This window comes from Adiantum capillus-veneris, chromosome 22 (assembly GCF_014529385.1).
Source record: "Adiantum capillus-veneris isolate H3 chromosome 22, ASM1452938v2, whole genome shotgun sequence".
NCBI classification, from domain to species: Eukaryota; Viridiplantae; Streptophyta; class Polypodiopsida; order Polypodiales; family Pteridaceae; genus Adiantum; species Adiantum capillus-veneris.
In genome coordinates, this window is record NC_140952.1 from 16,638,657 (window position 1) to 16,782,835 (window position 144,179).

The window sequence follows — 144,179 nt, forward strand, 5'->3', positions numbered from 1 at the left end:
CAATTCCATTACATCTCATTGCGCTGTGGTGTGATTTCCACCGGTACTAGTCCCACTACAATGCAATGGCTAGTGATATTGTTGAACATCTCACACTTCATCACATTTTGGCATGATTGCCTATCACGGCACAACACGAGGATCCCTGTGTACCTTTTTTGGTCAAACTCTCCTCGCTCTATACCACAACCTTGCAACAGACACATATTAAAATACATTTCTATGTGTGTACATATAGACCCACAATGTACTACCACACGTCATCCATGCATTTGGACGGGCACTTTACAATGCACCATGACCTACATTTATGAGCGTCCTCATGATAGTGTCCATCCTCTCAATGTCATAGCAAATCCGCTCACTCTTGTCAACAAATTTTTCTATTTTGTATCAGTTCTCTCTCTTAGCACCCACACTCTTGTTTGACCTACCTTGGTACTCATTTGAGTTGTTTTCTTTTCACTCTCTCTGATTCCCATGCTGTTAACCATTCCTTGATGGCTTATATGAAACACAATTCCAGGAAGGTTTACCAAGGTGAAGGAACAACTTGCAGGGGGACGTCTGATGCTCGCCAAGCATCAATGTCATGTGTGCCATGAAAACTATGCCTTGTCTATGCTCCACAATGAGAAGCAAAAATCTCCAAAAACATATTTCCCTGGCTATATCAAAGCTAGATTTTTGTATAGTTTTTTGTGAGATCTGCGACCAAAACAACCTTAATTTCAAATGGTCTCACAGTGCATTAGGTTGCCTCCATGAAGCGATAGAGGATTGTTTTGTCGAGTTCTTTGAAGACAATTATGTTATGACTGCTCATGCCCACAAATCAACACTTATGCCATGGGATTTGAACTCCCTTTGGCTCATAAGGTTTAGGTATGACAAAACATTGGTTTGTGACAAAAAGATGAACAACCTTTTGAGAATCCCACCGGTAAGAAAAATCAAGGTGGTTGACATTTCTACAGATTCTATTAGTATAGCAGACGTCTAAATACAAAACGAGAGTTTCAAAGACAAGTGGAAGCCTAGGAATTGGATGTTCAAGTAGAGGAGGAAGCACATAACGTTGAGAATCGTGAGAAATGATTGGCAACAGTGGAGTAAGAGCTAATATGGACTCCCTACAGTGTCTTTATCCACATTTTGACATTGCTATTTTGGTATGGGGAGGCGTCCTCTATTTCAATTTTGGGCCCCATGAGATTGACATTTTGGGGGACCTTAGCAGGGAGCTGACAAAATTAATTATTAACGGTTTTTTGTGGTTAGTGAATTTTCTCCCATCTTGTGTTGGTTGCAAGTCTACTATGCATTTTGCATGATTGAATACATATTTACTTGCACTTTGTGGTTTCAAATCTTGCATGGAATGTCCAGAGTGAGGTTGTTGTTTTAAGCTTCCAGCATTATGTAGTTCTCTCATCTGAGAATACATCACTGGTGGATGTAGTTGATTGGTTTCAAACCGTCAACATGGAAAAATGAAGGTTTTTTTCTAGCTTACAGTCAATATTTAGTGTTGTCACATTAATAATAATCTATCTTCTATGTGTATTTTAGAGACATGCATCTCAATTGACCTACTTGTTAAAAAAACTCCCACTGGAGCTTGGTTGCTTTGGCCGTGGACCAAAAGCGTTGCTACCTTGCAAACTCCATGCATGGTTTCCACGAAAATGCTCAAAGGTCAGCGGATTACTTTCTTGAAAGTCACAAGCTATTTGTAAGATTTTTATGACACTTAATTCCAAATTTTTAAGGTATTTTTAAAATTTGGTAATTGCTCTAGAGGCGTTGACCTGGGAGGAGATATGGGAAGAGATGACCATTTTGAGCTACAGAGTCCCCAAACAACAAGACGGGCATTCTTGTGGCTCGAGCGTGTTAAAATGAAGGCAGAGCACATGTATGAGGAGGATCATATAATCCTAAGCACCTACTTTTCTTTCATCACTATCCATGACTTACGACCTCTTAAACTAACTTATGGGGTTGAATGATTTTGCGAGAGAGAAAAATAGCAGATTATATAAAGGTGCATGTTGATTTTTTCTTGACCATATTGGTTGAGACCATGATCACCCTTGTAACAACATGTCCAAAAGAAGATCACGATGCATTTGTGGTACGAGCACCAAGACCCACTCCATGGCCTCAACCTAGGAGATACCCCCTGGATCATCTAGCAACATATCAGCATGCCCCCATTGCCATTTCTCTAGATACCTCTCCTAGGACCTTGTCCCCTCATCACCCTCCATCCATGTTTGATGCCCCTACCTCTTCTACACACCAGCAAACACCACCCCCACAATAGCCATCCCCCATGCCTCACCCTCTGTCCCTCATGCCCTGCCTCACCTCCCATCAAGAGAGACTTGGTACAATACAATCTTTGTGTTCCTTGTGACCTAAGTGATGCAATGAAGATGGAAAGCTTCATGCATCACAAGAATAACGTAATCTTGTAAAATCATTAACCATACCCGGTCTCAGTCCCAAGGCCTCAAACACCTTCAAAGGTGGAGAGAGCTAGCGGGGAATGAGGGTAGGGAAGAGGAAGAAGCAGTAACATACGAAAAAGATAGAGTTTCTCACTTATCATAACTTTTATTGCATTTCATAGCATAATATCATAATGATGATGAAGAAGAAGATGTCAATCTTAAGCATTGCGTCATGGCTCTTGGTTGGATTTGTATTCGATAACCAAGAGTGTTGGTGTAGGCTCTCAACAAGCTTGGAGAAGGAGATGGAGCTCTTGCACTTTGCACAAGTGATAGTGAGCTTGTGAGTGTGTGTGAGAGAGAGTATACCCCCCAAGCACACCCCTAGCTTCTCTTTCTCGACCCCTTCTTTCAACTCAAGATAAAATTTTGATTGGACCCCTACAATCCTAGCCAATCACATGCATATTGCATATCAAGCAACCATGGTAGCATTTAGACAAGTGTCCTCCTTTTCCCTTTGAGAGAGAGGGCTTGGAAATGCTTTAGAAAACTAATTAAATAACTAAATCCTCATTGGACCCCTCTTTAGCCTAGCCAATAGGATTCAAGCACCCCATGTGGCTAAGCATAGGGAGAACTTGACATGGGTTTTTGTGCCCCTTGATGAAGGGGTGTCCTTTGGGTGAGTGAGGGGTTGGTCAAATCATTCCCCTAGCTTTGGGGCTCTCCCCCTCCTTTGTAGGGAATTTTTTTTACTCAAGCTCATCAAGAAGCTTACTCCCCCAAGCATGGGAAGCTTCTCAAGCACCTTAGTCAGCAACTGCAAGCTTAGCAAGAATATGGGCTCTCTCTCACTCATGCCCTATAAGATCCCCAATTTTGGGTCTCTTGTAAAAATAAGAAAATTAGCTTTCAATATCTATTTTGCCAAATTTTGACTTAAGATGCTTGATTGACAGTATTGTAAGGTTCTAAAGTGACAAGCAAGGCCCTTTCCATGTTCTAGTAGGTTGGACAGACGTTTGGTTCAGATTTGAAAAAAATCGCTATTTTTAGCTTCTTTGTGCTTTTTATGCTTTTAGGTGCTTTTTTGCAAAAAGCAAGGTCGGTTCCTTAATCTACGTGTTCTGAGGAAGCTATGGTTCAATTGGATAAAAATCTGCTTTTTCAGTGCTTTTCACACTATTTTTAGCTTTTCGTGATTTTTAGTGCTTTCTGGTGAAAAGAAAATCTGCTTTCTTATTCCAGTGGACGAGGGGAGCTCGTGGTTCAATTTTAGAAAATTTTCCTTTCTTTTCCTTTTTTTTCCTTTTTACGTTATTTTTAGCTTTTTGTGCTTTTCGGCATGCTATTTGAGAAATGATATTGTATTAATGATGCATCTATAAGTGACATTGGTTGGTGGTACTTGTTTGACTTGTCTTCTTGAGGAAAAACACAAACTTATTGGATTGCTTGGCTACCTCCCCTGCCTTGTGGTAGTGCGTTATGTATGAAATAATGTTTACCTGACTAGAGTGACAATGCATTGACTGAATCTCATTTTGCTCCTTGAAGGTGTCATTCTTGGAAAAATCAACAACTCAGACAATGAAATCATCCAAAAACCAAACTAGACAATCCTTGAATTGTTGTCCTTGCCAATGAGCTATATAGTTATGAGTGATTAAGTGTTTCAATTTGGTCTCCAAGAGTTACAAAAACTCCTAGCACTGCATTTCTTTATGCAACAGATCTTTTCTTTTTTTTATTGTTCCCATACTTGTCATTTGCTTCTACATATGCAAATACTTTCATAGTAATACTGTTACCTAACTTTCTTGTTTCCAAGCAACATAATTCTAGCATCTTGACTCCACATATCTTATTGTCTTCCATATGACATTCTCTTCTATGGAAAACTTCATCTGCTAGCTTTGGATAGAGAACAGACTCCCATATTTGTGCAACACCTTTGAATGTGTAATGTGAAGCCAAGAAACCCAAGTGCTAATGTTCTCACTTATCGCACAAATAATGCATGGAAAGTCACAATCCACATCATGGAGCCCAAGGGCATGAGAGTGCATGTGGTTCAATGTGTCCTTTAAAAAGGACATGTGTACATGGTATTTGTAATAGCATGTGTATCTATCCACCTGCAAAATAATGGCTTCAACATCTCAAACATTTTCATGCCAATCTTGCAATCTCGATGTTTTTCTTTGAATGTGTGAAAGAGATCAACTTGCAATATCTAGATTTGATGAGTACGTTTACTAGGATAAATGAATCTAAATAGGAATATACAAAGTGTTACATATGACATCCAAAATGTTCATGAAAACAAATCGGAGTATTTAATAGCATATTCAACATCCTAACATGCATGTAAAAGGGTGTGTTGACTACCATATATGGTGTTTTCATTAGCATAATAGGTATGCTAACTAGCATACTCGGTGTACCAACAAGCATATGCAAATAGCATAGCATGTGTGATAACTAGCATACATGGTGTGCTAACTAGCATATAAGATATGCTAACTAGCTCCTTAGGTATGCTAACTAGCATCTGACAATGTTTTGATCACCATAGCTAGGATGTTGACTAGCATACTAGCTGTGCTAACAAGCATAATCAATGTGTAGTTTAGCATGTCAGGCATGATAAACTACATAGAATGTGTGCTAATAAGAATAGAAGGTATGCTAGCTAGCATGGAATATTTCCTGATAAGCATACCCTGAATACTAACAAGAATAATATGTGTGGTGATTAGAATATTGGTTATGCAACTGATCATATCTAGTATGGTAATTAGCATACAAGGTATTCTAACAAGCATAGAATGTGCTAACTAGCATACCCATTATGCTAGCTAGCATACTAGGAAAGAAAGCTAGCATACTCATTACATGAAACGACATACTCAACATGCTAGTTTTCATACTAGGAATGCTAACTAAAATAAACATTGTGTTAAATAGCATATGCAACATGCTACTTAGCATACAAGGTATGTTAACTAGCATAAATGGTGCTAATAAACATACATATTGTGTTAACTAGAATACTTTGTATGCTAGGTATATTATTACTAATCATGATAGTGAGCATACTAGGCATGCCAACAAGCATAAAGGGTGTTAATGAGCATACATATTGTGTTAAGTAGCCTATTATTTATGCTATTTAGGTTATTAAGCAAGCTAACTAGCATAATCATTATGCTAAACAATATACCCAACATCCTAGCAATGCAAACTAACATAAACCTTGTGTTAAACAACATAATTAGCATGCTAGTGAGCATACTATGTATGCTAACTAGCATAAAGAGTGTTAACTAGCATACATATTGTGTTAACCAACATACTTTGTAAGATTACTAGGCATGCTGACTAGCATACTCATTATGCTAACTAGCACACCTAGCGTACTAAGAATGCTAACTAGCATGAACCTTGTGTTAAATAGCGTACTTAGAATGCTAGTGAGTATACGAGTGTTACCGTTCTCCGAGCGAGGTTTTCCGAGCGATCCTAGTTTCCGAGTAGGTATTGGCGGAAGGGTACTCCTATTAGACAAGGTGGTATGAGTCACTTCAATACATGCTCCTATTCCGTTCTCGAATACATATTGACAAGAATGGATTTTGTTACTTGAAAAGGACATAGAGAACTTTACCTACAAGAGGATACATACTGCATTGATCAATACGAGCAGAATGCCTAAATCAATTGTTTATTTATATACACCCTAATGTCATGTCTAGAGAGAGAGTGTGTGAGAGATAGAGAATGCAAGATTGCAACAATAACAATACACATTTAAATGGAAGACTCTTGGATACTAAATTTTTGTTATAAAAAAGACATAACAGATTATAGTTGAAAATAAGGATTTCATGTACGATCAATGAAACAAAATGTCACAGTAATTTACAATGATTCACATTTACAAAATGTCACAGTAATTTACAATGATTCACATTCATCATCAATGTAAAGGTTTCGAATGGAGCGGCGCTCTTACCGTTCCATGTCGAATCGTTTGTCTCTACACATGCTCTTTGCCATTGCTTCGGCATACACGCGCAATTGACTTTGCATGGAAGGAACAAACGAGATCTTAATACATATCAAGAAATCCATACAAAGGAAAATAATTAACATATTCAAATATAACATCTAATACATAACATTTCCAATGTAAAATGTGTTTCCTAAATTGTGAGTATTCCATATATTGTCACCAACCATGATAAAACAAATGCATATCCAAATATGGCAATAGAAGCCAAACATCACATAAGCATATATTGAAATACTACTATTTACCTAGAGCTGGCAATAAATTTCTATAAAAAAAAATCCATACAAAGGGAGAAGATTAACATATGAACAACATAACATCCAAGAACATAACATAACCGAAGCAATATGTTCCAAAACCAATGAGTTTTACATAAATGTCACTCTGCGACAAAACAAGAGCATAATTAAACATGGCAATACAAACCAAACATCACATAAAAACAAACCACACTTTGAAGAAGTCCATAATAGTAATAGTCTCAAGAGACAAGGGCCTCACTAGTCATATGGATTGAAACCTGCAAGTGGATCCACCTCATCATCTGCCTGCGGCCTACTAACATCGTCATGGTTGCTCTGTTGCATGTAAGCCAAAAGGAGAGGCTCGACATACGTGGTCATCAAGAATGTATCCACATCGATAGATGCACATACTCTACCAGTGTGCATGCATGTCTTAAGAATAGGTGCAGTACCACATCCCATCTCAATGCACACACCACCTCGACGACAGTACAGGTATACAAAGCATGCTAAAAATGTATGACTCCTCTCTAGTCCCCCACGCCACTACTGCGCGACGGGGTCCAAAGCACGCAAATCATCCGGAAGATAATGATAGGCGAGGGTATCTAAAGGATGCATGCCGAAGGACTCAAAGAGGGGTGTACTCTCTACAATGAAAATAAGAGGATCTGTAGCTCGGCGTCGAACCATAAAAAGCATTGACGTAGAACACTAGCAACAAAAGATAATAATATCCAATTAAACCTTAATTTAAAAAACACATGTAGTTTTGAACATTTGAACGTAATATAATCATCACTATATTCACATCTGTGCGAATACCACCAATCTCCTTGTATCCATATGTAGAATGGTGAATGACAACCACTCGTCTCACTATCTCCAAATCATAAACGCGAACATAGCGCTCAATCCACCCAATTGTGGAATCGCCTATAATATAATTGCACCATCGTATAAAAGTTTCAATAAGTAGAAGCCAAAATAAACATAAATGTTAACAACTATTAACTTTAACAAATACCTGCCATAGAGGCCATCACCAATAACCATCCCAAGTCTGCCAAAGTAGATGCTGCTAAAGCAATCCCATAGTGCACATGGTCCTCAGAAACAAAATCCCAGGTGGGACAAGGACCGTCACCACCTTGAGTGCCTCCAAATGGCAAGTCAAGGAAAATGAAGTCAGCTGCCCAATCCACAACTTTTCCCCTCTTTGTATAATTAACCCCTGAATGCTTATTTTGCTTGATGAACTCGTGCACACTATAGAAGATATCATTTTTTCTTCCTCCCGCAAAATCCTTCCCAATGATGATGTAATCACCAACCACTACAGTGCTTTTGGGATTCTCAACATGAGGTGTGTATCCCAAAGAATGCGTTGCAAGATAAATAAACTGTGTAGTCCTTTTGGAAAGCCTCTTTTGACCTTTAAGAGAATTCCCTTCAGGATCACAAGAGCATGATATCAATAAGGTTTTTCCCTCAAAACACAAACGGATAAGAGAATAGAGAGAGAGAGAGAGAGAGAGAGAGAGAGAGAGAGAGAGAGAGAGAGAGAGAGAGAGAGAGTATTTGTGTATGTGTGCACACTCGCACACATAAATGCAAAGACATCACGTGGATACTTGAGAGACATACACATATAGACTAATATATAAGTACTTACATGCATACAGAGACATTTATATATGTATGTATACGTACACAAGTAAGTAGGTATGTATGTGTGTGAGTGCATGTGTATATAAACACTATTAAAATATTTACTAAAGAATCAAAATAGATGTGGATCTTGGAATTCAAACCTTGAGTGCAATCCTCTATTTCCAAGTCCTCCATATGATGAGAAATATCAAAGGACTTTTGGCTTTCAACATCAATCCTTTGTTTCTCAACATGCTTCTCTTTTTGTTTATCTACACAACATTAGAATAAAGAACAAAACATTATTGAATACCAACAAATCATATTTACATTTAAAAAAACAAGGCAAATTACAAGACATAATACATGATTCAAAACATCACTTATACAAAATTTCAAATTATCATACTCTTTCTTTGGTCCACTTCTTTTGGAACCATGGTTGATATTTGTGAATAGAGCTCCTTCTCTCTATTCAATACATGAACTCCTTCAAGATCTATCCACCATGGACAATTGTCAAGCTCCCATTGTGTACATTGATGCATAGCATGTGGGTACATACAAGTCTCTTCATTTAGGGTCAAAAGCCATTGCTTTGCCCTAACTGGAATACTTGGCACATGACCTTTTTCTTGCAAGCAAACAAAGTACCTACCATGGACAATAAAACAATTATCAAAAACATGATTTTATCTTCGTTATGAAATTAAAGTAACTATCAAGTAGATTCATTCACACATCTTCACCTAAAAAGTAGCCTCATAGAGGCTTTCAATATCATATCCTCTTTCTTGACAGGTTTATCATTGCTCTTTTTCTCCTTTGGCTCTCCTCAAACCTCAAGAGGAAACAAATGTATCCTCATCTCTATCTTCACCTCTTCATAGTAGTCAAATAGAGAGAGATCAAGAGGGACAATCACCCCTCTTGGCACATCCATAAAATCGACCAGCACCTCCTTAGCTTTATGGTATATCTTCTCAAGCACAGCTTCTCTTCTAAGCCAACTTTAAGAAGAAAAAATAATTTCATGTATTATTTTTGTCAGCCTATAAACCATGCAATGTATACGATCATAAAAAATTGTTAGGAACTCATTGTCTATAAAGATGACCCCCTCGTGCAAGACCATACATAGATCTTGTGGCTTTGTTTTCCTCCAACAAAGTCAGCCAAAAGATTTTTGACTCCATTTGAACATCACGTAAAGCCAATAAATTCAATTTCTCAAGCGTTGCAAAGCTTTCGGGCCCCCATTTGAGAGACCATACCTTTGACCGCCAAGTATCTCCATGCTTGGGATCGACAATATTAAGGATCTAAAATTAACTTAGTGAATTCAATAATTTATCTAAGAAAAGTAAATACACACACAGTTGTTCATTGAGAAAGACTCACCTTTCCAATCCTATCACCATATCTTGAAGCCAACTCCTCATTCTCCTTCTCTTCAAACAATCGAAGCTCTTCATCTGACATTTTCAGTCTTGCATCTTCAACCTTCTTGTTTAATGCTTTACTTATTTGCACCTAGAAAAATAAGGGAAGGAGTAAAATCCATTGTGACAAGCTTACATTAAGGAATACTAAATTCATGTTAGAAATATATACTACATAAAACTTACATTAAAAACTAGCTTTCCGAGATATCTATGTGTGAGAGGATACCAGGGCTTAGCACCTTTGGTACTCTTCTTTCTGATACGTGCAATCAACATTCTATCTCTCTCAGGTAGGTCTTTGAGGTACTCCCCATGATCAGCAGAACAAATATTTGCACAATTTACTAGTTCATCCCTCAAGGTTGTGGTCACCGAGGCATGTGTATTCAAACTACATGTTCATAAGCAAGATAAATTCACATAAACATAAATAAACTTGAGAACTATAATAACTAAAAAGAGGAAGAAGGGGACTCACTAGTTCATCCTCTGTAAACTTGTAAGAAGGGAAATCTCACTAACCCTGGTAGGATCAATAATAGTACAAAGCACACGACAATGCTTCACTTTTGTTTCTTTGAAGCATTCTTTAATAGCAGATGTCCATGCCACTATACGGTGGTTGCCTTCCCAAACATAGAACATGTGACCCATTAGTTCCTGAAGTTCTAGTTTAAGAATGAGGTCATCTTCAAACTCTTTGTTAACTTCATGCCAAATAGGATCCCAATCTCTCTGTATTGCTTCATCCACAATTGAAACTTTTTGTCCCTTGTCCAAATTGACACAATAAATGCTCCTTTCTCTACCACATAACCCTCTCTAGCAAATGCTATTTTTAAGCCCGAAAGATCATCACAAAGACCCCTAACCCTTGCATAAGGAATGAGTCTACAAAGAGGAATGGGTGGACAATGGTGACAGTTGAACATCCTTGTTTTCTGAAGAATGTCCTCTCCCATGTCCATGTAAATCTTGTTCTCTTCATTGGATTGCTCTACAGATTGTACCTCTGGCCTAACAACATAAGGGACAATCATCATACTTGCCTCTTGTTGAGCAATCCTTTCATCAAGTGGAACAACCCCTGAAGCATCCAAATTTTGGCTCTGAATCTCTTCCTCAACATCATTTTGCAATGAAGTGTCATCTTGACTCTCCTATTGCATTGAGTCTACATTAAGTTGAGATGAACCTCTGGTTTTCCTCAATTGCTTATGACCCCCAGCAACAGCCGAAGGACTGCAAAGAGACACAAGTAAAAAAGTCTTTGTTAAAAAAAGCATCTCAAATTGAAAAAAACACCCTAAAAGTAGGCAGTGCCGACGCGCCCTGCTTTCGGGGTGTTTTTTTACAATTTGCAGGCCATTTATACTGGCATTTATACATGCAGTTTCTACTAATATGTTAACAAGATATTGCATTTCAAATAAAAAGAAATTATATGACATGATCACCAATATAATCTAATATATTATATCTTTTATTATACTTTTATTATTACAGAAATGAACAGCTCTGCAGGCAACACTTGGCTTTCAATTGAATGCCACTGAGATGCTAAAACTTTAGGATGCTAGTCAACATGCCATACACCAGTAGAGTTGGAAATCATTTCATTGTCCATTAGATTCTACAGAATTAGGCCCCGTGCATAATTAAGCAAAGGTAGATGAAAGTAACTCTGCTATGTGAAATGATTCAAGATATCATGAAATGATTCTGCTATGTGAAGCCAGCTTAAATCTTGAGGCCAGTCAACTAAAATCTGACACAGAATATCCTACTCTGAGCCATCAATAAAAACATGGACGAGAAGCCACTAAAATCTTGCAGTCAGCTAAAATCTTGAGGCTAGTCAGCTAAAATCTGATACAGATGATACGAAAACCTCTAACTAGCAGCAATACCCTATTTTGAACACTGCAATGTACATGACCTTGATGAAGATTGCAAGTCAAATAACGAGGTCGAACAGGGGAGCGATTCTGAGTGAATAACCACCTTTACATTGGAGGATGATTCTGTAAAGGATCCCTCCAATGCTAGGAGAGTATTTTGAAGCTGAGCAAGTCATGGGAACTGTAGGTGCCGCATCTTTTGCAACCCATCGTTAGACAGGGCGATTGGCTCTTCTATCAGACAACCGCCTTTATGAAGAGAGCGATTGGCTCCTTGATAAGACATCCTCGATCTTTGGAAGTGGGGCTTGCAGGTTCTCCACTTGCAGAACACAGGCATCACGAGGCTGGATATATGGCCTCAACTTCAAGATTTGACGGTTATTGAACCCCACCTGGAAGCGTTCAATTTGGGTTGCCTTCCAAAACTCGAACAATTCCTTTTCAGGGATGTTGCCAAAACAAGAAAGCATCGTTATCTCATAGGGGTGTATACAGGTCAAAAATATTTTTAGCCAGACACATCATGTGAAATATGGAGACGCAAGGAAAGGAATGGGAGGTATTTATTGGAAGGGAAAGACTTCATGGTTGGATGCCCACAGTTGAAACAAATGAAAGTGCAGTCCTCCTTTTTCAAGCAAGGACAATTGGGCTTTTTGTCTGCCAGCGTTGTAAGTTTGCAGCTACATTACTTGCACACTGCCTTTTCTAGAGTGAGAGATGGAGAACTAGAGAGAGAGAGAGAGAGAGAGAGAGAGAGAGAGATATCTAGTCCATAGCCTTCTTTTGTTTAGCATTATTTTTATGATGGCAAGATTTAGTGCATCAAATTTTTAAAATTATGTGATCATTCATAAAATAGAGGTGCATTCATGACGGTTTCACTAGAATTCCCCTTTAGTTGGTTCAACGCACTGTTTTTACTGTCGTCCCGTTTTGACATATCACCAACCTGTTTCTGCAATCACCTACCTGTTTCTGCAATCACCTATCACCTACCGGTTTTGGCCTGTTTCTGCAATCATCCTATTTCTACTTGTTTCTGCCCATATCAACCATGAGTACATTCATCACCATCTATGGTCCTTCTCCAAGACAGAAATTAAGTGTTGATTTTCAGAGCAGGTTTGTGGAAATCAAGCTAAATCTTTTTGAGGAGTATTTTGACTTAGAAGGGGTGCCTTTGTCACTCAGCCATGAACAATTAAAGTTTGAGACTGTTCTACTCTCCACTGGTGAAGAAGGGTTTCTTCTTGATGCAGAAATACATCAATTCTATAAGATTTTTATTGATATTGCTCTACACGAGACTCATACTTCCGTTGAGCTCATTCCTACTGAAACACCAAAAACTCACAATGTCATTGATATGAATAAACAACTACCCTTAAATAGTAGCTTGCATGTGGCTATGCAAAGTGCTACAAAGATTGTTAAAGTTGAAGAACTGCCCAAAGTTTACGATGGGTACATTGCATTTGAGCTCCCGCCTTGTCAAGAGAAGTCAACAATGCATGGAATGGAGCAGAAGTACGATGGTCACTCTTGGATGGAGTACGTCACATGCAGCTCAGATTTTTTTGATGGTGTTGTGCGCTTGAGTCGTTGTCTTGGACACCTTCGGTGCGTCAATATTGATTGTCCTCACTACTTGAGACTACATTATCAAAATGAAACACACTGGAAAGGAAGAATGAAAAAAAGTTGTCCTGTTGGTCTTGTAGGGCTTCAACATGGTAATATAGTTTGCAAGCACTGCTCACAAATGCCTGAGTGTGTGGATTTGTGTCATGCAATAATTTACTATTGAGTTCCTAGAGATCATTTCAACACTACAAGATGTGTGATTCATCTGGGTAATCATAAGCACCCTTATGAAGAGGGTGTGAGCAGAGCCATTGAAAAACAAATAGAGGAGAAGGTTGCAGCACGTGCAAAGCTAAATCCTTTCACTACTCCAAAACAACTGGAGGGTGCCGTTCTCAAGATCTTATTTTGGACATGCTAATGAAAGACAATCAAGAGGAGAACTCAGAGATTGGAGAGGATGAACTTGCAGACATTCTTGAGTATGCCACTCCTCTGTCAAATAAAAGGAGGATAGGAAGATGTTTAGAGTATGCCAAAAGAGAGAAGAATATCATTGCAACGGGACTTGAAGTTGTGTTAAACTTGAAGAATCGTTGCCGCTACCCTTTCATACACAGTGTGTTGTTCCCAGGGCAGTTAAGTGAAAAACATCAACCACATGTTTTTAAAATGTCAATTAGGGGACCTAGTAGTGGACTTGATTTGATTAATAGAATGGGTGGAAACTTGCAAGAAATGTGGGTTCATTTTGATCACATACATAGAGTTTCTGGCTGGCCCACAATGTCTGCACATGTATATGACCCTTCTGTGCGTTCTCTTTTGACTATTGCCACATGTGAGTTCAAGGTCGAGGATCGCTTTGCTTAGACTGAGTTTTGGAAAATGTTGAATTCTGTGGTTCATGAAAATGGTTTTGAAAAACCATAGTTTCATGGATTCATGGTAGATGAGGCAAATGCAATTGGCTTGTAGTGCGTGCAGTTTACTTTGGTGGGGCAAAAAAAAAGGTACCTGAAAAAGACAGGAGTTGTACTTTCCATTGGGAGCAGAGCATGGTTCACCACACACGTAAGTGTATCCGTCCTTCATTTCAGGAGGAGCATAAATCCTTGTGTCGAAAGTGGCGAAATGCACCATCTGATGTGGCTGCAGACAACTGCAAGAATGAAATTAGAAAATTTTGGCATGTAGGTCATGCAATCAAGGATGAGATACCATAATTGGAAACTTGGCTTGCTTGGTGGGATGTGAGAGCATTCCACTGGGGATCTTGGTTTGTGAGTCAAGATGAGTCAGGTGTTTTTGTGCCCACTACTAATCTAGCAGAGGCTAAACATGCAAGTATGCGTGCTGGAGTTGGTTTTAAAAGCCAGATATCCCTTTATGAGGCCACATGATTTGACATGTCGATGGCTATTTTGCAAAGTGTGAAGTGTAATGCATACTTGAAAGGTATTCATGTTGTAACAGGCCCTGGAATACAAGATATGGCAGAGAGATTCAGTAGTCAAAATGCAAGCCGGACATTGAATAGAAAACTAGCAGACCTTCCTCATTCATCTATGGTTGAAATGGGGATTCAGTCTCCAGAGATGCAACATTATGCAATGGGTAAACGGAGTGTGCGTGCAAAGCGACCACTGCAGGTTGATCCAAGAGAGATCCTTGAAGAGGATAGTCATAGGCTAGAATTTGTAACTATTACTGAGGGTCATAGTTACAAAAATAAACCAGAAGGTGAGAGAAAAGGAGAATATGTGGAGAGGAGGATTCCAAAGACAGTGTGGGCTATCAGAAGAACCGAACCAGGAAAAAAAATGACTTGTTTTGGACGATTACCAGGGCAAAGTGGAAGATGCGGAGCATACATTAATGCAGGGATTGATAATAGCAAAGATGGAGTACCTGCACCTTGATTTTGGGGTCGAAGGAAGTATCCTGGAGGTCTTGTGGGTGGGTTTATTTGGTTTTGTAACTCATCCCCAACACACTCTTGGGAGGTTGATGAGGACCATGTTGTTGGCTTGATTGGACCTGCTCCAGCAGGAGTGTGGCCAGTGGATGAGGGAACTTTGTTGCAACCACAAGAGATACAAATCCTTGAGGAAAATGGATTTTCACTTGAATCAGGTAAAAGCGCAATCAGATCAACTACAGCAAATGCAACATCGAGCTCTTTGCAAGCGCTTAGTTCTTTTCGGCCAAAATTTAGAGACGGTAAGCTTGTTAAGTGGAGAACAAATTTGACTAAAGAGTTCCAGGTTAGCATTCAGAAAGGAGGAACCTTGTCTGCACAATTGGTTCGTGAGGCCATTGTTTTATGCAATGAGTCTCATATTTTCTACATAAGTACTGAAGGCTCGCGAGCATTAGGTGTCAACTACTCAGTGACTCTAAGCGAGTTTCCTCGTTGCACGTGTGAGGGATTTCTAAAAAGAGAAAGCAAACGCTTGACATACATGCCATGTAAACACTTGTACTACGTGTATTTGAAAATATTGGGATTGGATTCATCATCTCACGAGTTCATTCACCACGCAGCTCTCACAAAAGTCGAATTATTTCAGGCTCTTAGTGGCAGACGCAGCAATGTCACAATTTGACAATCACGTGTGTGAGCATTAAAGTCAGCTAAGTATTTTTACTACACTTAGGTCTTGTTGGGATGCAAATCACGACCAAGCAACAATTAGAAACTTTTTGGTGTATATTGTACATCTTGTACGGAGATGCCTCTTTTGCTACTATCTAATGGATCGAAACTATAGCAATATGAAATCAAACAGCATACATTTAACTATGAAGTTTGGAGTATATTGCCAACAATGTTTTTACTTTTTGTTTTGACACTGTGAAGGAAACAAATTTATTGTAATATTGTTCTAGCAGCTCATAAAGTAGAATTACTATGATAGATTTATATATAGTAGTTATTGGAGTTTGTATATATGTATGTATGCCTATACGTATGTATGTATTGTATGTAGTTTTTTAACCCATTGTCTATTATGTTCATGGATCTTGGCAGATCAATTACTAGGCATGGTAAACTTGACAATGAGATGAATGTGGCCCTGGGCTAGGCGCAACTGACAAATCGAGGGATTCCTAGTACTTGACTCATTTTAGGAGAAGACATGCTGAATATACCGAATAAATGAATCAAACTCATGGATCCCAAAAACGCTAGAAACACAAGGAAGAAAGCAAGGGCAATGTAAGTCATAGTTTAGGACATAAGCTAGTGAAAAAGAAAGCAAAGGTGAAAGGGCATGGGGACTGAACATGCTAATCTCCACCCAGCCATGCCCTATATAGACCCTTGGCCTGCTAAATATAGGGACCCCTTTGACTGCATGTCCATCCTGGCCCTTGGCAGTGACTCGTCCTACCCTTGTCTTGACATTACTCCCCCCTTGGAGAAGCGTTTTTGTCGGCGAAAACACAAGTGATGGTATCTTCATAAGAACAATAATGTTTTCTACTGTAACATCCCTCATGGATCCAACGGTTCATTTGAGCGGAACCCAGTTCAGGAGGAGGTTCAATGAAACCAAGAGTAACATCTTGGTTTTCTACATTGTTGTCCATTTGTAACATCTAATGATACCGGTTCCTATCCAAACATAGTGTGTAGACTCCATTTACAATACTCATGAGCGTGGTAAATGAGTTTATCACAACAAAGATGTACCAAAAATTAAGAGTACCTCTTGTCACTTTCCATGAAAGTAACTTGCTGACATAACTCATCAACCAAGTTTAAGTCCTTGACTTGTTTCCAAATTTCATCATCAGTAAACAACCCCACCCTAACGAGTGTTCCAGGTTGAGAACCTGAGTTGTACATGAAGAGACTATACCTAGTCGCAAACATGCTTTAACTTATAGTAAGAAACCTCTAAGTAGAGCAATAAATGCTTACTGATTGGATCGCTTGGTGCTAATGTACACACTTTGCATATCCTTCACCACCAGATTACACTTTGTAATCTGTGTATCCCCTTGGATAACTAACAATATTGAGGTGTGTTCCCTCACCCCAAAAGTAATCTCATAGAGATACTGCACATAGAGTGCAAGAATGCTTCATAAGCAACAACTGGATGAATACGCATTCCGTTCCAAATCAGCCTTTGCTAAACACTAGGGCCCATAACACCTAGTGTGCATGCATTTAGCAAAAAACAGATCCGAACCTGTATATCCATGGTGATCCTTGCCAATACTTATGGAAAATATGATGCACCTAGCACACATTAAAAAAGGCATGTAAATAGGTATGAAAAGAAACTAAATACTTTCAGTTGAAATCTTGTGTCAGCCTTGCTAAAACGTCTGAAGCATAATAGAAGGTGAAACATGGATCACTTCCAGGTACAAACAATGAAAATTTTTCATTAACAACTTAGAGTCTTGCTATATGTATAAACAACCATCTGTAATGTTGTTTAGTAGTACTTGTACGTGAACAAGTCATTCTAAGTATCCGACAGTTTCTTGGCCACTAAAATTGCTCCTGATACATTGTGTTGAAAATGGTCTAGAAAATAGATTTGACCATCACCTAGTTGGACTTTGTCGTGACACATAATTGAAATAATGGCGCCAATGTCAGTCGAGAGACTCATATTCTCCACATGTGGAATATGTCTCATGTGAGGATGTATAAAAACAAACATCCGTCAAGTACAAGATGTACTTGTGTGTGGAGGTAACTCTAAACACTCTGCGACAAGAGTGAGAGGGACCCTCATTCATTGCTCCACACTGGCTAAACCGAACTCGTTGAGTTCCTAGACCATGTTGTATCCCATGTGACAACATGTGCCAAATTGAACCCTACAAGTAGGTTCGTAACAGCATAAGGCAGAAAGATAGATTGGACACTTGGCCCAAAATACTTTGTGCCTACATGCCCTTGGCATGGCTCTATAACATTCAAGCGTACTTATATGTCTTGACAAACCAAGAAAATCATACTAAAAATGGAATAACACCAAATCAATAGATGCGTACCTGGAGATTTGAACGTAATGTTCACTTACCCGTATTCAAATGGAGAGGAACGTAATGTTCACTTACCCGTATTCAAATGGAGAGGAGCATGTCCCCTACCTAAAAAAACAATCAACATTGCACTGGGAACCCTGGGTGTTGCTTTTGCAATCCAAGCCCTTGGATTACAATCTACGTAGTCAAACCCCTTGGTAAGACTCTTTGTAGAAACTGCTCAACTAGCAGATAACGGTAACCAACATAGTCAACCGTGTCCAAAATTATTGGAATCAACCTGAAAAGTGTGTTCGTCTGCTACCGCGTGGTAGATTGCGGAATTATTTCCTTGAAAGTATAACTGGGAGAGATCAACTATGATCCTCAATGTAGATCAAACTCTGATCCTTAATGCCTATGGGGTGATGTAGCAATCACCCGCCGGCTCTTACCCCAAAATAGTATGTCCATAGACACTCCGTAGTGCTATAGAGAGAGCAGGAGACCCACAAAAGTGAACTGCCAATCTCTTATGGACAGCCATGCTGTCGCAACTGATTGCTACATCTATACTTTCTTGTAGAGATCAGCTCTGCTGTGAGTTGAAGATTATCAAAAGCTCAACTTGAGTGTCACACTGAAAACATGTAGTGCAAAAATGACACCCTAAACATCCGTAATGACAAGACTCTTACTTGTCCATTAACGTCGATGTGTACTACCTTGGGTAGATCTTGAAAACAATCACCCAAAGAATGCCAATAGTTGGGTCTTACCCTTGGCCTGACAACGGCTCTTAGCCTGTTTGGCTCATAGCCCTTGTGCAAAATAGTGTTCAATCACAACAAACTGATGAAGACTAATTTGAGTAGAATCTTAGCCACCTGCTAGCTGTGAGTTAGAGCACCTTGGCTCAAGCTGACTCACGAGCAAAACATGTATCAAAAGTTTCTTAGAAGATTTTTATTCTTTCCTTAGAGAGAGAGATAGAGAACGAAAAGAAGAGCATGTTGGGCTGAGGAACTTTCCTTAAGATTTTAGAGTGTGTGCCCAAGATATGTGCTCTTACGCATCTTATGCCTAACTTGTAGCTTATCGTATAAGCATTTTCCAGTTTTCCGATATGACTCTCTCGTCGAGAGAGATAATAGAAAAACACAAAACTCATTCCGATCCACCTACCTTGCAGAGGTCGTGATTTTATGAGGACGACTTAGCATTGGCACTTTGCCCATGAAATAAGTCCTAAATTTAGGTTTCCTTTTAGTGTTGTTGTGTGTTAATAACAACCAACAATCATGTTAAACAATCCATCACTGATTCTATCCTTGATAGATTTGCGAGTGTGATAGCGGAAGCGTAATCCATGAAGTGGTGGAGGTCATTCCACCTTGCTAGCATGCCTTGCATGCAGAGTGATGGCCTCAAACGTGAGAACCAAAACCCGTCGTCTTGAAATCGGCCATGCCGATCAGCAATTGAGCTTTGCAGAACAGCGTTCCATCCATGAGCCAAACGAGCAACATGCTTGATTAACATGTTGGTCGACCACCATGGATTTCCCGGCGTGACTTGGCCAATGCCTTTGTTAATCGGTGATCCTTTGGTGATACTTGTGAGCACCGTAGTAGAGAACTATGTCCGCTACCATACCTGGGATAACAACACGGAACCATGTCTGCTACTCGCTCGGATGTTTCATACTAGATGTGATGTGCCCGCACTTGATGAGACGCCACCAACAAGTGTAGCATGCTGACGTGGATGCATTCTCAGCTTTTTGCAGAAAATCTGAGAGCCCAAGACGGTGGCCCTTGGCCTGCATGATGTCATGCAACAAGCACGGTTGTTTGGTTGCTCATCCATGGGGTGCGGCCTTGCATGCATAGCATGGGATGCAGCCCTTAGCAAGAGTGGGTGCCCAAAAAATAGGGCACCCAACCCTGGATTCCAAAAACTAAAAATAAATTTTAACGTGCAAGTTTTACCTAGACATGTCGTTGCATAGAGCTGTCGCGACGAGGAGAGAGAAGACGGTGATGTCAGCCTCCATGGGTCTCCGTTGCGGGTGAGCCCTTGATGAGATGTTCTGGCGCTGCCATGGCGACTCCCTCAAGACTAGCTAGGGCTGTTTTCCCACTGGGCAATTTTGCCCACTGTGTGTGTGCAAGCGGTGCTTCCCGCAGCCCTGCATGCTCGTCGTTCCTGCCCTCGACTGCTAAGGGCTCCTACCCATGGCCTGGATCGGCCTCTTGAGCCCGCCATGGAAACTCTCATGAAAGAGAGAGAGAGAGAGAGAGAGAGAGAGAGAGAGAGAGAGAGAGAGAGAGAGAGAGAGAGAGAGAGAGAGAGAGAGAGAGAGAGAGAGAGAGAGAGCGAGAGAGAGAGAGAGAGAGAGAGAGAGAGAGAGAGAGAGAGAGAGAACATGCGAGAGAGGGAGAACCCTGCCTCATGCTACGATCAAGAGAGAGGGAGAGAGGCAAAAGAGAGAGAGTCCTTCCCCTTCCTCCATAGCTCTCACCTCCTTCCCTAAGGTCTGATACCATTGAAAGGGCATGGGGACTGAACATGCTAATCTCCACCCAACCATGCCCTATATAGACCCTTGGCCTGCTAAATATAGGGACCCCATTGATTGCATGTCCATCCTGGCCCTTGGTTGTGACTGGTCCTACCCTTGTCCTGACAAAAGGATACAATCTCTCAAACCAAGACACACAATGACTAGGATACTTATACTGTTCATTATAGCAAAAGAAGATACAAAGAGAAGAAGTTGGTTCACAGAGTCAAAACTAGTTACCCTACTTAAAAATCGAGTAATCTAAAAATTTCCTTCCCATTGCTCTGGTGGAAAGAAGGATGATCTTAATGTTCATATACAAGCTTTAGAGAAATATGTAGAAATTAAGGATATAGATGAAGATGAATGGGGGGAGTACTTTCCATAGACTTTAAAAGAGGTAGCTCGGAAATGGTATTACCATTTTCAAGCTTGCCGACTTAGATTGTATAACAAGCTCATAAAAGCTTTCACATTATAGTATTTAGACAATATAGGAGATGAAGACATTGTGTGTGATCTTGACAAGATCAATGAGGGTAAGCTATCATTCAAAAGATATGTTGAAAAGATTAAAGAACTAGCCAGACAGCTACAAGAACCCCCTTCTAAAAAGAGGATGAGAGATTGGTTTTTGAACGGCTTCAAAAGTAAGAATCTAAGGAAATAAGAGGTTCAAGTGCCAATGAAGAAGCTCAACAAATTGGTACAAAGAGCTCTTAAACTAAAACAACAAGCTAAGAAATAAAAGGGTCACAAAAAGACACAATCTAGTGATAGTGAGTCTTCTACTAAGGAAAACTCCAGTTCCAATTCCAATTCCAATTCTATCTCTAGTTCATCTAAAAGTGATCCAGATAATAAGGGCAAGGGGAAGAAGAAAGGATCATGGACCAGGAAATAGGAGGAAATATCAAAACAAATCACTAACATCGCAAAGACAAGACCTTCAATCAAGAAAATGAAAATATGGTGCTCCAAGTGTAGATCCAAGGATCATATGACTGATGAGTGTTCATAGTGTACTTAGTGTAAGGCCTATGGTCATGTGTGGAGTAACTGTGGAATCAAAATACATCATTTCAAAAAAGGTAAGGATCTATCAATGATTTCTCGGACTAACCCTAAAGAAACCAAGGCAGAGGGGGATAGTGGGTCCAAGGAAATTGAAACCATACAAGTATTGGTACTGGTAGGGGAAGGTACCAGTGTCATTGGCAAGGGTAAAGATAGAGGAGATTTTGCAAAGCAAAGCCTGAATTTCTACACATGCCAGTAGTATGGGGTAGAAGCATGTTAGCGTGACACTAAAATGGTTATCCTGCACAATGCTAGTTAGTTGTGCTTGCTAGGATTTTCTGAAGACAAAAGGGCAAGTGAAATTGAAATTTGGAATGTCTTGAAAAAACACTACATTATTAGCTCCTTCCATGACCTTTTCCATTTTTTGGTTACCCAAGAGGGAGTGGGGTAGTCGATGGAATCTCTCTCTCTCTCTCTCTCTCTCTCTCTCTCTCTCTCTCTCTCTCTCTCTACTACATGAGGTCCATCTCTCTCTCACTCTGAGACTCGCGCGCTACTCAACATTGTTCCTATTCCCTGTTGGTCTGCTCCACTAGCAGCTAGCCTCAAAGTTCAATTGTGGAAGATGAGATGTTATCCTCGCTCTGGCACAGACCCATACATATGGAGAACCCAACAACTTTCAATACTAGAAATGGACCTACAATATTACAACCCAATGCTGGAACTTCCAATAGTATCACAACCTCCAATGTAGGAAATGGAGGCGTGTGCTATAATGGTGGTAAGAAAACTCCAAATGAATTCATTGGTGTAGTTAATCAAATGTTAGCATGTTTCAGTTATTGCATCATGTGCTCACAACTACTAATTTCATTGATTTCAACTATCTAATACATGCTCATTTAAAAACCTCACGAGAATGTAGAAGGGAGCCATTACAGCCAATGAATTACAACTTAAAGGATTCATCTACTTTGGTTATCAAGAAATACGAGAGAGAACGAAAGAGCAAACAACGGAAAAACCAATGGATGAAAGTTGAGCGAGGAGATCATTCCGTCATTCATGAGGAAAATTACTTTCCAGATTGCGAGTGCTTTCAAGACTAGGATACAAGGTTTTAGTACAGAAACAAAGTTGGAAATTGGGAGTCTTGTTGCTAGCCATTTACATATTCGAGAAATCCATGGTCAATCTTCATAGGATGCTATTGTGCAGATGGCAATTGTATCCAATGTCCGCAACACACTTGCTACCATCAAGGAGCCAAGATCTAATGAGGAGTTGTTTTTGAAGAATGGAGCATTGCAGGTGCTATTAAATTCAAAGGAAAACATGCCTATTGCAAAAGTCTCCAAGGTCCTAAAAGTCAGCCGTCCCACCTTGTTCAAGGAAAAATCACGGCGAGAGAATCTTGGTGTCGTTGCTCGATTATTTTCCTTGTCTGCATGTCACAAGCAACACCGTCATAACCCTGTCACATATGAAATTAAAGAATTGGTCTACACCTTTTGGAGAGAGGAGACTCGTGTTTCACCCAACAAGAAGGATGTTTGACGAAAGCAAGCGGGGAGGAAAAGCTACATAAAAACACCTTGTGCACCTCCTAGACGAGCCGCAGGTGATCAATCAAATACTTGTGCCATAACTTATTGCATTGCATGTATAATGATTGTTGATGGTATGCTAGTTAGCATGCCTAGGGATCTTACAGAGTATGCTGGTTAGCACAATATTCAGGGTTTAGATTTATGAGTATGCTAGTTAGCATACCTAGTGATCTTACAGAGTATACTGGTTAGCACAATATTGAGGGCTTAGAACTAATGGTATGCTAGTTAGCATGCCTAGTGATCTTACAGAGTATGCTGGTTAGCACAATATTCGGGGTTTAGCATTACAGGAGTATGCTAGTTAGCATGCCTAGTGATCTTACAGAATATGTCGGTTAACGCAATGTTCAGGATTTAGCATTATGAGTATGCCAGCTAGCATGCCTAGAGATCCTATAGAGTATGCTTGCTAGTACAATATTCAGGGTTTAGCATTATGCGTATGCTAGTTAGCATGCCTAGTGATCCTATGGAGCATGCTGGTTAGTACAATATTCAAGGGTTTAGCATTATGAGTATTCTAGTTAGCATGCCTAGTGGTCCTGTAGAGTATGTTGGCTAGCACAATATTCAGGGTTTAGCATTATGAGTATGCTAGTTAGCATACCTAGTGATCCTATAGAGTATGCTAGTCAACACAATATTCAAGGTTTAGTATTGTGAGTATGCTAGCTAGCATACCTAGTGATCTTACCTAGGGATCTTACAGAGTATGCTTGTTAACACATTATTCTAAGTTGAGCATTAATGGTATGCTAGCTAGCATGCCTAGGGATCTTACAAAGTATGATGGTTAGCACAATATTCAAGGTTTAGATTTATGAGTATGCTAGTTAGCATGCCTAGTGATCTTACAAAGTATGCTGATTAGCACAATATTCAGGGTTTAGCATTAATGGTATGCTAGTTAGGATGCCTAGTGATCTTACAGAGTATGCTGGTTAGCACAATATTCAGGGTTTAGCATTACATGAGTATGCTAGTTAGCATGCCTAGTGATCTTAGAGAGTATTACTAGGGAATTTGGGAGGTCATTTGGAAGTCCTTATTGAGGAGAGAGAAAAGGAGGTGCATCCAATGAACAACAATTCAACATAACGTAGAAATAGGAATAAATAAATCAAAAAATGTAAAAGAAAGAGAAGAACATGAGGTAGAACCTCGTTTTTATGGCGTTCAAGGTATCTATATGTGAGCCCAGGGTCTGAATGTAGTTATGGTACTGAAAGACAGCTACAATACTATATCATTCTCTTGCCACCAAAAGCTCTAGCTCCATTAACCAAGCATTCAAAACTGAATTTTCCGCCATTGGAAGCAAATAATACCTTTAGTGAACCTTGCCCAAATCTTCAAACCCATTGCATATTTTCAAACACAGTGGGTTATCACACGCATACATGAGATTGTCATAGAAAAAAATATTGAATGATTGAGACGTTCTTTAACACTAGTTTGGTCACCTAATAGAACATAAACGTGTCCTTTGAAGGTCGTGGGAAAAAATTATGTTCTTGCTTAGCATGTCATTTTGTTCTCATGCTTAGTTGAGATTCAAACTGAAAGACAACTCTGTATGGGAGAAATAAGCAATGGGTGGCAAGCCTCCAAAGTGGATGTAATGCCGCATTTCAATAACAATAGCCTACAATGCCAAGATGTATCCAATCTTAATGACTTTAGAAAAAAATTCATATCATTAAAGAGTTTTTCCTATTAGCTTCAATGGGTTGTTGATCATACTGTATGGTTTTAAAGGCACCCCAATTTTAATTTGAAAATACAATTAGTTAAAAAAATATCACATTTTCTTCAATCGACTGACCTATTATTGATGTTTCTATACCTATGCTCGAAATTACCTCTAAGAAGATGTTTTCATGATTTTATTTTTTCCTTGACTTGCATATATTTCTGTAGAAACTCTCAAAAGAGTTTTATTTTTTCCTTGACTTGCATATATTTCTGTAGAAACTCTCAAAAGAGTTGAAAGTTGCCAAACTAGGAAAATTTTTGAGACACTCATAAAGTAGTAAAACTACACGCATGAGAAAGCTGGTTTCCATAATATGTCATTTACATATCCTATCCTTTACATTCATTGGAAGAAAACGAAAATAGAAAAATTATATACGCATTAGGGGGTCTTTAAATAAGTTGCAAAATTATTACTCTTTCCCTATCAAATCACTTATCTATAGGAGAACACACTCCGTCTAAAAATGACTATGATTTTGGAAATCCCATCGTTGCATTTTTAGTGAAATGGGACATTCGGTGCCATACAACTCAAGGAAGAATGGTAATGTGATATGTATCCATAATTTGGACACTTAAATTTGCAACCAAGTCACATCCAACTTGATAAAATTCTCGAATATTCAAATTTTATTAATAAAAATAGGCATAGTCAAGTTCTTCTAAATACTACATAACTTGAAATATGGACATCAACTTTTCCTTTTGAGAATTCATGCATGTTGAAAATGAGAATAACTAACTACTAATACTCTAAAACTCACAAAGGTTACTCTAAAGACAATCATATTTAGAAATTATGGGAAAACTCAAAAAATAACAAATGCTTTTTCACACAATTCATGCTGAAAGATCAGATGCAACCACAAGGTAAATGGTGGAATCCATATGCTGAAACAAAATCTTAGGTCATAACACAACTTTGTGGATATAGAACATCTCAAAAAGCACTTCGCATCTCTTCTAATAGTAATAAAAAGTTGCTTGGTTAACAAGACATTAAAGTGGCATGTAACCAAATTAGTGTTATATTGATTAGAAAACTCTGGTTCAGATTGGGTCATGTTGTTTATTTCCTTCCTTTTTGGGTCAATGTATACTTTTTCTATTGTTGAGGCATGTAGAGGAAGAAAACCTCCCGATTGTGCCATGCTACTTCAAGACGAAAGTTTAAGACTAACCATCATATTACGTAGGCCTTGTGAAATTTCACTTGTTTCTTTTATTACTAATGCATGGGATCTTTTGACATTTATCACGAGTGAGCTAAGGCCAATTGTCTTACTATATACTAAAGGATGTTGAACACCCTAAAACTAGGGAGCTTTATATGTTTGACACATGGCAGGAGCTTTTCACTTCTAGAGCCTCACTAAACACAGTGCGCGCAACCAACTAGAGAGAGAGAGAGAGAGAGAGAGAGAGAGAGAGAGAGAGAGAGAGTGTTTCTGTGTTGTCAAAAAGATGTCTTCTGAGGCCCTTTGACGTCCATAGAACGGGTGTTGCACTCGTCTTTTTAAAGATCCCCTCTCTCTCTCTCTCTCTCTCTCTCTCTCTCGTATGGATTTAAGACAGGTTCGATTTATTGAAAGCTTGTTCAACTTCAGGGATTAGTTTTTACAGAATACGGTCATGGATTTCAAGCTCTCACTCACTCAAGAAAACACACTCACTCACTCTCAGTTTTGATTCCATCTAATCAACGATGTTTTTAAAATCGTGGGCACATACTTAGTCATTCAAGAAATCCACTTCGTTTTGAGATCGGGCAAAGGCACGTGGCGTGGAGGGATCAGCAACAAAACAAGAAACAATGGAAAAGAATGAGGAATAGCAAGAAGGCCCTTCTCACACTGCCGCCAAGACTTGGCACAGAGAGAGACAGAGAGAGAGAGAGAGAGAGAGAGAGAGAGAGAGAGAGGATGAGCATGACAAGAGGTCCTGGGAGTCAGAGGTGCATTTCTGTGCTGAATCTGATGACGGTGGTGCTCTCCATTCCCGTGCTAGGCACAGGCTTCTGGCTCGCGTCGAAGCACAACACCGAGTGCACACGCTTCTTGCAGACGCCCATACTCTGCATAGGATTCCTCATGCTTCTCCTTTCAATGGCAGGCTTTGTGGGTTCTTGTTTGGCCATCAGGTACATATCATATGTATAAATGCTATTCAAGCTCTCATTCTAATCGTCTCTGCCATCATGCCGTGCTGTATTGGACATATCTTCAGGTGGCTGCTATGGATATATCTGTTTGTCATGTTCCTGCTCATCTTGACCCTTCTTGGGTTCACAACCTTTGCGTTGGCGGTGACGAGTAACGAGTCGCACGGCACTCCAACGCCAAGCGGTGATGGCGTTGCCGGTGATGGTGCAGCGATGAGTATCCACGAGTACCAGCTGGGCTACTACTCGGGCTGGTTGACGCAGCGAGTGCAGAAAGAGGCGAACTGGGCCAAGATCAAGAGCTGCCTAGCAGACGCGGGCGTTTGTGCATCTTCTGCTGACCTCCAATTCTTACCCAACTTCTTGTACCGCCACCTCAACCCCCTCCAGGTATCCTCTCTCTCTCTCTCTTTGCGCAAACTCTTTTGTTTATATTACATTACTCTAGCGTATTTATCAAAAACTGCTGTATTTCTAGCTTTTCATATAAATGAAAGCATCCAAACTATTTGGAAACTAAAAGATGAAACATCGAAAGATGGTAATTTTCTTTCATAACAACAATAAATGTTTCATATCACAAGAAAGAAACTTTTCAAAAAATCTAGGTTGGGAGTTATGCGAGTGAGTGCTATTGCGGACAACAAGATGTTTTTACAGAATATTTTGGTGCATCCATTTGACAATCAATGGGGGCTCCTCTAAATTTTAATGACAATAACTTCTACATTAAACTTTAATGGCATGGCTTAGCCAATTGTCATGATTGAACAATGGCGGGTCTTAATGAAAACCTCATTGTCTAATGATTGTCGATTGAGTATATGAGGTCTGATTTAGTATATTAAAAAACCTATTGCCGTTAAGGCCTAGGGTCAGAGGGTTGAGAATCCTGGCGCTCTATCTGCAGGCAATTACTAGCCGTACTTTGAGCATGGGCTGTTAGATGTACAACAGGTCAACAATCAGAAAATCTAGACGTGCTCTATTGAGTCACATTGAATAGTTGTGTGCCAAGTCAGTAAAGAGAATGATGCAGCACCAGCCCGAAACGTGGGAGTGTAAAGTGTGGGTTTTGTCCTAAAGTCTGAGTGAAGGAGGGAAGAGGAGGATTTATCCCACATGTAATGGAGTCAAGTTGTAGAGCTACTTAAAGCTCACCTTCAATGAATAAACAACACAGTTCAAGTTTGCACTACATGCTTGTCTATGGTGAGTGTGTGCTAAGCTAAGTCAATACTCAAGATTGTGTTTATAAATCCAAGCTAATTTATCTTGGAACCTAATTCACTTGAGTGATAATTTTGCTTACACACACTCACACACTTGCACTATGTTTCTCTTTCATCCACCCTAGCTAACACGATCCCATTCCCATCAGAGATCTCTCCACATCTAACTGCTCATCCAATGCCAAAGAGCCACCTCAGCACAAGTAATATGTCTGGGATGAAATCTTACACAGTGCACAAGCGGATTGCAAGCTCCTACGCGTAGGCCCTGTACTCCATCGTTGCTAAACTTGCACTGCTTGCCACTGCTATCCCTCGGGGACAGTTAAGGAGTGAGCTCAGCGAAGCGAGCTTTGGAGCGAGTTTTTTTTTTTCATCCCACCACCACTACCTCCCATTGCCGCCCCTTAGCAACCATCACCACCCACCACCCTAGCCTACCACTGGCGGTTAGTGGTGCTAACTTACTACCACCATGTGCCGCCCCTACTCCTACCACCACCGCCAATTGCCGTCCCTCTCTCCAGTGGAATAGCCAAGGACCTCCTCTCTCTCTCTCTCTCTCTCTCTCTCTCTCTCTCTCTCCTTTGTGCATGTGTCTCTCTCTTACCCGCCACCCCTCTCTTGTTCTCGAAACTTACAGAAATATATACATTATTTTTTCAAGTTTGAGAAAAACTTACAGATTTTAAAAGAAAAGGGTACATTATATTCTTAACAAAATTCACAGATAAGGGGTTTTACAAACATGTCTTGAACGCACGTGATATGGTAGTTTTACAAACAGTGAACCCCCCGAGCTCTCTCTCTCTCTCTCTCTCTCTCTCTCTCTCTCTCTCTTTCTCTCTCTCTCTCCCCCCCCCCTTCCCCTCTCTCCCCCTTGCCTTCCCTCCCTTCCTGGAGTGAGCTCCATCCCTCTCTCCCCCATCTGTCTCTCTCTCTCTCTCTCTCTCTCTCTATGTGTGTGTGTGTGTATATATATATGTGTACTTTTCTATAACGTTAAAATTCTCCTCTCTTTCTCTCTGTCTCTCTAAATAAACCTAAAACATTAGCGATTTTGCTAGTGCCTTTGTTTTTTTTTTTAAATCAGATCCTCTCACTGCTCCCCTTCTCTCCCTCTCATGATCCCTCCAACCCATTCCTCTCTCTCTCTCTCTCTCTCTCTCTCTCTCTCTCTCTCTCTCTCTCTCTCTCTCTCACTCACACACACACACACACACACACAGCCATTTTTTTACTTAGTAGACAACAGTTCACTCTTTTGACCATAACTTGCTCATCCGAACTCCGATTTAGGTGATCTATAGCCTCAATCGAAGAGCACGAAGCCCTCTACGCATTGATATAAAGACATAATTTTTCTGTGTAATGGAAGGCTTTGCTGTAACAGCATATCAGAACTGAAAAACTGTCAAAACTTTTCATTTTTGTTGCCGACTTGAAAGCAATGTCAGACAAAACTCGCAAGGGTGGAAAATCCACACTTGCCATGGAGAACGATGCAAAATCTCCAAGGAATTTGGATGCTAATCCAACCACATCGTCTACAACAACGGAAGAAATGATCATGGCTTACTTGATCTCGTTACAAGAAACCGTCAACAAGTAAGGTGAAGAGTTGCGCGCACTTGCAATGGAGAATGACACTTTAAGAGTTCTTGTTGTGGAGAATGAGCACCTCAAGAAGGTTCTTGAAATGCAAACAACACACTTGATGAATCTTGAGAATGAAGTTCAAGAATGTAAACGCTCTCTTGTTGACATGAATGTATTGAAAAAGCGCTTGAGCAAAGTTGAGAGTGATCATGTATTGAAAGAGGAAACGATAGATACAATACGACATGATGTATGTGAGATGAGAAATGCATCCAAATCATGGGCTGATATATGTAAGGATAATGTGGTTTCTACATCTCCTATCATGCAAGCCGTTGTCCAAGCAAAGAATGTAGAGAATGTGGACACTCAAGAATTGCAAGAACGACAAAAACGCTCAAAGAACATCATCATTCATGGAATCAAAGAGGAAAGCATGGAAACACCGGCCCAATCTCTTGCAGTTGCTATTGAAGAGTTTTTTGCTACACACTTTGGCATGTCAGGAATCATGGCTTATGGTGCACATCGAGTTGGAAAACAAGGAGTCCCTCGCTCGGGAGAAAGACCTATTGTATGCACCATGGCTGATGAGGTAAAGAGAAAGATCATTCTTGACAATGGTTGGATCTACCTCAAAGGAACGGGTTGTAATGTATATGAGGATCACACTCTTATGCAACAAAATGTACGTCGCAAAGCATATGAGGAAAGAAGAAAGAAGGTTAAGGTATCATCTCAAGAAGAAAAGCCACTTGAGGAGTATGCAAGTCCACCCAACAAATAGGGACACATGATCTATGAGACCAACTCACGCTTGCGAATAAGCTTTTGCATTCTTTGATGTGGGCCAAAAATGCAAAGCAACGAAGAGGCCAAGGAGGCATAGTATGTATGACCAAAAAGGGTTTGAACTATGTTTCCATTGTCAAAGAAGATAAGTATAAACGCTACTTATGGCTGAAAATCAACCCACCAAATGGTCAAGTCATGTTTGTGGCTGGTTGCTACATTCCTCACTATGAATCCAACTTTTATGCTCGCTTGAATATGGATAGAGATCAGCCCTTTGTTGAACTAGAGGAAGACATTGCTCATTACAAGGATCAAGGTGAAGTCATTGTTTTTGGAGACATGAATGCTCGCACAAATATGTTACAACACGACACACAACAAGTCGACATGCCGTATGTCTCAAGAAGAATGGATGACTCATACATGTATAATCGAAGTTCTAATGATGCAAAAGAAGTGGATCACTATGGAAAGTCACTTCTACATATGTGCAATAGTACCGGAATTCTCATTGCCAATGGTGTATCTCTATGGCAAGGCACCAATGACTTTACATGTAGAAAGCACAATGGTGATAACGTGATTGACTATATGTTGTTCTCGGAAGCCACTCTAGAATGCATACAAAGCTTTACACTTGGTGAATGGAATTCAGAATCGGATCATAGGATGTTATGTATTGACCTCAAGTGTGGTAAATGGCCCGAGCATGTAGCCTCCAATCATGATGTGAATCATTTGTACCTACGTCTAGTCTTCAAACGAGCACTTATATATGCTGATATGGTGGACCAAATGTTAAGCATGATAGAGCATCGAGAGAGCCCAACATTAGAATGCAAGTGGAAAGTTTTCAAAAAAGTAATTTTCTCTTTTGCGAAGGAATGCTTTTCGGTGAAACACATGTCTTGCAAAAGGTCTAAGAAGGGAAGCACCAAGAAGAAATGGTTTGACATGGAATGTAGTCAAGCCCGAAAACACTTGCTAAGATTGGATGCAATCAAAGACAAGGAAGTTTACTTGAAATGTTCACACACATACAAAGCACTTGTTCAAAAGAAGAGGAGAAGGTGGGAAATCAAGAAACAACTTCTTTTAGTGCAAGAGAAAGCACATGCATATGGAAAGTTTTGGCAAAATCTAAAAGGCAAGCACGTTGAGAGCTTTGATGACTTGACTCTTGAGGATATGTATATTCATTGCAAGAACCTCTATGAGAAACCCAATGTTGATAAGATGGAGTGTTGTAGCTCCCTTCCATTTATGTCTCCCTTCTTTACCATTGAAGATGTATGCCGCGTGATTGAGAAACTTGCTACTCGCAAGGTAGGTGACCTTCAAGGTGTCAAGGCTGAAATAATTAAATGGACAAGCAAGAAAACACGATATTGGATATGCGATATGTTTAACCTTGCACTTCAGTATGGCATGCCTCATGATTGGAGTGCAAATTGGATCAAACCTTTGCACAAAGGAGGAGATGTAAACAATGTGAACAACTATCGCACTATAATGGTTGGTTCTTTGATGGCAAAGTTATTTGGATGTATCATGGAGATGAAGATAAGTGAATGGGCTGAAAAGAATGACAAATGTGCGCTTGGCCAAGTAGGTTTTCGAAAGCATCATAGCACTATTGATCACCTTGTCACTCTTCGAGTTCTTATGGAAGCGTCTCGATTGAAAGGAAAAAAGTTGTATTGTTGCTTTGTGGATTTCAAGAAAGCTTTTGACATGGTACCGCGAGGAAATATTTGGAGATGTATGCAAAGCCTTCAAGTTCCGAGAGAATTTATGCATGCAGTCTTTCACATCTACCAAAAAGTGATATGTCGATTACGTATGGGAGATGAAATTTCAGAATTTTTTGCAAGCACCATTGGTGTCAAACAAGGATGCCCACTTTCCCCAACCCTCTTTGGGCTACTCATTGATGAATTGGAATGCATGGTTCTTGATTTTATGCAGCAAGAAGGCATGGGAGAGGTTAAGATCGGAAATGCGGTGATCATGCTTTTGCTTTATGCCGATGATGTAGTGCTCTTGGAACATACCTTAGAAGATGCACAAAACCTTATGAGTGTCTTGGAGCGCTTTTGTCTACATAGCGGGCAGATCGTGAATGGATCCAAAACCAAGGTTATGCTTGTAAAGACCATCAATGATGAAAATCCATGCATTGTATACAACAATGAGCAACTTGAAGTGGTAGATCACTTCAAGTACCTTGGCCTTGAGGTTCCATCCAATCATAAATGGAAGGATTGTGCAATGCGTCGCTTGCAAGCCGGAAAGAGGACTTATTATGCTTTTGAGAACATGTGCAATGTTGGAGAGATCAAGTGTTGGGGACACCTCTTTGACACATTGGTGACACCGGTGCTTCTTTATGGAGTAGAGGTGTGGGGTGGAAGCATCGGGAATACTACTTGGAAAGAGTTTGAGAATGTCCAAAAGCGTTTTCTCACCAACTTTCTCCAAGTCAAGACACAAACACCCTACATGCTCTTACTTCTTGAGTCCGGATCGCTTCCCATTGAGGTTTTGGACATGCAAAGGGTTGTGGAGTACATGCGTAAGACACAACGTAGCCCTTTGCATTGACTTCCTAGAATCGCATATGAAGCAAGTCAAAAGGTTCAAAAGACATGCAAGAGCAAAATACTAAGTTCGGGGTGGATGCTTGACATCAAGAAATGGTTTGGAAGATGGGATGTATGTCACTTGGTCAAGGATGCGTGGATCGACTCCCAAGTTAATGAGGCCTTCTTACAACGCCAATGTATCACCGCTTGGGAGAAATCCGGAGGTTCTTGCTTCAGCCATTACACCACACACGTTGCCCCAAACTACAAATCTCTCTTCTTCTCCGAACGAGGTAACCGAACCCATCCCTACATCCTTGAGCCCATCCCGTTGAGTGCAATCCGCACCATTGCCTCCATTCGTCTTAGCTCCCATTATCTACGCTGCGAGATAGGAAGTTGGGGCACTGGCGAGGAGTGTCATCGACTTTGCACCTTATGCCCTTGTTAAGTGCGAGAGAGTGAGTACCACACACTACTTGAGTGCTCAGCTTTGACCACATTAGGTCCTCTTTTCCTTGTATATTCAGCCATGAGCTCTCCCTACATACCTTCCTTTCCCAACCACGATGTGGACTCTTTATTGCGACACTCATTTCAGCCATTTTTGAGCATCGAGAGTCACTTATGACCTCCACTCACACCACGTGACATGTTCATTTGGTCCCATAGGTCATATTTGACCTCCGAGGACGATAATAGAACTATCTATCTATCTCTCTCTCTCTCTCTCTCTCTCTCTCTCTCTCTCTCTCTCTCTCTCTCTCTCTCTCTCTCTCTCTCTCTCTCTCCCTCCAGTCCACCTCTTTCCTCTCTCTGGCCCCCACCTCTTGCTCTACGTCCGCCCTCTTCCCTAGCTCCGATCCTCCCCACCGCCTCCCCTTCTCTCTCTCTCTCTCTCTCTCTCTCTCTCTCTCTCTCTCTCTCTCTCTCTCTCTCTCTCTCTCTCTATATATATATATATATATATATATATATATATATATATATATATATATATCCTCCTATCTTGCTCTCCCTATCCCTCTCTCTCTCTTCCCCTTGCCACCTCTCTTCCCACCCCCTATTTCTTTTCTCTCTCTTTACTCCCACCACACCACCCCCCCTTGAGTCCGTCCAACCCTAGAGAGAAATGAAACGAAAGAATGAAATGTTGTATTAAGGATTTTCATAAGGTAAAATTGACATATGAGACCAAACTGATACAGTCTTGGTGGATATAATACAATGCATGGGTACAAAGGAAAATGAGAGAGAAAGAGGTGTGAGGGGGGAGAGAGAGAGAGAGAGAGAGAGAGAGAGAGAGGGGGGGGGGGGGGGGGGGGGGGGGGGGGGAGGGAGGGGCCAGCGGGGGAGGGAGAGGTAGATAGATAGATTTTTTAATCGTATGACATATGGGACCAAAGTTACATGGGACATATGGAATATGACATATGGGACCAAAGTTACATGTGATGTAGTATTTGTGTCGGTGATGAGTGATTCTTGATGGTCCAAAATTGTGGTGATGAGAGTCGCAATGGAGACCCCACACTATGGCTGGGAGAGGAAAGTGTGTAGGTTTAGGTCATGACTGAAAATGTGAAGGAAGTAAGTTTACATGTGACCAAAAGCTGAGCACTCTAGAAGTGTGTGGTACTCAGACTCTCGAACTTGCAGTGAAAGGGAGAGAGAGAGAGAGAGAGCGGGGGGGGAGGGGGGGGGGGAGAGACTGTGAGAGGGGGGGAGTGGAGTGTAGTTTTTTTCTTTTTTTTAAAGGGAAAGAAAGGGAGAGAGAGGACATGGGGGAGAGAGGGATAGAGAGGAGAGAGAGAGAGAGAGAGAGAGAGAGAGAGAGAGAGAGAGAGAGAGAGAGAGAGAGAGAGAGGGGGGGGGGGTAAGGGGGTGGGAGGGGGAGACAATGAGAGAGAGAGAGAGAGAGAGAGAGAGAGAGGGGGGGGGGGGGGGGGTAAGGGGGTGGGAGGGGGAGACAACGAGAGAGAGGGGTGGCGGGCAAGAGAGAGAGACACACGCATAGAGAGAAGACAACACGAGAGAGAGAGAGAGAGAGAGAGAGAGAGAGAGAGAGAGAGAGAGAGAGAGAGAGAGGGATAAGGAGAGGGGTTATAGAGCAAGTAAGAAAAGAGAGAGGAAGAAGGGAGTAGGAGATAGGAGGACTTTAGGGAAGGGATGGTGGTTTCTACTGGAGGAGGTGGAGGAAGGGAAGGTGGTTAGAGGAGTAGATGGAGAGAGGAGGTGGAGGAGAGGAAAGATTTTGGAGGAGGAGGCTGAGGAGGAGGAGGAAGGGAAGAGGAGGAATCACATGGGTGGCAAGAGGAGGAAGGGGAGGTAGAGAGGGCGGCACTCCAAAAAAAAAAAACAAACAAACTCGCTCCAAAGCTCGCTCCGTTGAGGTCGCTCGAAGACCTAACTCCTATCTCTCCTCTCAACCCGACAAACGAGTGTTGGCCCTCCTCCCACAGACCCTTGATGGTGGAGAATGGTCCTTGAGTGATCATTCCCTGCAATACTACTCCCAACCATGGATCCCAACCTCCGCCAGTCACCATGCGGCCATTTCAATACTAATGGAATGGTTCTTGTGTCACTCAAGAACCATTCCATATACATTAAAGTATGGAATGAATGTAAAGTCAGTCACAAAATAGTAAACATTGTGATTAACAATTGGTGTCATTGATGTAACCACTACGATTGATAATTATTTCAAGGGACTCGATCGTTAGAGGTTTGTCAATCTTAATGTGAGCTCATGAGGAGCCAACAGGCTCTCAACTACCCTAAGGCGACTAAAAAGACTAAAATAGCAACCTAGAGACCAAAATCTTTAATGCAAAGGAGATGATTAAAAACATCTAAAATAAACAACAATCATCAAAATCTAAACGTTCAAGAAAACACCAAGGTAAAACACCTTGCACGAAAGTGAAGTGCACGAGACCAATCTCCTCAGGCCTTAGGACAAGAAGAAGAGTATTAAAAGCGAGGAGGCCAAGAACAACACATTACTCAAAACTATCAAGGCTAGGAAACGATGCTGTCAAGAAGTGCGTAGTGTGGCTAGGAATTAATTGTCAAATTCAAAAAGAAAAAAACTCCAGCCATGAGATCTCCACTTTTAAAAAGAACCAAGATTAACTCAAAACTCTTATTTGTGTGAAGATTAGGTATAGTCTTGCTCCCAATTGCACAGATACAGTGCTCCTTCGACCTGTTAAAAACCCGAATTGATGCTTTGATTCTTCTTCGTGACCATTTCATTGAAGCTTCAAAAATTCATTGGAGAAGCCCAAGTAATTTGAGGAGGGGAAACCCTACTTGGATGCCTCACAGCCTGAACACGTAGTGGAAGCAACACAAGACTGCACTAGCACTGTGGATTGGAATGGTTGTATCTCCTTGCTCATTCTTGGCTCTAAAACTTCCCTCTTAGCTTGTAAAATGATGGCACCATTGTTCATGCAACATTTTTGAGCTATTTTTGACCATTTTATGGTCATATTTAGCCCTTTTCAGCCAAAGAATTGCCCCTTTTTGTCCGTAAAATGTCATAACAAGTTGGGAAAAAACACTAAATTTGTGGAAAAATCCAATTGCTCTCAAATTTCATTTTGAACCTCATTATTCCACTTGGCAAGAATTTTGGAAACATCATTTACAACTACGCACAAAACATGCTATTTTAGCCAAGATCACCCGCATTGAACTTTCTAGGCAAAACGAGTGTTCCACTTCAAAACACTTGATATTTGTACATTCCTAAAGAAAACTATGCATGCTTTAATGTGGTAAAACATGAAACGGTGCCACGTCCCTGGTCTCGCCTTTCTGAGAAGATATGCACACACCTGCAACTATGTCATCCTTTTTTAAATATATATCACACTATGTACATTGTAGCATTTGGTCCCACGCATCAAAAACATGAAGAGTGAGGTAGATAATTTTTAGTTTCACATTTTACATGTGCCACATCATGACATGCAACCCCTCTAAACCTGCACATTCTCCAGTATGTGCCACACATATCTTTTTGCAGCAGGTTCAGTCTTCATTTACGTCAACATACATGTTGATTTCATCATCACCTCCAACAAAATCTAATGCATTGTCCTCTCTTTTTTCATCCTCATCCAGAGAATTTTCTTAAGAGCCTTTATTTTGAATTTCTTGTGAATCCAAGGGATCTATATCACCTCTTCTTTTCAACAACTTGATTATTTTCCCTACGATGGAAATCTTTATTTTTGTCCCATCCAACTCATGCAAGGTATAAGTTGTAGTCTCATGTACATGCTGAACCACATAGAGAACAAACCATCTCTTTGAAAGCTTTCTTATTGTTGAATGTTGGTTGTCAAGACTATTGTCCTACACTAACACCCAATCACCTTCCTCAATACCTCAAGGTCTGAACCTATGCCTCTTATCAAATCGGTCCTTATTCTTTAACCTAGTCTCTTTCAATCATACTACTGGAATCTCAATATCTTGAGGCCTTCTTTCTAATTGTTGTATGTGCAAAGCAAGAAGTTATTCCCTACTCATTCCACCATGCCAAGGCAATACATTCCATGTGGTAATTACATCCTCAATTGGCATTATAGGTTTTTGACCGTACATGAACTTAAAAGGGATATAATTGGCAGTTGATCTATGAGTTGTACGATCATCCCATAAAGCATAAGGCAATAACCTAGATCACTCTCCCATTTTACCTTTTCACGCCTTAGCCAAAGCTTTAATGATAGGAGGATGTATACGCTATGATTTACCATTTCCCTCATGTTTATATATAGTAGTGAGAGCAAGTTTAATGCCCAACCTAGAGAAAAAATCCTTGGATTTGTCTGCATCCAACTCACCCATGCCTACTGTGATTTTCACAACACATCGGTAATGGGTAATTACATCATCCAAGAGGAACTTACATATCCCTTCTTTGCTATTTTTTCTTGGAGCACGATCTTCAACTTCATTAGTTAAATTTTCCCATGCAAGCACTATGTAGCTCATTTTCCATAAGTCCAATGGCATTGTAACCAGAATTACTAACCACTTATAATGCATGTCCAATGGGTAAGCATGGTGCAACCCATCACAATGACGTACATTTGAATACATTTGACAGGTTTTAGAAGACTTGTAACATTTAATGGCCTAAATACTTGTGTGTAGTGGAAATTAGCATGAACATAGTGGGAATTTCATTAGAATAGATTCCTAATGAGAATTACAAGAGTGCTTGGGTGGAGAGAGCAACAAAAAGAATAACACCTAGTTAGATAGCATGAACAATACTTTCAAAAGAGAGAAAAATTAAGCTATTGACAACAGTTGAGGACATGATTTGCATGGAGCCGGTCCCCCCTCCAAAAGGCTTTGTATTATGGTTTCTCCCATCAAGAGAGACATTGTACAATACAATTCTTTGTGTTCCTTCAAGACTAGCTAGTGCAATGAAGATGAAATCTTCATGCACTAAGCAAAACACTTAGCAAACACAACATCAATTATCCCCGGTCTCAGACCCAAGACCTCACACACCTTTGAAGATGGTGAGAGCTAGAAGGGTATGAGAGTAGATTGAGAGGAAGAAGGAGTATCTTACAAGAAAGATGTACATCTCCTCACATAATCACTCATATTAGCATAGCTTAGCTTAGTAATTAGCTTGGTAGAGGAGATGAGCATGCATTGAGTCTTGGATCTTGGTTGGATTTGCATCCACATGCCAAGAGTGCGTCGATGTAGGCTTCTATCTCACAAGCTTGGAGTAGGTGATGAGCTCTCCATTAAAGCTTGGGAAGAGATAGTCTTTTCTTTCTTCACACATGAGATTGTGTGAGTGTGTGTGTGATAATGCCTTGCAAAATTCAGCCCCCTCTCTCTCTTGGGTGAGCCCTCTTGCTATTTGCTCTTGCTCTACCCTCATTGGACCTCCCCAAGTCAAGCCAATGACAATTAAGCAGCATAAGTGATAGCCTTCTGACATGTATCCCCCTTTCCCCTTTTGTGAGAGCTTTAGGTAATTTAATAATTCAACTAAACTCTCATTGGACCCCTTTGCCTCCTGGCCAATAGGAATCAGGCAAGCCATTGGGCTGTTGAATGCTCATTGGACCCCTTGGGAGACTGTCCAATAGTCATCTAGGAGACTTAATTCTCATTGGTTCTTTTATTAAGTGTTTTTAAATTAATTAAACTAGATTTACTCTAGCCTAATTCTCATTGGTCCACCTCCAAGGCCATCCAATAGGAATTGGGTACACCTTGTGGGCATCTGGCCTAGGGAGTTGACATGTGTCCCTCATTCCCTTTGTGTAAAGGGAACTTGTGTGTATGTGTGTGTCTTTCTCTCTCATCCCCTACAAGAAAGGCTTGCCCCCTCCTATGTAGGGATGTGCAAAGACTTTTTTGGACACACACAAAGCATCCAATTCCCCTATGGTTGACCTTCGGACACAACCTTTGAATTTTGGAACCTTAGCATTTTGGAAGTCTTAATGGGCTGAACCTTAGGGTCTTTTGATCCCATTGTTGCACATGGCTCTTTTGCAGATGGCCCCCCTTTTGGATCCCTATTTTCCCTCCTTTGGATCCCTATAGTGGTTGGTCTGCTAGCTTAACCAATATTCTAGCTTTTTCTCCCCTGGCACTTCCCCACATTAATGATCAGTTTAATATGAGAAAATCATTTAGGAGAATTAGATATTGATTATTATGACAAGACTCCACAAAGTGAGATACATCTTTAGACATACCTTTTCACCAATATCTCTATTTCATTTTAGTAAGGTGGTGCATGCATCTCTATGTCCAACATAAAGACTCTCATGAAACTTTTTTATAAGCTCATTTTGTGCTTTGTTATCATTCACGACTCTCAACGGCATTCCATTCCTTTGTTTCATATGCTTCTATAAGTATCCATCTTTAAAAAAGTATCCATGGCCCTTTCTCTATATTCTTTTGAACTCTTGATCAGTCCACCCATCTTGCCTTGTCCAAGTGCTCAAATAGCATCCAATGAGCAACCAGTCACCTTGATATAGGTCCTCTGTAAATGACGCAAGTGCATTTGACATGAAAACATGATCACCCTTGGCATGAGAGATACTATAGAACCTTGTGCCTATAATATCATCGGCCCTCGACAACCATGTCTTCTTCATTTTCATACCTTGCTCCTGAAAGATATCTGCAACTCGATTATCTTTGTAACATTTAATGGCCTAGTAACTTGTGTGTAGTGGAAAATATCATGAACATAGTGAGCATTTAATTAGAATAGACTCCTAATGAGATTCACATGAGTGCTTGGGTGGAGAGAGAAACAAAAATCATAACACCTAGTTAGATAGCATGAACAATACTTCAAAAGAGAGAAAAATGAAGCAATTGACAACAGTTGAGAACCCGATTTGCATGGAGCCGGTCCCCCCTCCAAAAGGCTTTGTATTATGGTTTCTCCCATCAAGAGAGACATTTTACAATACAATCCTTTGTGTTCCTTCAATACTAGCTAGTGCAATGAAGATGGAAACTTCATGCACTAATAAAAACACTTATCAAACACAACATCAATTTCCTCATGGTCTCAGACACAAGACCTCACACACCTTCGAAGATGGTGAGAGCTAGAGGGGTATGAGAGTAGATCAAGAGGAAGAAGGAGTATTCTTACGAGAAAGATGTACATCTCCTCACATAATCACTCATATTAGCATAGCTTAGCTTAGTAATTAGCATGGTAGAGAAGATGAGCATGCATTGAAGCTTGGGTCTTGGTTGGATTTGCATCACAAAGCCAAGAGTTGTTGGTGTAGGCCTCCCTTCTCACAAGCTTGGAGTAGGTGGTAAGCTTTCCATTAAAGCTTGAGAAGGAGAGAGAGTCTTCTTTGATTCACACCTGAGATTGTGTGAGTTTGTGTGTGTCTGATAATGCTTGCAAAAACCAGACCCCTCTCGCTCTTGGTCGACCCCCCTTGCTAATTACTCATGCTACAGCCCTATTGGACCTCCCCAGCCTCAGCAAATGGAAATTAAGCAGCATAAGTGATAGCCTCCTGACATGTGTCCCCCTTTCCCCTTTTGTGAGAGCTTTAGGTAATTATTTAATTCAACTAAACTCTCATTGGACCCCTTTGCCTCTTGGCCAATAGGAATCAGGCAAGCCATTGGGCTACTAGTTGCTCATTGGTCCCCTTGGGAGATTGTCCAATAGTCTTCTAGAGAGCTTAATTCCTATTGGTTATTTTATTAAGTGTTTTTAAATTAATTAAACTATATTTACTCTAGCCTTATTCTCATTGATCCACCTCCAAGGCCATCCAATAGGATTTGAGTACACCTTGTGGGCATCTGGGCTAGGGAGCTGACATGTGTCCCTCTTTCCCCTTCTGTACAAATGAAGCTTGTGAGTGTGTGTGTGAGTTTATCTCTCATCCCCTACTTGCAAGGCTCGCCCCCTTTTATGTAGGGATTATGAAGACTTTTTGTGACACACACAAAGCATCCAATTCCCCTAATGTTTGACCTTTGGACACAACCTTTGAATTTTGAAACCTTTGAATTTTTGAAGTCTTAATGGGCTCAACCTTAAGGTCTTTTAAGCCCATTGTTTCACATTTTTGTTTTGCAGATGGCCCCCCCTTTGGATCCCTATTTTCCCTCCTTTGGATCCCTACTGTGGCCGGTCTGCTAGCTTAACAATATTCTAGCTTTTTCTTCCTTGTCACTTCCACATATTAAATTAATAGTTTAACATGAGAAAATCATTTAGGAGAATAAGATATTGATTATTATGACACTACCTCTCTCTTGAAATTATAGTCGTCCTCGACTATGGGGTAGAGAAGATAAAGCATATTCATTAGTCCTTTTTTCTAGCGGGTAGAGGATCCCTATTTTACCCTACGACATTGTTCCAGAATGGATGACTAGTCCATTTGGTGCTTGAGAGCCTAAGCTTTCGCAAGCATGTCTGCACATTAGTCCTATCAATCTTCCATAGTAGAGTGACAAGGTCTACTTGGTGTTCGGGAGACATCGTCTCCACAAACTTGATCTAAGCATGCATACTACCTCATTTTTGTGCACAATAAAGAAAAAGAGAGTCTTATAAGACAAAAAAATTATTCATTTTTAATGTTTGTACATTTGCTTACTGTAGGGAAGCATTGTAAGCATTGACAAGGTTTAGGTGATCCTTTAAATGTATGCCTTGCATCCATCTAGCATCTTCAAAAGGATAATTTTTAAACTTATAAGATATCGTCGGATAGTCTTACCGCCTCTTAGTACCTTGTCTGCATGTCGGAGAATGGACTCGGGCTGCAGCATTTCTTCTTGGTCCTCGATCTCTAGTACGTGGGTCTTCAATAGTTGGTTCTTGAGGTGGCTCTCCTTTGTAAGGCTTTGATAGGCTCACATGGGGAAGAATTGTGTATGAGCTAATGACTGGGAAACTTGAGTTGATAGGCCATCTCATTGACTGGCCTAAGAATCTAGAAGGGACCATAGTACCTTTTTGCTAACTTAGCATAGTACTTTTGGTGTCCCATAGGATTCTTGCCTGTCGTGTGCCTTAATTGAGCCTTGGGAAATTTGAGTAAGACCCAATCATTTTCTTTAAAGGCTTGGGCTATTCAAGGCTCTAGTGTCCCACGCCTGCGGAAGAGCTTAACCAAGACACATTCAACAAAAGATCCGATCCATGGAAGAGGTTTAGTAAAAAGAGCTTCAATCTCTTTAGGAGAGAGTTTCAAAGAGCTTCAATATCTTTAGGAGAGAGTTTTTTTTAACCTCTGTACACTCCCTTCTCCTTGGATTGACTGTTATTGTTGTTGTTGGAATTGCCTTGGGAAGAATTTTGGGCATTGATTTTCCCCTTTGCATCAGTTCTGTCATTGATTTCCATGGGCTTGACATTTTGTTTAGCCCCCCTTGTTGCAAATTGATGAGCAAAGAAACCATAGTGTGGTTGATTACTTTGGTGATAGAACCATGCTGTTGGGAATTCACATACTCGGCCATCTCTTCAGATAATCCCGCACAGAATTGTTTCTTTTGCTTGGAAAATTCTATCTTTTGAAAGATAGCAGCCTTGAGATGTAAATCCCAATTGCATCGCTTGTAAGATATTTCTTCATGATGGAAAATCGTAGAGTTTTCTGTATGTCTTTGGGGCTTTGTCGTTGCCACAGATTCCAGCCCACCATTGACGAGCAGAATTTTGGAAGTGCATAGATACATGGCATAGCTTGAGGACTCCATGAAGCCCTCGTCTCCAAAGACCGCATCAAATTGTTGGATGAAGGCCAACACTTTGTTGGTAGCATCAAAGGTACCATCATAGGTAAGAAAAGAGATAATATTTCCTCCCTCTTTGAACTTCTTTAGCTTTTGGGACCTTCGCCATGCATGGTAAGATTTGCGATGTACTCCCCTCTTGTTTTCTCTAGGAGAATAGCCATAGCTTTTGTCTGAAGAGGAGTAAGGTGAAGCGGAAGGAGAAGAGGGTGACCTCTTTCTTGCCCTTTTATTCCTTTGTTTCATCTCTTTCCTTTTGGAGTGACGAGGAGAAGGACTGTTGGGTTGACCGTTTCCTCTTGGGAGAAGTTGGCGACCGTCTATACGGTCGTCTTCGGGGAGCCACATCTTCTGAGGAGCTTAGGGATTCCTTAATTTCTCGTTCTTTGGATTCCTCCTCTCATATGGGAGAAGGTATTCTTTTGGGGTTTCCTCAAGAGGCCTCCTAAGCTCTCTACTCTTGAAGGGGAAGGGAAATCCCATAAGAACAAAGTTGTTGGGTAACTTCGGCTTGCAAAGCAAGGTTGCCCATAGCTTGCTGCAACCTAGTAACAAGGTAATTAACAAACATGGGGGCATCATCATTATCTCCTTCATGTGAAAAATCAAAGTTATCAATCCTCATTCTAGTCTCTTGGTTATTATCATCCATGCTAATTAAACTTATGTGTAGATTACTTTGTGCTTTGGTACCCTCAAGAACCTTAGTTGCTACTCTTCTTTACCTTTGAAAATTAGTTCTCAAGCAATGACACTCATGGTTTAAACACTCTTGATTGCAGAGACTAGTTTAGAGGGTCTAACATTTCTTTGTTGATTATGGTTCCTATTGAGTTTTCTAGCTCAATAATGGTAAAGCCAGAGGATCCATTATTAAGACAATAGGTCCCAACGGTGTACCTGGAACTAAGTCCTTCTCAACCAAAATAATAGATCCCTGTCCCACTTACCCTATTGCAATTAACAGGCCCAACCTTTCATGGAAAACTTAAGGACCTCTATTCTTATGTAAGAAAAGAGAAACCAATAGCTCTGATACCAATGTAATGGAAATGGCCTATGAGCTTTGAAAATAGCGGAATTAAGAGAATTAAAGACATCATTTTTGTGAGACTAGTTTAAGAACACAGAGGGTGAATTGAATTGATGTTAGAAACATAATCATAGCACTTAATTAACTTGGCATGAACGATACATTTACAAGAGAGAGAGCTTAGAAAACTTGACAACAGCTAAGGATCGGATTTATGCGGAGCCGGTCCCCCCTCCAATAGGCTTTTGTATTATAGATTCTCCCATCAAGATAAACTTGGTACAATGCAATCTTTGTGTTCCATGTGACCTAGATGATGCAATGAAGATGAAAAGCTTCATGCATCACGAGCATAACATAGACTTTGCAAAAAGCATTAACTATCTCAAGCCTGAGTCCCAAGGCCTCAAACACCTTTGAAGGTGGAGAGAGCTAGCGGGGAATGAGGATAGGGAAGAGGAAGAAGAAACATTCCATATGAGAAAGAAATAGTTTCTCACTTATCATCACTCTTCTTGATAGCATACATAATAGCATAGTAATGAAGATGGAGAAGATGGGAAGCTTAAGCATTGAATCATGGCTCTTGCTTGGATTTTCATTCCAACAAGCAATGTATGAATTTCAAGATAGCAAGTTCAAATTCATTCTCATCTCCATCAACTTTGACTATGAGAAATAGTTGATGCATATCTTCTATAGATACCTTTGTGGTTCCAATCTATGAAGGAGCATTGAGAGTCCGATAAGAGAGGCAATTGCGGATGATCTTGCACTCAAGAATGCATTGCTCGTCAAGAGTGAGGCAAAGCAAGTCTAGTCCTACATGTTCACTAATAAATCTGATCATCATTATTCGGATTCTCTCTCTCTCTCTCTCTCTCTCTCTCTCTCTCTCTCTCTCTCTCTCTCTCTCTCTCTCTCTCTCTCTCTCTCTCTCTCTAATATATTGCCCAAAACTAGTTTAGCTAAAGTGACCCTATTAAATAATCACCTTGACTACTTCTCTTAGCCAGTACAGCTTGGTTACCGATCGGTGATTGCTAAGTCTAGATAAAGGAAAGTTAAAAACAATATATAAACCCCTTAAGCTAACAAGTTTAATATGACTATGAATAATGTGGTATTAACTTGTCACTAACACATCTATTACAACAAGCATAAAAACTAAAAGAAGAAGAAAAAAATGAACATTATAGTTAGAAGTAAACCACCTGTTTAATCTGCTTGAAAATGCTCCACTGTAGATCTACATCCCCAGATACAGCTTTGACAATCAGCTCCAATTTGTAACAGGTATCTTCTTCATATAAAATTGCTCGGTTCTGCACAAAAGATTAGACTACACTCCCCCTAAAGGAATGTAATTATCCTACTCCTAATTTTTATGGGTCTTTGTTTTTTTGTTTTGTTTGTGGTTTTGTTTTTTTAGTGTTCTGTTTTGAATAAAATAAAAAATCAGACATAAAAGAAAACATTTCTTTTTGGATTTATGTGATTTTTTTATTTGTTTGTATTTTTTTGGCTTTGTTTTGTTGTTTTTGTTTTTTTTTAAATCCTCTCGCTACATATGACAGAATAGTGCAGGTGCATTGGCTAAGCCAAAAGGTGCTGCACGTTGAAGACCCCCTCTATAGGGTTGTGCTTGGCCATATTGGAGCGTTGCTTGTTGTCTAGGCAACAATATATGATATAATCCCCTAGGTAAACCCAAGGGTAACCCCTCATCCTCATCATCAAGAGTAATTCACTCCAAATACTCTATGGGGTCAACCATGATATCCTCATCTAAGACAAGAAACATATCCATAAATGCGATAGGGTCATTCTCACAAAAATACCCAAAAAGTGTAGTCAAAAAACGTAAATAATCCCAGTCATGCACCTCTAAGTCAAAACCCATGGCCTACCATCGTAATAGCCATTCTACCTCATGTATATCATCAATCATGCAGACAACAGTCTCTATGTCTAACCCACGAATGAAAGGTCTAAACACAGTAAACAAATAATCTATAGAGGTATCCATGACTCACCAAATGTGGATGGAATGGAAAAAAATGTGATGATGAACGGGGAAATAATCCCTGCCATAGAGTAACCATTGTTAACACTCATTCTAAAGCAAGAAAGAAATAAAAAAACTGCTACTACAACTATAAAAAAAATTGTTTTTGTTTTTGAAAATTTTTATGGTTTTACCCTTATGTCGTTTTTTTTTAAATAGAGAACTAAGTGAAATAATGTTTCACTCTCAAACCATTGACTTTAAAAGGATCTAAAGCTTCGTCAATGTCCAGAACTAACAAAGACCCATTAGTAAAGGTGTGAAGTACTTTAAAAGGACCTAACCATCGTATCTGCAGTTTCCCAGGAAATTTATAGTAACGACTATCATAAATTAAAACCTGATCGCCTCTTTGAAATTTCCGAACTTTGATATGGCGATCATGCCAAGCTTTACGTCGCTTTTGCATAGCCTCAAGACTTTGTAAGGCTAGCAATCGCATCTCGTCGAGTTTGGTCAAGGTAAACAACCTATCTTTTAAAGATTCCTCTTCACCAAGTCTAGTAGATAAGTCAACCCTTAAGGTTGGAATCTTGTTTTCGATTGGAAATATGGCCACAACACCATAAACTAAAGTGAAGGGTGTATTTTGGGTTGCTACCTTAAAAGTGGTGCGATAAGCCCATAATGCTTCAAGTAATCGTTCATCCCAATCATGGCGATTATCAGCTACTATTTTTGTTAAAATACTACCGAATTTTTTTTCGGTAACTTCCACTTGCCCATTTGCACATGGATAATAAGGTGTAGACTTTTGATGTTTAATCTTATATAGCTCGATCAATTCCCTAATAGTGTCATTAAGGAAATGAGATCCAGGAAATGAGATCCTGGATCGCTAACCAACTCTAGTGGACAACCAAATCTTGTAATGATATCCTCGTAGAGGAACTTAGCCACACCTAAGGCTCTATCAGTTTTCAGAGGTTTAGCTTCAACCCACTTGGTAACATAGTCTGTACAGACCAAGTGGGTTGAAGCTAAACCTCTGAAAATTGATAGAGCCTTAGATGTGGGTGAGTTCCTCTATGAGGATATCATTACAAGATTTGGTTTTCCATTAGAGTTGGTTAGAGATTGAGGATCTCATTTCCTTAATGACACTATTAGGGAATTGACTGAGCTATATAAGATTAAACATCAAAAGTCTACACCTTATTATCCACGTGCAAATGGGAAAGTGGAGGTTACCAACAAAATTTGTGGTAGTATTTTAACAAAAATGATAGCTGATAATCGCCATGATTGGGATGAACGATTACTTGAAGCATTATGGGCTTATCGCACCCTTTTAACGTAATAACCTAAAATACACCATTCACTTTAGTTTATGGTGCTGAGGCCATATTTTCAATTGAAAAGGAGATTCCAACCTTAAGGGTTGCCTTATCTACTAGACTCGATGAAGAGGAATCTTTAAAAGATAGGTTGTTTACCTTGACCCAACTCGACGAGATGCGCTGGCTAGCCTTACAAAGTCTTGAGGCTATGCAAAAGCAATGTAAAGCTTGGCATGCTCGCGATATCTAAGTTCAAAAATTTCAAAGAGGCGATAAGGTTTTAATTTATAATAGTTGTTATTATAAATTTCTTGGGAAATCGCAGATACGATGGTTAGGTCCTTTTAAACTACTTCGGACCTTTACTAATGGGTCCTTGTTAGTTCAGGACATTGGCGAAGCTTTAGATCCTTTTAAAGTCAATGGTTTGGGAGTGAAACATTATTTCACTTAGTTCTCTATAAAGAAAAAAATGATATAAGGGTAAAACCATAAAAATATTTAAAAACAAAAACAAAAAAAATTACTTGTAGTAGTAGTTTGTTTATTTCTTTCTTGCTTTAGAGTGAGTGTTAACAATGGTTACTCTATGGCAGGGATAATTGCCATGTCATCATCACATTTTTTCTATTTCATCCACATTTGGTGAGTCATGGATACCTCTATCGATTATTTGTTTACTGTGTTCAGACCTTTCATTCGTGGGTTAGGCATAGAGACTGTTGTCGGCATGATTGATGATATACATGAGGTAGAATGGCTATTACGATGGTGGGCCATGGGTTTTGACTTAGAGGTGCATGACTGGGATTAGTTACGTTTTTTTATTACTCTTTTTGGGTATTTTTGTGAGAATGACCCTATCGCATTTATGGAGATGTCTCTTGTCTTAGATGAGGATATCATGGTTGACCCCATAGAAGATTTGGAGTTTATTACTCTTGATGATGAGGATGAGTGAGGGGGTACCCTTGGGTTTACCTAGGGGGTTATATCATATATTGTTGCCTAGACAGCAAGAAACACTCCAATATGGCCAACCACAATGCTATGGAGGGAGTCTTCAGCATGCAGCACCTTTTGGCTCAGCCAATGCACCTACACTATTCCGTCATATGTAGCGAGAGGCTTTTAGAAAAAAACAAAAACAACAAAACAAAACCACAAAAATACAAACAAATAAAAAAATCACAAAAATCCAAAAAGAAATGTTTCCTTTTATGTTTGATTTTCTATTTTATTCAAAACAAAACTCTAAAAAAACAAAACCACAAAGAAAACAAAAAAACAAAAACCCATAAAAATTAAGAGTAGGATAATTACATTCCTTTAGGGGGAGTGTAGTCTAATCTTTTTTGCAGAACCTAACAATTTTGTATGAAGAAGATACATGTTACAAATTGGAGCTGATTGTCAAAGTTGTATCTGGGGATGTAGTTCTACAGTGGAGCATTTTCAAGCAGATTAAATAGGTGGTTTATTTCTATCTATAATGTTCAATTTTTTCTTCTTCTTTTTTAGTTTTTATGCTTGTTGTAATAGATGTGTCACTGACATGTTAATACCACACTATTCATAGTCATATTAAACTTGTTAGCTTAAGGGGTTTATATATTCGTTTTAACTTTCCTTTATCTAGACTTAACAATCACCGATCGGTGACCAAGCTATAGTTGCTGAGAGAAGTAGGTAAAGTGATTATTTAATACGGTCACTTTAGCTAAACTAGTTTTAACTTTCCTTTATCTAGACTTAGCAATCACCGATCGGTGACCAAGCTATAGTTGCAGAGAGAAGTAGGTAAGGTGATTATTTAATAGGGTCACTTTAGCTAAACTAGTTTTTGACTCTCTCTCTCTCTCTCTCTCTCTCTCTCTCTCTCTCTCTCTCTCTCTCTCCCTCCTCCTCTCTCTCTCTCAAATCAATGGCCATGGGATTAACTTAACTAGACAAAGAAAACAAAACCTTGAGTCAAAGCTGAAATAGAACAATCAAGCTCACTGTGGACAGTGTTAGAAAGCATCGGAGTGAAATTGGTGTTTGTTGGCAAGTCTTTAAAAAGCTTCGTAGTCCTTGAAACTTATTCCTGCACTGTCACACACCTCTATCATCTCCTAAGGTGAAACAATGCTCTTTAGCTCACTAAAATACTTCTAGTGCAAAACTTTAGCAATGCTAGCATTGGATGGATCATTCAATAGCTCCACCAACTCCTTTGGTTTGATGATATCCTGCAACATAGTATGTCTGATTGTTTCAGCAATGAAATCGATTCCCATCATCGACTAAGCCAAGTTCCTACATATTGAAATAATATTACAGCAACCTACAAAAAATGTATGAAATTAAAAGCTTGCATTTGTATTCGTACCGAGTTTGATGGATACGTTTCTTTTGAGCTGTACCGCTTGAAGATATCATAGACATCGCATGTCTCTTGCGCTTGCGAATGTGATAGCCCAATGGAATGTGTGTGAGATGATCGATTCGCCGGTGCATATTACGTGCAATGTGTTGTAGCTGAACATAATTGTCTAAAGGACGCTCTTGCTCCATTTTTTATGCTCTGCCTTTTACTATAAGCTTTGACATCTCGTCATTTAGATGCTTCATCTTCTCATTGGCTTTCTCTCTGACTTGCTGAATGTCTTTCACGTACTTCTCTTGGAATGATGAATAGGTAGCTTAGAGATGTTTTCTTGCTTCCCTTTCATTAAAAAAAGGTGAATGTAATCTCCAGCAGTAGCCAAACAGTCCGTCTCTCCCATCTCTAATAAAACGCAATAGTTCAGTGACATTACGGAAAGTTGGTGATGCATTGGTCCTTGGATCGCGAGGGTAAACATGGCCGTCAATCCATAAGTTGATTGCCTTGCATCCATGGTTCCATTTGAGGGGGTTCACTAAGTGTCAAACTACCATATCACGTGCGTTCAAGATATGTTTGTAAAACCTCTTATCTGTGAATTTTGTTAAGAATATAATGTATCCTCTTCTTTTAAAATCTATAAGTTTTTTTCAAATTTGAAAAAATAATGCCCTTTTGTATATATATTTTTGTAATTTTCAAGAACTTTAAATACCCTTCTATTGAACTCACGTGATAGGTTACATTTTTATTAGGTGATCTCCCTGAGGGTTCCGTAGCTGGTCTCCAACATTGAGATTAGATGTGCCAAGTTGCACAGTAGCATAATCCTGCTCTAAATGAGTATTTAATCGATATTGTTTTGACTTGTTAGTAATGTCTTGCAGTGGTAGGGGATTGAATGACATTTGTGTTAGTTAATCAAGAAAATTAGTGTTGGTCACTATTACAAGCAAGTGACGGTGGCTATGGAGGAAAGAAGTAGAGAGTAATTAGAGTTAGAAAAAAAGGATTATGTTGTGGAGGGAAGAAAGAGAGGGAGTGCAACTCAATCTCCTTTGAATTTGAATTGTTGATCATGACTGTAGAGAGAGAAATGTTGTTGTACACATAGGTAATGGAGTTTTCCATTGCACTGAGTTGGAGCTGGAGTGAGAGAAGCATGAGGGGGAGAGAGAGAGAGAGAGAGAGAGAGAGAGAGGGAGGGAGTGGGGGATAGAAAGACAATAACGGAAGAGAGAGTGGGAGAGACGATAGATTTACAACCTTGGAGGATCTGCACTTTTTCAGAAAGAGGCAGCCAAGAATGTTCCTGAAGGAGTACGAGCGGAAGTGCGAACTCGCTCTGTTGTAATGTGTAGAGCATAGTGAGTTCTTATTAGGTTTTTAATAAAGAATATGTGTACATACCTGGCGGCCCGCCCACTTACCTGGGCGACCACATTGGGCTTTATACCCCAACAACCTCCCACTTAAATTCCAATGTGGTACTTTAAGTATGAGAGAAGCTACTATACAAGCTAATATACAAGAGATGTAGAGAAGTGATGTACTACCCTACACCTAATTGCTTGCAAAAAAGCGCAAAGCTCTCTGAGGTAAGTCCTTTTGTAAGTAGATCAACAGGATTTTCTATTGTGTGAACTTTGACAAGCTGAATTTGCTTATCCTCGAGCATTTCCCTGATGAAATGATACTTCACATCCACATGCTTTGTATTTGAGTGATAAACTGGATTGCGAGCCAATTGTATAGCACTCTGACTATCACAATATAACACATGCATCTCTTATTTGATTCCCAAATATGTTACTAGTTGATTAAGTCAAATTGATCTTTGCATGCCTCTGATGCTGCAACATATTCAGCCTCTGTAGTAGACTGAGTAACACAATCTTGTAATCTAGAACGCCATGATACTGCTCCACCAGCCAATGTAAAGAAATACCCTAACGTAGACCTTTGGTTGTCTAAGTCACCTGTATAATCTGAGTCTGTAAAACCCTTTACACTTAGCTTTCTGGTATTTCAATATTCCTTTCACTGTCTCCAAATGTTTCTTGCCTGGGTTTGACATGTATCGAATTACTACTCCCACTGCAAATGCAATGTCTGGGCGAGTAGCAATCATTGCATACATCAAACTACCCACTGCAGACGCATATGAAATCTTATCCATTTCAGCCTATTCTTCCTCAGACAGAGGACAATCTTGTTTGCTAAGTTTCACATATGGTGGCAATGGAACACTCAATGCCTTTCCCTTCTCCATATTGAAATGTTGCAAAACCTTGTCAATATACTCTGTATGAGATAACCAAATCAACTTCTTTGATCTGTCTCTCTCAATGCACATACCAAGTATATGACTTGCCTCACCCATGTCTTTCATGTCAAACGATTCTGCCATCTTTGACTTCAAAGCTGAAATTTCTTCCAAGTGCTTTCCAGCAATCAACATGTCATCCACATACAAAATAAGGAACAACCAACTGCCATCCTTAGCCTTCTTTGTATATAGACAGTGATCGAACTCACTACGTTTGTAGCCTTGAGAAAGCATAAACTTGTGGAACTTATGGTACCATGCCCTCGGCAATTGTTTTAAGCCATAAAGACTCCTTAAAAACTGGCATACCAAATCTTCCTTGCCTTTCTCAACAAACCCTTATGGCTGCTGCATGTAAATTTCCACATCTAAATCACCATGCAAGAACGCTGTTTTGACATCCATTTGGTGCAACCTCAAATCTAATATGGCAACCAATGCAAGAAATCATCTCAATGTAGTCATCTTGACCACCGGAGAGAAGACTTCATCAAAGTCAATGCCTTGTTCTTGCTTAAAGCCCTTGGCAACAAGCCTTGCTTTGTACTTTGGTTGACTATCACGAGCGGTGATCTTATACCTGTAAACCCATTTACAAGGTAGAGCCTTTTTTCCCTGTGGTAATTTAACTAGCTTCCATGTCTGGTTCTTATGCAGAGTTTTCATCTCTGACTGCATGGCCAATTGCCAATTCTCGGAGTCCTTCATTTGCACTGCTTCCTTGTAACATGAAGGCTCATTGCAATCAGTCAACATGACATAGTTCATAGATGGAACAATCCGATCAGGAGGTCGCGTGATACGTCCAGATTTATGCAAAATAGGTGGCTCAGGCTCAGCCACAACCTGTGGTTCCACTCTATCATGTCCTTGCTCCTCTTGAGCCCTGACATTTTGTCTTGCACGTGCAGGTCCATCTTCTTGGAAGACAACTCTTCTAATCTCCTCAACCCTCTCTAGTTTAGAATGATATTTGGCTTCATTAAAGTGAACATCATTGCTGCTGATAACCTTTTTGGATTCGGGATCCCAAAGTCTGTACCCCATCTCACCAGAATTACCATAGCCTAGAAAGATGCACTTTCTACTCTTTGGATCAAGTTTGTTCCTAAATTCCTTTGGAACGTGAGTATATGCCTCACAGCCAAAGACTTTGAGATGCTTGTATGAGGGCACCTTGCCTCACCATACCATCTCTGCCACACTGAATCCTTCTGCAAAACCTTGCTAGGAGATCTATTTATAAGATGAACAGCTATTGATACAGCTTCAGTCCAAAACCCATTTGGCAGTTGTGCATTAGACAACATAATTCTGACCTTCTCTTGTATGGTCCTATTCATCCTCTCAGCAACACCATTTTGAGGAGGATTGTAAGGAGCAGTAAGTTCACGTTTTATCCTTTTGACTCACAAAATTCTTGAAAGGCCTTTGAAACATACTCTCCACCATTGTCAGTGCGTAAGCATTTAAGCTTCTTGCCACTTTGATTCTCCACAAGTGTCACAAACGTTTTGAAAACACTAAACGCTTCATCCTTGTGCTTGAGAAAGTAAACCCATACTTTCCTCGAGTAATCATCTATAAATGTCATAAAGTAAGAAGCTCCCCCTAGCGATAGGTTAGGCATAGGTCCACACAAATCACTATGAACAAGTGCCAACTGTGTATCTCTTCTACTGCTTCTATGCTTATGTGACTATTGTGTTTGCTTACCATACAGACAATGTTCACAGAATTCAAAATCATTAAATGAAAAGCTAGGCAAATAACCAGAACGAGACAAGAAAGTTTCCATTCCCTTCTTGGACATATGTCCTAACCGGCTATGCCACAAAGAAACGCTCAGCTGCTCGGTTACATTGATTACATTTTTACATTAGGAAAAATATGGACTCTCCTTGGGCCTTTTTGATTAGTGAAGGCTTAAGGGAGAACCAATGAGAAGGCTCTTGGGATATCACCTAGAGGGGGAGGAATGGTAGGGGTGCAGCCTAATTGTCTCCCTCTTCAATGCTTGGTTCTTAGAGAGAGGTGGGAGGTAGGCTAGGGGGGGGGGGGGTGGGGGGGTAAATAGGAGGAGAGAGGTGTCATAAAAGAGGGAGGGACCCCCCAAAAAAAACGCGCATGCTTAAAAACCCAAAAAATTGATTTTTTTTTTAAAGTTTCAAAGTTGACCCATTTGCCTCCAAAACTGCCCCAAAACATAAACTAACTTTAAAAAGTCAATTTTTCCCCCCAAAATCCACTTTTCTCTCTCTCCCTCATTACTTTTCTCTCCCACACTCTCCCTCTTCTCCTTCCTCCCATTCTCTCTCTACAGTCAAGGCAGCCATAGCCAAAAGCTTTCCACCACTCTCTTCCTCTCTCTCCATAGCTCCCCCTTCTCTCACACCCCCAGCAACCCTCTACAGTCCCACACTCCATAGCCCACAGCTCCACTATCCTCTCTACCTCTCACTCCTCTCTTTCTCTATCTCCACTGTCAAAGCCACCATAGCCACCATAGGCAGCTCACCTCACCCTCCCCTCAGCTTCTCATTCTCTCTCCACAGTACTCAACTCTTTCAAATCCCTTCCTAAGCCCAACTTCCCAAGCATGTCCACGCATAGACGGCCCAAACCAGAGATAGAGGAGATTGTGTTGCACAACACAAAAGACTCAGAGGGGGTATGGATCCCACAAGTGTTCAAGAAGGGTGCATGGATCTACATGCAACCGTCACGTGTTGGACCTCATCGTGCACGGTGTCGAGGCGTATTGGAACGTCATTGGAAGGGTCGGCTATTGACATTCAAAGAAACAAAGTCCGGAATGGTGGCCATCGTGGAACATGTCTACAGTGTAGCTAAGCTCCACCTCAAGAGAGCTTCTACTCAATTTGCACCTCATTGTAAGTTTTCATGGTTTAGCTATCCCATGCATATGTCATGTTTACGTTTATGTGATCATTATGTTTAACTAAGGACATTTGTAAAGATGTTTTTCCATCCAGCTTAGTTGAGGAGCAGCCGCTTGAGTGCCTCTCAGGCACGTTCATGGTTGTGCATGCTCACATTGGGGAGCTTATGTTTCCTAATGTTTCATCAAAAAAACTTACCGAGCAGCGAATATTCATGTACTCCCACAAGTACGTGGTGCCGAAGTCAAGCCAAAGCTATGGTAGGTTAGAAGCTGTGGAGACACCCTCATTGCAGAGTGCAGAATGGCCAACTCCAGACCATTGGGCTTTGCTTTCTTTCAAGCGCAAGGTGCTGCAAGATTTCCAAGGGTCCCTAAATTTTGGTAAGGCAACCAGATCGGTGGGTCTCAGTTGGCATTGTCCCTTTCATTTTTTTGTGCATGCATTCCGCTCTCTACCGATTGTAGAAACACCAACAATGTTTGTTTGCAAAGAAGTTGACATAGATGCAATGGACACCATTCTAGGGGAGGGAGGGGCCAGCGGGGGAGGGAGAGGTAGATAGATAGATTTTTTAATCGTATGACATATGGGACCAAAGTTACATGGGACATATGGAATATGACATATGGGACCAAAGTTACATGTGATGTAGTATTTGTGTCGGTGATGAGTGATTCTTGATGGTCCAAAATTGTGGTGATGAGAGTCGCAATGGAGAGCCCACACTATGGCTGGGAGAGGAAAGTGTGTAGGTTTAGGTCATGACTGAAAATGTGAAGGAAGTAAGTTTACATGTGACCAAAAGCTGAGCACTCTAGAAGTGTGTGGTACTCAGACTCTCGAACTTGCAGTGAAAGGGAGAGAGAGAGAGAGAGAGAGCGGGGGGGGAGGGGGGAGGGGAGAGACTGTGAGAGGGGGGGAGTGGAGTGTAGTTTTTTTCTTTTTTTTAAAGGGAAAGAAAGGGAGAGAGAGGACATGGGGGAGAGAGGGATAGAGAGGGAAAGAGAGAGAGAGAGAGAGAGAGAGAGAGAGAGAGAGAGAGAGAGAGAGAGAGAGAGAGAGGGGGGGGGGGGGGGGGTAAGGGGGTGGGAGGGGGAGACAACGAGAGAGAGGGGTGGCGGGCAAGAGAGAGAGACACACGCATAGAGAGAAGACAACACGAGAGAGAGAGAGAGAGAGAGAGAGAGAGAGAGAGAGAGAGAGAGAGAGAGAGAGAGAGAGAGAGGGATAAGGAGAGGGGTTATAGAGCAAGTAAGAAAAGAGAGAGGAAGAAGGGAGTAGGAGATAGGAGGACTTTAGGGAAGGGATGGTGGTTTCTACTGGAGGAGGTGGAGGAAGGGAAGGTGGTTAGAGGAGTAGATGGAGAGAGGAGGTGGAGGAGAGGAAAGATTTTGGAGGAGGAGGCTGAGGAGGAGGAGGAAGGGAAGAGGAGGAATCACATGGGTGGCAAGAGGAGGAAGGGGAGGTAGAGAGGGCGGCACTCCCAAAAAAAAAAACAAACAAACTCGCTCCTAAGCTCGCTCCGTTGAGGTCGCTCGAAGACCTAACTCCTATCTCTCCTCTCAACCCGACAAACGAGTGTTGGCCCTCCTCCCACAGACCCTTGATGGTGGAGAATGGTCCTTGAGTGATCATTCCCTGCAATACTACTCCCAACCATGGATCCCAACCTCCGCCAGTCACCATGCGGCCATTTCAATACTAATGGAATGGTTCTTGTGTCACTCAAGAACCATTCCATATACATTAAAGTATGGAATGAATGTAAAGTCAGTCACAAAATAGTAAACATTGTGATTAACAATTGGTGTCATTGATGTAACCACTACGATTGATAAATATTTCAAGGGACTCGATCGTTAGAGGTTTGCCAATCTTAATGTGAGCTCATGAGGAGCCAACAGGCTCTCAACTACCCTAAGGCGACTAATAAGACTAAAATAGCAACCTAGAGACCAAAATCTTTAATGCAAAGGAGATGATTAAAAACATCTAAAATAAACAACAATCATCAAAATCTAAACGTTCAAGAAAACACCAAGGTAAAACACCTTGCACGAAAGTGAAGTGCACGAGACCAATCTCCTCAGGCCTTAGGACAAGAAGAAGAGTATTAAAAGCGAGGAGGCCAAGAACAACACATTACTCAAAACTATCAAGGCTAGGAAACGATGCTGTCAAGAAGTGCGTAGTGTGGCTAGGAATTAATTGTCAAATTCAAAAAGAAAAAAACTCCAGCCATGAGATCTCCACTTTTAAAAAGAACCAAGATTAACTCAAAACTCTTATTTGTGTGAAGATTAGGTATAGTCTTGCTCCCAATTGCACAGATAGAGTGCTCCTTCGACCTGTTAAAAACCCGAATTGATGCTTTGATTCTTCTTCGTGACCATTTCATTGAAGCTTCAAAAATTCATTGGAGAAGCCCAAGTAATTTGAGGAGGGGAAACCCTACTTGGATGCCTCACAGCCTGAACACGTAGTGGAAGCAACACAAGACTGCACTAGCACTGTGGATTGGAATGGTTGTATCTCCTTGCTCATTCTTGGCTCTAAAACTTCCCTCTTAGCTTGTAAAATGATGGCACCATTGTTCATGCAACATTTTTGAGCTATTTTTGACCATTTTATGGTCATATTTAGCCCTTTTCAGCCAAAGAATTGCCCCTTTTTGTCCGTAAAATGTCATAACAAGTTGGGAAAAAACACTAAATTTGTGGAAAAATTCAATTGCTCTCAAATTTCATTTTGAACCTCATTATTCCACTTGGCAAGAATTTTGGAAACATCATTTACAACTACGCACAAAACATGCTATTTTAGCCAAGATCACCCGCATTGAACTTTCTAGGCAAAACGAGTGTTCCACTTCAAAACACTTGATATTTGTACATTCCTAAAGAAAACTATGCATGCTTTAATGTGGTAAAACATGAAACGGTGCCACGTCCCTGGTCTCGCCTTTCTGAGAAGATATGCACACACCTGCAACTATGTCATCCTTTTTTAAATATATATCACACTATGTACATTGTAGCATTTGGTCCCACGCATCAAAAACATGAAGAGTGAGGTAGATATTTTTAGTTTCACATTTTACACGTGCCACATCATGACATGCACCCCCTCTAAACCTGCACATTCTCCAGTATGTGCCACACATATCTTTTTGCAGCAGGTTCAGTCTTCATTTACGTCAACATACATGTTGATTTCATCATCACCTCCAACAAAATCTAATGCATTGTCCTCTCTTTTTTCATCCTCATCCAGAGAATTTTCTTAAGAGCCTTTATTTTGAATTTCTTGTGAATCCAAGGGATCTGTATCACCTCTTCTTTTCAACAACTTGATTATTTTCCCTACGATGGAAATCTTTATTTTTGTCCCATCCAACTCATGCAAGGTATAAGTTGCAGTCTCATGTACATGCTGAACCACATAGAGAACAAACCATCTCTTTGAAAGCTTTCTTATTGTTGAATGTTGGTTGTCAAGACTATTGTCCTACACTAACACCCAATCACCTTCCTCAATACCTCAAGGTCTGAACCTATGCCTCTTATCAAATCGGTCCTTATTCTTTAACCTAGTCTCTTTCAATCATACTACTGGAATCTCAATATCTTGAGGCCTTCTTTCTAATTGTTGTATGTGCAAAGCAAGAAGTTATTCCCTACTCATTCCACCATGCCAAGGCAATACATTCCATGTGGTAATTACATCCTCAATTGGCATTATAGGTTTTTGACCGTACATGAACTTAAAAGGGATATAATTGGCAGTTGATCTATGAGTTGTACGATCATCCCATAAAGCATAAGGCAATAACCTAGATCACTCTCCCATTTTACCTTTTCATGCCTTAGCCAAAGCTTTAATGATAGGAGGATGTATACGCTATGATTTACCATTTCCCTCATGTTTATATATAGTAGTGAGAGCAAGTTTAATGCCCAGCCTAGAGAAAAAATCCTTGGATTTGTCTGCATCCAACTCACCCATGCCTACTGTGATTTTCACAACACATCGGTAATGGGTAATTACATCATCCAAGAGGAACTTACATATCCCTTCTTTGCTATTTTTTCTTGGAGCACGATCTTCAACTTCGTTAGTTAAATTTTCCCATGCAAGCACTATGTAGCTCATTTTCCATAAGTCCAATGGCATTGTAACCAGAATTACTAACCACTTATAATGCATGTCCAATGGGTAAGCATGGTGCAACCCATCACAATGACGTACATTTGAATACATTTGACAGGTTTTAGAAGACTTGTAACATTCAATGGCCTAAATACTTTTGTGTAGCGGAAATTAGCATGAACATAGTGGGCATTTCATTAGAATAGATTCCTAATGAGAATTACAAGAGTGCTTGGGTGGAGAGAGCAACAAAAAGAATAACACCTAGTTAGATAGCATGAACAATACTTTCAAAAGAGAGAAAAATTAAGCTATTGACAACAGTTGAGGACATGATTTGCATGGAGCCGGTCCCCCCTCCAAAAGGCTTTGTATTATGGTTTCTCCCATCAAGAGAGACATTGTACAATACAATTCTTTGTGTTCCTTCAAGACTAGCTAGTGCAATGAAGATGAAATCTTCATGCACTAAGCAAAACACTTAGCAAACACAACATCAATTATCCCCGGTCTCAGACCCAAGACCTCACACACCTTTGAAGATGGTGAGAGCTAGAAGGGTATGAGAGTAGATTGAGAGGAAGAAGGAGTATCTTACAAGAAAGATGTACATCTCCTCACATAATCACTCATATTAGCATAGCTTAGCTTAGTAATTAGCTTGGTAGAGGAGATGAGCATGCATTGAGTCTTGGATCTTGGTTGGATTTGCATCCACATGCCAAGAGTGCGTCGATGTAGGCTTCTATCTCACAAGCTTGGAGTAGGTGATGAGCTCTCCATTAAAGCTTGGGAAGAGATAGTCTTTTCTTTCTTCACACATGAGATTGTGTGAGTGTGTGTGTGATAATGCCTTGCAAAATTCAGCCCCCTCTCTCTCTTGGGTGAGCCCTCTTGCTATTTGCTCTTGCTCTACCCTCATTGGACCTCCCCAAGTCAAGCCAATGACAATTAAGCAGCATAAGTGATAGCCTTCTGACATGTATCCCCCTTTCCCCTTTTGTGAGAGCTTTAGGTAATTTAATAATTCAACTAAACTCTCATTGGACCCCTTTGCCTCCTGGCCAATAGGAATCAGGCAAGCCATTGGGCTGTTGAATGCTCATTGGACCCCTTGGGAGACTGTCCAATAGTCATCTAGGAGACTTAATTCTCATTGGTTCTTTTATTAAGTGTTTTTAAATTAATTAAACTAGATTTACTCTAGCCTAATTCTCATTGGTCCACCTCCAAGGCCATCCAATAGGAATTGGGTACACCTTGTGGGCATCTGGCCTAGGGAGTTGACATGTGTCCCTCATTCCCTTTGTGTAAAGGGAACTTGTGTGTATGTGTGTGTCTTTCTCTCTCATCCCCTACAAGAAAGGCTTGCCCCCTCCTATGTAGGGATGTGCAAAGACTTTTTTGGACACACACAAAGCATCCAATTCCCCTATGGTTGACCTTCGGACACAACCTTTGAATTTTGGAACCTTAGCATTTTGGAAGTCTTAATGGGCTGAACCTTAGGGTCTTTTGATCCCATTGTTGCACATGGCTCTTTTGCAGATGGCCCCCCTTTTGGATCCCTATTTTCCCTCCTTTGGATCCCTATAGTGGTTGGTCTGCTAGCTTAACCAATATTCTAGCTTTTTCTCCCCTGGCACTTCCCCACATTAATGATCAGTTTAATATGAGAAAATCATTTAGGAGAATTAGATATTGATTATTATGACAAGACTCCACAAAGTGAGATACATCTTTAGACATACCTTTTCACCAATATCTCTATTTCATTTTAGTAAGGTGGTGCATGCATCTCTATGTCCAACATAAAGACTCTCATGAAACTTTTTTATAAGCTCATTTTGTGCTTTGTTATCATTCACGACTCTCAACGGCATTCCATTCCTTTGTTTCATATGCTTCTATAAGTATCCATCTTTAAAAAAGTATCCATGGCCCTTTCTCTATATTCTTTTGAACTCTTGATCAGTCCACCCATCTTGCCTTGTCCAAGTGCTCAAATAGCATCCAATGAGCAACCAGTCACCTTGATATAGGTCCTCTGTAAATGACGCAAGTGCATTTGACATGAAAACATGATCACCCTTGGCATGCGAGATACTATAGAACCTTGTGCCTATAATATCATCGGCCCTCGACAACCATGTCTTCTTCATTTTCATACCTTGCTCCTGAAAGATATCTGCAACTCGATTATCTTTGTAACATTTAATGGCCTAGTAACTTGTGTGTAGTGGAAAATATCATGAACATAGTGAGCATTTAATTAGAATAGACTCCTAATGAGATTCACATGAGTGCTTGGGTGGAGAGAGAAACAAAAATCATAACACCTAGTTAGATAGCATGAACAATACTTCAAAAGAGAGAAAAATGAAGCAATTGACAACAGTTGAGAACCCGATTTGCATGGAGCCGGTCCCCCCTCCAAAAGGCTTTGTATTATGGTTTCTCCCATCAAGAGAGACATTTTACAATACAATCCTTTGTGTTCCTTCAATACTAGCTAGTGCAATGAAGATGGAAACTTCATGCACTAATAAAAACACTTATCAAACACAACATCAATTTCCTCATGGTCTCAGACACAAGACCTCACACACCTTCGAAGATGGTGAGAGCTAGAGGGGTATGAGAGTAGATCAAGAGGAAGAAGGAGTATTCTTACGAGAAAGATGTACATCTCCTCACATAATCACTCATATTAGCATAGCTTAGCTTAGTAATTAGCATGGTAGAGAAGATGAGCATGCATTGAAGCTTGGGTCTTGGTTGGATTTGCATCACAAAGCCAAGAGTTGTTGGTGTAGGCCTCCCTTCTCACAAGCTTGGAGTAGGTGGTAAGCTTTCCATTAAAGCTTGAGAAGGAGAGAGAGTCTTCTTTGATTCACACCTGAGATTGTGTGAGTCTGTGTGTGTCTGATAATGCTTGCAAAAACCAGACCCCTCTCGCTCTTGGTCGACCCCCCTTGCTAATTACTCATGCTACAGCCCTATTGGACCTCCCCAGCCTCAGCCAATGGAAATTAAGCAGCATAAGTGATAGCCTCCTGACATGTGTCCCCCTTTCCCCTTTTGTGAGAGCTTTAGGTAATTATTTAATTCAACTAAACTCTCATTGGACCCCTTTGCCTCTTGGCCAATAGGAATCAGGCAAGCCATTGGGCTACTAGTTGCTCATTGGTCCCCTTGGGAGATTGTCCAATAGTCTTCTAGAGAGCTTAATTCCTATTGGTTATTTTATTAAGTGTTTTTAAATTAATTAAACTATATTTACTCTAGCCTTATTCTCATTGATCCACCTCCAAGGCCATCCAATAGGATTTGAGTACACCTTGTGGGCATCTGGGCTAGGGAGCTGACATGTGTCCCTCTTTCCCCTTCTGTACAAATGAAGCTTGTGAGTGTGTGTGTGAGTTTATCTCTCATCCCCTACTTGCAAGGCTCGCCCCCTTTTATGTAGGGATTATGAAGACTTTTTGTGACACACACAAAGCATCCAATTCCCCTAATGTTTGACCTTTGGACACAACCTTTGAATTTTGAAACCTTTGAATTTTTGAAGTCTTAATGGGCTCAACCTTAAGGTCTTTTAAGCCCATTGTTTCACATTTTTGTTTTGCAGATGGCCCCCCCTTTGGATCCCTATTTTCCCTCCTTTGGATCCCTACTGTGGCCGGTCTGCTAGCTTAACAATATTCTAGCTTTTTCTTCCTTGTCACTTCCACATATTAAATTAACAGTTTAACATGAGAAAATCATTTAGGAGAATAAGATATTGATTATTATGACACTACCTCTCTCTTGAAATCATAGTCGTCCTCGACTATGGGGTAGAGAAGATAAAGCATATTCATTAGTCCTTTTTTCTAGCGGGTAGAGGATCCCTATGTTACCCTACGACATTGTTCCAGAATGGATGACTAGTCCATTTGGTGCTTGAGAGCCTAAGCTTTCGCAAGCATGTCTGCACATTAGTCCTATCAATCTTCCATAGTAGAGTGACAAGGTCTACTTGGTGTTCGGGAGACATCGTCTCCACAAACTTGATCTAAGCATGCATACTACCTCATTTTTGTGCACAATAAAGAAAAAGAGAGTCTTATAAGACAAAAAAATTATTCATTTTTAATGTTTGTACATTTGCTTACTGTAGGGAAGCATTGTAAGCATTGACAAGGTTTAGGTGATTCTTTAAATGTATGCCTTGCATCCATCTAGCATCTTCAAAAGGATAATTTTTAAACTTATAAGATATCGTCGGATAGTCTTACCGCCTCTTAGTACCTTGTCTTCATGTCGGAGAATGGACTCGGGCTGCAGCATTTCTTCTTGGTCCTCGATCTCTAGTACGTGGGTCTTCAATAGTTGGTTCTTGAGGTGGCTCTCCTTTGTAAGGCTTTGATAGGCTCACATGGGGAAGCATTGTGTATGAGCTAATGACTGGGAAACTTGAGTTGATAGGCCATCTCATTGACTGGCCTAAGAATCTAGAAGGGACCATAGTACCTTTTTGCTAACTTAGCATAGTACTTTTGGTGTCCCATAGGATTCTTGCCTGTCGTGTGCCTTAATTGAGCCTTGGGAAATTTGAGTAAGACCCAATCATTTTCTTTAAAGGCTTGGGCTATTCAAGGCTCTAGTGTCCCACGCCTGCGGAAGAGCTTAACCAAGACACATTCAACAAAAGATCCGATCCATGGAAGAGGTTTAGTAAAAAGAGCTTCAATCTCTTTAGGAGAGAGTTTCAAAGAGCTTCAATCTCTTTAGGAGAGAGTTTTTTTTTACCTCTGTACACTCCCTTCTCCTTGGATTGACTGTTGTTGTTGTTGTTGGAATTGCCTTGGGAAGAATTTTGGGCATTGATTTTCCCCTTTGCATCAGTTCTGTCATTGATTTCCATGGGCTTGACATTTTGTTTAGCCCCCCTTGTTGCAAATTGATGAGCAAAGAAACCATAGTGTGGTTGATTACTTTGGTGATAGAACCATGCTGTTGGGAATTCACATACTCGGCCATCTCTTCAGATAATCCCGCACAGAATTGTTTCTTTTGCTTGGAAAATTCTATCTTTTGAAAGATAGCAGCCTTGAGATGTAAATCCCAATTGCATCGCTTGTAAGATATTTCTTCATGATGGAAAATCGTAGAGTTTTCTGTATGTCTTTGGGGCTTTGTCGTTGCCACAGATTCCAGCCCACCATTGACGAGCAGAATTTTGGAAGTGCATAGATACATGGCATAGCTTGAGGACTCCATGAAGCCCTCGTCTCCAAAGACCGCATCAAATTGTTGGATGAAGGCCAATACTTTGTTGGTAGCATCAAAGGTACCATCATAGGTAAGAAAAGAGATAATATTTCCTCCCTCTTTGAACTTCTTTAGCTTTTGGGACCTTCGCCATGCATGGTAAGATTTGCGATGTACTCCCCTCTTGTTTTCTCTAGGAGAATAGCCATAGCTTTTGTCTGAAGAGGAGTAAGGTGAAGCGGAAGGAGAAGAGGGTGACCTCTTTCTTGCCCTTTTATTCCTTTGTTTCATCTCTTTCCTTTTGGAGTGACGAGGAGAAGGACTGTTGGGTTGACCGTTTCCTCTTGGGAGAAGTTGGCGACCGTCTATACGGTCGTCTTCGGGGAGCCACATCTTCTGAGGAGCTTAGGGATTCCTTAATTTCTCGTTCTTTGGATTCCTCCTCTCATATGGGAGAAGGTATTCTTTTGGGGTTTCCTCAAGAGGCCTCCTAAGCTCTCTACTCTTGAAGGGGAAGGGAAATCCCATAAGAACAAAGTTTTTGGGTAACTTCGGCTTGCAAAGCAAGGTTGCCCATAGCTTGCTGCAACCTAGTAACAAGGTAATTAACAAACATGGGGGCATCATCATTATCTCCTTCATGTGAAAAATCAAAGTTATCAATCCTCATTCTAGTCTCTTGGTTATTATCATCCATGCTAATTAAACTTATGTGTAGATTACTTTGTGCTTTGGTACCCTCAAGAACCTTAGTTGCTACTCTTCTTTACCTTTGAAAATTAGTTCTCAAGCAATGACACTCATGGTTTAAACACTGTTGATTGCAGAGACTAGTTTAGAGGGTCTAACATTTCTTTGTTGATTATGGTTCCTATTGAGTTTTCTAGCTCAATAATGGTAAAGCCAGAGGATCCATTATTAAGACAATAGGTCCCAACGGTGTACCTGGAACTAAGTCCTTCTCAACCAAAATAATAGATCCCTGTCCCACTTACCCTATTGCAATTAACAGGCCCAACCTTTCATGGAAAACTTAAGGACCTCTATTCTTATGTAAGAAAAGAGAAACCAATAGCTCTGATACCAATGTAATGGAAATGGCCTATGAGCTTTGAAAATAGCGGAATTAAGAGAATTAAAGACATCATTTTTGTGAGACTACTTTAAGAACACAGAGGGTGAATTGAATTGATGTTAGAAACATAATCATAGCACTTAATTAACTTGGCATGAACGATACATTTACAAGAGAGAGAGCTTAGAAAACTTGACAACAGCTAAGGATCGGATTTATGCGGAGCCGGTCCCCCCTCCAATAGGCTTTTGTATTATAGATTCTCCCATCAAGATAAACTTGGTACAATGCAATCTTTGTGTTCCATGTGACCTAGATGATGCAATGAAGATGAAAAGCTTCATGCATCACGAGCATAACATAGACTTTGCAAAAAGCATTAACTATCTCAAGCCTGAGTCCCAAGGCCTCAAACACCTTTGAAGGTGGAGAGAGCTAGCGGGGAATGAGGATAGGGAAGAGGAAGAAGAAACATTCCATATGAGAAAGAAATAGTTTCTCACTTATCATCACTCTTCTTGATAGCATACATAATAGCATAGTAATGAAGATGGAGAAGATGGGAAGCTTAAGCATTGAATCATGGCTCTTGCTTGGATTTTCATTCCAACAAGCAATGTATGAATTTCAAGATAGCAAGTTCAAATTCATTCTCATCTCCATCAACTTTGACTATGAGAAATAGTTGATGCATATCTTCTATAGATACCTTTGTGGTTCCAATCTATGAAGGAGCATTGAGAGTCCGATAAGAGAGGCAATTGCGGATGATCTTGCACTCAAGAATGCATTGCTCGTCAAGAGTGAGGCAAAGCAAGTCTAGTCCTACATGTTCACTAATAAATCTGATCATCATTATTCGGATTCTCTCTCTCTCTCTCTCTCTCTCTCTCTCTCTCTCTCTCTCTCTCTCTCTCTCTCTCTCTCTCTCTCTCTCTCTCTCTCTCTCTCTAATATATTGCCCAAAACTAGTTTAGCTAAAGTGACCCTATTAAATAATCACCTTGACTACTTCTCTTAGCCAGTACAGCTTGGTTACCGATCGGTGATTGCTAAGTCTAGATAAAGGAAAGTTAAAAACAATATATAAACCCCTTAAGCTAACAAGTTTAATATGACTATGAATAATGTGGTATTAACTTGTCACTAACACATCTATTACAACAAGCATAAAAACTAAAAGAAGAAGAAAAAAATGAACATTATAGTTAGAAGTAAACCACCTGTTTAATCTGCTTGAAAATGCTCCACTGTAGATCTACATCCCCAGATACAGCTTTGACAATCAGCTCCAATTTGTAACAGGTATCTTCTTCATATAAAATTGCTCGGTTCTGCACAAAAGATTAGACTACACTCCCCCTAAAGGAATGTAATTATCCTACTCCTAATTTTTATGGGTCTTTGTTTTTTTGTTTTGTTTGTGGTTTTGTTTTTTTAGTGTTCTGTTTTGAATAAAATAAAAAATCAGACATAAAAGAAAACATTTCTTTTTGGATTTATGTGATTTTTTTATTTGTTTGTATTTTTTTGGCTTTGTTTTGTTGTTTTTGTTTTTTTTTAAATCCTCTCGCTACATATGACAGAATAGTGCAGGTGCATTGGCTAAGCCAAAAGGTGCTGCACGTTGAAGACCCCCTCTATAGGGTTGTGCTTGGCCATATTGGAGCGTTGCTTGTTGTCTAGGCAACAATATATGATATAATCCCCTAGGTAAACCCAAGGGTAACCCCTCATCCTCATCATCAAGAGTAATTCACTCCAAATACTCTATGGGGTCAACCATGATATCCTCATCTAAGACAAGAAACATATCCATAAATGCGATAGGGTCATTCTCACAAAAATACCCAAAAAGTGTAGTCAAAAAACGTAAATAATCCCAGTCATGCACCTCTAAGTCAAAACCCATGGCCTACCATCGTAATAGCCATTCTACCTCATGTATATCATCAATCATGCAGACAACAGTCTCTATGTCTAACCCACGAATGAAAGGTCTAAACACAGTAAACAAATAATCTATAGAGGTATCCATGACTCACCAAATGTGGATGGAATGGAAAAAAATGTGATGATGAACGGGGAAATAATCCCTGCCATAGAGTAACCATTGTTAACACTCATTCTAAAGCAAGAAAGAAATAAAAAAACTGCTACTACAACTATAAAAAAAATTGTTTTTGTTTTTGAAAATTTTTATGGTTTTACCCTTATGTCGTTTTTTTTTAAATAGAGAACTAAGTGAAATAATGTTTCACTCTCAAACCATTGACTTTAAAAGGATCTAAAGCTTCGTCAATGTCCAGAACTAACAAAGACCCATTAGTAAAGGTGTGAAGTACTTTAAAAGGACCTAACCATCGTATCTGCAGTTTCCCAGGAAATTTATAGTAACGACTATCATAAATTAAAACCTGATCGCCTCTTTGAAATTTCCGAACTTTGATATGGCGATCATGCCAAGCTTTACGTCGCTTTTGCATAGCCTCAAGACTTTGTAAGGCTAGCAATCACATCTCGTCGAGTTTGGTCAAGGTAAACAACCTATCTTTTAAAGATTCCTCTTCACCAAGTCTAGTAGATAAGTCAACCCTTAAGGTTGGAATCTTGTTTTCGATTGGAAATATGGCCACAACACCATAAACTAAAGTGAAGGGTGTATTTTGGGTTGCTACCTTAAAAGTGGTGCGATAAGCCCATAATGCTTCAAGTAATCGTTCATCCCAATCATGGCGATTATCAGCTACTATTTTTGTTAAAATACTACCGAATTTTTTTTCGGTAACTTCCACTTGCCCATTTGCACATGGATAATAAGGTGTAGACTTTTGATGTTTAATCTTATATAGCTCGATCAATTCCCTAATAGTGTCATTAAGGAAATGAGATCCAGGAAATGAGATCCTGGATCGCTAACCAACTCTAGTGGACAACCAAATCTTGTAATGATATCCTCGTAGAGGAACTTAGCCACACCTAAGGCTCTATCAGTTTTCAGAGGTTTAGCTTCAACCCACTTGGTAACATAGTCTGTACAGACCAAGTGGGTTGAAGCTAAACCTCTGAAAATTGATAGAGCCTTAGATGTGGGTGAGTTCCTCTATGAGGATATCATTACAAGATTTGGTTTTCCATTAGAGTTGGTTAGAGATTGAGGATCTCATTTCCTTAATGACACTATTAGGGAATTGACTGAGCTATATAAGATTAAACATCAAAAGTCTACACCTTATTATCCACGTGCAAATGGGAAAGTGGAGGTTACCAACAAAATTTGTGGTAGTATTTTAACAAAAATGATAGCTGATAATCGCCATGATTGGGATGAACGATTACTTGAAGCATTATGGGCTTATCGCACCCTTTTAACGTAATAACCTAAAATACACCATTCACTTTAGTTTATGGTGCTGAGGCCATATTTTCAATTGAAAAGGAGATTCCAACCTTAAGGGTTGCCTTATCTACTAGACTCGATGAAGAGGAATCTTTAAAAGATAGGTTGTTTACCTTGACCCAACTCGACGAGATGCGCTGGCTAGCCTTACAAAGTCTTGAGGCTATGCAAAAGCAATGTAAAGCTTGGCATGCTCGCGATATCTAAGTTCAAAAATTTCAAAGAGGCGATAAGGTTTTAATTTATAATAGTTGTTATTATAAATTTCTTGGGAAATCGCAGATACGATGGTTAGGTCCTTTTAAACTACTTCGGACCTTTACTAATGGGTCCTTGTTAGTTCAGGACATTGGCGAAGCTTTAGATCCTTTTAAAGTCAATGGTTTGGGAGTGAAACATTATTTCACTTAGTTCTCTATAAAGAAAAAAATGATATAAGGGTAAAACCATAAAAATATTTAAAAACAAAAACAAAAAAAATTACTTGTAGTAGTAGTTTGTTTATTTCTTTCTTGCTTTAGAGTGAGTGTTAACAATGGTTACTCTATGGCAGGGATAATTTCCATGTCATCATCACATTTTTTCTATTTCATCCACATTTGGTGAGTCATGGATACCTCTATCGATTATTTGTTTACTGTGTTCAGACCTTTCATTCGTGGGTTAGGCATAGAGACTGTTGTCGGCATGATTGATGATATACATGAGGTAGAATGGCTATTACGATGGTGGGCCATGGGTTTTGACTTAGAGGTGCATGACTGGGATTAGTTACGTTTTTTTATTACTCTTTTTGGGTATTTTTGTGAGAATGACCCTATCGCATTTATGGAGATGTCTCTTGTCTTAGATGAGGATATCATGGTTGACCCCATAGAAGATTTGGAGTTTATTACTCTTGATGATGAGGATGAGTGAGGGGGTACCCTTGGGTTTACCTAGGGGGTTATATCATATATTGTTGCCTAGACAGCAAGAAACACTCCAATATGGCCAACCACAATGCTATGGAGGGAGTCTTCAGCATGCAGCACCTTTTGGCTCAGCCAATGCACCTACACTATTCCGTCATATGTAGCGAGAGGCTTTTAGAAAAAAACAAAAACAACAAAACAAAACCACAAAAATACAAACAAATAAAAAAATCACAAAAATCCAAAAAGAAATGTTTCCTTTTATGTTTGATTTTCTATTTTATTCAAAACAAAACTCTAAAAAAACAAAACCACAAAGAAAACAAAAAAACAAAAACCCATAAAAATTAAGAGTAGGATAATTACATTCCTTTAGGGGGAGTGTAGTCTAATCTTTTTTGCAGAACCTAACAATTTTGTATGAAGAAGATACATGTTACAAATTGGAGCTGATTGTCAAAGTTGTATTTGGGGATGTAGTTCTACAGTGGAGCATTTTCAAGCAGATTAAATAGGTGGTTTATTTCTATCTATAATGTTCAATTTTTTCTTCTTCTTTTTTAGTTTTTATGCTTGTTGTAATAGATGTGTCACTGACATGTTAATACCACACTATTCATAGTCATATTAAACTTGTTAGCTTAAGGGTTTATATATTCGTTTTAACTTTCCTTTATCTAGACTTAACAATCACCGATCGGTGACCAAGCTATAGTTGCTGAGAGAAGTAGGTAAAGTGATTATTTAATACGGTCACTTTAGCTAAACTAGTTTTAACTTTCCTTTATCTAGACTTAGCAATCACCGATCGGTGACCAAGCTATAGTTGCAGAGAGAAGTAGGTAAGGTGATTATTTAATAGGGTCACTTTAGCTAAACTAGTTTTTGACTCTCTCTCTCTCTCTCTCTCTCTCTCTCTCTCTCTCTCTCTCTCTCTCTCCCCTCCTCTCTCTCTCTCAAATCAATGGCCATGGGATTAACTTAACTAGACAAAGAAAACAAAACCTTGAGTCAAAGCTGAAATAGAACAATCAAGCTCACTGTGGACAGTGTTAGAAAGCATCGGAGTGAAATTGGTGTTTGTTGGCAAGTCTTTAAAAAGCTTCGTAGTCCTTGAAACTTATTCCTGCACTGTCACACACCTCTATCATCTCCTAAGGTGAAACAATGCTCTTTAGCTCACTAAAATACTTCTAGTGCAAAACTTTAGCAATGCTAGCATTGGATGGATCATTCAATAGCTCCACCAACTCCTTTGGTTTGATGATATCCTGCAACATAGTATGTCTGATTGTTTCAGCAATGAAATCAATTCCCATCATCGACTAAGCCAAGTTCCTACATATTGAAATAATATTACAGCAACCTACAAAAAATGTATGAAATTAAAAGCTTGCATTTGTATTCGTACCGAGTTTGATGGATACGTTTCTTTTGAGCTGTACCGCTTGAAGATATCATAGACATCGCATGTCTCTTGCGCTTGCGAATGTGATAGCCCAATGGAATGTGTGTGAGATGATCGATTCGCCGGTGCATATTACGTGCAATGTGTTGTAGCTGAACATAATTGTCTAAAGGACGCTCTTGCTCCATTTTTTATGCTCTGCCTTTTACTATAAGCTTTGACATCTCGTCATTTAGATGCTTCATCTTCTCATTGGCTTTCTCTCTGACTTGCTGAATGTCTTTCACGTACTTCTCTTGGAATGATGAATAGGTAGCTTAGAGATGTTTTCTTGCTTCCCTTTCATTAAAAAAAGGTGAATGTAATCTCCAGCAGTAGCCAAACAGTCCGTCTCTCCCATCTCTAATAAAACGCAATAGTTCAGTGACATTACGGAAAGTTGGTGATGCATTGGTCCTTGGATCGCGAGGGTAAACATGGCCGTCAATCCATAAGTTGATTGCCTTGCATCCATGGTTCCATTTGAGGGGGTTCACTAAGTGTCAAACTACCATATCACGTGCGTTCAAGATATGTTTGTAAAACCTCTTATCTGTGAATTTTGTTAAGAATATAATGTATCCTCTTCTTTTAAAATCTATAAGTTTTTTTCAAATTTGAAAAAATAATGCCCTTTTGTATATATATTTTTGTAATTTTCAAGAACTTTAAATACCCTTCTATTGAACTCACGTGATAGGTTACATTTTTATTAGGTGATCTCCCTGAGGGTTCCGTAGCTGGTCTCCAACATTGAGATTAGATGTGCCAAGTTGCACAGTAGCATAATCCTGCTCTAAATGAGTATTTAATCGATATTGTTTTGACTTGTTAGTAATGTCTTGCAGTGGTAGGGGATTGAATGACATTTGTGTTAGTTAATCAAGAAAATTAGTGTTGGTCACTATTACAAGCAAGTGACGGTGGCTATGGAGGAAAGAAGTAGAGAGTAATTAGAGTTAGAAAAAAAGGATTATGTTGTGGAGGGAAGAAAGAGAGGGAGTGCAACTCAATCTCCTTTGAATTTGAATTGTTGATCATGACTGTAGAGAGAGAAATGTTGTTGTACACATAGGTAATGGAGTTTTCCATTGCACTGAGTTGGAGCTGGAGTGAGAGAAGCATGAGGGGGAGAGAGAGAGAGAGAGAGAGAGAGAGAGAGGGAGGGAGTGGGGGATAGAAAGACAATAACGGAAGAGAGAGTGGGAGAGACGATAGATTTACAACCTTGGAGGATCTGCACTTTTTCAGAAAGAGGCAGCCAAGAATGTTCCTGAAGGAGTACGAGCGGAAGTGCGAACTCGCTCTGTTGTAATGTGTAGAGCATAGTGAGTTCTTATTAGGTTTTTAATAAAGAATATGTGTACATACCTGGCGGCCCGCCCACTTACCTGGGCGACCACATTGGGCTTTATACCCCAACAACCTCCCACTTAAATTCCAATGTGGTACTTTAAGTATGAGAGAAGCTACTATACAAGCTAATATACAAGAGATGTAGAGAAGTGATGTACTACCCTACACCTAATTGCTTGCAAAAAAGCGCAAAGCTCTCTGAGGTAAGTCCTTTTGTAAGTAGATCAACAGGATTTTCTATTGTGTGAACTTTGACAAGCTGAATTTGCTTATCCTCGAGCATTTCCCTGATGAAATGATACTTCACATCCACATGCTTTGTATTTGAGTGATAAACTGGATTGCGAGCCAATTGTATAGCACTCTGACTATCACAATATAACACATGCATCTCTTATTTGATTCCCAAATATGTTACTAGTTGATTAAGTCAAATTGATCTTTGCATGCCTCTGATGCTGCAACATATTCAGCCTCTGTAGTAGACTGAGTAACACAATCTTGTAATCTAGAACGCCATGATACTGCTCCACCAGCCAATGTAAAGAAATACCCTAACGTAGACCTTTGGTTGTCTAAGTCACCTGTATAATCTGAGTCTGTAAAACCCTTTACACTTAGCTTTCTGGTATTTCAATATTCCTTTCACTGTCTCCAAATGTTTCTTGCCTGGGTTTGACATGTATCGAATTACTACTCCCACTGCAAATGCAATGTCTGGGCGAGTAGCAATCATTGCATACATCAAACTACCCACTGCAGACGCATATGAAATCTTATCCATTTCAGCCTATTCTTCCTCAGACAGAGGACAATCTTGTTTGCTAAGTTTCACATATGGTGGCAATGGAACACTCAATGCCTTTCCCTTCTCCATATTGAAATGTTGCAAAACCTTGTCAATATACTCTGTATGAGATAACCAAATCAACTTCTTTGATCTGTCTCTCTCAATGCACATACCAAGTATATGACTTGCCTCACCCATGTCTTTCATGTCAAACGATTCTGCCATCTTTGACTTCAAAGCTGAAATTTCTTCCAAGTGCTTTCCAGCAATCAACATGTCATCCACATACAAAATAAGGAACAACCAACTGCCATCCTTAGCCTTCTTTGTATATAGACAGTGATCGAACTCACTACGTTTGTAGCCTTGAGAAAGCATAAACTTGTGGAACTTATGGTACCATGCCCTCGGCAATTGTTTTAAGCCATAAAGACTCCTTAAAAACTGGCATACCAAATCTTCCTTGCCTTTCTCAACAAACCCTTATGGCTGCTGCATGTAAATTTCCACATCTAAATCACCATGCAAGAACACTGTTTTGACATCCATTTGGTGCAACCTCAAATCTAATATGGCAACCAATGCAAGAAATCATCTCAATGTAGTCATCTTGACCACCGGAGAGAAGACTTCATCAAAGTCAATGCCTTGTTCTTGCTTAAAGCCCTTGGCAAAAAGCCTTGCTTTGTACTTTGGTTGACTATCACGAGCGGTGATCTTATACCTGTAAACCCATTTACAAGGTAGAGCCTTTTTTCCCTGTGGTAATTTAACTAGCTTCCATGTCTGGTTCTTATGCAGAGTTTTCATCTCTGACTGCATGGCCAATTGCCAATTCCCGGAGTCCTTCATTTGCACTGCTTCCTTGTAACATGAAGGCTCATTGCAATCAGTCAACATGACATAGTTCATAGATGGAACAATCCGATCAGGAGGTCGCGTGATACGTCCAGATTTATGCAAAATAGGTGGCTCAGGCTCAGCCACAACCTGTGGTTCCACTCTATCATGTCCTTGCTCCTCTTGAGCCCTGACATTTTGTCTTGCACGTGCAGGTCCATCTTCTTGGAAGACAACTCTTCTAATCTCCTCAACCCTCTCTAGTTTAGAATGATATTTGGCTTCATTAAAGTGAACATCATTGCTGCTGATAACCTTTCTGGATTCGGGATCCCAAAGTCTGTACCCCATCTCACCAGAATTACCATAGCCTAGAAAGATGCACTTTCTACTCTTTGGATCAAGTTTGTTCCTAAATTCCTTTGGAACGTGAGTATATGCCTCACAGCCAAAGACTCTGAGATGCTTGTATGAGGGCACCTTGCCTCACCATACCATCTCTGCCACACTGAATCCTTCTGCAAAACCTTGCTAGGAGATCTATTTATAAGATGAACAGCTATTGATACAGCTTCAGTCCAAAACCCATTTGGCAGTTGTGCATTAGACAACATAATTCTGACCTTCTCTTGTATGGTCCTATTCATCCTCTCAGCAACACCATTTTGAGGAGGATTGTAAGGAGCAGTAAGTTCACGTTTTATCCTTTTGACTCACAAAATTCTTGAAAGGCCTTTGAAACATACTCTCCACCATTGTCAGTGCGTAAGCATTTAAGCTTCTTGCCACTTTGATTCTCCACAAGTGTCACAAACGTTTTGAAAACACTAAACGCTTCATCCTTGTGCTTGAGAAAGTAAACCCATACTTTCCTCGAGTAATCATCTATAAATGTCATAAAGTAAGAAGCTCCCCCTAGAGATAGGTTAGGCATAGGTCCACACAAATCACTATGAACAAGTGCCAACTGTGTATCTCTTCTACTGCTTCTATGCTTATGTGACTACTGTGTTTGCTTACCATACAGACAATGTTCACAGAATTCAAAATCATTAAATGAAAAGCTAGGCAAATAACCAGAACGAGACAAGAAAGTTTCCATTCCCTTCTTGGACATATGTCCTAACCGGCTATGCCACAAAGAAACGCTCAGCTGCTCGGTTACATTGATTACATTTTTACATTAGGAAAAATATGGACTCTCCTTGGGCCTTTTTGATTAGTGAAGGCTTAAGGGAGAACCAATGAGAAGGCTCTTGGGATATCACCTAGAGGGGGAGGAATGGTAGGGGTGCAGCCTAATTGTCTCCCTCTTCAATGCTTGGTTCTTAGAGAGAGGTGGGAGGTAGGCTAGGGGGGGGGGGGGGGGGGGGGGGGGGGTAAATAGGAGGAGAGAGGTGTCATAAAAGAGGGAGGGACCCCCCAAAAAAAACGCGCATGCTTAAAAACCCAAAAAATTGATTTTTTTTTTAAAGTTTCAAAGTTGACCCATTTGCCTCCAAAACTGCCCCAAAACATAAACTAACTTTAAAAAGTCAATTTTTCCCCCCAAAATCCACTTTTCTCTCTCTCCCTCATTACTTTTCTCTCCCACACTCTCCTTCTTCTCCTTCCTCCCATTCTCTCTCTACAGTCAAGGCAGCCATAGCCAAAAGCTTTCCACCACTCTCTTCCTCTCTCTCCATAGCTCCCCCTTCTCTCACACCTCCAGCAACCCTCTACAGTCCCACACTCCATAGCCCACAGCTCCACTATCCTCTCTACCTCTCACTCCTCTCTTTCTCTATCTCCACTGTCAAAGCCACCATAGCCACCATAGGCAGCTCACCTCACCCTCCCCTCAGCTTCTCATTCTCTCTCCACAGTACTCAACTCTTTCAAATCCCTTCCTAAGCCCAACTTCCCAAGCATGTCCACGCATAGACGGCCCAAACCAGAGATAGAGGAGATTGTGTTGCACAACACAAAAGACTCAGAGGGGGTATGGATCCCACAAGTGTTCAAGAAGGGTGCATGGATCTACATGCAACCGTCACGTGTTGGACCTCATCGTGCACGGTGTCGAGGCGTATTGGAACGTCAGTGGAAGGGTCGGCTATTGACATTCAAAGAAACAAAGTCCGGAATGGTGGCCATCGTGGAACATGTCTACAGTGTAGCTGAGCTCCACCTTAAGAGAGCTTCTACTCAATTTGCACCTCATTGTAAGTTTTCATGGTTTAGCTATCCCATGCATATGTCATGTTTACGTTTATGTGATCATTATGTTTAACTAAGGACATTTGTAAAGATGTTTTTCCATCCAGCTTAGTTGAGGAGCAGCCGCTTGAGTGCCTCTCAGGCACGTTCATGGTTGTGCATGCTCACATTGGGGAGCTTATGTTTCCTAATGTTTCATCAAAAAAACTTACCGAGCAGCGAATATTCATGTACTCCCACAAGTACGTGGTGCCGAAGTCAAGCCAAAGCTATGGTAGGTTAGAAGCCGTGGAGACACCCTCATTGCAGAGTGCAGAATGGCCAACTCCAGACCATTGGGCTTTGCTTTCTTTCAAGCGCAAGGTGCTGCAACATTTCCAAGGGTCCCTAAATTTTGGTAAGGCAACCAGATCGGTGGGTCTCAGTTGGCATTGTCCCTTTCATTTTTTTGTGCATGCATTCCGCTCTCTACCGATTGTAGAAACACCAACAATGTTTGTTTGCAAAGAAGTTGACATAGATGCAATGGACACCATTCTAGGTGTCAATTGGGGCTATGTTGACTATTTGCATGATGGTGACCGTTATAAGTGCAATGTGTCCCCCAGACAGCTTTGCCTTCGGTATTTGAAAGCAAGGTGCACCTTGTATGCATGGTTTAGCTATGAGAGGTGGATGCACAAACGTGGAAAATGGATACCCTTGCAGCTGACATCCAAAGAGATTCAATCCTTTGAAATTCGTGTCCGCATGCCCAATAACGAGGTGGAGGTGGTTGCAGTGAATCCACATTGGACTCTTGCCAATCTTCGGGAACACTTTGTCATAATGGGATTCGAGGATGTCGGTAATGCAAGTTTCAAACTAGAACAACGCAAGGACTGCTTTGTGCTTCCTTAGCTACCTTTTCTTATTTTCTGTGGGTTTTTGTATTTTGATTGCCCATTTTTGGTTGTATAGATTGGAAGGCGGATGGAGGCCACTATGCTTGTTTACAAAGATTGGGCTACAGACGAAATCATCTTGTCTAAGTGAATTGGCTTGTAACTTTAACCGTTTATATATTGGATATTTTATTAAATATTTTGAAAAGTTTTAAGGTGTTGTACTTGATTTTGTACTTGAGTTTTAAGGTGGTGTAAATTTATTTTTTAAATCCATATTTTTTATTTTTTTCGAGATAGAATATGTCTATATAAGGAGGACCACCTCCTCATTTCACCATTTTCATCCCAGCATTGCAATGAGACCTAGCATACCCAATCACGCAAAGAGAAGACATGGCTGCTACTAGTGCTTTAGATGCATTCCTTACTGAGGTTGGGCATGCAAATCGCCCTGAGCTTCAAGAGTTTTTCACAACCCAACCCGATTTGGAAACCACCTTGACCCTCCACTCTTAATCTCTTGAGCACATTACTTCATATATTTCCACGTGCATGGGGAGATTCATTGTTGAGTTACCAAACCGACCAGGGCAATGGGTCCCTGAAGTCCTTCTCCACCACATCTACCAAGGGGACAGGCCATTTCATCAGCGGCTTGCACGCTTTGCCACCATAGCACAACCCGCCGGACAATATGTGTGGCTTGAAGCTGATGATGTGCGAGCAATGCATAAGGGAAGGATCGGAAACACTTTTTTCTCTGTTTAGTCCATAATGATCTTCCTCCTTCATGAGTGCCCAACATGCCCTGACGTAGTGCTACCTCACTTGCAGATCGGAGGGGTATTGGCTGATGTGAAGGACCCCAAGCCCGCGGCCATTGACTCATCTGCAGAGGAGAGGACCCTTGCCTTGACCTACCGTGTAGGGATTCAAGGCCTCTTGGAGGCCTCTCCATCAGTCGGTTCATCCTCGGGACCGCCAGAAGGAACCACCACTCAGGATGCCATCCTTGAGGTAGAGATTACCCGCTTCTCCTCCATTGTGGTGGGTGGGGAGGAGTTTGTGTTTATGCACGATCTGGAGAAATCCTTTGAGCTTTGCATGGATGAGTGTTTCGCCATCCTCGATGCCCATGGAAAGTTTGAGCTTGATACCACCACCTCCCATGACGATGATCTCCTACTGCCCATGGGGAATACTTTGGCGGACACAGTGGCGATCGCACAAGCCGAGGTGGCAGCGGCCGAGCAGGCCAAGGTCTCTGAGGAGGAGTTTCTGGCCGTGTAAGCCATGTATTTGGCTAAACGCGCAAGAGTGGATTCACCACCACCTGCTGCAACACCTGTTTTGCTTGATCCAAAGGGGAAGTCAAGCGTGGATCTTTACTTGCACCCGGATGCCGATGAGGAGGATTGTAGACAAGAGGTATAAATGCTCACTTACATTTGATTGTTACAAATGATTTTGTTAATGTTATATCATAACTCTGTGCCATATCTCAGAAAACCTATGTTCTGCAGGATGTTCTGGAGGTTGACGCCTGGGCGCAACGGTCAGGGGGGAGGAGGACGCCGTTCAGACCTCAAGCGGAACTTGCTCACTACCTCGGCACACTTCCCATTGGTGTTGTGGTGTTTGTCCATGCCGACTACTCTCCCAATGGTCGCTACAACATTTTTTCTCTCCGTTCACTCTCCAAGGCGTTGTGTTTAACAACACTTGCCCAAACGGCCAACCTTGTAGTGCTTGTAAAGAAAGATTTTGCAATATCCACTTTCGGTGTAAACTTTCGCAGGCGCCTTATTGCCCATGTCGGCATGAACCAAGCTGTAGGGGTTAATGACACCCAAGAAATCACAACCACTTTACTTAACAGGGAGCCACCCCAAAAGGCCAAGCACCAGAAAATTGTAATTACAAAGATCCTAAAGCAAAAGCCGGATATCATGTAAAGCATTGATTTCTTTAATGAAACTACTTTTTACTGTCTATGACTCTCTTTCTTGCAAGGTTTTGAATTTCTTATATGTTGGGTTTCCATTGTGTATGAGAAGAACCATAATTTTTGCTATGACTACTAAAGGGTTTGGCAGGCATTAAAATTTTAAAAATGTATACTTTGTTATTTCTATGCTTCCAAAGTTATGTATGTGCCTAGTAAAGGGCTTGGAAGTGCCTAAACAATGCTTCCACAAGGGCGCGCATTAGGGCTTTCCATCAGTAGATGAAGTGTGCAAATGCGCACCCTTGTGGCAGATGAATTTGGACACATCTAAGAGCATACCCAAGTACAAAACAGAGTTTCAAGGCATTAATACCCAATTGCAAAAGATAAACACATGGATACCCAGGTAACCTTAAGTCCATCTTGCCCCAGATACCTAAAGATGTATTAACAAACCACAACTATGGCAATATCTAAACCCTTCTTGGAGATTAGGAGCATATCCAGTTATAAAATAGAGTGAGAAGACAATAATACCCAGCTGCAAAACAGGAAGACATGGATACCCAGGTAACCTTAAGCCCATCTTGCCCCAGATACCTAAAGTTGTATTAACAAACCACAAGAGTAAACTTTGTGGCAATATCTAAGCCCTTCTGGAGTTTAGGACTGACATGGAGTAAGGGGGAATGGATTCCAGCAGCATCTATGCTAATTGAAGCATTGAAGCAAACAAAACATACTTATTGCTTGTCAAAATTGTCTGGAAACCACTCGAGAGTGTCAGCAAAGCACTAGGAGAGGCTGCCACAAGGGCGCGCATTATGTCCATCCATAGGCCTCTGGAAGCCTCAAATGCACGCCCTTGTGGCAGCCAACTTGGGGGCATTCCAAGCCATTTTGAACACATTGTAGATGTTTTTGCCATGCAATAGTGAGTCACATAGAATGGATACATCAGGAAGTGCATGCCCCACTTAGCCAAGGTGCTAAACGTAGGCAATTTTTCACAATAACAAGCTAATGGCTACATACATACAATAGAAGGTAGACAAAACTTGAACCACTGCTACATTGCATGGTGCAGAATTAAAACAATACATTGCGCACTGGGGTATACAATAAAAGACGCTTATATTCAAATTCTTCCCAATACAATGCACAGAGTGGGATATAGAATCAAAATACGCTTGTATTCAAATCCTTCCTAATCTTGGAGTTCCGTAAATACAAAAAGGTTGATGCCTAATTACAAGCTACTCCTCATGGCGCAAACAGCGAGCAAGCTGCATATCCTTGGTCATAATGGTTACACGCTTTGCATGGATGGCACAGAGGTTAGAATCCTCGAATATGCCAGTTAAATATTGCTCTGCTGCCTCTTGGACTGCCTCTATGGCCACATTGCCCATCCGAAACTGAGTGTTGTACAATTGCAAAACCTCCCTGCATAGCCTTGCAAAAGGGGCCCTCTGAATCAAGAGCTCAGTTCTCTTTTGATAGTGTCGAATCTCCGCAAAAGCATGGCTGTGCTTTCGTACCTTCTGAGGTCGACGTGGAGGTGCATTTTTGGCACGAGTCGGGGCAGCTTGCTTCCTCTTCTTGTAGACAATGCTCTTTCTTTTTTTTTTCTGCACAGGCACTTCCAACACCTCATAATCGGATTCCAACCCACTCTCCATCTGATTCGTGCTCTTCACTATCGACCGGATGTGATGGTGTAGGTCCACTCCCTTTAGGAAGTGTCTTACCCCCAATAGACATGTGAGCCTGATAAGTTTGTATTTGGACACCAACCCATGGGGCATCTTCATCCGTTTGTGTCTCTTCGGAGCCTTCTGACGACTGCTTTTGGCTGTTTGTTTCTTTGCCTTGGTCGCTCTCATCCTCCCTGTTGCCATCAGAATCGTTGGAGTCCGATGAATAGACAACAAGACGATGCTTCCGTCTCTCTTTTGCTGTTGTAGAGGACTGGCCATGTTGATTTGAAGCTCCAGCTTCTTCTGTGTGGACTTCACCTTGAGCTTGTGAAGTTCCAGCTTCTGTTGCTGTACCTTTGAGTCATTGGCCATCCTGCCCCTCTGGATATGAAATCCTAGCCGTTTGTTTTGTTCGTGCCATGGTTTCACCTAGTAGGGAAGATGACAAAATGAGCCCCTTCAACCCCTAATTAGGTTTTTCTGAGATTTGGACCCTTTCACACTATGCGGCCAATTGAGTGAAACTCAAATAAAGAAATTGAATTGAACAACTAAACCAGGATCATGCGGACGGCTGACGCGACACCCAAACGCTGCCTTTTCGATATTTAGTTGCACGCCAAGCTTCGTGGCCGAGGGACGCTCGCGAGCGTTTCCACTTCTCGGATGTTGCAGTACGGGAAGCGTTGCGTAACTGCTTTGCTAACATCGATTCTCTTGCTTTCTCAATAGTACGAGTTCTCCCAAAGGTGTGCCTAAAAAACCAATTAAACATCTCTTGGAGGTAGTTGGAGTGTGAACTACCACCACCATGCCGAGTATTCTTGAAGTAGACTCCTTTTGCTCGATAGTGGGACTTCTCCATGCCTTGTGTACTCCATATATCAAGCGAACCATAGCGGTCCATGAAGTATGCACCATGCGCATAGAGAATGTGCTAAAACAACCAAAAAGGAGATAAGCGAATAGAAAAGTTACATTTTCAAACATTGCATATGTATTAAGTCCGTTAAAACAAACCATGTAGTGTGTAATCTTACTTTCAGACCATCCGTCCTTAGCGGCCTTTGTGAATTCATAAAGCACCTTCTTGAACTCTTCTCGCTGCTCAATGGTGGTGCTTGAAAGATTCATCAATTGCACAACCTTTTGAAAGGATGACCATACTAGCTTGCGTTGGTTAGCAACCTCCACATTGGGATCTTTGTCCGTCGTGCATGAACACAAATCTTTCCACAACTCCCACCGCTTCTCACTTGCTAGATCGACACTTGCCTTGGATACCTGCATTGGAGACTTTGACATCTTCTTGAAAAATCGACGTGCTTTGGCTCCATTCATGGAAACCTTCTATGCCACCTCATATGTTTTCTCCCTACAAGTCTCTGCTACAATGTTCACCCTTGATCGGTGACATCCAATCTCGTTAAGGAGCGTCTCCACCCCCTGCAAGGAGTCTTTTGACCGTTGAAGGGGCTTCATTGTGAAAGCATAATCAATGTGATGCTTTAAGATCCTATCAAATATTCGCATAAATGCATGCAATGTGCAAAAGTGAACATTGTTGAGGGAGAAGGGAATTATGGGGTTCCACCCAGGATCTTTGCTATCCCTATTGGGCACCTGCAGCATATCACATGAAAGAACCGAACTTTGCCACTCCCTACTTATATGGTCATCATTATCATCGTCCTGACCTTCCACTTGAGTTGCTCGACTTGTCTTGTGTCCTTTCGTACAGAATGGACAGGGAAGTAAAGAATTTGCACCTTGTTTGCATCCAAGCATGCACTTTATGGTCTTTAGATCACCACCTAAATGCCATTCAACATCAAACTCCCCACGTCCTGGAACCATGAGCTTCTCACCGTTTATTTGAGCTTTAATGACCTCTATGACCCATGGGATTCTACTGAAAATCCATGCAAGGACTTCATGTGTCTCTTTCGGAACTTCAATTGTACCAAGACACCATATATCCTTCTCTGATTGCACACTAAAAGAGGGCTTTGTTGCTTCACTCGAACTGCAAGATTGCTTGGCATAAGCTAGGGCTTCATTCATAAGCGTGATGCTCATTCTCTCCAACTTTCTCCCTTTAACAATTACACACTCATCCAACTTCAGCACGAACACAAGCTTGCCTTCAAGAACTGCCAACAACATAAAGCCTCAGAATGCATGTTATGACACATCATAGAGCATGTAGGCAACTCTAAACTAACCTGCATTACTCAAATTGTAGAAAACAGCCATGGACTGCTGCAATCGTATCAAGTCCACAAAGATATTGTTGAATTTGGTGTAAACAAACCCTTCGGTCTGCAACACACTGTTAGAAACAACACCGCTTTCCTTCCCGCGGACCTTCCTTCCTTGTGATTTGCTACGGAGCGGCTGAAGAGGCATCGTGTCTTCAATATACAAGTAGTCCCGTAATCGGTGAACAACATCTTCATTTGCACCTTCTTGGAAATTTGCACTCTGTGAGGAAGTGGGAATAGGTTTTCCGAGACTCCTCGACTTCTTAATGCATCTTTTAACACTTGATGTATTGCTTGATAGCCCTTCGTACTAATCCCAACAGCATCACAAATATCCTGAACATCTAGATCAATGACAATATTAGAAAAATCTCTAAGAACTCTCTTAGTGATTGCGTCTTTCAAGTGTTTTGCCTCTGGAGCATCAAGCATCCCAATAAAATCCTCTTTGTTGAAACAAGAACGAAGTAAAGTAGCCCTAGCTGACGCATTCTCGCCGCCGCACGTTTCTTGGACGAAGTTCCTATTGCCCAAAACAACAATGATGAGCCGTATTAAACTTAAACAACATGAGAGATAGAACATGTTACCTCATAGCTGTCACCCTTCGTTTTCTTGCACCTCCACGTGGTGCAAGAGTCTGAATTTCGGACAACTCTTGTTTCCTCACCCTACCTCCCATGGCAGTACTCTTCATGTGTGAAAGAGTATCCTCAAGCTTTTTAATTACATTTTCCTTGGTTGTGATGGTGCTCTTTGCCTCCTCAAGCGCACTAGTAGCTGTTTGCATCTGAGCTTGAAGATTGTGGAAACTCCCATTGAGCAACTGCCAATGACGCAAGTAGATCTCGGACCGCGTAATCTCGTGTTTGTTGAGTCTCTTGCAGTAGCCCAACAAACCTTGCTCTCCATCTCCAACGTATTGCAACAGTGATGGAATGTTTGTAAAAGACGGATGAACATTGAGAGAAGGATCCTTTGGATACAAGCATCCGTCTGTCCAGAGATCCACATTCTTCTCCCCTTGAGCGCGGCGTTCGTTGGCTGAAGGTAATGTACCCAAGCATGTTTTCTTTGTCGGAACATACTTTTGAGGTAGGCGTAGGAAAAGCCTTGGAGACCTACCGCGTGAAAAGCTTGCTGGGACATTGGTCACGTCGTCAAGAGGCATTGTAGGATGGAGAGATGGAGCTTGAAGGATGGAGAGATAGAGCTTGTAGGATGGAGAGATGGAGCTTGAAGGATGGAGAGATAGAGCTTGTAGGATGGAGAGATGAAACTTGAAGGATGGAGAGATGGGTGCGTAGGTGCAGCAGCAGGTGCAGGTGCAAGGGGGATGGGTGTAGGAGAGGAGCTTTGATTAGGAGAGAGAGTTTTCAATTTTGGGGGGAATTTTCTAAAAGTTTGGAGGGAGTCAAAAAATGTTGAATTTTGAGTAATTTAACTTAAAAAACTTTTTTTTATTATGTGTATATGTTGGGGGTACTTTTTAGGGGGCAAAAGATTTTTTTTGAAAGTTTTTGAAAAAAGTCATTTTTTTGACCTCTTTGACCCACGGATTTGCTTAGGTGGCATGGGAGAGTTAAGAGGCCACTTACAAGTTGGCCAAAAAGGTAGAGGGAGAAGACCCCCTACCCCCCTACTTTTCAAATGGTTTACCCCTCCCTTCCCTACTTTTTAAATGGTCCCCCCCCCCCCCCCCCCCCCCCCCCCCCCCCCCCCCCCCCTTCCCCCTACCTTTTTAGGGGTCAAAGGTGGAGGAGACCCTACCAAAATAGCCCCATTCAAAGCCTTTATCCCCCTTAATCTTGGCAGGCTTCCTTTAAATTAGGGATTCTTACAAGGCCCATGGAGAGTCCATTTTTTTCCTAATGAGAGACATTTGATACATAAATCATGTAAAGTCCTCCAGACTTTACTCCATGTGCTACTATCATAGAACCCTTGGATATCTTCCACATGTTCTGTCCAAAAGTGGTGACGTTGTCAGAAGTTTCTTGGAGCAAGGGATTGTTCATATGTACATACACATGCATGGTGCATCGAATAAAGGATTGCCTATTTTCCTTAGCCAGGTGGTTACCTGGGGCCCACGTGTGTACAGGTAGGACAGGGGGTACATAGTGTATCGATTTTCATTATTACCAGTACTAGTGTGTTTTTTCTACAATAATGAGGAGTTGGTAGCGCGTAAAACTTCTCGAGGAAGCTATCGGCGGGCCGACGACGTGAGGTAAGCGAGTGCGTTAGATGGCATCTAGTGGCGTCAAGAGGCCGAATGGGGTCAATATTTGCACGTGGATGAGTACGGACACAACGTGGATGTTTTCTTGTGATAATTATGCAGAAAGGTCATCATGAGGACCATATTTTGGGGCCACTTCATGTGGTTGCAAGACGCATTATTGGAAAAAGCAGAGTGCTAGGTGTGCGGATGATGCAAAAAGGTGACAACTATGCACTGCGAGGTCAGTTTTTGGCCTGTTCGGGGTCCGTTTGAGGTCATCTAAAAGGCCAAGGGTGCCCAACTAATAAAGCTAAGTGTGGGAAATGAAAAAAAAGAGAGAAGACTAGAAAAAACGTGGAGAAGAGAGGAGAAACAGCCGCAGGTGTGTTTTTGGGGTTTTTGGAGCTTGTTTTGGTCGTAAATTGCTCATCCGATGTTGGATTTGAGCACTTTGACATAGTAGACTGGGGTTTTGGGCCGTTTCGGACGCGATGGCGCTCTCCATTTTTTCAAATTCCTCACTCTTTTTCTGCTATTTTGGCTGTGTAAGTTTCTCCTATGAGCGAAGCTTCTGCTCCAATTTGTGATTATATTTGGTATCTTTTACCCATATTGTGTGAGTTGTTTGCCCCATTGGTATTGGCCCAAGCTCATTTGTATCTAAACATCAGAAATTATCCTCTTTTGGACTGAGTTTTTTGGGTGGGTGTGTGTGTGTGTGTCTCTGTGTGGAGTGAGCAAGTGGATAGTCTCTCTCCTCTCACTCCAGAGGTGTATTCCCTGTCTCGGCCAGGTGTGTTGTGTAAGCCAAGTGGTTCCCCATAGTGTGTGTTTGTATCATTCCAAGAGTGTGTGTCGGATCGTTATAGAGGCGCTGTGTGTGTTTTCATCCCGCTCACATTCTTTTGGCGCCCACACGGAGGATCTTCTTCGAGTACCTTCTACTTCGAGCTTCAAGCTTCGAGATTCGGGATTACAGGTTGCAGGTTGCAGATTACAGGTTACAGGGATACATACAGGTACAGGTGATTCACACAGGTATAGGTAGCTGGAGTACAGTGATATACTAGCAGTGGTGTCACTTGTAGTTGTCGTGGGTATGCATCATTTGGCGCCTGTTTGAGCGCATTTTCTGCTGGATTGTACGTTACTTGTGGAAACTGCCATGGTACGCCTTTGTGGAACCATATATGGTTTTATTTGGCAGTCCCAGTCATTTCTGAGTGTTGGTCTGGAAGATAGTCATTTCTGAGACTTGACTATACGCGATTTGCATAAGCCTTCGTGTGAGGGTCGATAGCGTGAGGTTTTATTGAGCTGGGGGATTCTCAAATGTGGAGATCCTTTCGGTGATACAAGTAGCTGGAGCACCCTTTTCGTGACCTCGCCATAGGCTATGTACTAGTGAGTCCTATTTGATGCTCGGGTTCTATTGTTGACAGTTTATGCATACATATACAGTCTATATTTTGGGTTCCTACTGCTCTACTTCTGGGGAAACTCTGCCAAAATTTTTCCGAGTTGTGATGGCTTTTTTTTTGTCTTTTGAGCCATTTATGCTGTGATGCTGCTGAAATTTTGGCAAAATCAGAGGATAAGTCAGGTGTGCCTTCTTGGGAGTTGCATGGTTGACTTTAATAGATGATCAAAATGGACCTCAATTCACTCCATTTCATTTAACTCAAAGAATCCAGATAAATGTTCATGTGTCTAGGAAGATTTTTTTCCAGCAGCGCATAGTCTTTATGTTCGGGCCAAGAAGATTACGAGAGATCTTGGAATGCCCTTTGCCTGTTGTAATTCCGATGATCAACTATGAAAACTCATTTGATGTGCATGTGTTTGTCCTTATCTAAAGTTGAGCTCCATTGAAGTTTCTGGGAATTGAGTCAATAAAAGTTTTGGGTTCTTGCACGTGTGTTTAAAGGGGCTCTCAAAGAATTGTAACTTGGGTAGCCATGGATTTCTCTTATCCGGAGTTTCATGGAAGAAGTGATGAAGATGTGGAAGATTTTTTGGAAAAGATGGAAGCTGTCTGCATTAGCAACCAAATTCATGACCCTGCGTAGATGTTACGTCTTCTCCAAATTTGTTTGAAGAGTGATGCACGAGTCTGGTCCAAAACATTTGAAGAGGAGTTGCGTGCAGCGGATCCACCTGTAAGATTGAGTTGGGACAATCTAAGGCATGGGTTGGAAGTGGAGTTTGTGAAGATAGAAGATCCTGACAAAGTGTGGCAAGAAGTACAGGCTTTAGTGCAAAAGGAAGGTGAGCCAGCAGATGCGTACATACGTAAGTTCTCATTGGCATGGGAGCGGATGTGCAAGGCCTTAGCACCACAGGTATCCCCGCTTGACATGATGAAGAAGGACAGGTTCTTGGCTGGTCTTTGGGAGAATATACGTTGGAGAGTGGAGCTAAAGAAGCCTAGGACATATGAAGATGCATTGGAGGTAGCAAGGAACAAAGAGTGGAAGTTGAGGAAAATGAGCCAGTTAGGGGTGGAGTCTTTGCCTATGAGGTCTGAATTTCAGCCTATGGACTCTTTACAAGGTCGTATATCAGGGGTTCATCATGAACCAGTGGTTCCTGTTACTACTCAGGTTATGCCAGCAGTGGTCACTACATCGATGCAAGATGATGGGCTAAGGCAAGACATGAGGCAAGTAGTAGATTTGATGAAGAATCTCAGCCTAAACATGCTAGGTCAAGTGGGAAATAATCAAGGTCGAGGGAGGTTTGCAAATCAGCCAGGAGGTGAAGAAAGGCTTAGGAATGGTGTTGGACAAAGCAATGGTAGGTTTTGGAGGCAGACACCCACATGTTACAATTGTGGAGAGTTGGGTCACATCAGCCCGCAATGTGATAAGCCACCAAGGATGAGGGGAGACATGTATCCATTGCCAAGACAGGTGTTAACTAGGTCAAATGATTATGGCATCGAAATTAAGGGAGATGAAGGAACCAGTGGATTAACCCAAGAGAAAAACGGAAAGACAAAAGTGCTAAGTATAGTCACCTTGGAGAAGGCATCAAAGCTAGAGGGTACATTAGTGATGCCTATTGGGAAGAGGACCACAGAGGAAAAGGAAGGAAGAAGTGCCCCAGGTCCTAGTAAGAAGAAAGGAAAGAGCCATGAAGGCGAGGATGTCAAGGCCAAGAGGAAAAGGAGAGCTCATCGAAAGTTTCATGTTTCAGATTTTCCACTAGGGGATGGGCAATTAAGCTATGACTTGAAAGAGGATCTGACGAGCAGGAAGGCAGATGTTACTTTTGGGCAGCTTATAGAGATGGTGCCTAAGCTAAAGTGACAGTGGAAGAGGATGGTTAATCCAATGGACAAAGAGCCAGAGAGAGGTTCAGTGAAGGTGTTGGCGATGGATGAGCTACCAGATATTTTTCCAATAGTAGATGTGTGGCACAAAAGAAAAAATTTGGGACAAGGTTATGTGGATGGTGGAGCCCAAATATGCGTCATAACACACTCATGCGTTGAGAAGATGGGTCTTACAGTGTCTGGGGTGTCAGGTTTCCGGATCAGATTGACAAACCATCAGAAAGTAAAATGTTTGGGAGTTGTAAAGAGCTTAGAAGTGGAAGCATACGATTCAAAGGTAGTGGTTGATTTTCATGTGATGCCAGCGGGGTTGGGAGCATATCCTATTATACTGGGCAGACCATGGTTACGTGCAGTGGGAGCTGTTCAAGATTGGAGACGTGGTACGATTAACCTCTATGGAAAGACACATGCCAAGAAGCTATATAATATAGACACAAGGAAACGATTGGAGGAGCATTATGAAGATGAAGAGGAGTCTAGTGATGAAGACTATTCCACAGTGACTAATGAAGACAGTGATAGTACTACCAGCAGTGATGAGGATGTTAGTGTTGCATTTCTTTTGATGGACAAAGGAATCCAGGAGTCTGGTTTAGTTGCGTTTGCAAACGAGGTTGAAGATGAAAGTGAAGGGACTTATGAAGTGATTGAAGGGCTGATGCAAACCAAGGTTGAGTTGTCAAAGAAGCAAGAATTGATGACACAAATGATCAGTGGTGGAGACCTCTCAACTATGGAGAAGGAGATATATTTGCACATGCCGTTCTATGCCAAAGTAATTGATGGTTTTCTTGATGCAAGGTTGATATGGCATCTCTACGTGTCTTCCTTGGGAACCAAGTGGAAGCTTGATTAAGTTTTTGAGGCAGGGTATGCAAAGTGTTTTTGTGTGGGATCTAGGTGGAATGAGCATCTCTTTTTGCTGCTGCTGATCATGAATGATCTAGCAGGCTAGGGGATGGGCAAATTATTTCATGAGTTTTTTGGAGCAAGGGATTGTTCATATGTACATACACATGCATGGTGCATCGAATAAAGGATTGCCCATTTTCCTTAGCCATGTGGTTACGTGGGGCCCACATGTGTACAGGTATGACAGAGGGTACATAGTGTATCGATTTCCATTATTACCAGTACCAGTGTGTTTTTTATACAATGATGAGGAGTTGGTAGCGCGTAAAACTTCTCGAGGAAGCTATCGGCGGGCCGACGACATGAGGTAAGCGAGTGCGACAGATGGCATCTAGTGGCGTCAGGAGGCCGAATGGGGTCAATATTTGCACGTGGATGAGTACGGACACAACGTGGATGTTTTCTTGTGATAATTATGCAAAAGGTAATCATGAGAACCATATTTTGGGGCCACCTCACGTGGTTGCGAGACGCATTATTGGAAAAAGCTGAGTGCTAGGTGTGCGGATGATGCAAAAAGGTGACAACTATGCACTGCGAGGTCAGTTTTTGGCCTGTTCGGGGTCCGTTTGAGGTCATCTAAAAGGCCAAGGGTGCCCAACTGTTGAGATGTAGAGAGAAAGAGAGAGAGAGAGAGAGAGAGAGAGACGAGACAAGAGACACACCATATACGCTCCCAAAGACTGATTCATATTGAGGACAAGATACAAATATATAGGTGAGACCAAGTTCAGTAGAGTGAGCCATATATAGCTCCAACACCCCCACTCAAACAAAGGTCTCTAGCTTTGGATGAAAAAACCCTTGGGGAGTTCAAGGGAAAAACCCAAGCCCCTATACAATGTGAAATATGAACCAGCGGTGATGATGTGAAAGTGAATTGTGCATCTATGTACAAATATTCAAGTGACTTAGATATCACAAGGTGCAAATGTGGAGTGTGCATAGTGCATGGTACCTAAAATATTACAATGTCATATGTACAAAGCTATTACAATAGAAAAGAAGCTAATCTAGAAAGAGTGAGGCCGAAGCAACTCCAAGCTCCGAGCGCAAGAGGATGAAACGTGACTCATTGAGGCCTTTGGTCAAAATGTCTGCAATCATCTGGTCACTTGGACAGTGTTCAACCATAATGGTTCCCTTGCGTACTTCATACCTGACATAATGATAATGGACAGCAATGTGCTTTGACTTATTATGTTGAACATAGTCTTTTGCAAGACTAATAGCACTTTGGTTGTCACACCGCAAGGGTGTGCTAGAAAGAGGAGAGTGACCAATATCAACCAGCATTTGTCGAAGCCAAATCAACTCACGAGCTGCAAGTGATGCCGCAACATATTCTGACTCAGTCGTAGAAACTGCAACACAACGTTGTTTCTTGCTGGTCCAAGAAACAAGACAACCATTTATAAAGAAGCAATTTCCACTAGTAGATCGCATAGATAAATGTGAGCTTGCCCAGTCTGCATCTGTGTAACCCAAAAGAGAAAGAGATTGCATAGAATCCGATGTGAGTTGTCGTCGATAGACTAAACCAAAATCCGTAGTGCCTTTCAAGTATTTCAATACACGCTTTGCAGCAGACCAATGCTTAAGAGAAGGACATGCAAGATGTTGTCCAAGATAGTTAGCAGCAAACAGAATATCAGGACGAGTGTTCATGCCAACAAACTGAAGACATCCAATCAAGTTAGCATAAGGTTGATTTGTGACAAGTTGACCGCCATTGTCAGAAGTATTCTTCGTAGAGCTCGCAAGACAAGGTGTGTTGGCTGAATGTGCAGATTCCATACCAAATTTTTGAATAGTATCTGCAATAAACTTTGACTGTGGAAGGAATAAAATACCTTTTGTACGGTTCCGTTGGATTTGAATGCCAAGACAAGAGTGAATCTCTCCAAGATCCACCATATCGAATGCAGAAGACAATAACTTTTTCACTTGTTGAAGAAATCCCAAATCATTGGAAACAAGGATGGTATCATCCACATAAAGAGCAAGAATCACAAAACTGCTACCTTGGCGTTTTATGTATAAGTTGGGGTCTGACGAGCAAGAGATGAATCCTTTAGAGGTGAGAAAAAGATCAAATTTTGTATACCAGGCTCGCGAATCTTGTTTGAGACCATATAGTGCCTTATGGAGTTGAGCAACAAGGTCTTCTTTACCTGGTCCCAATGAACCCCGCACTTAAGGTGTTTTTGTTCTGTTATCTAAAGGGCATAAGAACGAAAGAAAATCAAGAAAGCCTATAGCAATGCATAAGAGAAGAAATGATATCAATGGTTGGTGTACATAGGAACATCACCTTGATAACTCTGTGCCAAGAAAGCAAATGCTTGGGGAAATTATTTTCTTGTACAGAACCCCTCCTGATGGCTCCAGTGGAGTGATGACATGAGTCCATAGAGATTTGGAGCCTAAAGTTGTTTTTCAACATTCCTATGGTAGGAGGGCTCTTGTTGTATCTATCTAGGTATGCAATAACTTCCTCACTACCATCTATGCTCCTAATGACTCCAAGGGTAGGAAGATGTTACGGTATGGCCTCTCACAATTATGAATAGAAGGGGAGTTTTTTTTTGTGGGAAATTTTAATATGGACTATTCCATACAAGATAGACTAGGTCCTTCCAGCATCCTTGCGAGAGAGGGGGGCGGGGGGGGGGAATTAGAATTGGTCTTTCCAAGAACAAAAATGGTCTTTGGTGGATGCCTGGCAGACTAGCCCTTGGAAAGTGATGCAAAATTCACTTACCACTATCTCCACTCCGCCCATCAACCTGTAAACTTGACATACCATATTTTTCTCTCCTCTTTTCTTATGCAAGTCCTCGTGAATGAAAATCTCTCATATCATTTTCCTCTTCTTGTAACCTTGATATTTTTCTTGGAAGAATCAGTTCAGCCACAAGGTGCAAAGAAACTTCTTATCACATACCCTAATCTGTTTAAAAGGGATCACTTCAAGGCTCTAGTGTCCCGCGCCTGCGGAAGAGCTTAACCAAGACACATTCAACAAAAGATCCGATCCATGGAAGAGGTTTAGTAAAAACAAAAATCAGCAATCAAGAGTGGGCCCAATGCTTAGAAGGAGTAATAACCACACAATATCAATATGCAAATCTACATTTGAAGAGCTAGGCCCAAATAAAGTGCAAGGTAGGGCCTCAAACCAGGAGCACACTAAATGGTTGAAGCTCAAGCAGACCCTGCACGAAAGGGATATGGAGGTAATGCATCTCCTTAGACTTCAAGCCAAGTAAAGTCACATTAAAAATGAGGATGTTGAAAAAAACACCTTGCTCATAGTGATCAAGGTAAGAAAACTTCATACTATCATCTCCTCCTTGATCGAACACCAAGGAGCCTAGATCACCAACCCTGATCAAATAGGCAAAATCATTTTAGATCACCTCATCCAAATCATCGAAAAGGGAGATTCCCCCTCTCCCTTAATTAGAGAATCTAGAGCAAAGATTTTCTTGGCCACCCCAACTTTAGTAAATCTTGATAGAGAAATTTTTATAGAAAGACCATTTACCCTAGATGAATGTTGAAGGACTATCAAAAAACTCGGTAAAGAGAAGTTGCCTGGGTCGGATGGGATCCTAATTGAGTTTTGTGAAGATTTCTGGGATTTTCTAGGCCCGTATTTCTTGCATATGGCTAACAAAGCCTTTATAGAAGTCTCACTTCAATCAGGGGTGAGGAAAGGGTTGATTAAACTCATCCCCAGGCAACTTGCTTGCTCTCAACTCAAACACTAGAGACCAATTACAATGTTGATTGTGGTCTACAAGGTGCTGGATAAACTTATTGCTAAACAAATGTCCGATTTTTGGTTGATTCTATCTCTCCTCATCAACATGGGTTTATTAAAGAAAGATAAATTCACGACAACATCGTGGTAGCCAGGATTGGTATGGAATATGCCAAATTCAAGAAACAGGAATGTGTCCTGCTCCAATTGGACCTTGATATGAGATATGATAGGATAACTTGGTCTTTCATGCAAGAAACACTACAGAATTTGGGGTTTGGTCCATGAATTTGTCAAGCTCTCAATACTCTTGGAGAAGGGAGCTCTTCAAAACTATTATTCAACTCAAGAATAGTTGGTTGTTTTGAAGTCAAGAGATCTATTTGTCAAGGTTTCCCCTTAGCTCCTCTTTGGTTTTTTGCCTGCACTCACCCTCTTATTTCTATGTTGGAAAAAGTGGAAACAAGATGTCGGATTCGCCTGCAAAACATACTTCTTCCCCCCTTTGGTGTGAAGGCCCAAGTAGGTGGTTTTACCAGATATTTTATTGAAAAATTCTTTAAAGCAGTCCTCGCACCCAAGTGGAAAAAGGAGATTAGATCTGGAAAGGGATGGCTAGGCACTGGTCTCCGTGGGCCCCCATTGTGGAGAGTTTGAGCATTGATAACCATTGGCTTGAAACTAACAGGAACGTAAACAAAAAGGGCGTCAAGAGGCTAGTAGAAAAGGCATCAATCCTAAGCCTTCCTCCTTGCTCCACACGGCTTGATTGGAAAGCTTGGAAGTGGCATGAAGAGAGACTTTTTAGCTCACCCAAGACTAAGACTATCTACAAAAATCTATGATTTGCAAATGAGTGGATTGATCACCTCAATAGGATTTTATCCAAAAAGTGGGTTGCAAGAAAATGGGGTCAAGTTCTTGCAACATCTGGAGGGCCAAATGTGACGAAAGGGACAAACTCTTTCTCTAGAGAGCTCTATTTGGCATCATCCCGAGCGGAGGCAAAGCCAAAGCTAGAGGTCTTGCCAATGGTACCTACTTCAAATGAAATCACCCGAATGAATCCCTTTCACACCTGCTCAACGGATTTCCAAAAATCAAGGATTTCACAGGCTTTTATTTGCAAGAGGGTGCACACACATGTAGGAGTTCCCTTCTTTAGGTGCGACCTTGCTATGGGCTTCAAGACCATTAATGATCTGGATCTTATGACTAGCATTTTCATAGTAAGAGACATGGTTTTAAGAGTCATTTAGTAGTCCAGGAATGAGCTATTTTTTCAAGGGAAGTGTGAGTCTGTGGATGCAAATGTTGTTTTAGAAGTGTGTTGGTGGCAAATACATTGTAGAAAGACATGCAAGCTAAAGTAGTAAGGTTAGTCAGATCGCCTCTCTGAAGTATTCTTTCTTGGTTAACCCTGTGCAAAGGATATGATAGGGCTCTTTGTAATATTGTGAGTATTAAGCAATTCAAGCTCAATTGAGCACTTAAAAAAAAAAACCCACTATCATATCTCTCAATTATAAGAAATGGTTAGACAAAGAATCATGAAAACTTTGTAATATAGAAGTTGATTAAATGCAATAACTCAAAGCAACAATAATGGGCTTTAACTAGTGTGAATCTTAGTAGAAAGACCAGTCTCGCAACAAGGGAAAAAGAAGCCAAGGAGACTCATTTGCAAGAAGACCTTCTCAATTGCGAGGAACTAAAAAAGGTGAGCATTGGAAATGACCCATACATTTCACCTAGCTCAAAAGTTAATTGAATGCCAAAAAAGAAAACTCCAAAAGACAAAGACACATAAAAGATTAGTATGTGAGTACGATTTTGGAAGGATTTTCTTAGCAATCTAGCAAGGTATCACTTTGGATGAAGAGGAGAGAAGGGTTGTGGCTCGCAATGCTAGCATCGGCAGAAAGATAGGGAAACATGGTAGGACACAAGATGGACGAGGGAGGGTGCAACCAGGTCACTTAGATTCTACTTTGAAGGGATAGGGTCCAGGGAGCCTGGAGATACACATGGTAATAGACTTAGAAGGTGGTGCATGGTCAGGTGGGCATGTTCAAAACTATTGCTTTTTTTGTTTAATTATCAAGATCGCTACATGGACGATAGGTGCAGCTAGGCGAGATGGTTAACGTTGCTAACATAAATGAGTATCTATTTGGATGATTTTGAATCCTATGTATGGATTGGCCTATATTCATTGTATGGCCGCAACACTATTGAAGACGAGGAGGGAATCTAGTAGGATTCCACATTATGAAGATGTAGCAGAGCAAAGATTATAGCTCAATGTAGAAGATCAACATCTAGAATTGAAAATGTAACTTGAGGCATTTCTCCCCCAGAAAACACTACAATAACAAAAGTGACAATGTTGTCTTGTAATTGGAGATATTTACTTTACATTTATTGGAACAGCTGAAAAGTGAGTGACAAGCTAGGCCTATGTCAACGGATATATATTTTATGTACCTTTTATTATTCAAGTGCTCTTTATGAGCTTTGGCCATTTATGATCGGCCAGCCAGTTTGTACTCACTTTTTGAGCATTCAAAAATGTAAGAGTAAATATGTGCAAGAGGAAAATTCTCACTCTTGCAGGAGGGGGGGGGGGGGGGGGGGAGATTGCGCCCAATGTCTACGTTTCTCTTCTCCCTCTCCTATCTTCTCTCTTGACCATGTCGGCATAGCTCTCTGCTCTAGGAGGTGCACCGGCATGTGCTCTCCAGTTCTCTATCTTGCTCTCTGTCTATCTCATTCTAGATTTTCTATGGATTTTGTTGGGAGAAGAGGGGGAGATCGACCGCTTAGAATATTCAACACAAGCTTTCAAGCCATCACCATCAAACTGTCCCCTCTTCTTCCAATTTCCAAGCACACACACTCACCTAGACTATGACACACACACACACAGTAAACATAGAATTGACATAGACAAACTTGTAAGAGAGTGTAGGAGATGTGTAAGAGATGGAGACTAGATTAGAGAGTACACAACAAAATAACCATAGCTTAAGAGAGTAGAGAAGAGAATCTGCAAGAGAAAGGCCTAAATCTAGCCCCAAACTCTACCGGCACCTCTCTTGTGGAGTTGGTATTTAATATATTACTTTGAGTTTAAGGTGCCAAAAATTGAGGCCCCTCTTTTACAACCACTTTACCTTTGCAAATGAGTGAAGCTCATTAGTTCTTGCATGACCCATCAGGGGAGTTCCCACTACAACTATTTACAGAGCCATAGTGGCTTATTGAAATGATGTTCTAAGATACTATGCAAATATAAAATGGCCAGGAGTAATTGTCGTCGCCTCTTCATCAACTCCCCGCATTCCACTCTACAAAATCATCATCAACTCAATTAGTAAAATAGACAGCACATAATTAACCATTACGCCGAGCTATCCCAATTGCAGCTAACCACTACAACAGGAGGGTGCCCAGTCTCGTAACATCCCTCCCACCAGGGATAGCAACTGTCCTCATTTGCTCAATAGAGAAATCAACTGGACCGTGAGTGATGGAAAGTGTGGAGAAGGTCGGGAAAGTTGCGAAAAAACTTTTCAGGCATCCATTTGGCATCCTCTCTAGGGTGGCCCTTGAAAGTCAAAAGGTAACGGTTATAAACCATTCCAGTACGTGTAGTGGTGGTCTCATGATCAACTATTTGGTCAAGGATAAGGTGCTCTTGTTGGTCTAGAAGTGAAGGTGGGTCTTCATAAATGTGTGTGTAGGTAGGGGTCCTCTGAATGGTCATAATGATAGCAACGGGTTAAACTTCACTTTTCTATCAATCAAATAGGTAAATGCTATTATGAAGAAATTGGTGTATTTTGTTATACAAACATGTTTCTATAGAGAAATAGAGTTAACATACTAGTATTAAATAAAGTAATGATTTCATTTTAGCAACTTAATGAGTTGGCATTCAAATTTTTTTTTTGAAAAGAATGTAAACCATAGTAAATCTTGTGTTTGAAGCTCACAATTCTCGAGAGAATTTTGTACTTACAAGTGATTGTATTTGTGATCTGCCAACATTAGAAGTAAAAGTGGCCTTTGTACCATGATTAGTAGCATGAAGATTGAAAAACATATAATATGGAATTATCAATGACAAATGACAGTTGCCAAGTAATGATACATAAATGATAGCAAACGAATGAATAATAGCAAATTTGTTCTAAAAATATAGAAGGGAGAGAACTTACAAATTATATTCACCGACATACATCCGGCATGGAACGTGATGAGTTTTACCACAATCAAGTGTCTTATCCCTTGTCTTGGATAGCTTCCAAATACATGGGAAGAGAAAATCATAAAATCGTGAATATAGGAATCAATGAATATATTGCATCAGCTTATAAATGCATGAGATACGAAAAACTATAGAGTGAACTAACAATGGTTGATGAAAAATAAAGAAGAGATACATTACCAAAAATCGGCATAGACTTTTCGATACCTGTTTAAAATTGGCATCAAAACTAAAAATAAAATAATTCATATTATCTCAAGCTCTTCGTTCATGAATTGACTTCAATACACAGATTTGATTGTTGATGGTCAGGTTGTCCAACGAAATTGGAATTTGATATTGGGTCCGAGTTCTTATGAATCGGGATGTATCGACCTGGGAGGCCAACTTCAAAGGCCTTAGTGGGAATAGGGCCGACTCCTCATAAAATTGAGTTTCAAAGGTCAAAAGTTAAGGTCACAAGGTCATTTTAATAAAATAGTGCAAGATTATCATGTGAGGCCACTAAGAAGGAGTTGGATGGCAAATAATTGCCTCTTAAATGACTAGGCATGCAATGGGCGGCCAAAAGTGGTAAGGGCGGTAAAAATAATGAAGGTTCGGCGATCAAAATAAGGTATAAGTTGGGTGGTCGAAAGAATTTTAAGTCGATGGCTTTGAAATTTGGTCAAGTGCAACCCTGGTTGGGTAATCAACCGAGAAAGTTTTTAAATGGGACGGCCAAGGGTTTTGGCCGGGCATGCAATGGACCGTGATCAACCACATATTGGGGGTGAATGGGTCTTCGAGGTGATGAACTTTGGGTAACCAATCGGTAGCCGACCAAGAACTTCAAGAAAAGAGGGGTGAATTGCCCCTTAAGTTAGGTAGGTAGAGGACGGCAAAAGTTGTGGGCGGCCTATTCTTTTAATTTTAACCACGCCTTTAATTAAAGTGTGTGAATTGGTTGATGGTGAGGAGCCGACAGTGACTAAGAGTAGCGTGCGAGTAAAGGAGGTTGATGGTGATCTCTGCAGCCGATTTTAGCTCACATGCAAGCAGGGAAAAATGCTCCAATTCCCAGTGCGCTCCTGTTGGTACTATTCTTGCACAGTTTGATGAAGGTCGACCATGCAGGTGTTGGCCATGCAAGGGTCTATTCCCACTGCTTGTTGTCCAATGATTGAGTTGCTTTCTCCTGTGTTGCAAAAAGGTCATAGTTCGACCCAAGATGATGCAAAATTGGGATTTTGGTAATTCTAACGTAGCCCAAGTTGCTTCCTAGGTGTTCGAATGTCTGCTAGCTTCACTTCCGATCTCTCAAAATTCAATTTCTTCTTTTAAGGAAGCTTGAGGACGCCTCCTCCTTATTCTTTCTAAATTGATATTCTCTCGTCTTTCCCTTCCTGAGACAAAATCCGCCTTCTCGAGCTCCATAAAAATATGCTTCTTTTTCTCCCTTCCTTACAGATCTATCAAATTTAGCAATGATCTTGTATGAAATGGTGCACATACCCGAGTTGTGGCTGTCGACCAACAAAATTATTGAATAATATTGCTCATTAATTCTCCGATTAAGCTTTACTTTGCCATCAAGGAGTTTTGATCCGAATTCAAAATTACTAATTCTTCAATTCTCGCTATTCCGTTTCCACAATCCACAAGAGTTGGCCAATAAATTGAATTTTAAGCTTGTCATACCGAATTTTGATCGTCGATAAGTGGAAATAATTAGCCGGTTTGCCAATTAATCATAAGGTAAGCCTTGATACTGCAAACTCGGTGCTTCAATTTCGTAATTTGCTCCTTAAAATTTGAATTCGGTGCCGATTTTCCTCGAACCAAAAGCTCAGATACCACTGTTGGGAGAAGAGGGGGAGATCGACCGCTGAGAATATTTAACACAAGCTTTCAAGCCATCACCATCAAACTGTCCACCTCTTCTTCCAATTTCCAAGCACACACACTCACCTAGACTATGACACACACACACAGTAAACATAGAATTGACATAGACAAACTTGTAAGAGAGTGTAGGAGATGTGTAAGAGATGGAGACTAGATTAGAGAGTACACAACAAAATAACCATAGCTGAAGAGAGTAGAGAAGAGAATCTGCAAGAGAAAGGCCTAAATCTAGCCCCAAACTCCACTCCACGGCACCTCTCTTATGGAGTTGGTATTTAATATATTACTTTGAGTTTAAGATGCCAAAAATTGAGGCCCCTCTTTTACAACCACTTTACTTTTGCTTCACTCATTAGTTCTTGCATGACCCATAAGGGGAGTTCCCACTACAACTATTTATAGAGCCATAGTGGCTTATTGAAATGATGTTCTAAGATACTGTGCAAATATAAAATGGCCAAGAGTAATTGCCGTCGCCTCTTCATGAACTCCCCGCATTCCACTCTACAAAATCATCATCAACTCAATTAGTAAAATAGACAGCACATAATTAACCATTACGCCCAACTATCCCAATTGCAGCTAACCACTACAATAGGAGGGTGCCCAGTCTCGTAACAGATTTCATGCACACATGATTGTGCAAGTATGTGGATGTATTAGATTTATCGTCGATTATGTGCTATTTGTATGTTTTGCAAGGTTGCTACACATCCCTTTGTAGTAGTGGTATCAAAACAAGGTTAAAAGGATCTTGGAAGCACTGGATACAAGGATGCAAGGATATTCATGACCAATTCAATCCCATGCCTAAGTTTACATTATTATGTTATTACGTAGGCCTTGTGAAATTTCACTTGTTTCTTTTATTAATAATGCATGGGATCTTTTTGACATTTACCACGAGTGAGCTAAGGCCAATTGTCTTACTATATACTAAAGGATGTTGAACACCCTGAAAGTAGGGAGCTTTATATGTTTGACACATGGCAGAAGCTTCACTTCTAGAGCCTCGCTAAACATAGTGCGCGCAACCAGCCAAAGAGAGAGAGAGAGAGGGAGAGAGAGAGAGAGTTTCTGTGTTGTCAAAAAGATGTCTTCTCAGGCTCTTTGTAGTTCGTAGGACGGGTGTTACATAGTGTCTCGTCTTTTTAAAGATCCTCTCTCTCTCTCTCTCTCTCTCTCTTATGGATTTAAGATAGGTTCGATTTATTGAAAGCTTGTTCAACTTCAGAGATTAGTTTTTACAGAATACGGTCATGAATTTCAAGCTTTGATTTATGGCCTTCACACTCACTCACTCAAGAAAACACACTCACTCACTCACAGTTTTGATTCCAGCTAATCAACGATTTTTTTAAAATCGTGGGCACATACTTAGTCATTCAAGAAATCCACTTCGTTTTGAGATCGGGCAAAGGCACGTGGCGTGGAGGGATCAGCAACAAAACAAGAAACAATGGAAAAGAATGAGGAATAGCAAGAAGGCCCTTCTCACACTGCCGCCAAGACTTGGCAACACACACACGAGAGAGAGAGAGAGAGAGAGAGAGAGAGAGAGAGAGAGAGGAGCATGACAAGAGGTCCTAGTACGTAGCGGGAGTCAGAGGTGCATTTCTGTGCTGAATCTGATGACGATGGTGCTCTCCATTCCCGTGCTAGGCACAGGCTTCTGGCCCATACTCTGCATAGGATTCCTCATGCTTCTCCTTTGAATGGCAGGCTTTGTGGGTTCTTGTTGGGCCATCAGGTACATATCATATGTATACATGCTGTTCAAGTTCTCATTCTAATCGTCCCTGCCATCATGCCGTGCTGTATTGGACATATCTTCAGGTGGCTGCTATGGATATATCTGTTTGTCATGTTCCTGCTCATCTTGACCCTTCTTGGGTTCACAACCTTTGCGTTGGCGGTGACGAGTAACGAGTCGCACGGCACTGCAACGCCAAGCGGTGATGGCGTTGCCGGTGATGGTGCAGCGATGAGTATCCACGAGTACCAGCTGGGCTACTACTCGGGCTGGTTGACGCAGCGAGTGCAGAGAGAGGCGAACTGGGCCAAGATCAAGAGCTGCCTAGCAGACGCGGGCGTTTGTGCATCTTCTGCTGACCTCCAATTCTTACCCAACTTCTTGTACCGCCACCTCAACCCCTCCAGGTATCCTCTCTCTCTCTCTCTCTCTCTCTCTCTCTCTCTCTCTTTCTTTGGGCAAATTCTTTGGTTTATATTACATTACTCTCTCTCTCTCTCTCTCTCTCTCTCTCTCTCTTTGCGCAAACTCTTTTGTTTATATTACATTACTTTATGTTTGTACATCTTTGTTTTATCTCTCTTGCATCTGCCTTTGAAGGCAATGACATAATATCCTGGCAAGAAGATTATTTTTCATAACACCCCAACAAAAAGGAAAGACCTTAGAGTGATTATAAAAAACTGCTGCATTTCTAGCTTGTCATATAAATGAAAGCATCCAAACTATTTGGAAACTAAAAGATAAAACATCGAAAGATGGTAATTTTCTTTCGTAACATTCTTTCGTAACGGCAATAAATGTTTCATAACACAAGTTGGGAGTTATGCGAGTGCTATTGCGGACAACAAGATGTTTTTACGGAATATTTTGGTGCATCCATTTGACAATCAATGGGAGCTCCTCTAAATTGTACTCACAATAACTTCCACATTAAACTTTAATGGCATGGCTTAGCCAATTGTCATGATTGAACAATGGAAGGTCTTAATGAAAACCTCATTGTCTGATGATTGATCGAGTATATGAGGTCTGATTTAGTATATTAAAAAGCCTATTGCCGTTAAGGCCTAGGGTCAGAGGGTTGAGAATCCTGGTGCTCTATCTGCAGGCAATTACTAGCTAGTCGTACTTTGAGCATGGACTATTAGATGTACAACAGGTCAGCAATCAGAAAATCTAAACGTGTCCTATTGAGTCACATTGAATAGTTGCGTGCCAAGTCAGCAAAGAGGATGATGCAGCACCAGCCCGAAACGTGAGTGTAAAGTGTGGGTTTTGTCCTAAAGTCTAAGTGAAGGAGGGAAGAGGAGGATTTATCCCACATGTAATGGAGTCAAGTTGTAGAGCTACTTAAAGCTCACTTTCATGAATAAACAACACAGTTCAAGTTTGCACTACATGCTTGTCTATGGTGAACCTGTGCTAAGCTAAGTCATTACTCAAGATTGTGTTTATGAGTCCAAGCTAATTTATCTTGGAACCTAATTCACTTGAATGATAATCTTGCTTACACACACCCACACACTTGCACTATGTTTCTCTTTCATCCACCCTAGCTAGCACGATCCCATTCCCATCTGAGATCTGTACGCATCTAACTGCTCATCCAATGCCAAAGAGCCACCTCAACACAAGTAATATGTCTGGGATGAAATCTTACACCACAAGCGGATTGCAAGCTACTACGCCTAGGCCCTGTACTCCATCACTCCTAGACTTGCACTGCTATCCTTCCTCTCAACTCGACAAACGAGTGTTGGCCCTCCTCCCACAGACCCTTGATGGTCGAGAATGGTCCTTGAGTGATCATTCCCTGCAATACTACTCCCAACCATGGATCCCAACCTCCGCCAGTCACCATACGGCCATAGCAATACATGGAATGGTTCTTGTGTCACTCAAGAACCATTCCATATACATTAAAGTATGGAATGAATGTAAAGTCAGTCACAAAATAGTAAACATTGTGATTAACAATTGGTGTCATTGATGCAACCACTACGATTGATAAATATTTCAAGGGACTCGATCGTTAGAGGTTTGCCAATCTTAATGTGAGCTCATGAGGAGCCAATAGGCTCTCAACTACCCTAAGGGAACTAAAAAGACTAAAATAGCAACCTAGAGACCAAAATCTTTGATGCAAAGGAGATGATAAAAAACATCTAAAATAAACAACAATCATCAAAATCTAAACGTTCAAGAAAACACCAAGGTAAAACACCTTGCACGAAAGTGAAGTGCACGAGACCAATCTCCTCAGGCCATAGGACAAGAAGAAGAGTATTAAGAGCGACGAGGCCAAGAACAACACATTACTCAAAACTATCAAGGCTAGGAAACGACGCTGTCAAGAAGTGCATAGTGCGGCTAGGAAATTGTCGCACTCAAAAAGAAAAAAACTCCAGCCATGAGATCTCCACTTTTAAAAACAACCAAGATTAACTCAAAACTCTTATTTGTGTGAAGATTAGGTATAGTCTTGCTCCCAATTGCACAGATACAATGCTCTTTCGACCTGTTAAAAACCCTAATTGATGCTTTGATTCTTCTTCGTGACCTATTCATTGAAGCTTCAAAAATTCATTGGAGAAGCCCAAGTATTTATTTGAGGAGGGGAAACCCTAATTGGATGCCTCAAAGCCTGGACACGTAGTGGAAGCAACACAAGACTGCACTAGCACCATGTATTGGAATGGTTGTATCTCCTTGCTCATTCTTGGCTCTAAAACTTCCCTCTTAGCTTGAAAAATGATGGCACCATCGTTCATGCAACATTTTTGAGCCATTTTTTGAGCAATTTTTGACCATTTTATGGTCATATTTAGCTCTTTTCAGCCAAAGAATTGCCCCTTTTTGTCCGTAAAATGTCCTAACAAGTTGGAAAAAAACCCTAAATTTGTGGAACAATCCAATTGCTCTCAAATTTCATTTTGAACCTCATTATTCCACTTGGCAAGAATTTTGGAAACATCATTTACAACTACGCACAAAACCTGCTATTTTGGCCAAGATCTCCCGCATTGAACTTTCTGGGCAAATCGAGTGTGTCAAAACACTTGATATTTGTACATTCCTAAAAAAAATTAGGCATTCTTTAATGTGGTAAAACATGAAACGGTGCCACGTCCTTGGTCTCGCCTGTCCGAGAAGATATGCACACACCTGCAATTATGTCATCCTTTTTTAAATATATATCACACTATGTACATTGTAGCATTTGGTCCCACACATCAAAAACATGAAGAGTGAGGTAGATATTTTTAGTTTCACATTTTACACGTGCCACATCATGACATGCACCCCCTCTAAACCTGCACATTCTCCAGTATGTGCCACACATATCTTTTTGCAGCAAGTTCAGTCTTCATTTAAGTCAACATACATGTTGATTTCATCATCACCTCCAACAAAATCTAAGTCCTCTCTTTTTTCATCCTCATCCATAGCATTTTAATATGGACTATTCCATACAAGATAGACTAGGTCCTTCTAGCATCCTTGCGGGGGGGGGTGGGGGGGGGGGGGGGGGGGGGGGGGGGGGGGGGGCATTAGAAGTGGTCTTCCCTAGAACAAAAATGGTCTTTGGTGGATGCCTGGCAGACTGGCCCTTGGAAAGTGATGCAAAATTCACTTACCACTATCTCCAATCCGCCCATCAACCTGCAAACTTGACATACCATATTTTTCTCACAATGGCGCTTGAGTCCGCTCCTCTTTTCTTATGCAAGTCCTCGTGAATGAAAATCTCTCAGATCATTTCCCTCTTCTTGTAACCTTGATATTTTTCTTGGAAGAATCAGTTCAGCCACAAGGTGCAAAGAAACTTCTTATCACGTACCCTAATCTGTTTGAAAGGGATCACTTCAAGGCTCTAGTGTCTCGCGCCTGCGGAAGAGCTTAACCAAGACACATTTAACAAAAGATCCGATCCATGGAAGAGGTTTAGTATAAAAAAAAATCACCAATCAAGAGTGGGCCCAATGATTAAAAGGAGTAATAACCACACAATATCAATCTGCAAATCTACATTTGAAGAGCTAGGCCAAAATAAAATGCAAGGTAGGGCCTCAAACCAAGAGCACACTAAATGGTTGAAGGTCAAGCAGACCCTGCACGAAAGGGATATGGAGGTAATGAATCTCCTTAGACTTCAAGCCAAGTAAAGTCACATTAAAAATGAGGATGTTGAAAAAAACACAGTGCTCATAGTGATCAAGGTAAGAAAACGTCATACTATTATCTTCTCCTTGATCGAACACCAAGGAGCCTAGATCACCAACCCTCATCAAATGGGCAAAATCATGTTAGATCACCTCATCCAAATCATCGAAAAGGGAGATTCCCCCTCTCCTTTAATTAGAGAATCTAGAGCAAAGATTTTCTTGGCCACCCCAACTTTAGTAGATCTTGATAGAGCAATTTTTATAGAAAGAACATTTACCCTAGATGAATGTTGAAGGACTATCAAAAAACTGGGTAAAGAGAAGTTGCCTGGGTGGGATGGGATCCTAGTTGAGTTTTGTGAAGATTTCTGGGATTTTCTAGGCCCGTATTTCTTGCATATGGCTAACAAAGCCTTTACAGAAGTCTCACTTCAATCAGGGGTGAGGAAAGGGTTGATTAAACTCATCCCTAGGAAACTTGCTTGCTCTCAACTCAAACACTAGAGACCAATTACAATGATGATTATGGTCTACAAGGTGCTGGATAAACTTATTGCTAAACTAATGTCCAATTTTTGGTTGATTCTATCTCTCCTCATCAACATGGGTTTATTAAAGAAAGATCAATTCATTACAACATCGTGGCAGCCAGGATTGGTATGGAATATACCAAGTTCAAGAAACAGGAATGTGTCTTGCTCCAGTTGGACCTTGATATGAGATATGATACGATAACTTGCTCTTTCATGCAAGAAACACTACAGAATTTGGGGTTTGGTCTTTGAAAGCATTCTTTTAGAAAAAAGACATCTTTAAACTTAAGACAGGGTATTGTCAATCAAAACATTATCCATAATAACCATGACCAGTACTCTTCTTATCTCAAGACCACCTAAGGGTGAAAAACAACACCCATTCCTTATTCAAATCCGGAGTGGATAAACCCCCACCCAAGGTTCCAGGTGCCCATACACCAAACCAATTGCCCATACAACCGGACGGCTCCCCTAGGATAAAAACGGTATCCTAACTTTTGTAGAAACATCAAGACATGATACGGAGTAGAAACTCATCATTCATGGGGGTAACCGATTTGGCCGTGGCTAGAAAGCCAATCATTATCATCAATTTATATTAAGGAGTCGGAGGTGTCTTGAGACAAGCTGTCTTAAGGATGATCAATCAGATCTTTCCTATTTCAATCGGTTTTAACCCAAATAATTATTTTCTACATTATAAATAAGTGCACATTGGAAGTTACCTTCCGTTTCAGCCAGTTTATGCTTCCTAACTTTACGTATGCAATGCTAACTTAAAAATGAACTTTAAAAGATTTTTAGTGAAAAAATAGAAATCCACCTGGGACTGCTTGGCCATTTGCTGTTGGGCTGGAGCCTGCAAACTTTCCTCAGTCGGCCTATGGTTAGGCTCATCCTCATGGTCATTAGTGGCTTTGTTTCGCTTGTTCCTAACATCCTCTTCCCCCGTAAGAGGATTTTCCCTGGTTCTCTTTGGAGCCATGTCGGTAGCCTTATAAAAAGACTTAATCCATTAGAAGTTTAATTGAATAATCTTCTTTTTTCTTGTTTACCCAAAAATAAGGATTTTTGGAGTAAGTAGGTATCTTTAATAGTCAATTTGATGAGATATTCCTCCTGTAACTTATTTATGCTATGAGTAATTTCCCATAATTACCATTTAATTTGGAAAGTCCTTTAACTAGGTTTCTCCTTAGTCTATCTTACATTTTAACCTTAGTAAATTATAAATTTCTATCCGCTAATGGGTTACTCTCCCTAAATTATAATTGAATATGTTTCATCTTTAATAATTTTACTAAATTTGATTAATAACCTTTTCCTTCTATACTTATGGTCTAAATTAGGTAAAACTTGATTGATAGCAATTTATTATACCATCAATTTATGCTGAGGTAATTTCTCTACCCTTCAATAGTGATTTTAGACCTCAGGTATTTATTTGGTGATTAGATAAATTCGTTTACTAATTTCCTTGTCTATTTTATACGCAAAATCGGTTACTTTTATTAAAGATAAATACCTAAAATATTTATCTGAGGTTGGGGTATTTATCATGCATTTTCCAAAGTGTGTTGTACCTATGATATTTATATGAAAGGATTTTGGATTAATTTACTATATTCTCCCTTTTATTTTCTCTTAAAAATAATGTAATTTTATTGGGATAATTAGATAATTATCTGAGCTCCTCCTAATTATCACGGGTTGCTTAACACCTAATTAACCACTAATAAATAAACTCAAAATATTTGTAATCAATTTACTAATTTCTCCTATTTAATTTGTCTTAAAACCACAGTATTTCTGCTAAAGTAATTAGATAAATTAATTATCAGAACTTCTCCTAATTATCACGGATTTATTAATATCTAATTAACCACTCATAAATAACTCAAAGCATTTGTAATCAATTTATTAATTTTCCCTATTTAATTTGTCTTAAAAACAGAGTATTTTTGCTAAATTAATTAGATAAATTAATTATCTGAGCTTCTCCTTATTATCACTCGTTTTTTAATACCTAATTAACACTTGATAATTAACTCAAAGCATTTGTAATCAATTTACTAATTTCCCCCATTTAATTTGTCATAAAAATAGAGTATTTCTGCTAAAGTAATTCGGTAAATTAATTATCTAAGCTTTTTATAATTATCACAAGTTGCATAACATCTAATTAACCACTGATAAATAACTCAAAGTATTTGTAATTAATTTACTAATTTTCCCTTTTTGATTTGTCCTAAAAACAGAGTATTTTTGCTAAAGTAATTAGGTAAGGTAATTATCTGAGCGTATCCTAGTTATCCCGGGTTTCTTAACACCTAATGAACCACTGATAAATAACTAAAATCATTTGTAATCAATTTACTAATTTCCCCTATTTAATTTGTCCTAAAAACAGAGTATTTTTGCTAAAGTAATTGGGTAAATCAATTATCTGAGATTCTACTAATTATCACGGGTTTTTTAACACCTAGTTAACCACTGATAAATAACTCAAAGCATTTGAAAGCATTTTGATTGTTTTTCCCTTCAATTTTCTCTAAAAAATAGTGTAATTTTGCTAATTAATTAGGAAAATTAATCAAAAAATTATACGATAATTTTCATAGCTTAATGATTATCTAATGCAGCACTGATAATTACCTGAACTTAGTTGAAGATTAATTAATATATTTCCCATCAATTCATGGTTAATTTGGCTAATTTCAGTCTTAATATGATAGGATAATTAATAAGCTTAACATTAACAGGCTTAATTACAACAATCAGCAGAGAATAATCAATTAAGAGAGGGTTTATGAGTATACATAGGCTTAATCTTTGATTTATTAACAAAATAGATTAATCTAGCCTTGCTAATTAAGAAGGATTAGACAAATTATTGTTTAGGTTAATCTCTAGTGATTTCTTCGTAGCGTTGTCTCTAGATGAGAGATAGAGTGTCAAGGCTCCGAGTCTCCCAAATTATAAAGCAAGGGGTCATATTTATAGTTTTCTGGCACTCACAAGCTCTCACAGGCTGTAAAAGACAGTTGCTTGCAGTTCAAGTAGTCCACAACAAGACAAAAAACGCCCCCTGCTGCTAAATGAGTCCCTGGCAGGTCAGTGATGACCTTTCCATTACCTGTCACCTTTTAAAATGTCAATTCTGCTATAATTTGACCTATTTTTGCTTAATTGATAAATATCTTGTAAATATCTGGGAGACCCTTAATAAAGTCTATGCTTAAATGATTACTATAATCCTTCAATTTTTCTTAATAATTTATTTTACATTGAATCTTCCGGAAGGATGAGCGGGGTCAGTTTTTGTCCGAATTTAAATTTGAAAATTTATAGCCCGGGGTTTGTTGTGCTTAAGATTCCAAAAATACCAATATTTTCCATGGTCGGACAATTCTACATTGTTTTTTCAATAATCATATCAGTTTGATTAAGCTTTATACAACCTTTAAGGTTTCAGAAACTAGAAACCTTACAATCACCCCAACTTAAGAATTTGAGATGTCCTCATCTCAATCGAAATTGGGAAAATCTTTGAGAAGACAAATTCATCCTCCCAAGTGGCATCTTCAAAGGGATAACCTTTCCACTTTACCAATGTTACTGATTACTCTAAGAGTTCTTTCCAGTTTCAGGTTGGAGTTGCTAGCCAATTTTTCCTCGAGAAACTCTTATTGTTGAGCCCATCTTAAAAACCTTTACAAACCATTCGTATCATCTCAAAAAACCAGGTTAAATCAATTCCATAAAAGATCCATATATCCACCTTGTCAACATGAACGCGCCCGGTCTAATTGACCATTTTGAGCAATCAACGTTCGACAGGTATCATGTATATCAGCTTTGCCAATCTGAACGCGTTTGGCGTGTTCTTGCCATTCTGAGAAATCTGCGTTCAGCACAAGCTTCCACCATTGCAACAGAGGTACCCCCTCTGTGCTCTAACCTGGTTGACCAACAATATGTAAAGGGTTTTAAGAAGTATCATACGAAGAGTTCTTTTTCGGGTTCCTATTAGTCTCGTAAATTAATACTTTCATATCTAGGTCATTCTTTAAGGAAGGCTATCCTGTGCACAAGGAATGTGAGTTGGTTGCTCCCTTCGAATTGTTAGTAAAGACTAGGGAATTGAATGCCATAGTACTGATGCCTAAGGCGGTGAACAATTAAATACCAACTTAACTTTAGATTCATTAAGTAATTTTGGAGAAGGAAATCATGTATACCATTATAATATATAAATAACTCAAGTTTTTACATTATTGATTTATAGTGGTTTACAAAGCTCTAGGTTTGCTAATTATGGCCAAGCGAGTGGCTTTTTTATCTTTCTTATTCGTAAGGTTGGTTCTCCTATGATTGCATAAGATCCTGTTCCTCGTGCTCTTCCTCTACCTTGTCCTCCATTTCTACCTCCTCTTAGATTATCTCCTTCATTTCAAGGAATGGTTCGCAATAGTTCGAGGGTTTTTCTCTACAGGACAATTATTTCTATAGTGCTCCATTTGATTGCATCCATAGCACCTAACCACGCTTCGGCATCTCCCTCTAAATTAGTTCTCTCTCCCTTGAACGTAGGGAGTTGAACTTGCTTTAGTAATAATTTTTTCTCTTGATCAACAGTGTGAAGGCTATTTACGTGAGTATTTCCCTGAGATTGAACTAATGAAATTAGTACTAGATGAAATCTCACTTACTTAGGCTTTTAACTTATCTCATACTCAAAACTTCTGCGCACAGGATGAAGAAAATTACCAAACCATAAAGAAAATTTCTTATAGCATACCCATGAGAACCATAGTATGTACAAGAGTTAATACAATCCAAGAAGGTCCTACTATGTACAAGGGTGACGACAATCCTATACTAGAATCTTATGGACTTTGGGTGGGTCAGATATAGGATCAAAATATACAGCATCTTTTGGTCCATTAAAACTAGGGCCTATACCTATGGGTCTAATTCTACTTGGGTAGATTACTTTAGACACTTGATCAAACACCCACTAATTTTGTGATACTTGGACATCACCTATTACAAGGGTTTCCTCTGGATTCTCTGTTTAAATGAAAAAGTATACTTCAATCACTTGAAGATCTTCGGCCCATTTGAGTCTCTTTATGTTTAGTTCTAAACCTTCTAACTCTCCCGCATCGATGAAGAAAATTCCACCGGATCTTGACCAGCTGATCCTCCAAGTGGAAGGAGAAAATCTCTTATCTAGCCATTTCATTACGCTTTTTCGCATTGAATAGTGTCGGGATAGGGAAGCTCTCATAAACCTAATGTTGAAATCCATAGATTTGCGCTAGGCCTGATGGAAATCTCTCTACAAAGATTGGGATAATTCTTTCTCTTTCTTTCTCTCTGCTTTTTTAATAAAATATGTCTTTAATTGAATTTGTCAAAGATCATTTATTTCAACCCAACACCTCAAACTTTTCCCTAGGTCCAAGACTTTAATTAACACATGCTCTAATACCACTTGTGTGGTCCCCAAACCCGCCTATACCGAGATCGAGATGGGATCCTTGATATGTCTCAAGGTCTAATAAAAATCAGAGTCTTTAAACAAGAAAAATCCAAGGACTAGACCTTTACAGCCATTGACAATGGCTTGGGTCTATACCCTTAGAAGCAGACCTAGTCCTGTCTCGTAGCGGAAATGGGACAATGTATTCAAATGGTTCTAAAAAAAATTCTTATTCCGGCCCTATAACTTCATCATTCAGTTTACGGTTTCCTTAGCCAATGCTTTTTTCTCCTTAAGATATGTGAGGGGCACAGCCGTTGGTGGATTCCTCTTCCAAGGGAGAAAGTTTCTAAAATGCTTTAATGCGCGGGAATGGATAGTTACCTGACTAATCAGGTCCACCCGTCCATGATTGACAACCTTAGTCAATCCCCACTTGCCACCCCACACTCACACATGATTCATTTATCTTACTATCAGATTGTTTTAAACATTTAAAATAATGTTTTCTTTTAACATTCCATCACAGTAATTCCTTGAAGACAACATTGAAAGCATTATTTTAGAAAACATACATCTTTAAACTTAAGATAGGGTACTGTCAATCAAAACATTATCCATATTAACCATGACCAGTACTCTTCTTGGCTCAAGACCACCTAAGGGTGAAAAACGGCACCCATTCCTTATTCAAATCCGGAGTGGATAAACCCCCACCCAAGGTTCCGGGTGCCCATACACCAAACCAGTTGCCTATACAACCGGACGGCTTCCCTAGGATAAAAACAATATCCTAACTTATGTAGAAACATCAAGACATGACACGGAGTAGAAACTCATCATTCATGGGGGTAACTGACTTATCCTTGGCTAGAAAGCCAATCATTATCATCAATTTATATTAAGGAGTCGGAGGTGTCTTGAGACAAGCTGTCTTAAGGATGATCAATCAGATCTTTCCTATTGCAACCAGTTTTAACCCAAACAATTCTTTCCTACATTATAAATAAATGCACGTTGGAAGTTACCTTACGTTTCAGCGAGTTTATCCTTCCTAACTTTACGTATGCAATGCTAACTTAAAAATGAACTTTAAAAGATTTTAAGTGAACAAAATAGAAATCCACCTGGAATTGCTCAGCCATCTGTTGCTCGGCTAGAGCCTGCAAACTTTCTTCAGTCGGCCTATGGCTGGCCCAGCCTCATGGTCATTAGTGGCTTTGTTTCGCTTGTTGCTAACATCCTCTTCTCCCGTAATAGGATTTCCCCTGGTTCTCTTTGGAGCCATGTCGGCAGCCTCATAAAAAGACTTAATCAATTAGAAGTTTAATTGAATAATCTTCTTTTTTCTTGTTTACACAAAAATAAGGATTTTTGGAGTAAGTAGGTATCTTTAATAGTCAATTTGATGAGATATTCCTCCTGTAACTTATTTATGCTATGAATAATTTTCCATAATTACCATTTAATTTGGGAAGTCCTTTAACTAGGTTTCTCCTTAGTCTATCTTACATTTTAACCTTAGTAAATTATAAATTTCTATCCGCTAATGGGTTAGTCTCCCGAAATTATAATTGAATATGTTCCATCTTTAATAATTTTCATAAATTTGATTAATAACATTTTTCTCCTATACTTATGGTCTAAATTAGGTAAAATTTTACTGATAGCAATTTATTATACCGTCCATTTATGCTGAAGTAGTTTTTCCATCCTTCAATAGTGATTTTAAACCTAAGGTATTTATTTGGTAATTAGATAAATTCGTTTACTAATTTTCCTTATCTATTTTATACACAAATTTGGTTACCTTTATTAAAGATAAATATCTAAATTATTTATCTTAGGTTGGAGTATTTATCATGGATTTACCAAAGTGTGTTCTACCTTTGCTATTTATATCAAGAGATTTTGGATTAATTTACTATATTTTCCTTTTTATTTTCCACTAAAAATAATGAAATTTTTCTAGGATAATTAGATAAATTAATTATTTGACAGTAACATAATTATCACAGGTTCCCCAAGGAATAAATAACCCTTAAAAAAATAACTCATATCCATTTGAGTCTATTTGCTAATTTTTCCTATTTAATTTGTTCAAAAAATAGGGTATTTCTACTAAAGTAATTGGAAAAATTAAATATCTAAGATTGAACTAATTATCAAGGGTTTTCAAACATCTAATTGACCTTTGATAAACAGATCAATTTAATTTGAATCTATTTGCTAATTTTTCCTATTTAATTTCTCCTAAAAACAAAGTATTTATGCTAAAGTAATTAGATAGATTAATTATCTGAGCTTCTTCTAATTATCATGGTTTTCTTAACACCTAATTAACCATTGATAAATAACTCAAAGTATTTGTAATCAATTTACTAATTTTCCCTGTTTAATTTGTCCTAAAAATAGAGTATGTCTGCTAAAGTAATTAGGTAAGTTAATTATCTGAGCTTCTCCTAGTTATCACGGGTTTCTTAACACCTAATTAATCACAAATAAATAAACTCAAAATATTTTTAATCAATTTACTAATTTTCCCTATTTAATTTGTCTTAAAAACAGAGTATTTCTACGAAAGTAATTAGATAAATTAATTATCGGAGCTTTTCCTAATTATCATACGTTGCTTAACACCTAATTAACCACTGATAAATAATTTAAAGCATTTCTAATCAATTTACTAATTTCCCCTATTTCATTTGTCCTAAAAATAGAGTATTTCTTCTAAAGTAATTAGATAAATTAATTATCTGAGCTTATACTAATTATCACTGGTTTCTTAGCACCTAATTAACCACTGATAATTAACTCAGAGCATTTGTAATCAATTTACTAGTTTTTCCTATTTAATTTGTCCTAAAAAAAGAGTATTTCTTCTAAAGTAATCATGTCAGTTAATTATCTAAGCTTTTTCTAATTATCACAGGTTACTTAATACCTTATTAACCATTGATAAATAGCTCAAAGCATTTGTAATCAATTTACTAATTTTCCCTATTTAATTTATTCTAAAAACATAGTATTTCTTCTAAAGTAATTAGGTAAGTTAATTATCTGAGCTTGTCCTAATTATCACGGGTCTCTTAACACCTGATCAACCACTGATAAATAACTAAAAGCATTTGTAATCAATTTACTAATTTCCCCTATTTAATTTGTCCTAAAAATAGAGTATTTATGCTAAAGTAATTAGGTAAATTAATTATATGAGCTTTAATTATCACGGATTTCTTAACACCAAATTCATTATTGATAAATAACTCAAAGCATTTGAAATCAATTTGATTATTTTTCCCTTTAATTTTCTTTAAAAAATAGTGTAATTTTGTCTTATTAATTAGAAAAACTAATCAGAAAATTATAGGATAATTTTCATAGCTTAGTGACTGTCTAATGCATCTCTGATAATTACCTCAAGTTAATTTAAGCTTAATTAATATATTTTCCATTGATTCATGCTTAATTTGGCTAATTTCTGTCCTTATATGATAGGATAATTAATAAGCTTAACATTACCAAGCTTAATTACAACAATCAGTAGAGAATAATCAATTAAGAGAGGGTTTATGAGTATACATAGGCCTAATCTTTGATTTAATAAAATAATAGATTAATCTAGCCTTGCTAATTAAAAAGGATTAGGCTACTTACCATTTAGGTTAATTGCGTAGAGCTTAATCTCTAGTGATTTCTACGTAGCATTCTCTCTACATGAGAGAGAGTGTCAAGGCTCCGAGTCTCCCAAATGATGAAGCAAGGGGTCCTATTTATAGTTTTCTGGCACTCACAAGCTTTCACAGATTGTAAAAGACAGTTGCTTGCAGTTCAAGCAGTCCCCAACAAGTCAAAAAACGCCCCCTGCTGCTAAATGAGTCCCTGGCAGGTCAGTGATGACCTTCCCATAACCTGTCAGCTTTTACAATATCAATTCTTCTATAATTTGACCTATTTTTTCTTAATTGGTAAATATCGTGTAAATATCTGGGAGACCCTTAATAAAGTCTATGCTTAAATGATTACTGTAACCCTTCAATGTTTCTTAATAATTTATTTTACATTGAATCTTCCGAAAGGACTAGCGGGGTCAATTTTTGTCCAAATTTAAATCTGAAAATTTATAGCCCGGGGTTTGTTGTGCTTAAGATTCCAAAAATACCAATATTTTCCACGGTTGGACTATTCTACATTTCTTTTTCAATAATCATATCAGTTTGATTAAGCTTTATATAACCTTTAAGGTTATATAAACTTTATATAATGTTTAAGGTTTCAGAAACTAGAAACCTTACAATCACCCCAACTTAAGAATTTGAGATGTCTTCATCTCAACCAAAATTGGGAAAATCTTTGAGAAGAGAAATTTATCCTCCCAAGTGGAATCTTCGAAGGGATAACCTTTCCACTTTACCAATGTTACTAATTACTCTAAGAGTTATTTCCAGTTTCAGGTTGGAGTTACTTGCTAGCCAATTTTTCCTCGAGAAACTCGTATTGTTGAGCCCATCTTAAAAACCTTCACAAACCATTCGTATCATCTTAAAAAACTAGGTTAAATCAATTCAATAAAAGATCCATATATCCACCTTGTCAACATGAACGCGCTCGGTCTAGCTGACCATTCAGAGAAATCAATGTTCGACAAGTATCATGTATTTCAGCTTTGCCAATCTGAACGCGTTCGACATATTCTTGCCATTCTGAGCAATCTGTGTTAGGCACAAGATTCCACCATTGCACCAGAGGTACCCCCTCTGTGCACTAACATGGTTGACCAACAATATGTAAAGGGTTTTAAGAATTATCATACCAAGAGTTCTTTTTCAGATTCCTATTAGTCTCGTAAATTAATACTTTCATATCTAGGTCATCCTTCAAGGAAGGCTATCGTGTGCACAAGGAATATGAGTTGGTTCCTTAATAACTATCTCAATCTCAAGATTCAGTTTTTTTTCATACTATCGAGAACTTCTGTCTCATTTGCTAGATCAACCCTTAATTTCTTGATTAAATACCAACTTAACTTTAGATTCATTAAGTAATTTTGGAGAAGAAAATCATGTATACCATTATAATATATAAATAACTCAAGTTTTTACATTATTGATTTATAGTGGTTTACAAAGCTCTAAGATTGCTAACTATGGCCAAGCGAGTGGCTCTTTTATCTTTCTTATTCATAAGGTTGGTTCTCCTATGATTGCATAAGATCCTGTTCCTCGTGCTCTTCCTCTACCTCGTCCTCCATTTCTACCTCCTCTTAGATTATCTCCTTCATTTCAAGGAATGGTTCTAGCAGTAATTCGAGGGTTTTTCTCTACAGGACAGTTATTTCTGCCCCATTTGATTGCATCCATAGCACCTAACCACGCTTCGGCATCTCCCTGTAAATTAGGCTCCTTTCCCTTGAAAGTAGGGAGTTGAACTTGCTTTAGTAGTAATTTTTTCTCTTGAGCAACAATGTAAAGGCTATTTACGCGAGTATTTTCCTGAGATTGAACTAGTGAATTTAGTACTAGATGAAATCTCACTTACTTAGGCTTTTAACTTATCTCATACTCAAAACTTCTGCACACAGGATGAAGACAATTACCAAACCATAAAGAAAATTTCTTATAGCATACCCATGAGAACCATAGTATGTACAAGAGTTAATACAATCCAAGAAGGTCCTACTATGTACAAGGGTGACGACAATCCTATACTAGAATCTTATGGACTTTGGGTGGGTCAGATATAGGATCAAAATATACAGCATCTTTTGGTCCATTAAAACTAGGGCCTATACCTATGGGTCTAATTCTACCTGGGTAGATTACTTTAGACACTTGATCGAACACCCACTAATTTTGTGATACTTGGACATCAACTATTACAAGGGTTTTCCTCTGGATTCTCTGTTTAAATGAAAAAGTATACTTCAATCACTTGAAGATCTTCGGCCCATTTGAGTCTCATTATGTTTAGTTCTAAACCTTCTAACTCTCCCGCATCGATGAAGAAAATTCCACCGGATCTTGACCAGCTGATCCTCCAAGTGGAAGGAGAAAATCTCTTATCTAGCCATTTCATTACGCTTTTTCGCATTGAATAGTGTCGGGATAGGGAAGCTCTCATAAACCTAATGTTGAAATCCATGGATTTGCGCTAGGCCTGACGGAAATCTTCCTGCAAAGATTGAGATAATTCTCTCTCTTTATTTCTCTCCGCTTTTTCAATTAAATATGTCTTTAATTAAATTTCTCAAAGAGCACTTATTTCAACCCAACACCTCAAACTTTTCCCTAGGTCCAAGACTTTAATTAACACATGCTTTGATACCACTTGTGGGGTATCCGACCCGCCTATACCGAGATCGGGATGGGATCCTCTAGGTCTGATAAAAATCAGAGTCTCTAAACAAGAAAAATCCAAGGAATAGACCTTTACCATTGACAATGGCTTGGGTCTATAGCCTTAGAAGCAGACCTAGTCCTGTCTTGTAGCGGAAACGGGACAACGTATTCAAATGGTCTAGAAACAATTTCTTATTCCGGTCCTATAACTTCATCATTGAGTTTATCATCTCCTTAGCCAACACTTTTTTCCCCCTAACATATGTGAGGGCACAGCCGTTGGGGGATTCCTCTTCTAAGCGAGGAAGTTTCTAAAACGCTTTAATGCGCGGGAATGGATAGTTACCTGACTAATCAGGTCCACCCGTCCATGATTGACAACCTTAGTCAATCCCACTTGCCACCCCACACTCAAACATGATTCATTTATCTTACTATCACATTGTTTTAAATATTTAAAATAATGTTTTCTTTTAACGGTCCATCACAGTAATTTCTTAAAGACAGCATTGAAAGCATTCTTTTAGAAAACAGACATCTTTAAACTTAAGACAGGGTACTGTCAATCAAAACATTATCCATAATAACCATGACCAGTACTCTTCTTGTCTCAAGACCACCTAAGGGTAAAAAACGGCACCCATTCCTTATTCAAATCCGGAGTGGATAAACCCCCATCCAAGGTTCCGGGTGCCCATACACCAAACCAGTTGCACATACAACCAGACGGTTGCCCTAGGATAAAAATGGTATTCCAACTTATGTAGAAACATCAACACATCACACGGAGTAGAAACTCATCGTTCATGGGGGTAACCGACTTATCCGTGGCTAGAAAGCCAATCACTATCATCAATTTATATTAAGGAGTCGGAGGTGTCTTGAGACAAGCTGTCTTAAGGATGATCAATAATATCTTTCCTATTTCAACCACTTTTAATCCAAACAATTCTTTCCTACATTATAAATAAATGCACATTGGAAGTTACCTTCCGTTTTAGCCAGTTTATCCTTCCTAACTTTACGTATGCAATGCTAACTTAAAAATGAACTTTAAAAGATTTTAAGTGAACAAAATAGAAATCCACCTGTGACTGCTCGGCCATCTGCTGTTGGGCTGGAGCTTGCAAACTTTCCTCAGTCGGGCTAGGCCCAGCCTCATGGTCATTAGTGGCTTTGTTTCGCTTGTTGCTAACCTCCTCTTTCCTTGTAAGAGGATTTTCCCTGGTTCTCTTTGGAGCCATGTCGGCAGCCTTATAAAAAGACTTAATCCATTAGAAGTTTAATTGAATAATCTTCCTTTTCCTTGTTTACACAAAAATAAGGATGTTTTGAGTAAGTAGGTCTCTTTAATAGTCAATTTGATGAGATATTCCTCCTATAACTTATTTATGCTATGAGTAATTTTCCATAATTACCATTTAATTTGGGAAGTCCTTTAACTAAGTTTCTACATAGTCTATCTTACATTTTAACCTTAGTAAATTATAAATTTCTATCCGCTAATGGGTTAGTCTCCCTAAATTATAATTGAATATGTTCCATCTTTAATAATTTTCATAAATTTGATTAATAACCTTTTCCTCCTATGCTTATGGTCTAAATTAGGTAAAATTTTACTGATAGCAATTTATTATACCATCCATTTATGCTGAGGTAATTTTTCCACCCTTCAATAGTGATTTTAGATCTCAGGTATTTATTTGGTAGTTAGATAAATTCGTTTAGTTACTAATATCCCTTGTCTGTTTTATACGCAAAATCAATTCCTTTTATTAAAGATAAATACCTAAAATATTGATCTGAGGTTGGGGAATTTATCATGGATTTTGCAAAGTGTGTTCTACCTTTGATATTTATATCAAAGGGTTTTGGATTAATTTACTATATTCCTCCTTTTATTTTCTACTAAAAATAATATAATTTTATTGGGATAATAAAATAAATTAATTTTTTTATGATAACATAGATATCAGTTTCTCAATGAATAATTAACCTCTAAAAAATAACTCATATCCATTTGAGTTTATTTGCTAATTTTTCCTATTTAATTTGTCCAAAACATAGGGTATTTCTACTAAAGTAATTGGAAAAACTAATTATCTGAGCTTGAACTAATTATCACGGGTTTCCTAAGATCTAATTAACCTCTGATAAACAGATCAATTCAATTTGAATCTATTTTCTAATTTCCCCTATTTAATTTTTCCTAAAAATAGAGTATTTCTATTGAAGTAATTAGGTAGATTAATATCTGAGCTTCTCCTAATTATCACGGTTTTCTATTAGGATCTGATAATTAACCCTATTAACTACTGATAAATAACTCAAAGAATTTGTAATCAATTTACTAATTTTCTCTATTTAATTTGTCCTTAAACTAGAGTAATTCTGCTAAAGTAATTAGGTAAGTTAATTCTCTAAGCTTCTCCTAATTATCACGAGTTTCTTAACACCTTATCAACCAGTGATAAATAAACTCAAAGCATTTGTAATCAATTTACTAATTTCTCCTATTTAATTTTTCTTAAAACCAGAGTATTTCTACTAAAGTAATTAGATAAATTAATTATCAGAGCTTCTCCTAATTATCACGGGTTTCTTAACACCTAATTAACCACTGATAAATAACTCAAAGCATTTGTAATCAATTTACTAATTTCCTCTATTTAATTTATCCTAAAAAAGTGAGTATTTCTGCTAAAGTAATTAGGTAATCTAATTATCTGAGCTTCTCCTAATTACCACTGGTTTCTTAACACCTAAATAACCACTAATAATTAACTCAAAGCATTTATAATCAATTTAATAATTTACTCTATTTAATTTGTCCTAAAAACAAAGTATTTTTGCTTAAGTAATTAGGTAAGTTAATTATCTGAGCTTCTCCTAATTATCAAGAGTTTATTAATACCTAATTAACCACTGATAAATAAACTCAAAGCATTTGTAATCAATTTATTAATTTCCCCTATTTAATTTATCTTAAAAATAGAGTATTTCTACTAAAGTAATTATATAAATTAATTAGCGGAGCTTCTCATAATTAACATGGGTTTCTTAACACCTAATTAACCATTGATAAATAACTCAAAGCATTTGTAATCAATTTACTAATTTCTCCTAAAAACATAGTATTTCTGCTAAAGTAATTAGGTAAATTAATTATCTGAGCTTCTCCTAATTATCACTGGTTTCTTAATACCTAATTAATCATTGATAATTAACTCAAATCATTTTTAATCAATTTACTAATTTCCCCTATTTAATTTGTCCTAAAAATAGAGTATTTCTGCTAAAGTAATTAGGTAAATGAATTATCTGAGATTTTCCTAATTATCACAGGTTTCTTAACACCTAAATAACCACTGATAAATAACTCAAAGCATTTGTAATCAATTTACTAATTTTCCCTATTTAATTTTTCGTCATCAACATGGGTTTATTAAAGAAAGATCAATTCACGACAACATCGTGGCAGCCAGGATTGGTATGGAATATGCCAAGTTCAAGAAACGAGAATGTGTCCTACTCCAATTGGAGCTTGATATGAGATATAATAGGATAACTTGGTCTTTCATGCAAGAAACACTACGGAATTTGGGGTTTGGTCCATGAATTTGTCAAGCTCTCAATACTCTTGGAGAAGGGAGCTCTTCAAACTATTATTCAACTCAAGAATAGTTGGTTGTTTTGAAGTCAAGAGATCTATTTGTCAAGGTTTCCCCTTAGCTCCTCTTTGGTTTTTGGCCTGCACCCACCCTCTTATTTCTATGTTGGAAGAAGTGGAAACAGGATGTCGGATTCAAGGTTTGCAAGTCCAGGATAGCAAACAATTGTTTGTGTAGAATGGATTTTGTAGAAGCAAGTAGCTATACAACATGCTTGGAGAACTACGGCCTAACGTCAAATGGCTCTAGGAGTATAAAAATTGGGATTTCAAACCCCAAAACATTGTGTTGAATAACTCTGTAGGGTCACTAAGTCAACTACAAATAGAGAGTAGGAGGACTTGTTGTCGATACTGTTGTCGTGTTCCACATCCACCTTGTGTGATTGGAAACACTAGTTCAATGGTTAAAAAGAAAATATCTAAGACAAATTATTGTTAAAGTAGCACAAAAGAGCAGAATAAAACCTCTTTTACGACCCTTAGTAAACCAGTTACTAAAGTCGCTTGGAGAGACTGGAGAGGATAATATAAATATTAAGCATGAAATCCTAGCAGTGGTACACACTGCGTTGAAGGATTAGTTTCGATAGAGCCTACATGATTGTGTGCATCATATGAGTGGAGTAGATTCTAATAAAAGAGAAGACCAGAATAGGGCTAGAGAAGCACGTAGAAAGAGGCGAGAAGAGATAATTTCTCAAGATCTTGCCAATCAACTCGAGCGCGTTAACGTGTTACTTTTAGAACAAGTACCAGGAGTTCTTATTGAGGGATTAAGAGAAGGTAGGCTAGTGGGCCAACCCACGCCTGTGAGAGAAATAGTTGACCAACCGTTTAACTTAGACCAGTGTCGTGACTTGGGGTTAAGAAATTTATTTGCTCTACCCAGACCACGAGTACTAAATTTTTGGGAAGACCCACACTTTGAAAATCCGTTAGATCAAATGGCAGTGCCAGTAGCACGAGCTATGATATGATTGGCAGACTTTACACAGTTTGCAGGGCTCTGGGATGAAGGCTTTGATGCTAATCTTCAAAAATTTGAAGTGGCATGTGTAGAAAACAAAATTGTAGGTAATGATAAAAAAATACATATTTTCCCAGCTACCTTTAAAGATGAAGCTGCCAGTTGGTATGGTAATGTACCGACAACAAATAGGGCTACTTACCCTGAGCTGACAACAACATTTTTAGTAAAGTTTTACCATCAGGGATTCCAAGATAGAGTCGCTCATTAGTTAGACTATCTCTAGTAGGGGATCAACGAGAGTATTGACCATAACATCCAAAGAATGGAGACAATATTACGAAAGATGGGAAATATGGCACCCAATGAGGATACTCAAAAACGTAGGCTTGTAGATAGATTGCGAGATCTGAACGCTCAACAATATGTGAGTTTAAGAAGACGGGAAGACTTAACAACTGCTAAACAAGAAGCTAGAAATTGGGAAGAGGTGCAATTAATCCAACATAGGAGAAGAGAATTGTTTAGTGGACCTAGTATGGTCACTTTTTCCACTATACCGATTCCATGAACTTAGGAGCCTGTATCTAGTTATGGAGTTACACCACCACAAGTGGTGGTAAATACAAATCAAACTCCTTATTATACCCCAAATCCATACATGATAGCTCAGCATACATGCTGTAGACTGGTACACCACCACCACCACCAGCTCTCACAGAAGAGAGGGTAGTCCAATTGATGACAGTTCACAGTTGGAAAATTAAAAGAAGAAATTCTAAGTGCTTTAAGACCTCAAACAAAAGAATTATATGCTATAGATCAACAAGCAGCAGGCCCGTAGTTAAACAACGCTTCTCATTAGATACAGATAAATATTCTAGATTTTTGCAAAATAGTTAGCATATGCAGACAGAGTATAATTCCACTGGGACAATCTCCACATTAGAGAGTGTTGCTAATTATGCCCGTCACCTAGGAATGGGTGAATATGAAGTTCATTATTCTTCGGGTTGTCCATCTCAGATGAGTGTTTGGCAAATTGTTTTAATATAACCCTGGAGGATGACTTAGAGGATATGGATAAGCCTGAAGGAAAATCCAGTGCATTATCTGGGAACAATTAGTAAAGGAGCGTGAATTAGCAGACGAAGCTATGACTCAAGTGCTACAAAAAATGGTCCGACTAGAAAAAGAAAAAGGGCAAGCTATTTTAGAGGCTAAGCATAACAAAGAATTATTGAAGCAATGGGAAGATTATTATAAACAAGAAGATATGGAAGAACTACTTTTACTATTGAATGGGGAACATTTGCTTATCGAGTTATGCCATTTGGGCTATGTAATGCCCCGGCCACATTCCAACGTGTTATGATTGTAGCTTATCAGGATTTCCTGCAAAAGTGGATGGAGATTTTCTTAGATGATTTTTCAGTGCAAGGAACTAAAGAGGATATGCCTGAAAAGACCAGTTAGTAAAAGCGCCAATTCTAGTGAGTCCTAATTGGACAAAAGAATTTCATAACCATGCTGATGCATCACATATAGCATTTGGGGCTGTGTTGTGTCAGGCTAATGATAAGAAAGTTGATCATCCAATCTATTATGCTAGTAGGGTCTTAAGTTACCCTGAGCATAATTACACTACAACTGAAAAAGAATGCATGTCTATGGTTTTCTCTGTTGATAAATTTCGGCATTATCTATTGGGAAATCATTTTGTATTTTATGTGGATTATGCCGCACTGAAAAACTTGTTAAATAAACGAGCGATTTCTAGAAGAGTGATCTGATGGATGTTACTTTTACAAGAGTTTGACTTTGAGGTAGTTGTACGACCAGGCAAGTCACATGTGTTAGCTGATCATCTTTCTAGATTACTTACTGATGATGTAGAGAGGGGATTTGATGATGAATTACCCGATGCTAACCTATTTCTCCTTGAAAGTGAATTACCTTGGTATGCAGATATAGCTAACTTTCTTAGCACGTCTGAATATCCTCATAAAGCGACTAAGAATGAAAAGAAGAAAATACTTCTATAAGCCCGTCATTATTCATTCATGGGAGGTTTCTTATATCATTATTTTCCTTGTGAATAAATCTATAGATGATGCTTAAGAGAGGATGAGATTTATCAAGTTTTAAAGGAATTACATGATGAGCCTTGTGGAGGCCATTTTGGAGGGGAATTGACTTCAAGAATAGTATTGATGGCAGGATATTGGTGGCCGACTGTTTATAAGGACTCCTTTACACATTGTAAAAAGTGTGATAAATGTCAGCGAGTTGGTCGATCCACTGCTCAATATGCAATTCCGTTAACACCAATACTAGCTTTGAAGCCATTTGAGAAATGGGAAATACATTTTGTAGGACCCATAGATCCTCCATCCCGATATCGTTCTAATCGATATATTTTGGTCTGTACAGACTATGTTACCATGTGGGTTGAAGCTAAACCTCTAAAAACTGCTAGAGCCTTAGATGTGGCTAAGTTCCTCTATGAGGATATCATTACAAGATTTGGCTGTCCACTAAAGCTGGTTAGCGATCGAGGATCTCATTTCCTTAATGACACTATTAGGGAATTGACCAAGCTATATAAGATTAAACATCAAAAGTCTACACCTTATTATCCACGAGCAAATGGGCATGTGAAATTTACCAATACAATTTTCGGTAGTATTTTAACAAAAACAATATCTGATCATTTCCGTGATTGGGATGAACGATTACTTGAAGCATTATGGGCTTATCGCACCACTTTTAAGGTAACAACCTAAAATACACCCTTCACTTTAGTTTATAGTGCTGAGGCCATATTTCCAATCGAAAAGGAGATTCCAACCTTAAGGGTTGCCTTATCTACTAGACTTGGTGAAGAGGAATATTTAAAAGATAGACTGTTTACTTTGACCAAACTCGACGAGATGCGCTTGATAGCCTTACAAAGTTGAGGCTATGCAAAAGCGACGTAAATCTTGGCATGATTGCCATATCAAAGTTCGGAAATTTCAAAGAGGCGATAAGGTTTTAGTTTATGATAGTCGTTACTATAAATTTCCTAGGAAACTGCAGATACAATGGTTAGGTCCTTTTAAAGTACTTCGGACCTTTAGTAATGGGTCATTGTTAGTTCAAGACATTGACAAAGCTTTAGATCCTTTTAAAGTCAATGGTTTGAGAGTGAAACATTATTTCACTTAGTTCTCTAAAAAAAAAAAACAACATAAGGATAAAACCATAAAAAAGTTTAAAAGCAAAAATCAAAAAAATTTACTTGTAGTAGCAGTTTGTTCATTTCTTTCTTGCTTTAGAATGAGTGTTAACAATGGTAACTCTATGGCGGGGATTATTGCCCCGTTCATCATCACATTTTTCCATTCCATCCACATTTGGTGAGTCATGGATACCTCTGTAGATTATTTGTTTACTGTGTTTAGACCTTTCATTCGTGGGTTAGACATAGAGACTGTTGTCGGCATGATTGATGATATACATGAGGTAGAATGGCTATTACGATGGTGGGCTATGTGTTTTAACTTAGAGGTGCATGACTGGGATTATTTACGTTTTTTTATTACACTTTTTGGGTATTTTTGTGAGAATGACCCTATCGCATTTATCTAGATGTTTCTTGTCTTAGATGAGGATATCATGGTTGACCCCATAGAATATTGGAGTTTATTACTCTTGATGATGAGGATGAGGGGGTACCCTTGGGTTTACCTAGGGGATTATATCATATATTGTTGCCTAGACAGGAAGCAACACTCCAATATGACCAAGCATAACCCTATGGAGGGGATCTTCAGTGTGCAACACCTTTTGGCTTAGCCATGCACCTGCACTATTCCATCATATGTAGTGAGAGGATTTAAAAAAAAAAAAAAAAAACAACAAAACAAAACCACAAAAATATAAACAAATAAAAAAATCACAAAAATCCAAAAAGAAATATTTTCTTTTATGTTTGATTTTCTATTTTATTCAAAACAAAACACTAAAAAAACAAAACCACAAATAGAACAAAAAAACAAAAACTCATAAAAATTAGGAGTAGGATAATTACATTCCTTTAGTGAGAGTGTAGTCTAATCTTTTTTGCAGAACCGTGAAATTTTGTATGAAGAAGATACCTGTTACAAATTGGAGCTAATTCAAAGCTGTATCAGGGGATGTAGTTCTACAGTAGAGCATTTTCAACCAGATTAAACATGTGGTTTACTTCTAACTATAATGTTCAATTTTTTCTTCTTTCTTTTTAGTTTTTATGCTTGTTGTAATAGATGTGTCAGTGACAAGTTAATATCACACTATTCATAGTCATGTTAAAATTGTTAGCTTAAGCCGGGGTTTATATATTCTTTTTAACTTTCCTTTATCTAGACTTAGCAATCACCGATCGGTGACCAAGCTGTAGTGGCTGAGAGAAGTAGTGAAGGTGATTATTTAATAGGGTCACTTTAGATAAACTAGTTTTGGGCAATATATTTATGCTCTTAATGGTGATTTAACGATCCCTTAAAAGTGATGTATGTCTCTATGGTTGAGAGTATAGACCTTTAAACTCTAGATTATGGGCGATATGCTAGTTAATTTACACTAGTGATGAGCCGAGGGGAGAATAAAACAAAACTTTTATGTTATATGTTGTGTGACCGTTGCTGTACAAGTTTGGTAGGCGGGTGGGTCCACTATGTCTCTAGTGACAGAGCCACGAGCTGTAGCCAGGTTTTTTACGGGGTGGAAGTGTAAGTGCTAATATTCCTACTCGACGCAACAGTGAGAGTGGAATGTGTGATAAATAAATAAATTTAAAGAAAAACCAATCAAGTCCGACGTGACTTGCTAAAAATAAAAATAGAAAAAAAAGAATGCATGAAAAAAAAACCACTAAAAACTTGGGAATTCGAAAGAAGGGAAATAAAATAAAGGCGATAATTTCCACTTAGATATAAATGCTAAGATATTTTCTATAATACACGGGTTAATTGGTTTACCTCTATAGAGCTCTAGCGCCATGGAGGGGGGCCGTTCTTGCTATTAAATAGTAATAAATTTATGGTCTTGCCTAGGACGGTTTATAGTTATTCCATTAACTAGTCACCTTATTATTAATTTTAGTTGCTATTGGTGAGGTTTAGCTTTGTAATTTTTAAATCTTTATAAATTCTAGTTAGTGAGGGTATATACGTTTCCTGGGGTTAATATAACTTTATAACTATGTCTAGTGTTTATTAATTTGTCATTGAGTTGTCATTGACTGACTAATTAACGGTTTTATTGTCAAAAAACTCTACTTCTTGTTTTAAAATACGTATGAATGGACAGACTACTAGTGTTAGTGTAATGTATTTCAGGCTTTATGCTCACGAGGACATTCGCATTTAAGGAGAGAAGAGAGTTATTTTTCAACAGTTGTTGTGAAGTGTAGCTATAAAGCTGGGAGTTGCAGCAGTTAAAAACGTTCATTCCAGTATAGAAGACATTTTTGTTCGTCAAGGACGACTTCACGTTTCAGTAGGGGAGGAATGTAGACCCCAATACTTTTTGACAATTTATACACATTTCTGGGTGAATTGAATATGCATGGGCATGCTAGAAGCATTTGCATTTTAAATTATTGCTCATGTATACCTGTTTAACATAATTTGATGCTGTTGCATATAAATGATTAGATAGAATTTCAAAACATTTTTTGATGTTTACATTAAAATTTAAATGCTATCTTAGTTATTTTAAGAGAAGCTCATAAGTTTTTGACCTAGTTTAGCCGTATTCGTCTGGAAAGAGATAGAAAGCTTACCAGCTAGAGAAAGTTTCAAGGTGAGTATTACAATAAGAGGTCTTGAGTTCAGTCTTAGCCGAAGTAGATCTTTGGAGTCTTGAGAGTTTACCCTAATTTGTGTTAATGCATGTTAGTCGGTCCAGACTATAAAATCCTAGTTAGATTTTCAGCTTGCCTCTGAGAAAAGCAAAAAGCGTACACAAGTTTTAGTGTAAGTATCGGGAAAAGCTTTAAATTTTGACTAAAATGCGGGGGAGGCGGTAAAATTCCAGAGAATAGGGGAATAGAAGATTTCAGCTCAAGGCTCATTGCCATCTAGACCTTTTTGGATTTCGAGGATTTCTTGTACAATATCAAAACCTTTTTACAGGCGGGAACAAGGTCTTAAAAGACCATTGGAAAAAAATAAAATAAAAATTATTTTTTTAACGATGTTGGTTGCCTGCTTCTCTGAACCGCCACATAGAGAGCAAGAAACGGCACGATCGTGAGCAGTTCGACAGTGCATAGAGAGCATGTGAGCGGGCAGAGATTGAAGGTTAATGCATGTGTGTGTGTGTGTGCGAATGAAATTGTCAGAGCATACTTATAGAGAGAAAGAAAAAATGATGTTAACACTAGTGAGAGGAGAAGGAGGCTGTAGCGCTCACTGTGTGTGTAGATCCTGTGTGTGTAGAAAGAGAATCGGAATGGTTGAGGGTGTTGCCCTCTGCAAAGAAAGAGAGAGAGAATTTTCTTTGTGACCAGTTCAAGAGAGAGAGAGAGAGAGAGAGAGAGAGAGAGAGAGAGAGAGAGAGAGAGAGAGAGAGAGAGAGAGAGAGAGAGAGAGAGAGAGAGAGAGAGAGAGAGAGAGAGAGAGAGAGAGAGAGAGAGAGAGAGAGAGAGAGAGAGAGAGAGAGAGAATCTTTGTAGAGGGCAATAGCCGAGAGCAAGAGAGGGAGCCTTTATTGGCAATGTTGAGAGCAGGAATTGCAAGCTGAGAGGGAAGTAGAGAGAGAAGAATTCGGCCTTGCTGAAAACGAGGATGATGCACGTTGTCGTTGATGAGTAAAGGTGCTATCTACTGACTGTACCAAAAAAGAGGAGAGAGAAGGAGACCCCTTTCTCTGCAATAGAATGAGAGAGTGAGAGAAAGAGGGAGAATGCAGGTAGTTGGAGGACACCAGATAGAGAAAAAGAGAGACCGTGTGTGTAGTGAGACAGAGAGAGATTGAATACTTTGCTGAGTTAGAAGAGAGAGTCATAGGGAGTCGTGTTCCGCATGTCATAACAAAGAGAAAGAGGGAGAGAGAGAAAGAAAGAGTGAAATTCGAAAAGCAAGTTCAAGATTACATTGCGGAGTGACTCATGTTAAAGTGAGAGGAGCCGTTGCTTGATTTTAAACAAAGACAGAAAGCAGAATATTTGGAAGTGAGAGTTAAAATTTTTCTGGTCAGTTTTCTTTGTGATTTCCAAAAAAATTATTAAAATTATGAAGAAACATTGCTAATTAAAAATTAAATACAAAAAGAAATTCTAGGAATTTTGAACTATGCTTGTGATTAAACCGTTGTAATCATTTTTGTGCATGATTGCATAGCATTCTGGGTACAATTGAGTTTGAGACTAAAGAATAGTTTTTATCAAATTTTGTGTCACTTTGCAATATTAAACTTGTGCGCACAAAATCCTAAATAAATCAAAATATTGGTATCTATGTTCATGCTTAAATATACATAATAGGAGCAATCTGGTTAAGTTTGAATGTATAAAAAGAATCAAGTGGACTACAGGACTAGGAGGGTATACATTTGGGACTACGGAAAATTTAGAAAATTAAGCAAAATAAGTGAAATACGAACGTATATTAAAAAAATTAGTTAAAATGGGCTTGAAAGTAGAAAATGAAAGACAGATTAGTGCACTTTTGGGTTAGTTAGGGGGCCGTTAAGTTATTTGAATGTCATTAATAAGACTTGGAAGTCAGTGTTCATTTGGTGCATCTGTCGGGAGTTCCGCTAGCTACTTCAGCTACGGGGCACCCCGGTGCATAGACTTTGCATGCCGATTGTTCCCTTCTTTGACCTAGAGACCTAGAGTGAGATATAGAGTTGTTTAGTCTAAGTTAGTGAGTGAGAGCACATGTAAACATTCCCACCGGGTCGTTGGACTTAAAGAGCCGTGGTTGTTTTGTGTGAGCGACAATCAGGTCAAATATAGTACACAAGTGTCCGTGAACACTTAAGAGTTTCCAATTGAGTGTCAATCAAATCTCAATAAAGTAGAGTTTCTATACTCAAAGTAATACGACTGTAGTCAAGAATCCTATGTCCTTAGAATGGGTCAACAATTTGCCTGATCTCATTGAGTGGAAAGTTTTAGACAAGATTTTAAAAGCCACGAGCATGGTTGAATACACTTATAAAGGCATGTACATAGGTTGACTGTGTAGTGAATTAGGGGAAGAAGGAGAGTGTACACTGAACCGGAAAGAGCCCTAAACATAGATGCTCAGTAGTTAGAGACCTCACAAATAATCGTTAACAACCGTAGTGATGCTATGCAAAAACCCTTAACGCATTTAGACACATACGCAGCAATCCAACTAGTCGCCCACTAGAAATTAGTAGACATGATATACTATAAGGCAATAGCATTTGACTCAGGTGGGGGATACCATTGTGAAAGGTATTTGATTCTAAAGGAAAGACCGCTAGCATTAAGCGATTTTCGGAAGTACTTAGCATTAGGGAGCAGGGTTCCTAGAGAGTTGGACCCTTACATGATTAAAGAGCATATAGACATCCTAGAGCTAGAAAAACAATCTATGTCTAAGTGGCTTTTGTAGAAGCAAGTAGCTATAAAGCATGCTTGGAGAACTACGACCTAATGTCAAGTGGCTCCAGGAGTATAAAAATTGGGATTTTGAACCCCAAAAAATTGTGTTGACTAACTCTGTAGGGTCACTAAGTCAACTACAAACAAAGAGTAGAAGGAGGACTTGTTGTTGATACTGTTGTCGTGTTCCACATCCACCTTGTGTGATTGGAAACACTAGTGCAACGATTATAGTAAAGAGAAAATATATAAGATAGATTCTTGTTAAAGTAGCACATAGGAGCAGAATTAAACCTCTTTTACGACCCTTAGTAAACCAATTACTAAAGTCTCTTAGAGAGACAAGAGAGGATAATATAAATATTGAGCGTAAAATCCTAGCACTGGTATACACTGCATTCAAGGATTAGTTTTGATAGAGCCTGCATGATTGTGTGCATCGTATGAGTGGAGTAGATTCTATTAGAAGAGAAGACCAAAATAGGGCTAGAGAAGCACGTAGAAAGAGGCGAGAAGAAATAAGGAGAAGAGATTGAGACTAATGAGAAGTGTTTGTTTAACTGCCTTTTCATTCTCTGATTTATCGCCACTATAATCTTTGTTCTCTTCCGTTTTTGCCACAGTCGACTTTTTATACTCCCTCCTTAGAGACAACTCGCAATTATATTCTATCATCGCGAGGACCAATAGTGATTACTCCTCTGTGCCAACTTTGCACACACCTGGCTTGCAGAAGCCAAGGTCTTCCTAACAATATTGGGAAAGAGGCCCCATACGAATGTGGTCAGACTATCAAGTAACTAGTCACATGAAACTCAAGTCCTACCACTATAGTCTTGACCCTTTGTAAAATCCCTAAAGGTTTTACACGTCGTTGATCGGCCAAGCGTAGAATAATGTTCGTAGGTTCCACTTGTTTCAATCCCAACTCTCCCATAGTTTGTTCAGTCATTAAACTGACTGTTGCTCCACCATCTAATTGCACTCCCGTCACACTATGGCTTCCTATCTCCAAGGAAATAGTAGGTGCGTTTAGATCCATAAACATATCTAGTACTTGAACTCCTTTTTGTTTGACAGGCTCTGTCATTTTAGAGCTTCTTCTCTTCCCTCTCCTACGTATGAGCTAATGATATAATTGTTTCTTAAAAAGAGGAGATATCTCTACTAAACTGGTCAAATCCATGATATTTTGCAATCTTTCATAGACTCCAATAAATTAAAGGTATCTGGTACACTCTTTCTGTGAGCTACAGATGTCTGTAACCTTTCTGAAAAAGGTGCTATACCTTTTGTAATTTCCTTCTGTTCTTGTAGCTTAAAAGAAATCGGTGATTCATCAGCAGAATGATCCTCAGATGCTGCTTTAGGAGATTCTACAAACTCTTTTATGAAAGATTCATCACCTTGTTTACACACATTTGGGACAGTAAACCCTTTATCATGGTCCATCTTTTGAGATCGAGTAACTACCCCAATCATTACGGGTTCTTTAGCAAAAGTTACTTCCTTGCTCTTCGTTTACGAGGGAATCCATCATGCAATTGTTCAACCTCTACTAAATTGGTAGAGGTACTAGGACCCTCATCGAGCTTATGTTTCCCTTTGTCATTTTGCACTGAAGCTACCCATTTTGGGCATAAATCTTCATAATGACCCTCCTCACTACAGATTCAACATAACGATATTAATCTTGATTTTTACGAGGATTGGGGCAATAAGGAGCTACATGCCCTTCTTGTTGACAGTTATAGCATACCACATGGCTAAATGGCCCCATATTTGGGTTAGTGTATCGAAAATTATTCCTCTGAAATGGAGGTCTATATGGAGAATTTCTCCTCATTTGTCTTGACAACCTTGGCATAGGTGGTATCCCCTGTGTGGGTAACCCTTGCCTTTGTTGTTGTAACTGCTCACTGATATGTCTCAGGCAGTCCCCTTTGCATAAGAGGTTGTGGTGGTGGACCTATCTCGTAAGTTGTATTGCTCCTATCCATAAAGTTATGATTAGTTTGCATAGCCCTTGCTTGACGGCGTTCATACGCTTGCTTTACAAAGCAATTGAGTGCACTCATAGACGGGTCTGCTGCTTGTTGAGCTATAGCATATACTTCTTTCGTTTGAGGTCTTAGAGCACTTAGAATTTCTTCTTTAATTATTCCACTTGTGGCTGTCATCAATTCGACTACCCTCTCTGCTGTGAGAGCTGGTGGTGGTGTACCAGTCTGCAACATGTATGCTGGAGATGTCATGTATGGATTTGGGGTATAATAAGGAGTTTGATTTTTATTTACCACCATTTGTGGTGGTGTAACTCCATAACTAAATACAGGCTCCTGAGTTGGTGGAATTGGTATAGTGGGAGAAGTGACCATACTAGGTCCACTAAACAATTCTCTTCTCCTCTGTTGGCTTAATTGCACCTCTTCCCAATTTCTAGCTTCTTGTTTAGCAGTTGTTAAGTCTTCCGGTCTTCTTAAACTCACATATTGTTGAGCGTTCGGATCTCGCAAGCCATCTACAAGCCTATGTTTTTGAGTATCCTCATTGGGTGTTGTAGTTCCCATCTTTCGTACTATTGTCTCCATCCTTTGGATGTAATGGTCAATACTTTCGTTTGATCCCCTGCTGAAGATAGTCTAACTGTTGAGCAAGTCTATCTTGGAATCCCTGAGAGCGAAACTTTGCTAAAAATGTTGTTGTCAGCTCAGGGTAAGTAGCCCTATTTGCTACCAGTACATTACCATACCAACTGGCACCTTCATCCTTAAAGGTGGCTGGGAAAATATGTAGTTTTTGATCATCATATTCTCCAATTTCGTTTTCTACACATGTTACTTCAAATTTTTGAAGATGAGCATCAGGGTCTTCATCCCAGAGCCTTGCAAACTGTGTAAAGTATGCCAATTGTATCGTAGCTCGTGCTACTGGAACTGCCATTTGATCTAATGGATTTTCAAAGTGTGGGTCTTCCCAAAAATTTAGTACTTGTGGTCTGGTTAGAGCAAATAAATTTCTTAACCCCAAGTCACGACACTGGTCTAAGTTAAACGATTGATCAACTATTTCTCTCACTGACGTGGGTTGTCCCACTAGCCTACCTCCTCTTAATCCCTCAATAACAACTCCTGGTACTTGTTCTAAAAGTAACGCGTTAACGCACTCGAGTTGATGGGCAAGATCTTGAGCAATTTTCTCTTCTCGCCTCTTTCTACGTGCTTCTCTAGCCCTATTTTCATCTTCTCTTCTATTAGAAACTACTCCACTCATACAATGCACACAATCATGTAGTCTCTATCGAAACTAATCCTTCAATGCAGCGTATACCACTGCTAGGATTTCATGCTCAATATTTATATTATTCTCTCCAGTCTAAGCGACTTTAGTAAGTGGTTTACCAAGTGTCCTAAAAGAGGTTTTATTCTACTCTCGCTATATGCTAGCGGCCTTTTCTTTGGAATCGAATACTTTTCACAATCGTATCCCCCACCTGAGTCAAATGCTATTGTCTTATAGTATATCATGTCCACTAATTTCCTGTGGGAGATTATCCGGATTACTGCATATGTATCTAAATGCGTTAAGGGTTTTTGCACAAGATCACTAGGGGTGTTAACGATTATTTCGGAGGTCTCTAACTGCTGAGCATCTGTGTTTAGGGACCTTTCCGGTTCAGTGTACTCATGTACACACTCTCCTTCTTCCCTTAATGCACTACACAGCCAACCTACGTATAGGCCTATATAAGTGTATTCAACCACGCTTGTGGCTTTTAAAAGCTTGTCTAAAACTCTCCACTTAATGAAATCAGAAAAACTGTTGACCCATTACAATGACATAGGATTGTTGACTACAGTCGTATTACTTTGAGTATAGAAACTCTACTTTATTGAGATTTGATTTACTCTCCCTATCAATTGGAAAGTCCTAAGTGCCCACGGACACTTGTGTACTATATTTGACCTGATTGTCACTCACACAAAACAACCACGGCTCTTTAAGTCCAAGGACCCCACGGGAATGTTTACATGTGCTCTCACTTACTAACTTAGACTAAACAGATCTATATCTCACTCTAGGTCTCTAGGTCAAAGCAGGGAATGATCGACATGCAAAGTCTATGCACCGGGGTGCCCTGTATATAGCTGAAGTAGCTAGCCAAACTCCCGGCGGATGCACTAAATGAATGCTGCCTTCCAAGTCTCCTTAATGACGTTCAATTAACCTAATGGCCCTCTAACTAACCTAAAAGTGCACTAATCTTTCTTTCATTTGCTACTTTCAAGCCCGTTTTAGCTAATTTTATTAATATGCGTTTGTATTTCACTTATTTGTTTCACTTTTTTTCCTTAATTTTCCGTAGTCCAAAATGTATACCCTCCTAGTCTCGTAGTCCAACTAGATTCTTTTTATATATTCAAACTTAACCAGATTGCTCCTATTATGTATATTTAAGCATGAACATAGATAACAATTATTTTGATTTATTTAGGATTTTGTGCGCACAAGTTTAATATTGCAAAGTGACATCAGATTTGTTAAAAACTATTCTTTATTATCAAACTCAATTGTACCTAGAATGCTATGCAGTCATGCACAAAAATGACTACAATGGTTTAATCACAAGCATAGTTCAAAATTCCAAGCATTTTATTTTGTATTTAATTTTAACTAGCAATGTATCTTTCCAATTTTATTAAATTATTTGGAATTCACAAAGGAAACTGACTAGAAAATTTTTAACTCTCACTTCCTAATATTATGCTTTCTGTATTTGTTCGAAATCAAGCAGCGGCTCCTCTCACTCTAACATGAGTCACTCCGCAGCGTAATCTTGAACTTGCTTTCCGAATTTCACTTGTTTTCTCTCTCTCTCTCTCTCTCCCCTATGAAATGCGGAACAAGACTCCTATGACTCTCTCTTCTAACTCAACAAAGTATTCAATCTCTCTCTATCTCACTACACACACAGTCTCTATTTTTCTCTATCTGGTGTCCTCCAACTACCTGCATTCTCCCTCTTTCTCTCACTCTCTCATTCTATTGCAAAGAAAGGGGTCTCCTTCTCTCTGTTCTTTTTCGGTACAGTCACTAGATGGCACCTTTACTCATCAATGACAACGTGCATCATCCTCGTTTTCAGCAAGGCCAAATTCTTCTCTCTCTACTTCCCTCTCTGCTTGCAATTCTTGCTCTCAGCATAGCCAGTAAAGGCTCCCTCTCTTGCTCTCGGCTGTTGCCCGCTACAGAGATTCTCTCTCTCTCTCTCTCTCTCTCTCTCTCTCTCTCTCTCTCTCTCTCTCTCTCTCTCTCTCTCTCTCTCTCTCTCTCTCTCTCTCTCTCTCTCTCTCTCTCTCTCTCTCTCTCTCACTCGGCACAGAAAGAAAATTCTCTCTCTTTGTTTGCATAGGGAAACACCCTCAACCCGTCTTTCTCTATCTTGCTCTTCCGCCCCATGCTCGCACAGTCACTTGCGCTCCCTCTCAGCCTGGCGTGCTACAGAGCAACACCTGCTCTTTCTTTCTTCACCAGCACACATGAGGATATCAACTCTCTCTCTACACACACATGCAGGCATGCAAGGGTAACTCACTCACGCTCCCTTCTCTTTCCTATTGGCTACTCTATGCCGACTATTTTCTCTCTCTTTCTCTAACTAACTGCGCTCACACAGCAAGCACACAGGCATACAGTGATTTCTTGCTCTCTAATTAACCAGTAATTCTCTTTCTACACACACAGCGAGCGCTACAGCCTCCTTCTCCTCTAACTAGCGTTAACAACATTTTCTCTTTCTCTCTCTAACTATGCTCTGACGATTTCATTCGCACACACACACATGCTCTGATGATTTCATTTGCATTAACCTTTAATCCCTGCCCGCTCACATGCTCTCTCTACACTCCCGAACTGCTCACGCTCGCACCCTCTTTTGCTGTCTCTGTGGCGCTTCAGAGCAGGCAACCAACATCGTTAAAAAAATAATCTTTATTTATTTTTCCAATGGTCTTTTAAGACCTCGTTCCCGCCTGTAAAAAGGTTTTGATATTGTACAAACTCGAGATCCAAAAAGGTCTAGATGGTAATGAGCCTTGAGCTCAAATCTTCTCTCCCCCTATTCTCTTGAATTTTACCGTCTCTCTCGGATTTTAAGTCAAAATTTAAAGCTTTTCACGATACTTACACTAAAACTTGTGTACGCTTTTTGCTTTCCTCAGAGGCAAGCTCAAAATCTAACTAGGATTTTACAGTCTCGATCGACTAACATGCATTAACACAAATTAGGGTAAACTCTCAAGACTCCGAAGATCTACTTTGGCTAAGACTGAACTCAAGACCTCTTATTGTAATACTCTCCTTGAAACTTTCTCTAGCTAGTAAGCTTTCTAACTCTTTCTAGACGAATACAGCTAAACTAGGTCAAAAACTTATGGGCTTCTCTTACAAGAAGTAAGATAGCATTTAAATTTCAATGTAAACATCAACAAATGCTTTCAAATTCTATCTAGTCATTTATATTCAACAACATCAAATTATGTTAAACAGGCATACATGTGCATTAATTTAAAATGCAAATGCTTCTAGCATGCCCATGCATATCCCAATCAACCCGGAATTGTGTACAAATTGTCAAAAAGTATTGGGGTCTACACTCTTGCATGCAAAACATTTCTCTCTTACAACACATCTCTCTCTTCCCTTCGCTCTCTACTTTGCACTAGTTGTTGCCATGCAAACTTCTCCATCCATTCCCTCATCACCATGAAGCTAGTGCTGCTCAATGACGAGCACGCTCCATAGCCGCCTTTTTTTCCGTTCTTTCTATTTGGACACGCCAGTTTCTATTTTCTCTCGTTTTATAATGGTTGTCAGGTCATCCTCCTTAGTAGTCCGACACTCTCTCTCTGTCTCTCTCACTCTCTCTCTCTCTTTCTCTCTCTCTCTTTGCCACTCCTCAATGCGGTAGAGGTGCACACACCCATAGAGACTAGACGGCTACAACTCTCTTTAGCTCAACTACAACTCTCTCTCTCTCTCTGCCACTCGTTAATGCGGTACAACTCTCACTCTCTCTTTCTCCCCAATTTACTTGTGGTGCCCACACTTCAACCAACCCCTCTCTCCCTCTCTGCCAATCCTCCAAGTACCTCACTCTCTCTTCTCCCTTTCAATTGCAGCCATGCAACCCGTCATCATCTTGGCAATTGTGGCCGCATGATGACTAGCGTGCAACAAGGATCTCTCTCTCTCTCTCTCTCTCTCTCTCTCTCTATATATATATATATATATATATATATATATATATATATATATATATATATATATATATATATATATATATATATATATATATATATATATATATATGTATATATATATGTGTGTGTGTGTGTGTATATATATATATATATATATAATATATGTATATACGACTACCTACAGAGGTGAACATTGATGAATCTCTTGACCATCTGCTGCAATGCTTTCTCGAACACCCTCAAGCATTGACGACAATGATGATAATTTTAGATTGATGTTTTTAGGCTTTAGTTTTAGTTTTTCAAGATTTCACTTCATTTTAATTTGCCCCAATCATTGAATTACATTCACATGGATTGTTTAAAGTTTGACCTCATATTTAATTTTGGCCTTTTGAAGATGTTTATTATAGCATTTCATTTAAGTTCTTTCTCTTTCTTCCCTCTCCCCCTTCCCTCTTGGTTGATGGTCGATGTCATGGAAGCATCGGACATTGTAAAAGCTCTTCAGCGACCAATGCAATACTTTCTTGCACAATGCTCGATGTCGGTCATCCACGTGCAGTGAAAATGATCATGATGATTTTAATATGACGATTGTAGGCTTTTAGTTTTCAATCGTTCACTTTACTTCATTTTATTTTGATACCTAGGCATTGGATTGAATCCATAAGGATTGTATTAGTTTGGTCTCATAGGCTTTTTGAAGACGAGTAATATAACAATTCATTTCATTTCGTTCTCTCTCTTTTCCCTCCCAGTATCACTACTTTTAGAGGTGAACATTGATGAAGTTCTTCAACGAGCATTGAAATACTTTCTCCAACAATGTCAAGGAGTGACAATGATGATTCTGTTGATTTTAGGCTTTTAGTTTTAGTCTCTCACTTTAATTCATTTTATTTTTTGTACCCAAGCATTGGTTTGGATCCACAAGAATTGTATTAGTTTGGTCTCATGCCTTTTGAAGCTAGTTAATAATAACCTTTCATCTCATTTCTCTCTCTCTCTCTCTCTTTACCCCTCCTTTTTATCCTGGCTATAATGTGCACTCGGTGACCTTGAAACCCACCACCAACACCGTCTACCTCATTAAATATTTGCATGGCAGCGCTTTCTCTCCACCTTCATATGCTGATGACGATCATTGAAAAAAACTCGCTCTATTTATTGGCTCTTCTTTCTTGCATGCAGTGTGCATGTAGTGTTTAGGCCTTTTGAAGCTATTTTAGGATGCTTCTTTTTACAACGTTCCTTTTGAGCTATGCTTGCAAATTCTTATTATTTTTATTATTTTTCATTTAAGAAAAAACATTAGAGTTAAAGACCATGTAATCGAGTGTATTTTGCCCAACTTAACTTGTAAACTTCCAATTAGCTATTTAGCTTGTCTTTAAGAACACTAAAAAATTTACGCAAATTTAGTGTAATTATCAATAAAAGATTTGAATTTTGACCTAAAAATCACGAGAATTTCAAGTTTTCACTTATTTTCATCGTGTAGCACAAATGTGTTTTTCTAGCCCTGACTGTGTAGTTACGGCCTCGACAGTACCATCTAACATGGAGACCATAGCCGGGCATGAAAATTCAAGATGAAATTTATTACACCACAGCTACATACCGTCCTCAACATAGTATTTCCAAACGTAGAACGAGGTACAATTTAAATCAAATACGGGAGAAATTGTGAGACATTTGACTTAATTTGAACGTTTTTACACTAAGTTTTCTTTAAATTATTTAGGCCTTCTCGCCCTCAAATTTCAAGTTTCGAGGTAAATCTCACTTTTGTACCTAGGATTACACTAACCCTTGGTTTTATTTCAAGCATTGCTAATTATTTTCACTATTACTTGGTCTAACCACCCACAACAAACTCAATCATGAATTTGTTTTTCTCTTGTTATGGACATAAATCTAGAGGCAGAGTTCCGAATGCTAAAGGAATCCCCAAACAAACCACTACCAATTTGACTAAGATTGACACATACTATTCTCAAACCTACTAAGCATGATTGACACATAGATGTAGACATATCACTATCTAAGTTATATGTATTTTAGGCAAAAATTCAAAAAACTAAAAAATAAAATTAAACACTATTACTGTATATTGAGAATAGAAAAGGCGTGAAATTTCTCTTGTTGATAATTGAACTAAAAGTGATTGAACATTTATCCTTTGATTTAGTCTATGGATTCTTTTTGGATAATCTAATTGTTTATCTTGAATACCAATCACCAAATGATGAATTTGATGTTGACCTTTATTTTTATGAACTTGTTTAGCATTTGACAGTTTGAGTACAAGTCATTTCCTTGAACCACCTCTAGGTACACAATTTATCAATGTTTTCTAAAGCATTTTAATTCTCTTTAATGAGTAAGTTCCTAAATATATATGTTGTTGACATATGTCTTAAGATCTCGTCCTTATAAACCATCTCTCATCTGCATATATCGCAATGTTCTCCCTTAATATACTACTACAATATTACCCACCTTCTCTGCTTCCTTGTAAGTTATTTTCTTGCTACAATTAAATTTAGGGAGACAAACTCATGCAGATTGCGACAACGGTGATACCATTGGACAATTTAAAAAGAAAAATATCTTTTGCTTATCTATATTCTCTTATAAAATGTTGTGAGATCAACCATCCCTAAAGTCCTAGCTTGCGCTTGCAGTGAATGTATTTTCTACTAAGAGGATTTGACATTAAGCTATGTAGCTACTCACATGAGTTGAGGTGCTTTGGGTTAGTGAACAACACTTTGTAAGTACTTTGCTTATACTCCACTATACTCCAATCTGGTGTCACATAGGTAGTAAATGTTTTGTTTTGTTTTTTAAATGTCTTGTCTAGTCCATTGGTAACATGCACATAGCTTCGCTGATTTAGGCAATGTGTCAATGCTCATCTTGGTGAAGATTCATTGATCTAGGCAGCATTAGTTGTCTACGCAGATCTACTGATTTAGGATGCACATCAACAAATTATAGATTCATTATTTGAAACAAATTAAATGTAGATCCGCCAATTTAGGCAACATTAGTACAAATTTTCTTATTTAGATAGCACGTCTTATCGGTGTAGATTTGTCAACTTAGGCAACAGTGATCACAAAATCATGCTGCAATGGCTGACCACCACTATCCTTAGTATGATTTGGTTACCCGTGTATATAAAATGAAGGATATTTGGATTTGAATTGAAATGGGTATATGTTGGTAGCTATTTGGATTTAAATTTGGAATTGGTATATAATGATTTTCTATCACGATAGTAGTTATGAAATTGAATTGCAGATTAATCAGAATTGATTTATTGCATGATGAGTGTGACCAATGATATCCTGATTCATCAGGGTGTGACATATACTACTTATTCAAGCGGTATGAGACACTATAATAGGTAGTATGTGAATGACCGCATGCATAAGCAATGTTGTTTAGCTTAATAAATTTTCCTTTTACTATGTGATATTTTGACATAGAATACTAGGTCATTGTTTTTGACAAGTATCATTTGCAGATTCATACTTTGCAATTGAGGATAGTTGCTTTCCAATGGAGAGGTATGTAATGAAATTGATATTTTGGTATTTACTGCAGCCGACAAGTGGAAAAGGCTTGATCAAGCTAGGCCTATCTGAATGGATATATATTTTATGTACATTTTATTTAAGTGCTCTTTATGATTTTTGGCCATTTATGACCGGCCGACCAGTTTGTACTCACTTTTGAAGCATTCAAAAATCTATAAGTAAATACATGCAAGAGGAAAATTCTCACTCTCGCATGGGGAGAGATTGCACCCAATCTCTGCGTTACTCTTCGAGCCCTCTCTTATCTTCTCTCTCAACCGTGCCGGTGTAGCACTCCGCTCAGATTAGGAGAAAGTTGGACTCACTTTTGGGCCCTGTAAGAAGTGCCACGTCAGCTTAGAGAGAGAAAATAAAAATGTTAAATTGTGCATTTTCTGTGATACTTTTTTGCACCAACAAAAAGCCAAAATGACATTCTTTGGTAGGTAGCCACCGTATTTATCATTCTTATCCTTCATTCTCTTGTCAGGAATCCAGCTAACCGTATGACTAATGATTTGAAATGCCAACTTACAAGCGTTCCCTCCGGAAACATAAGACACACGAACTCTATCAACTCTAAACTTGACAATATGGTCTTCCCTCCCAAAACTTGAGATATTTCATGAGTTTCGAGTGTCCGTCTTTTTCTCTATCAACTCTAGAAATAGAGAACACTTATTTTTTGATGAAAACACCAATTTGAACTTGCAATCCTCAACCCCTTCATCTTTAACACTTACCCAACGAAAGAACACACATCATCTTCATGTTGATGTATTGAAAGAGTACGCACCATTGCAGAAACGTAGGAGGGAGTATTTCTTATCTCAACGGGAGAAAGAACTTAGAAGGACAAACAAGGAACATCATTTGGATTTGTGGACCGATGGGTCTATTTATTCAAAGGATCCTACGACAAATGAGCCACCTCTCTTTGCTAATATCACTAAGCTCTTACATTTCAGAGGCGATGGCAAGGATGGGCTATTGGGGTACACCGAACATTTGGAAATGAGAGGATTGAATAAGGAAAGGCAAAGAAACTTCCTGGGGATGGAGAACATGCAGTTGAAGAAACTTAATGAAGCATGCTCTCAAAAGATTTCATCAAACAAAGAGACAATCCAAGGCCTTGAGAAGAAGATCACAAG

General features: G+C 39.5%; 2 protein-coding genes and 3 pseudogenes across 3 annotated transcripts; 2 read left to right on the forward strand and 3 right to left on the reverse strand.

The window, feature by feature from the left end:
• Window positions 1–6,412: 6,412 nt before the first annotated feature.
• Window positions 6,413–11,052, reverse strand: LOC147428964 (uncharacterized; annotated as a pseudogene).
• Window positions 11,053–27,174: 16,122 nt separating this feature from the next.
• LOC147428965 (protein TORNADO 2-like) lies at window positions 27,175–80,273 on the forward strand. The gene is made up of 3 exons (XM_086494961.1): window positions 27,175–27,475; window positions 27,562–27,886; window positions 79,842–80,273. The coding sequence occupies exons 1-3, from the start codon at window positions 27,258–27,260 to the stop codon at window positions 80,271–80,273; spliced, it is 975 nt and encodes a 324-aa protein (XP_086351087.1). The 5' UTR covers window positions 27,175–27,257.
• On the reverse strand, window positions 47,286–68,523 carry LOC147428966 (uncharacterized). Its single transcript, XM_086496078.1, has 2 exons — window positions 68,405–68,523; window positions 47,286–47,910 (listed from the first exon to the last, which is right to left on the reverse strand). The coding sequence occupies exons 1-2, from the start codon at window positions 68,521–68,523 to the stop codon at window positions 47,286–47,288; spliced, it is 744 nt and encodes a 247-aa protein (XP_086352204.1).
• LOC147428967 (uncharacterized) lies at window positions 68,726–72,266 on the reverse strand (annotated as a pseudogene).
• A 21,844-nt stretch (window positions 80,274–102,117) lies between the features above and the next one.
• On the forward strand, window positions 102,118–103,542 carry LOC147428968 (tetraspanin-8 pseudogene; annotated as a pseudogene). The gene is made up of 3 exons (XR_015185795.1): window positions 102,118–102,388; window positions 102,475–102,798; window positions 103,503–103,542. The product of XR_015185795.1 is annotated as a tetraspanin-8 pseudogene (transcript).
• Window positions 103,543–144,179: the final 40,637 nt, after the last annotated feature.

What these genes read in the sequence shown, in the direction of transcription:
- LOC147428965 (XM_086494961.1), top strand. Translation starts at nt 27,258, where the DNA reads ATGAGCATGACAAGAGGTCCTGGGAGTCAGAGGTGCATTTCTGTGCTG. An exon ending in GGTTCTTGTTTGGCCATCAG is followed by an intron (nt 27,476 to 27,561) that starts GTACATATCATA and finishes ACATATCTTCAG; the next exon opens with GTGGCTGCTATGGATATATC. An exon ending in GCCACCTCAACCCCCTCCAG is followed by an intron (nt 27,887 to 79,841) that starts GTATCCTCTCTC and finishes TATGTTCTGCAG; the next exon opens with GATGTTCTGGAGGTTGACGC.
- LOC147428966 (XM_086496078.1), bottom strand. Translation starts at nt 68,523, where the DNA reads ATGGATACCTCTATAGATTATTTGTTTACTGTGTTTAGACCTTTCATT. An exon ending in GTAGAATGGCTATTACGATG is followed by an intron (nt 47,911 to 68,404) that starts GTAGGCCATGGG and finishes TGACACTATTAG; the next exon opens with GGAATTGATCGAGCTATATA.